At 38.3% G+C, this 144,179-nt stretch overlaps 1 long non-coding RNA gene across 1 annotated transcript; it reads right to left on the reverse strand.

Annotated features, from left to right (window-relative positions):
- Positions 1–62,469: 62,469 nt before the first annotated feature.
- On the reverse strand, positions 62,470–64,423 carry LOC147638389 (uncharacterized). The gene is made up of 2 exons (XR_015265867.1): positions 63,748–64,423; positions 62,470–62,956 (listed from the first exon to the last, which is right to left on the reverse strand). It is a non-coding gene; the product is annotated as an uncharacterized LOC147638389 (long non-coding RNA).
- Between the last annotated feature and the right edge of the window lie 79,756 nt (positions 64,424–144,179).

Genomic DNA, 144,179 nt, shown 5'->3' on the forward strand with positions numbered 1-144,179 from the left:
TATTTTCATCTCTCCTCTCTCTTGTTTCAAAACTAGATCCAAAAAGTAAGCTGAACTGACTCAAAAATGGTCAAAAATTGACCAAATTGATCTGGAAAATTCTAGAACCAGTTTGCTTGGTTAGATGCTCACTTTCTCCTATAAATGGAAGCCTCCCCCTTTGTAAAAACTTAATGGTGTTTATGCACTGTTACTCTACTCCTGTCCTGAGCCATCTACATTGAATTTTTTAATAATTCAATTGTTTTTGGCCTAATCCTCTCCAAAGTGAATTAGTGGCCACTATTGCTTCAAATAATAGTAGAACCCTCAATCCCTCAAGCCAAAGGAGAGCTTACAAGCTCCATGTAAGCTAATTTTCTTACTTTGTTTTTGAATTTTAATGAAAAATCTATGGTTTTCTTGATTTTTATGTTTTGCAAATCATTGAATTAAATTCAAATGCTATGCCTTTGATGAAAAGGCCACCCCCTTCTCTTCTTTACATTCTAACCTTTCTTAATCTTAGAAAGATTAACTAAGTGATTAATTAAACTCTTCTTATTGTTTACTCTCTTGAATTTAGAAAATTGTGTAGATTAGAGTTCTATAATTCTAAATTGGGTTAATTAGGTTAAGTGAAGAAAGATAAAAATGAGAAATGGTCAGCCATACAAGGAGGTTATGGTAAAATGTTCCAGAATTCTCTGAAAATGAAAGTTTATTTTTATGTTATTCCAAAAGAGTAATTCCCACCATTTTTGTATTTAAAAGAAATATTCTAATTACTCCATGTACATATACACCTATGAATATGCATGGATATCACTGATATTAATTATTAAATTTGATTTCTATGCATAGAAAGATGCATAATGAATTTTTTTTAATTATAAAAGTGTTATTCTTATTAAATTTGATTTTTATGCATAGAAAGATGCATAAAGGAAATTTTTAAATTATAAAAGTGTTATTCTTATTAAATTTAATTTCTATGCATAAAAAATGTATAAAGAAAAATTTTTTATTACAAAAGTGTTATTGTTATTAAATTTGATTTCTATGCATAGAAAGATGCATAAAGAAATTTTTTTAATTACAAAAGTGTTATTCTTATTAACTTTGATTTCTATGCATAGAAATATGCATAAAGGACATTTTTATTATTATAAAAGTATTATTCTTATTAAATTTGATTTCTTTGCAAAGAAAGATTCATAAAGGAAATTTTTTAATTACAAAAGTGTATTCTTATTAAATTTGATTTCTATGCATAGAAAGAGACATAAAGAAAATTGTTTTTATTATAAAAGTGTTATTCTTATTAAATTTGATTTCTATGCATATAGAAAGATGTTAAAAGGAATTTTTTAATTACAAAAATGTTATTCTTATTAAATTTGATTTCTATGCATAGAAAGATGCATAATGAAATTTGTTTAATTACAAAAAAGTTATTCCTATTAAATTTGATTTCTACGCATAGAAAGATGCATAAAGGAATTTTTTTAATTATAAAAGTTTTATTCTTATTAAATTTGATTTCTATGCATAGAAAGATGCATAAAGGAAATTTTTATTATTACAAAAGTATTATTCTTATTAAATTTGATTTCTATGCATAGAAAGATGCATATTGGAATTTTTTTAGTTACAAAAGTGTTATTCTTATTAAATTTGATTTTTATGCATAGAAAGATGCATAAAGGAAATTTTTTAATTATAAAAGTGTTATTCTTATTAAATTTGATTCTATGCATAGAAAGATGCATAAAGGAAATTGTTTTTATTACAAAAGTGTTATTCTTATTAAATTTAATTTTTATGCATAGAAAGATGCATAAAGGAATTTTTTATTATAAAAGCGTTATTCTTATAAAAATTGATTTTTATGCATAAATAGATGCATAAAGAAATTCTTTTAAAAGTGTTATTTCTATTAAATTTGATTTTATGCATAAATAGATGCATAAAAGGATTTTTTTTATAAAAGTGTTATTCCCATTGAAGTTGATTTTTATGCATAAATAGATGCATAAAGAATTTTTATATCAAAATTAGAATTCTCTTAAATTCTATGTTTAAATTCTATGAGTATTTGATAAATGAATAATTAAATACTCTAAGAGAGAAATTTCTATCGTTTTATATTCACATGGATTGTAAAAAGAAAATTCAAGAAATCTATCGAGATCAAAATATTTAGATAAATGAATAATTTATTCCTCATTGCAACTCGTAACTAATTTAGAAATCAGTTAAGTGAATATTCAAAGAAAGAAATTCAGTAAACTGACCTATCAAACCTTTTCGAGAAAGATAGTCCAAGAAAAATCTTATCCGACTCGAACCTTGAATGAGACTATGACCAAGACCAAGCTCTTTTGTCAGTTTCGAGGAAAGGTGTGACCAGTTTAGAAAAATACACTCAAAACTCCCGCCAAATCTAAAACTAAGTTTGAGGCCCTTCAAATTGATATGTGGATCAAGGTTATAGAATTCAAGGAATTCTGGTATGAAATTTAGAATTCCGATCAAGAAGCTTTTGGGGATACTGATTCAAGAAATACTCTTGTATTCAAAAGAAAATCAAACTTAAAACTTGCATAGAAATCTTGTTTTCTTAAAAGGTCTGTCTTACGCCAGAATGCTAGAGAAAGCATTTGGTATATGTTTTTCTAAGGGAAGTTCGGTTGTAATCAGCTGGCAGGGAGTGTTCAAAGGATAGCTCACGCGACAAAGCCTGCTTAGGCCTTGACCAGCCTCGGTATGGTTGACAAATGGTGAGCTTCCCATACGATGGGCGAGGGTCGACAAAGCGGTCTGTGAGTGATGAGATGTGATGTGAATCAGATAGATGTGAATGAATGGATGGATGGGATGTGACGTGAAGGTTGAAATATACAAGTGAATAGGGTGTGTGCAGGAACAAGCCCTTGGCTAGAGGCTATAAAAGAGAATGTGTAAATGTGAGAGAACCTGTGAAAAGGTGAGAAGGATCTACTGGGAGAGAATAAAGGGTAGCATGAGAATATTTAGGAAGTGTGGAGATATTTTGGGTGAGGTGGAGAGAATCAAGCAAAAGAGGTGGAGTGAATCAAGCAAAAGAGGTGGAGTGAATCAAGGAGAAATCAGTGGGATTTGATGCTTGGATGTAAAACTCTATAAATTGAGGCATCGGCCTAATGAGAATTTGTTGGTTTTTTATTATCCATGCCTACATTAAGCTATTAGTTAATTACTCACTAATCACATCTTAATTATTATCTAATCACTTTGTTAATGATGTTGATTCTAGCATTTGATCCACCATAGCTCATCACATTGCTGTAATTTTAACATGGTATTAGAGCCAAGCCTAGAATTCATCAAGTTTATGAGCCCATTATCTAGTTAATTAAGATTAGTAGATAATTAGAAAATAATCAAAATTTTTAGTTATTTTCAAGAAGCTTTCTATACCCCTAGCAAGTGGAGGAGCTCCCTCTCCTTGTAGGCTCAACCATTGCCCAAGCCTTTTTAGGTACTCATAGTAGACTCAAGGGCCTACACACAGCCCAAAGGAATTGAACCAATTCAGCGCACGACATCGACGGCAGCACGATTTGCAGGCGCGTTTTTTTGGAGAAAATCAGTGATTTTTACTTCATGAAATCAAATTGGTCTAATTCCTCATAGCTCCAGGGGTTTTCAAGCATGCTCTACAAGCTGGTGAAGTCAAAAATTGATTGGATCAAGTCTACAGTGAGATCCAAGCTCTTCATCAAATCTACAGGTGACTTTGGTAAAACAGAGATTAAGCATTCAATATTTGGTCAAATCTTGTGTTTCTTGGCTTAATCCTCTACTAGACTAATTGCTATTGATGGCCTTGAAAGAATTTGAGCTCATTTGAAGTCTAAGGCCCCAGATTTGGGCTCCCCGTATACTCTGTTTTTTGCACATAAAACAGAGGATTAATTTTCTAATCAATAAAATAGAGGATTAATCAGTGCTAATCACTGTATTTTGGTACAATTGAGGATTCAAATTAACATTTAGGTATCTGATACAGATCCCTATAACTTCAGATTGCAATTCGGAGATGGTTCGATACTCCAACCATTCCGTACAAATTGGTTACCCTTGATTTAATTTCTATGCTGATAAATTTGTGGTAATCATCATTTTGCATTTAACCCTTGGTTAATGACTGCAAATCACACTCAAATTCAAGATTATTCACAGCCAGAGTTGCATTTGGGAATGTGCATAAGAATGAATGCTATATGCATTATGTATTGGGCACATTACATCAGTGTAAAAATGGGATCAGACACTGCCCTTGTCCAGAATAAGGCAAGAGGTAAGACCTCCCGCATAAATTTGGGTTTGCATTGCATAATTCAAAAGCCCAAAAGAACTGTCCATCAAACATTTAAACATGTTGCTCACATGGAGCAAGAAGACCTGACGGACAAGCTCATGGCCCCGGCCATGAAAGAAGAAGAACATCTCTTTCCAAGAAGAGGATCCACATGGAGAAGAAGATCTAGAGGAAGCATTGAAGGAAGACATGGACACGAGAAGAGAAGCTGCCACAAGAAGATTGAAAGAAGAGGAAGACATGGACGTGTGAAGAGAAGCTACCACGACAAGAAGACTGAAGACCAGAGAAGATGTGAGGCTCCAAAGAGTGAGGAGCCATGTGAAAATCTCTGAGAGAGAGAGAGAGAGAGAGAGAGAGAGAGAGAGAGAGAGAGAGACCCCACAACCCAATGTAACTTGCCCCAACAAAGTAAAACCACCTCTGAGCCACCGATGATGTAGGCCACGTGGTAGATGTATGTGTGAGCACTTTAGTCAAGGTCACGGGCACTTATAGTAGCCTTGGACACATAGAGAGAGAGAGTGTCAAGGACTATGAGTTTAGGGACTTGAGGCACTGGTCGCGGACTACCAAGTAAGAGAGAAACTTGGTACAGGGTCCAAGTGTGCTAAGTTCACTTGAGGGGAGGTATGCTAGACACTGGTCTTGCGAACTATCAAGTAAGAGGGAAACTTGGTATAGGGTCCAGGTGTGCCAGGAGTACACTTGAGGGGAGGTGTTGAAATATACAAGTGAATAGGGTGTGTGTGGGAACAAGCCCTTGGCTAGAGACTGTAAAAGAGAATGTGTAAATGTGAGAGAACCTGTGAAAAGGTGAGAAGAATCTACTGGGAGAGAATAAAAGGGTAGCATGAGAAGATTTAGGAAGTGTGGAGATATTCTGGGAGAGGTGGAGAGAATCAAGCAAAAGAGGTGGAGAGAATCAAGCAAAAGAGGTGGAGTGAATCAAGGAGAAATCAGTGGGATTTGATGCTTGGATGTAAAAATCTATAAATTGAGGCATTGGCCTAATGAGAATTTGCTGGTTTTTTATTATCCATGCCTCCATTAAGCTATTGGTTAATTACTCACTAATCACATCTTAATTATCATCTAATCACTTTGTTAATGATGTTGATTCTAGCATTTGATCCACCATAGCTCATCACATTGCTGTAATTTTAACAGTGAATAGATGTGATGAGATGTGATGTGAATAGATGTGATGAGATGTCATGTGAATCAGATAGATGTGAATGAATGGATGGATGTGATGTGATGTGAATAGATGTGATGAGATGTCATGTGAATCAAATAGATGTGAATGAATGGATGGATGGGATGTGATGTGAATAGATGTGATGAGATGTGATGTGAATAGATGTGATGAGATGTGATGTGAATCCGATAGATGTGAATGAATGGATGGATAGGATGTGATGTGAATAGATGTGAGGAGATGTGATGTGAATGAATGGATGGATGGGATGTGATGTGAATAGATATGAATGAATGGATGGATGGGATGTGATGTGAATAGATGTGAATGAATGGATGGATGGGATGTGATGTGAATAGATGTGATAAGATGTCATGTGAATCAGATAGATGTGAATGAATGGATGGATGGGATGTGATGTGAATAGATGTGATGAGATGCGATGTGTGAATAGATGTGATGAGATGTCATGTGAATCAGATAGATGTGAATGAATGGATGGATGGGATGTGATGTGAATAGATGTGATGAGATGTTATGTGAATCAGATAGATGTGAATGAATGGATGGATGGGATGTGATGTGAATAGATGTGATACGATGTGATGTGAATAGATGTGATGAGATGTGATGTGAATCCGATAGATGTGAATAAATGGATGAGATGTAATGTGATGTGAATCAGGATGTGAATGAATGAGATGTGAATGAATGAGATGTGATGTCATGTGAATCGGGATGTAAATGAGTGATATGGGATATGAATGGATGATATGTGATGTGATGTGAAACAGGATAGATGTGAATGAATGAGATGTGATGTGAATGGATGAGGTGTGATGAGATGTGAATATGGGTAGATGCGAGTGGATGAGATGTGAATATGGGTAGATGCGAGTGGATGAGATGTGATGAGGATAAATGAGGAAACATGTGATGAGATGGAAAATGATGTGATTGGATGAGAATGGAAAATGATGTGATTGGATGAGAATGGAAAATGATGAGAATGGGAATACATATGAATCGGATGTGGATTAAGTAATGTGGATTGATGTGGAACAATGTGGAAAGACGAGAATTCGTTATAGAAACTGTATTATGACCTGTTTTTTTAAATGATTGTTTTATGTCAATAATGTTGCGGAAGCATTTTGACTGTCTTGTGAATGAGGTCGTTTGGAGACCTATCTGTTAAGTTCTCAACAGCTGACGGAGAGTCAACGGAGGACGTCTCGCGTAGTAAGGGCTGAGGTCTTGACTAGCCTATGGTGAGCTTTCGGTAGTGGATGAGGGACTAAGGAAGCGGCCTATGAGTGAAGCGCTAGGTGAATTGGGAAGGATCCTAGAGGGTGCTTACCATACGGTGCTCAAGCTCTGGGTCACCGAAGATACCCACACGTGCGTCAGGGACGATATTGGAACAAGGAGTAAGAGTTGTTTTCTAAATTCGGGCATGGATTTGGTTGATTGACCTTGCTGGTCCTCAACGGATGAGTCCATGGCTCTTTTATATGGATCTATTGGTTGATCTTGTTGATTTTCAACGGAGATTCCATTTTGATGTTTATAAGTGAATATATTGTCGGGCACTATGAGCTAGGAACTATCGAAAAGGCCCCTGAGTGGAGAGGTGGTGAGCGTTCAGGTTGCCAATGATGCCATAGGTACATCGATGAAGGAAAAATTGGAATTTAGGATTCAACCGGATATTTTTGAGGATTATGATCAATGATACTATAGTTTCATTAAAAGATTGTTTTAAAGACAACTGAATCTATGAAAAAGGTAATTTCATATTGGGTGTGTAAGTGGTGTGACTAGTTTTAAGTTTGCATGAATATCCGGCTAGGGGACCTGGGAACTCTTTTTTCTCGTACTTGGGACAAAACCTAACCAAATTCTTAAATGGATTCCATCACTACAGTGGTTGGGCAGTTGGCTAACCCACGGGCTAGGTTGGACTGATGGATCCCTAAAATGAGACTCAATTCTGTTATGGTACAATAGATGAAGTAAATCCCGGATAAAATTTGTTCTATGGAAAAGAATCAACGACTGTGCCTCTCAATGAGGAAAAAAGCGTTGGTCTCTATGATCCAAGTGCAAGTCTTTTCCTTGATATACTATGGGACTTACGGTTTGGTCAGATCAGTTCAGTTAGTTAAGGCTCTTGACTACATTAGAGTAAAAATATCCTGGAGGAATCGCCCGTGCTTTCTGAGTGAGAGAAGTTTTTCTGGGTTCGGAACCGAGGGATTAGTCTCTTGTCCGGAGATATGTGGGCAAGGCCACGAGTGAGGGACCCTTCCCCATGCAAGAAGTGCTACTTGTGCTACTAGCACCCCAGAATTCGTTGCGCAGAGAGGGGATTTATGAAGTAGTAAAAGGTTGTAATTGTGTGATGAAATTCATACAAATTGATATTCAGAATGAAGATTCATAAATAGGTAATTGGGTCTTCAAATGGAAGTACCGCAATTGTATGGAATCCCTGACTTGCTTGAGGCCTAGACATGATGGTATTTACCTTAAAATTCCAAGGACTGTGACTAGCCATATATACCGAGGGTATAACTGCAGCTCTTTACTGGCAATATATACGAGTAAATATAAGACCTTGAAATTATAAGCAAAAATGCTATCCAGATTATGAATTCGAATGATATGATTTTAAAATTCTGGTTGAGAACTGATGAATTGATTCAGATTCTGATTGAAAAATGATGATTCCTGAATTTTGGTTGAAAAGCGATAAGCTGAGTAAAACCACAATGAGGATGAATGGGACGAGTCCCTGTGATGATGTTCATATAACTGGCATGACGATAATGACTTCAGCAAATCAGTATGAGATTAGTGGATTGTGCTAACAGATTGCTACTGTTAACACTTGACCCAGTGGATCAAGTTAAGGGATGACAAATTAAAAACCTGTATAATTGAAATTCCCATGGAGGGATGTTCAGATGGAAATTTCGGTCTAATGGACCATTATTGTGTTAAGGATATGAATGATATGATCTGAATGAATTGTTATCTGATGATGAGTTATATATAGGGATATTTATCGCGTTTTTTAAGTGGGGTAGGATGTAAGATTCCTCCCTCTAGCTTTTGAGGTGTGCAGGTGTAAGAACCTCCCCTTCTGATCTTATAATTATTCCCCTCTCTGAAATAAAAGAAAGATCATGTTTTACCCTGTTTTGGCCTGGAGAGAGAAAATGTCTAGAGGGAGGTAATTCAAAATTGAGATATTTTTGGATATAAAAATCCTCCTAGTGTCTAAAATGGTTTCCCCTGAAACAGAAATTCAAAAAGAACTTTCCAATGTGCAATTGGAATTAATTGAAAATAGGTATAAAGGACCTTAACCTAAGAACCACCCCTTCTCTGATCTTATAATTATTTCCCTCTCTGGAATAAAAGAAAGATACTATTTTACCCTGTTTTGGCTTGGAGAGAGAAAATGTCTAGAGGGAGGTAACTCAAAATTGAGATATTTTTGGATATAAAACTCCTCCTAGTGTCTAAAATGGTTTTCCCTGAAAGAGAAATTCAAAAAGAACTTTCCAATGTGCAACTGGAATTAATTGAAAATAGGTATAAAGTACCTTAGCCTAAGGGTCTAGATTTTTTGAAATTTTTGGATTATGGTCCAATTAAGGTTCCTATGGACCAATAAGATTAATCCAAATGTAGGGAGGAGATAAATTGAAGAATAAAAGAAAAACCCCCCAAAAATGAGTAAATGCTCACATAAGATGAAGAGTGGACTAAGGATCAAAGAAAAGAATTAAAAAATTGAATTTTTACACGTCAGTGTGGGGATCTCCCCTCATGAATTAGGCGCCTTTTTCTCATCATTACCCCAAATTTTTAATCAATAAAATGAGATATTTTCATCTCTCCTCTCTCATGTTTCAAAACTAGATCCAAAAATTAAGCTGAACTGACCCAAAATGGTCAAAAATTGACCAAACTGATCTGAAAAATTCTAGAATCAGTTTGTTTGGTTAGAGGCTCACTTTTTCATATAAATGGAAGCCTCCCCCTTTGTAAAAGCTTAATGGTGTTTATGCACTGTTACTCTACTCTTGTCTTGAGCCATCTACATTGATTTTTTTAATAATTCAATTATTTTTGGCCTAATCCTCTCCAAAGTGAATTGGTGGCCACTATTGCTTCAAACAATAGTAGAACCCTCAATCCCTCAAGCCAAAGGAGAGCTTACAAGCTCCATGTAAGCCAATTTTCTTACTTTGTTTTCGAATTTTCATGAAAAATTTATGGTTTTCTTGATTTTTATGTTTTGAAAATCATTGAATTAGATTCAAGTGCTATGCCTTTGATGAAAAGGCCACCCCCTTCTCTTCTTTACATTCCAACCTTTCTTAATTCTAGAAAGATTAACTAAGTGATTAATTAAACTCTTCTTATTGTTTACTCTCTTGAATTTAGAAAATTGTGTAGATTAGAGTTCTATAATTCTAAATTGGGTTAATTAGGTTAAGTGAAGAAAGATAAAAATGAGAAATGGTCAGCCATACAAAGGAGGTTATGGCAAAATTTTCCAGAATTTTGTGAATAAGAAAGTTTGTTTTTATGTTATTCCAAAAGAGTAATTCCCACCATTTTTGCATCTAAAAGAAATATTCTAATTACTCCATGTACATATTCACCTATGAATATGCATGGATATCACTGATATTAATTATTAAATTTGATTTCTATGCATAGAAAGATGCATAATGGAATTTTTTAATTATAAAAGTGTTATTCTTATTAAATTTGATTTCTATGCATAGAAAGATGCATAAAGGAAATTTTTTTATTACAAAAGTGTTATTCTTATTAAATTTGATTTCTATGCATAGAAAGATGCATAAAGGAAATTTTTTTAATTATAAAAGTGTTATTCTTATTAAATTTGATTTCTATGCATAGAAAGATGCATAAAGGAAAATTTTTATTACAAAAGTGTTGTTCTTATTAAATTTGATTTCTATGTATAGAAAGATGCATAAAGGGATTTTTTTAATTATAAAAGTGTTCTTATTAAATTTGATTTCTATGTATAGAAATATGCATAAAGGAATTTTTTTTAATTACAAAAGTGTTATTCTTATTAAATTTGATTTCTATGCATAGAAAGATGCATAATGGAATTTTTTTAATTACAAAAGTGTTATTCTTATTAAATTTGATTTTTATGCATAGAAAGATGCATAATGAAATTTTTTATTATAAAAGTGTTATTTTTATTAAATTTGATTCTATGCATAGAAAGATGCATAAAGGAAATTTTTTTAATTACAAAAGTGTCATTCTTATTAAATTTGATTTTTATACATAGAAAGATGCATAAAGGAATTTTTTATTATAAAAGCGTTATTCTTATAAAAAATGAATTTTATGCATAAATAGATGCATAAAGAAATTCTTTTAAGAGTGTTATTCCTATTAAATTTGATTTTATGCATAAATAGATGCATAAAAGGATTTTTTTAATAAAAGTGTTATTCCCATTGAAGTTGATTTTTATGCATAAATAGATGCATAAAGAATTTTTATATCAAAATTAGAATTCTCTTAAATTCTATGAGTATTTGATAAATGAATAATTAAATACTCTAAGAGAGAGATTTCTTTCATTTTATATTCACACGGGTTGTAAAAAGAAAATTCAAGAAATCTATCGAGATCAAAATATTCAGATAAATGATTAATTTATTCCTCATTGGAACTCATAACTAATTTAGAAATCAGTTAAGTGAATATTCAAAGAAAGAAATTCAGTAAAATAGTAACTAAATTATCAAACCTTTTCGAGAAAGATAGTTCAGGAAAAATCTTCTCCGACTCGCATCTTGAATCAGACTATGATCAAGACCAAACTCTTTCGTCACTTTCGAGGAAAGAAGGTGTGACTAGTTTAGAAAAATACACTCAAAACTCCCGCCAAATCTGAAACTAAGTTTGAGACCCTTTGAATTGATATGTGGATCAAGGTTATAGAATTCGAGGAATTCTGGTATGAAATTTAGAATTCCGATCAAGAAGTTTTTGGGGTAACTGATTCAAGAAATACTCTTGTATTCAAAAGAAAGTCAAACTGAAAACTTGCATAGAAACCCTGTTTTCTTAAAAGGACTGTCTTACGCTAAAATGCTGGAGGGAGCATTTGGTATATGTTTTTCTAAGGGAAGTTCGGTTGCAAGGGGAGTGTTCAAAGGACGGCTCACACGACAAAGCCTGCCCAGGTCTTGACCATCCTCGATATGGTTGAAAAATGGTGAGCTTCCGGTACAATGGGCGAGGGCCGACGAAGCGGTCCCTGAGTGAATAGATGTGATGTGAATCAGATAGATGTGAATGAATGGATGAGACGTAATGTGATGTGAATCGGGATGTGAATGAATGAGATGTGATGTCATGTGAATCAGATAGATGTGAATGAATGGATGGATGGGATGTGATGTGAATAGATGTGATGGGATGTGATGTGAATAGATGTGATGAGATGTCATGTGAATCAGATAAATGTGAATGAATGGATGGATGGGATGTGATGTGAATAGATGTGATGAGATGTGATGTGAATAGATGTCATGTGAATCAGATAGATGTGAATGAATGGATGGATGGGATGTGACGTGATGTCATGTGAATCAGATAGATGTGATGAGATGTGATGTGAATAGATGTCATGTGAATTAGGTAGATGTGAATGAATGGATGGATGGGATGTGAATAGATGTCATGTGAATCAGATAGATGTGAATGAATGGATGGATGGGATGTGACGTGAATAGATGTGATGAGATGTGATGTGAATAGATGTGATGAGATGTCATGTGAATCAGATAGATGTGAATGAATGGATGGATGGGATGTGATGTGAATAGATGTGATGTGAAAAGATGTGATGAGATGTCATGTGAATCAGATAGATGTGAATGAATGGATGAATGGGATATGATGTAAATAGATGTGATGAGATGTGATGTGAATAGATGTGATGAGATGTCATGTGAATCAGATAGATGTGAATGAATGGATGGATGGGATGTGATGTGAATAGATGTGAATGAATGGATGAGATGTAATGTGATGTGAATCAGGATGTGAATGAATGAGATGTGATGTCATGTGAATCGGGATGTAAATGAATGATATGGGATGTGAATGGATGATATGTGATGTGAATGAAAGTGATGTGATGTGAAACAGGATAGATGTGAATGAATGAGATGTGATGTGAATGGATGAGCTGTGATGAGATGTGAATATGGGTAGATGCGAGTGGATGAGATGTGATGAGGATAAATGAGAAAAGATGTGATGAGATGGAAAATGATGTGATTGGATGAGAATGGGAATACATATGAATTGGATGTGGAACAATTTGAAAAGACGAGAATTCGTTATAGAAACTGTATTTATGACTTGTTTTTTTTTAATGTGACTGTTTTATGTCAATAATGCTGGGGAAGCATTTTGATTGTCTTGTGAATGAGGTCGTGGAGACCTATCTGTTAAGTTCTCAACAGCTGACAGAGAGTCAACGGAGGCCGTCTCGCGTAGCAAGGGCCGAGGTCTTGACCAGCCTCAGTTTGATTTAAATGGTGAGCTTCCGGTACGGTGGATGAGGGACTAAGGAAGCGGCCTATGAGTGAAGCGCTAGGTGACCTGTGAAGGATCCTAGAGGGTACTTACCATACGGTGCTCAGGCTCTGGGTCATCAAAGATACCCACACGTGCATCGTGGAAGATATTGGAACAATGAGTAAGAGTTGTTTTCTGAATTCGGGCATGGATCTGGTTGATTGACCTTGCTGGTCCTCAAACAACGGATGAGTCCATGGCTCTTTTATATGGATCTATTTGTTGATCTTGATGATCTTCAACGGAGATTCCATTTTGATTTTTATAAGTGAATATATTGCCAGATACTATGAGCTAGGAACTATCGAAAAGGCCCTTGAGTGGATAGGTGGTGAGCGTTCTAGTTGCCAATGATGCCATAGGTACACTGATGAAGGAAAAATTAGAATTTAGGATTCAACCGGATATTTTGGAGGATTATGATCAGTGATACTATAGTTTCGTTAAAAGATTGTTTTAAAGACAGCTGAATCTGTGAAAAAGGTAATTTCATATTGGGTGTGTAAGTGGTGTGACTAGTTTTAAGTTTGCATGAATATCCGGCTAGGGGGCCTGGGAACTCTTTCCCTGGTATGACAAAAAGGCAATTTCATATTGGGTGTGTAAGTGGTGTGACTAGTTTTAAGTTTGCATGAATATCTGGCTAGGGGGCCTGGGTACGACAAAACCTAACCAAATTCTTAAATGGATCCCATCACTACTACAGTGGGGTTGGTGGGCAGTTGGCTAACCCACGAGACTAGATGGGGCTAGGCTAGACTAATGGATCCCTAAAATGAGGCTCAATTCTGTTATGGTACGATAGATGAAGTAAATCTCGGATAAAAATTGTTCTATGGAAAAGAATCAACGGCTATGCCTCTCAATGAGGAAAAAAGCATTGGTCTCTATGATCCAAGTGCAAGTCTTTTCCTTGATCAGACTATGGGACTTATGGGCTCGGTTAGATTAGTTCAGTTAGTTAAGGCTCTTGACTATGTTAGAGTAAAAATATCTTGGAGGAATCGCCCGTGCTTTTTGGGTGAGGGAAGTTTTTTCGGGTTCGGTTTTGGAGGAACCGAGAGATTAGTCTCTTGGTCGGATATACGTGGGCGAGGCCCCAAGTGAGGGACCCTACCCCGCGCAAGAAGTGCTACTTCCACTGCTAGCACCCCAGAACTCGTTGCGCAGAGGGGACAGGGATCTTTCACTTATGATAGTTATGTGATACATCACTATGCTTATATGGCAAAAGTTGTGCAAGTTGTAGAACTGATATGTTTTGATGAGGCTATAGGAAATGTGTGTTGGGAGAAAGCTATGGATGAGGAGATGGATGCATTGTATGGAAATGAGACTTAGGATTGGGTGCCATTGCTTGAAGGCAAGAAAGCTATTGGTTGTAAGTGGGTGTATAAGGTGAAACATAATAGTGATGGTAGCATCAACAGGTACAAGGCTAGATTGGTAGCCAAAGGATATGCACAGACACATGGGATTGATTATGAGGAGACATTTTCCCCCAGTTGCAAAGATGGCAACTGTGAGAGTTATGATTACGGTGGCTACAACTAAAGGCTAGTTTTTACATCAGATGGATGTAAAAAGTTCTTGCATGGTGACTTGCAAGAAGAAGTGTATATGGATCAGCCACCTAGTTTTGAGGATACAGGTCACCAAGAGTTTGTATGTAAGCTTTGTAAGGCTTTATATGGGCTGAAGCAATCTCCACGAGTATGGAATGACAAGATTGTTGAGTATCTTGTCACTATTGGTTTTCATATGGTAGATGCAGATCACTCTTTGTATGTGCACAAGAGTGATAAGGGTATGGTGATCATCACCATCTATGTAGATGATCTTATTGTTGGGGGTGACAACTTGGATGAGATTTAGCATGTGAAAAGTCTTCTCACTGAGAAAGTTTGAGATGAAGGATTTGGGAGATCTACGCCCGCTGAATTGAGGTCATTCGCACACTTGATGGTATTTGGCTATCACAAAGACAATATATATTAGACATGTTGTCCAAGCATGGGATCGCTAATTGTAAGTCAATCTTGGTGCCATTAGATCAAAATGGCAAGCTTAGTGCGGATGCAGGTTATGTGTTGGAGAATCTGACTACATATAGGAAGATTGTGGGGAGTTTGATCTATGTCACAATCAGTAGGCTAGATTTGAGTTACACTGTTTGCTTAGAGAGCCAGTTTATGCACGTTCCATGCAAACCACATCTTGACAGTGTGTAACACACACTTCGGTATTTGAGGGCCACTGTTGATTATGCATTGTTTTATGTAGCAGGTGTACCATTGGAGTTATATGAGTACATAGATGAAGATTGGGCAAGTAGCACTCAGAGAGGAGATGTACTAGTGGATTTATGTTTTCATTGGGGAGTGCTGCTGTGACATGGAGCAGCAAGAAGCAGCCCACAATTGCCTTGTCGACGAGTACAGAGGCAGAGTACAAAGGAGCTATGGTGGCAGCATGTGAGGTAGCTTGGTTATGCAAGCTACTTGTTGTGCTGATTTTGGGTTGCATGTGGAGAGAAAGGTTGTTATATATTATGACAATCTTAGCAGTATACAGTTGGCCAGGAACCCAGTTTTCCATGCACGGATGAAACACATTGAGGTACATTACCATTTTATCAACAAGGAGAGAGTCTTGGCAGGCGATATCGACTTGGCCTACATCAGCACACATGATCAAGTCACTGACACCTTCACGAAGCTCTGCAGATTTTGAGATATGCTTGGAGTTCATGAGCTGGAGTTGAGCTTGAGGGGGAGTGTTGAGATGTCAAGCACAACACAAGGCGCCTGCATGACCATTCGACATTTACATCATTGGCAGGTTTGGTAGCTGGCACCGACATATCTTCACCAGAGATTCTACAGCTGGACTACACCAACTAGTCCACACCTACCCACTCCACTTAGCATGTTCACATTATGGACCGCTTGTATATACTCTATTATGTGTGTTAGTCACTTTATCTTCTTTGTAGACCTCTTTTGTTGTGTGAAGAAGAAGAAGAAGATTTTTCAGCCTCTCACCTGTGCGTTCTCTTCTAGGGTTTGTGTGTGTGTGTGTGTGCTTGTAAGAGCTCAAGCTCTCTTCTCCCCTGCATCTTTTCATCTATAACTATCTCAAGGCCCATTGCATCTTTTCATCTATAACTATCTCAAGGCCCATTGCATCCATGTCCTTGGGTTCCATTATGGGAGGTACATGTGTATAGTATGGTCCCTTATATCTATAGGTTATATCTATAGGCTAGTACCTCAAATGATGCTTCTCTCAATTATTAAGGGGGTACAAATCTTGAATGCATGTCATCAAGTATCCCTATACCAGGGTGCTGTATGAGATATTGGTAGGCTTGAGGCTCTAATGTCTTGGCTCTCAACTCTCGCGGTTTCCCATCCTAACTAAATTGGCACTACTATTTCAACTCTCGCGGTTTCCCATCCTAACTAAGTTGGCACTACTATTTCAACTAGGGTTATTAACTATCGCCTTATGGTTCTCATCCCTGTCAAAGCTAAATGTTCCTCCCAGATTGGGTCTAATGTGGAGGGAAGCCTCACCTCACTTTTGTATTTTTGGCTTGTCTCCCTTGTGGAGTAAAAAGAAAATTTTCCCCTTGCCACTACATTTCTTGGTCTGAAGGTGATTTCCTATGTGGATGGGTCATGACTTCACTTGGCCTTGAAGTCCTATGTTCTTGGTCGGTATTGGATGAGAAAACCCCCCTGCCTAGACCTTTTTCTCTTCTCACTTCCTTGGCCACTCTTAGGATGTATGCATTACCATAATCATCTACATACTATCTAGAGGTGCATTTATGGTTTCCCTCTACATCCCTCTATGTGTTGGTGATGTTGAAGAGGTTGCCCTGATGCCTTGATTGATGACTCTAACCCTCATATTTGTTTTTCACTCTTGAGGCACCACAGGGTCACTAGTTGATGTGCTTCACCTATTCCTTACAAAAAGATCAATAAAGGGAAATATGATTTTTGAGTTCCATTGAAAGTGAAACCAAAAAATCAAGACATCCCACATCGTCCTTCTTTCTCTCTATAAACTCATCTCCTATAATATCGATCTCTTGATTGTGAGGATAAATGCTTGAAATTAAGGGAAAGGAAGACATTGAGTACAAATTTTGAAACTAACAAGATGTCAAGAGAAACTAAAAGCCTCTTCACAAAAAATTAGATTTACCCTCCAAGTGGGAAAGGAAGTTGGTTGGGGTGAAAATACTCAATAAAAATTTGGGAAAACCTATAGAAACACAATAGAAGCATAAAGACAGGTGTTAAAAAAAAGAAATATAAAAAATTTAACTCTAGATGTTTGGTGAGCTTTTAGAATTCTAATTTTTAAAAATAATTTGGAGAGTTTCTTATTCAGTATATTCTTTCCTCTTTCTTGTTTGTCCTCTCTCTCCTCTTTCAAACCTAATCTCTCTCCTCTCTCCTCTCTCATACCTAATCTCTCTCCTCTCTCCTCTCTCATACCTAATCTCTCCTCCCTCATACCTAATCTCTCTCTCTCTCTCTCTCTCTCTCTCTCTCTCTCTCTCTCTCTCTCTCACACACACACACACACACACACACAATACAACACACATATATACACACAAGTCACCATTATATTACAAAAAATTATCTATTGCAAAATTTCATGATTCAAACTTAAAAAATAGGCTTAAAAGACCTAAATATGGTAAAAATGATTATAAACATGAGTATCAAGAGCACTTAAAAGCTAGCACTCGTAGTGGTTACTTTTGAGGGCTTCCCATACCTTTTTTAACACACATATGTACATAAGTCATCATTATATTATAAATTATTTTTCAAGTTTATAGTTTCATACTTTTACCATAAATAGACTCAAAAGGCCCAAATATGGTATTGTAAGCTTGGGTATCTTTTGATGAGTTTAATGGATTACTAGTATTGAAAAAAAAAGTTTGGGAAGCCCTCAAAGTTTTCTTTTACAACCGTTCTTTCAAGTGCAGAATTTCAGACTTTTGACATCATAAATGGACTCAGAAGACCCAAATATGGTAAAAACGACTGTAAACTTGGGTACCTTTTGATGAGTTTTATAAATTTCAAATATTTAAAAAAAAGTCTCGGAAGCTTTTAAGGGATTCCCATACTTTTTTTAAAATATTTGAAAGTCATAAAATTTATCAAAAGGTACCCAAGTTTATAGTCATTTTTACCATATTTATGCCTGTTGAGTCAATTTATTATGTCAAAAGTCTAAAATTATGCAATTGAAAAAAGGTTGGTAATATAATGACGACTTATATGTGTATGTGTGTTGTATGAGTTTTTCTTTTAAAAAAGGTCTAAGGACTTTTCAAAACTTGTTTCTTTAATATTTGAGATCATGAAACTTATTGAAACATACTACCCATTTGTTATGTCAAAAGTTTGAAATTATGTACTAGAAAATATATATATATATATATATATATATATAATGGTGATGTGTGTGTGTGTCTTTGTGATGACACAAGCTAGTCTCAATGTAGAATCAGGTAGGGATGGGATATTGTGGGTCTCACACATCTTTTTAAGGGCCCTAGGCATCTTTTTTAGCACGTTCAGTTTGGCCAAGGCTTTGTGTGCTGCGAGATTTGAATAATAAAAGACATGGAAGCCCCCACCATGCAAAGATTTATCGCAACTTATTGCAATCCAACATGCACTATGGTGTGTGATTTAGAGAGAGAGAGAGAGAGAGAGAGAGAGAGAGAGAGAGAGAGAGAGAGAGAGAGAGAGAGAGAGAGAGAGGAGGAGGAGGAGGAGGAGAGAATAATTGATTATAAACTCCACCATAGACTAGTGATAATGTCTTGAAAAAAAACTATAAATTCAAAAGCTCGCGAGATATTCTTGGAAGCTCGCAACAAGGAAAGGTCACAAAAGAAAATCCACGTCACCTAAGGAGGGGGTTGGATCATGACCCCCTCATCAAAAACTAGGGCTACCATCCCTTACATTGCAACTAGTATAGGTAGGGTCACTATCCTGCACATGGAGACTAGACTTGCCCTAACTTCGAAGAGGAGGCCAACCCAATCCGGAATTTTTCTAATTCATTTAGTCAAGAAAGATAATTGAATACAATATGTATACATTCATTTCTTTTTTTCCACATCTTAGATTCTTAGTGTGACTCCATCCCCAAGACATAAGCCTCTGAGTAAAAATCATTGGGGGTTCCTTTAATACTCCTTAAGCTCGTTTGATTGCAGCAGAGACAACATTACCGCCCCCCTTGGACATGGGTGTCACAAACCTTGAAAGGGCTTAGCAATTGTATTGGCTAGTATGTGGGCAAGAGAAGGACACCAAAGATAACCATGGTTGCTTGCACTAAGTGCATGAAAGAGGGCTACAAACAGGTGTGGATTTCTGCATGAATGTCCCCTTTCTTTTCCGCTATTTTACTTTACAAGGTTTTCACATATGAAGAATGTATTCGTGTTAAATTTTGGGTGGAATGAGACCTATTTAGCATGCCCATGGGCTTAAGAAGGTGTGAGTAATGGGTATGAGTAATATTGCTAAGGCTCATAGAAGGGACACTTGGCAAGATGCTAGGCGGTTTGCATTAAAGCAATTTTCCAAGAGTATATAGCAAATTAATATATACGTAGAAAATTCCAACCTTTAAAGCAACCCAATAAATTTTAAATTCTCAAATCCCAAGGTTTTTATTGATTTCATGGGATGCCTCCAAGACTTAGGGGAAAACAATGCAAATTTTAAAAAGTCACAAAATAGTTCTTAGCCTGTAATAAAAGTCTGCCAAATTTTGTTTTGAGTCTTTAAAGCTCACACAATATAGGTTGTTTACATAGGCTCTACCCTTGAATTAGGATTTGAAATTACATAAACCTAATTTCAAACCACTCTTTACTAGCACCTAGCTAAGCAAGGACTTTGGTAGGATGGCTTATGAATAATTCTTCTAATTACAAATTCTACCTAGGAGAATCCCGTACACACTCACATAAACCTTGATTTAATATATACAAGGAGAGAACTTAATAGTCGAAAATCCCTAGAATTGCCTAAGATGAAAGATCCCTGCCCCTCCGTGCAACGAATTCCGGGGTGCTAGCAGCGGAGGTAGCACTTCTTGCACAGGGCAGAACCTCTCACCCGGGGCCTCGCCCACCGGATATCCGGACAAGAGACTAATCCCTCGGTTCTTCCAAAACCAAACTCGAAAAAACTTCCCTCGCCCAACAGACATAGGCGATTCCTCCATGATATTTTTATTCTAACATAGTCAAGAGCCGTAACCAACCAAACTGATCCGACCGAGCCCGTAAGTCACATGGTCAGATCAAGGAAGAGACTTGCACTTGGATCATAGAGACCAACACTTTTTTCCTCATCAACAGGTAGAGCCGTTGATTCTTTTCCATAGAACAAAGACTATCTAGGATTTACTTCATCTATCGTAACATAACAGAATTGAGTCTCATTTTAGAGATCCATCAGTCCAACCTAACCCCATCCAATCCCATGGGTTAGCCAACCACTATAGTGATAGGATCCATTTAGAAATTTGGTTATGTTTTGTCCCGGGGGTAGTACTAGGGAAAAGAGTTCCCAGGCCCCCTAGCTGGCGCTTCAAGCAAACTTCAAGATAGTCACACCACTTACACACCCACTTACACACCCAATATGAAATTGCCTGTTTCACAGATTCAGTTGTCTTTAAAACAATCTTAAAATGAAACCATAGTATCACTGATCATAATCCTCCAAAATATCCAGCTTGAATTCTAATTTCCAATCATTCCTTCATCGGTGTACCTACGGCATCATTGGCAACCAGAACGCTCACCACCTATTCATCACTCAGGGGACTTTTCAATAGTTTCTAGCTCATAGTACCAAGCAATATAATCACATAAGAAAATCCAGATGGACTCATCATTATTCCAAAATATCTCATAATTTTTAACTAATAAACCTTGTACTCAGTCAACTCTTCATCTTATGTGAGCATTTACTCATTTTTGGGTATTTTCTTTTATTCTTTTGGATTTATCTCATCCCAACACTTAATCCAATTGGCCCATTGGAACCTTAATTGGACCATAATCCAAATTTTTTTGAAAAATGTAGACCTTGGGGCTAAGGTCCCTTATACACATTTTCAATTAATTCCTAATGCACCTTGAAAAGTTCATTTTGAACTTCTGTTTCAGGGGAATCCATTTTAGACACTAGGAGGATTTTTATATCCAAAGATATCTCAATTTTGGATTATCTCTCTAGGCCAAAACAGGGTAAAACAAGATCTTTCTTCTATTTCAGAGAGGGGAATAATTTCAAGAACAGAAGGGGAGGTTCTTACACCTTTACACCTCAAAAACTAGAGGGAGAAATCTTACATCTTACCCCACTTAAAAAACGCGAGATGTCCTCATCTCGCAGCTGTGGAGGATAAACTCTTTCACCTTAAGATCCAACTGATTCTGGGGTTCCTTATAGTTTGGTCAACCCACGCACAATCCTGGGATAAAGATCGCTTCTACAAAAAGAATACACAGAACTCATTATCAGAGAACAATTTATTCAGAACATATCATTCATATCCTTAACACAATAATGGTCCATCATATCCTGGGATAAAGATCGCTTCTACAAAAAGAATACACAGAACTCATTATCAGAGAACAATTTATTCAGAACATATCATTCATATCCTTAACACAATAATGGTCCATCATATCGAAAATTTCGTCTAAACATTCCTCCATGAGAGTTTCAGTTATGCAGGTTCTCAATTTGTCATCCCTTAATTAGATCCACTGGGTCAAAGGTTAACATCAACAATCTGTCAGAGCACAATCCACTAATCTCAAAGTGATTTGCTGAAGTCATAATCGTCATTCCAGCTATTAACATCATCACTAGGATTTGTCCCATTCATCCTCATTGTGGCTTTGTTCAACTTATCTTCTTTCAACCAGAATTCAGGAATCATCATCTTTCAATCAAAATCCAAATCAACTCATCAATTCTCAACCAGAATTCTAAAATCATATCAACCAGCATTCGAATTCATCATCTAGATAATATTTTTGCTTATAATTTCAAGGTCTCATATTTACTCATATAAAGAGCTGCAAGTATACCCACGGTATATACGGGTAGTCACGATCCTTGGAGCTATAAGGTAAATACCATCATATCTAGGCCTCAAGCAAGTGAGGGATTCCATACAATTGCGGTACTTCCATCTGCAGACCCAATTTCCAATTTATGAATCTTCATTCTGGATATCAACTTGTATGAATTTCATCACACAATTACAATCTTTTACTGGTACTTCATAATTTTTTGACATTTTTTGCTTCTCGGTTGATCCACTTTAGCCAATTCTTTGATACCAGCTAAAAGATCCATGCCCCCTTCGCGCAATGAATTTGAGGGTACTAGCAGTGGAAGTAGCACTTCTTGCATAGGGCAGAACCTCTCACTCGGGGCCTCGCCCCACAGATATTCGGACAAGAGAATAATCCCTCGGTTCTTCCAAAACCGAACCTAGAAAAACTTCCCTCGCCCAACAGACATAGGCGATTCCTCCAGGATATTTTTATTCTTCTAACGTAGTCAAGAGCCTTAACTAACCAAACTGATCTGACCGAACCCATAAGTCACATGGTCAAATCAAAGAAGAGACTTGCACTTGGATCATAGAGACCAACGCTTCTTTCCTCATCAAGAGGCACAACCGTTGATTCTTTTCCATAGAACAAAGACTATCCGGGATTTACTTCATCTATCATAACATAACAGAATTGAGTCTCATTTTAGGGATCCATCAGTCTAGCCTAACCCCATCCAATCCCATGGGTTAGCCAACAGTCCCAACCACTATAGTGATAGGATCCATTTAGAAATTTGGTTATGTTTTGTCTCGGGTACCAGGGAAAAGAGTTCCCAGGCCCCCTAGCCGCGCTTCAAGCAAACTTCAAGATAGTCACACCACTTACACACCCAATATGAAATTGCCTGTTTCACAGATTCAGCTGTCTTTAAAACAATCTTTTAATGAAACCATAGTATCACTAATCATAATCCTCCAAAATATCCAGCTTAAATTCTAATTTCCAATCATTCCTTCATCAGTGTACCTATGGCATCATTGGCAACCAGAACGCTCACCACCTATTCACTTAGGGACCTTTTCAATAGTTCCTAGCCCATAGTACCCGGCAATATAATCACATAAGAAAATCCAAATGGACTCTCCATTGTGTTGAAATATACAAGTGAATAGGGTGTGTGCGGGAACAAGCCCTTGGTTAGAGGCTGTAAAAGAGAATGTGTAAATGTGAAAGAACGTGTGAAAAGGTGAGAAGAATCTACTGGGAGAGAATAAAGGGTAGCATGAGAAGATTTAGGAAGTGTGGAGATATTCTCGGAGATATTCTGGGAAAAGTGAAGAGGTGGAGAGAATCAAGCAAAAGACGTGGAGATATTCTGGGAGAGGTGGAGTGAATCAAGGAGAAATCAGTGGGATTTGATGCTTGGATGTAAACTCTATAAATTGAGGCATTGGCCTAATTAGAATTTGCTGGTTTTTGATTATCCATGCCTACATTAAGCTATTTGTTAATTACTCACTAATCATATCTTAATTATTTACTAATCACTTTGTTAATGATGTTGATTCTAGTATTTGATCCACCATAGCTCATCACATTGCTCTAATTTCAACACGTTGAAGATCAACAAGATCAACCAACAAATCCATATAAAAGAGTCATGGACTCATCCGTTGAGGACCAGCAAGGCCAATCAACCAAATCCATACCCGAGTTTAGAAAACAACTCTAACTCCTTATTCCATTTTCTTCCTCGACGCACGCATGGGTATCTTTATTGGCGACCCAGAGCCCGAGCACCGTATGGTCAGCACCCTCTAGGTTCCTTCGCAGGTCACCTAGCGCTTCACTCATAGGTGGCTTCCTTGGTCCCTCATCCACCGTACCGGAAGCTCACCATTTAAATCGAACCGAGGCTGGTCAAGACCTCGGCCGACCTTGCTACATGAGACGTCCTCCATTGACTCTCCGTCTCAGCTGTTACAATTTTATCACTTAGGTCTCCATGACCTCATTCACAAGATGGCCAAAATGCTTCCCCAGCATTCTTGACATAAAACAGTCATTTAAAAACAGGTCATAAATATAGTTTCTAATGAACTCTCATCTTTCCACATTGTTCCACATCATTTCTCGTTATTCCACATTCTTTCAAATAAATTCACTTTGCTTATTCCACATCCAGTCATATCTATTCCCATCATCCTTCATCCATCCCATCATCCTTCATCCATTCTCATCCAATCATATCATATATTACATCTCATCACATCTATCCATATCACATCACATTCATCCACATCACATCTCATCACATCCAATTATATCTATTCAGATTCTCATCACATCACATCACATCCATCCTCATCACATCTCATACATTCACATCTACCCATATCCACATCACATCTCATCCTCATCACATCTACCCACATCACATCACATCACATCACATCCATTCACATCACATCTCATCCATTCACATCTACCCCGATCCACATCACATCACATCACATCCATTCACATCCATTCACATCACATCTCATCCATTCACATCTACCTCGATTCACATCACATCTCATCACATCCGTTCACATCACATCTCATCCATTCACGTATCATCACATCATATTCACATCCATTTACATCTCATCACATCATATTCACATCACATCACATCCATTCAGATATCATCACATTACATTCACATCCATTCACATCTCATCGCATCCATTCAAATATCATCACATCACATTCACATCCATTCACATCTCATTGCATCCATTCACATCTCATCACATCCACTCACATCTCATCACATCCATTCATATCTTATCACACCCATTCACATCTCATCACATCCACTCATATCTCATCACATTCATTCATATCTCATCACACCCATTCACATCCATCACATTCATTCATATCTCATCACACCCATTCACATCCATCACATTCATTGCATCCACATCACATCACATACATTCCATCCACATCTATCCTTATCACATCACATTCATTCCATCCATATCACATCCATTCATTCCATCCATATCACATCACATTCATTCCATCCACATTACATCACGTCCACATCTATCCTCATCACGTCCACATCTATTCACATCACATCTCATTCATTCCATCCACATTACATCACGTCCACATCTATCCACATCACATCTCATTCATTTCATCCACATTACATCACGTCCACATCTATTCACATCACATCTCATTCATTCCATCCACATTACATCACGTCCACATCTATCCACATCACATCTCATTCATTCCATCCACATTACATCACATCCACATCTATCCATATCTCATCACATCCATTCACATCTCATCTCATTCATCCACATCCATCCATTCATTCACATTCACATCTATCCACATCCATCCACATCTCATCTCATCCATCCACATCCATCCATTCATTCACATTCACATCTATCCACATCCATCCATTCATTCACATGTACATCTATCCACATGCATCCATTCATTCACATTCACATCTATCCACATCCATCCATTCATTCACATTCACATCTATCCACATCCTTTTATTCATTCACATGCACATACATCACTTCACATCTCATTCTTATCCATTTACATCACATCACACCATTCACATATCATCACATCTCATTCACATCCACATCTAATTACATCGCATCACATCTCATCCACATGTCATCACATCCACTCACATCTCCTCACATCACATTCACATCTTATTACATCACATACACATCTTATCACATTTACATCCACATCCACATCCACATCCACATCCATTTACATCACAGCATATCTCATCCACATCTCATCACATTCACATCCATATCCATTTACATCACATCACATCTCATCACATCTCATCACATCTACTCACATCGCATTCACATCGTATCACATTGCATTCACATCTTAGTACCGTTTTTTACTTTCGATACCGATGGGACTTTTCTAAGTTTAGTTAAAGGTACTTTTTCTCGATGGATATTTTCATATTCTTTCTCAAATTTCTCAAGTGAAATATATTCAATATTCTTCTTTTTGAGTAAAAGATTCATGGGATTTACAAAAATCAATTCTACCCATATTTCCCAATAAAATTAATAATGCTCAAAATTCCACTTTTGATAAATACTCATAATTTGAATTATGCCAAAAATTCCTCTTTTACCATTTAATTACTTGGATCTCAATATCATGGGAATTCCTCTTTTTTTAATAAAAAATAAATTTACCAAAATTTACTCTTTTCTCATAATCAATTAATTATGCATAATTAAAAAAATTATTTCTCATGAATATGATAAAAATTATTCTTTTTGCATAGGATGTCCAATCCTAGAATATGGTAGGAAGTCCTCTTTTAGCATTATGCATAAAATAAGATATGTATTATTTTTGAAAAATTTTACCATAGCTTCACTGCTATTACTGATAATTCTCAATTTTTTTTCTAAAGAACAAAAAGTTTGTAATGAAAATATGAAAGTAGTTCCTCTTTTATGCTTAAAATCAAACCATGAATTCAAATCATAATTTTAACCATAATCATAAACTTAATTATGATTATCCCACTAGATTAAGCTAATTCCATTATTTCTCTTTTCCCAAATTGATAGGATAATCTATTTCTCATTTAGAATCAATCAAAGTAGTTTTTAACTATTTATAAAAAATCTAAAAGAATTAACCATTATTTTGTTAACACAAAATCATAAAAATACCATTTTCTTAATCTCTAGCTTATCAAGCCTAGAGTTTAGCTTTGAATTAAGAGACTATCATTGAGAAGCATCCTTTTTCAAAGGATTTTATGGCTATTCTTTTAGAGAGAGAGATTTACTTAAAGAAAGCATTACAAATAAGTATAAAGATTAACTTTCTCTTAATTAAGCATTAAGACTTTAAGGGAAAGCTTGATTTGAATTAAAACATTCATTTAGAAAGCTTCTCAAGCTTGAGAGGGGTTGAGAAGAAGAAAGTCATTGAGATAAATTGGAAAAAACCATAAAATTTGATTTTACCTCCAAGTTTGGTTTGATTCTCTATTAGCAGTGAAGCCCCTGACCAATCAATTGGTCGACCAAGAGGAGAAGAGAAACTCCAAGAGTTGTTATAGAGAGAGAGAGCTCCAAACTCCCAAGAGAGAGGAAAATTTAAGGAATAATAGAAAATATGATTATTTTAATATAATACTGGCATGGTATAGCTCCAATATTTTTTGCAAATGAGTGAGGGTCTATTTATAGGTGAGGGAGGTCACTCCAAGTCAAACTAAGTTCTAGAATTTTCCAGGTTCAGTTTGACTCAATTTGGACAAGATTTGGACCAATTTGGCTCCCTTTTTTATTTGGTTTGATCCAGGAGAGAGGAGAGATAAAAATATCACAATTTTTTTGAATTAAAAACCCTTCCACACATGTGAAATAGGTGCCTACCTCAAGAGTCCCTGTTTCCTTACCAAGGTGTCAAAAATGCATCATTATTCCAAAAGATCTCATGTTTTAAGTAATATCTCATAATTTTTAACTAATAAATCTTGTACTCAGTCAACTCTTCATCTTATGTGAGCATTTACTAATTTTTGGATATTTTATTTTATTCTTTTGGATTTATCTCATCCCAACACTTGGATTAATCCAATTGGCCTATTGGAACCTTAATTGGACCATAATCCAAAAATTTGTGAAAAATGTAGACCCTTAGGCTAAGGTCCCTTATACACATTTTCAATTAATTCCTAATGCACCTTGGAAAGTTCATTTTGAACTTCTATTTCAGGGGAATCCATTTAGACACTAGGAGGATTTTTATATCCAAAGATATCTCAATTTTGGATTATCTCTCTCTAGGCCAAAACAGGGTAAAACAAGATCTTTCTTCTATTTTAGAGAGGGGAATAATTTCAAGAACGGAAGGGGAGGTTCTTACACCTTTACACCTCAAAAGTTGGAAGGAATAATCTTACATAAGCTTCTAAGGGGCCATCTCACCTTGAAGGATGTGGATCAACCACTAAATCAACAAGAGTTCCTATTAAACAAAAGGGTTAGCTTTATGAGCTTGATTTATTTGTAAAGCCAATTTAATTAAAAATCTCAAATTATTTACATAAGCAAGAGTAATATGGTAAGGGTCACCTTACATGCATGCAAGTGTGTGTGTAAAGAGTGTGCACGTATGGGTGTGTGTGTTTTGTGTGTATGCACATGCATGCAATTGTAAAGAGAGATTCTGCATGTGCACACGTTTATGTGTATATATGTGAATATGTGTGTGCATGTACAAGTGGGTGTTTGTTGAAGTTGTTTCATGTGTGTGCATGTGTGTACAAGTGTTTTTGTGAATGTGTGTGTATATGCATGTGTGTATGTTTTGGGTGTTTTGTGTGTCCATTGTCTACACACCTGTGCGAATGCATATGTGTTCTATGTGTGTGCTCATGTTTTGTGTGCACACACATAAAATATATATGTGCACATGCATGCAAATGACTATATGAATGTGTGTGTGCATATGTGACTATGTGTGCATGTGTGTGCAAGTTCATATGTGAACGTGTAAGTGCATTTGTGACTATGTGTACACATGCATATGTGCCAATGTGCATGTACATATATGACTATATGTGCATATGTGTGTGCATGTGCATATGTGAATAATGTTTTTTGTTTTGTTTTGGTTTTTAGGTTTTTAATGATTTCCCTCGGCATATAGGTATCTATAAAATTGATACGAGGTGTTACACCTACATATGTACATATGCACAATTGATCAGAGGTGTTGCATTATATGTACATATGTACAATTAGGGCTTAATACATATGGGATTAAGAAACAAAGGTGGAAAATCGCTGGCCCATCCACAAAGAAAGTTTTGACTTTACCACCACTGGCTTTGTTGGTGCTTGATTGAGCTTTGGCCTTCCAACAACTAGAAAGTTGGTGTTGTTGCATAGAGAACGAGGGTGTTATGAGACCATGCTAATCTCTTTGAGCCTTGGGATCACTTGGTGGTGCTAAGGGGGTGTGTACATGGCTCTCTTTAGTTTTTGGCATCATGGTGGGTGACTCTTCTTTGATTTGAATTGACAGAGGTATGTCCACAAGCTCTATCCACAATCTCTTTTGACTACTTTGTTGGTGGTGTTGGTGGTGTTGGCATGTGAGAATCAAGATGCTAGCCCACTTCTCTTCTCCACTCCTAATTAAACTTTGGGGTTCGAAGGCATGGCTTTGGTCTCCACTCCATCTTGGATTTGACATGTGATGGTGTGTTTATAGAGGCATGGGTCACTAGTTTCTTTAATTGTGGAACCCAAATATAGCGGTTCGGTTTCTAGAAGCCTTGAGCTTCTAGTAGAGCTTTGTTGGGATCTATGCAAGCATTTCCTACCAAGATGGCATTGTGGATGATATTGCCATCAATTGACTTTTTTATAGTTTAGAGGGTTGTGGTGCAGATGATAAAAAGGATTTGGGATAAAAATAGAAGTATTTCCATTGTAAAAGCCTTGAGCTTCTAAAACCTTAAAGGGCATCTAGAGGGGATTGTGTTGAGGGTACAACACCATTGCTTGAGGCCTCCACCTAGTAGCTTTCTTCTCACATAGGTAGAATTTTGACCAAAATGTGATTGCAAGGTCTTTGTGTAACATTATACCTACCTTGTCTCTAGCTAGTGTACTTAGTGACCTCCTCAAAGGTCCGTTGAGGTTGATGTTTGGGGTGTGGTCTTTATCTCTATTGGTGAGGTTTGGATCTCCATATTGGTTTGAGAGGGTGGATGACACCTTGAGGTGAGAGTAGAATGTTAAGGGTTGCCTAAGGTGATTGTGTGTAATTGGACAATGAGGCTTGGGATGCTTAAAAGTTCACGATGTCCTCATCTACCAAGGGTACATTGAACATTCTCCATGGGAGAGCTCGAGTGTCCCAATTGACTATGCTAATTATTGGCCCACAATCCATCACCTTTCAAGGATGATGCACTCTTTCATTGTAGTTCTTTCACTGTAGTGTGAGGGTCACATAATAAAACTTATAAGGTGTAGACTTAGATCCAATAAAAAATTCTACTTCAAAATAAATGATAGCTACAAATATGTGAAGCAACCGGGTGGCCTAATCAGATCCATGTGCTTCCCAAGATAATGGGTAGCACCAGTGTCAACCAAGGCCTTTATGGGGGAGCTCTAGATGAAGACGAGCAGGTTCCAATTGTGTTTTGGTTTTAGTCACATTGTGAATGTCGAGACTTTACGCATAGATATCTGTATGCTTCTTACATCTAGTGGCTATCGACAAAGATTGTCTTACACAAAACTCATGGGCACCTCGTTACCCTTATTGGCCATTATCTTAGCTTTGAAGGGTGATCTTATTTACATTAGCTTCCCATTATTTAGAGTAGACCTCATGTGAATCAATGGCCTCAACATAGAGGAGCCAATAAAATTCCATTTCCATGGGGAGAAGATACTTCTCTGGCTTTCAATGCGAATTTCTCCTTCTTGGTCAAGTGACTCTTTTGGGCAATGTTGAAGTTTATCGTTCCTTTGCTAAATGAATCACTAGGGAACTTGGTTCAAAGTCACTATTTTCTCCCAAAAGAGATGTTGTTGTACTAAGGAGATACTTGTTTCTAGTAATTTAGTCATGCATTATCTCTCCTTGTTTGAGGTTATAGATTTATGGAGATACTAGAAACAAGTATCTCATATGGATAGTAATGTAGTCACGTATTATCTCTCCTTCCTCTTGTTTAAGGTTATAGATTTATGTGATGATGCTCCATGTGGCTCCACTTGATGAGAATCCTAGTGTGTCTCAAGACCTTATAATTAGCCTTTTCAAGTGGGCTTACTGCCCTAAATCACTAGCCTACTTTGCCTTCAAGGTAAAGTCTAAATGAGTAGATCTTAATGGGATCATCATACCTGTTAGCTTTGCAAACTTAATCAAAGTTTCTATGTATTGAATGGGATATCCCATTAGATTAAATTTTCCCATCATCCTTGAGATGTGATTTGGCTTTATTTTACCCAAATCTGAGCCTCTAGGTGCTATGTTTGTGGAAACCCCCCTTCTCATTTCAAATGACATCCTATTCTTTTGCATATTCATGTGATAGTGAAATATAAGGGAAAGGTTATGCAAAACCATATGTTTTATGATATAGAGTCTCTTGCCCCATAGGGTTGGGACTTTGTAGTTCCAAAGACACTTATCATATGCCCATAGCCTAGGTTGAAGGCTAAGGCTTACTATGGTAGATGAGGAAATGTCATGTGATTGCTTTTGTAGATCCCTTGGGTTTGTACTCCCAGTAATTGCCTCTTTACCCTCCCTATATTGTATGTTCCTTGTCTAAACAGAGATTCCAAACAAAGAGGAACTAGAACTTGGCTTTATGATGAAGAAGCTTCTATAATGGGCTCTTGTAGAAGGTGGGACTCTTGCTTACGATGTATATGCTTGATGTTGTGGTGTTTTATGGAATGCTTATCCCTAATATAGAAAAAGAGACATGTCTGGATTATTGTAAATGTGGTTGTTGTTGGGCTAAGATTGGGAAAAAACTAGCTCCTCATGATCGACACCAAAAGTTTGAAACATTAAGTTTGAAATATTGTGGAATTTGACATGGTCACTCCCTTATGGAGCGAACTTTATGGCTATTGATCCTTCTCCTACTCCTACTTCTTCACTAGAGCTTTACCAAAAATATTAATGCCATCTTCACGAAGGTAATGGTGTTGTTTACAAAGCGAGTCAGTTCACATCTATGGATTCATAGTTGTAAGCTCCCACCTCTCTAGACTCATGTTGTTTACAAAGCGAGTCAGTTCACATCTGTGGATTCACAGTTGTAAGCTCCCACCTCTCTAGACTCATGTCTAGTGGGCTCACATTTCTAGAGTCATGTCTCACATAGGTCTAGAGAGCTAGACTTATATTACACTTGAAAGCGAGTTAGTTCACATCTGTGGATTCATAGTTGTAAGCTCCCACCTCTCTAGATTCATGTCTAGTGGGCTCACGTCATGTTTCACACAGGTCTAGTGAGCTAGACTTATATCACACTCGGTAGGCTTACGTATGGTGGTCTTTGGGCTCACTCTTATAGACGGCTCACTCTTGTAGACTCACAGATTTGGGCTCATGGGGATGGCTCACACTACATCTTTTTATATGAACTAGTTTCACAAATTGTTTTATCAACAGACCTTCCTAGGCATGGAGTTTTATAAAAAATGATTTATGAAAGGGCTAGTGGGTAATAATTATACTTAATCCTTTATGACAGGGTTGGTGGGTAACAATTATACTTAATTCCCTAATAGGCCTACCTAGGCATGGAGTTTTATAAACTATCCCTTATGATAGGGTTGATGGATAATAAATATACTTAATGCCCTAATAATTATAAATGATAAGAATTATCCTTGGAATTTGTAGTTGTGGTACACATTGTATGATAGAAAAATCTTTAGATATGAGTTGGTACATTCTTATAAGTCTTTAAGGCAATTTTAATTGCCTAGTATAATATTAGTAACACCCACCTCTAGATTGGTTGGTGTAATATTAAGTATCCCTACCTCTAGATTGGATGGTATAATATTAGGTATCCCTACCTCTAGAGGTAGGGATACCTACTAGCCAATGTAGAGGTATCCCTACCTCTAGATTGTCTGGTATAATATTAGGTATCCGTACCTTTACATTGGCTAGTATAATATTAGGTATCCGTACCTCTAGATTGGCTGGTATAATATTAGGTATTCCTACCTCTATATTGGCTAGTATAATATTAGATATCCCTACTTCTGGATTGGCTAGAGGTACCCCTACCTCTACACACATCTCCAAACTCACGTTTGTAAACTTGTGCCCCTCATGTGTGCAAAATTATGGCTCATATGTGTAGACTCATGGCTCATGTGTCTACAACTCATGGCTCACGTGTCTAGGTTCACGTTTATTTTTCATGAACTATTATCACATCTCCCAACCCGAGAGATGGTTTGGCCTTATTTTTAGAGTTTTTGAGATTTTTTAAAAACTTGATAAGGGGTGATTAAGGTTCTTATCCCTAATCAATATCATACAATATTGGGTAATCCCAATTGCTATAGGAATTGATACAAGGACTGAGTAGCTAAGCCCTAGACTAGTCCCTATCGCGATGGTGCTAAATATGTTCAAGTCATGAGCTTACCTTAGCCTTGCCAAATCAAGTATCATTGGTCTCACCTTTAAGCCAAAATGTAACTCCTCAATGTGGGTGCACTAGCTAGTCCGTTATCGTGTTCTCACTCCCCAATGTGTGTTCATCCATTGTGTCCTCACTCCATTGTCACCAGAATGCTCACTAAAATGCTCCATGGCTATGGGGGTAAAAGAATCATGTCTTGCATAGATGGAGGCAAGAAGAGAATGGCATTCATGGTGTTTATCTCTTACAAAATGTGAATGAAGAAGAAGCTAATAAAGCTAATGATAGAGAGTAACCTACAAGCAAATCTGTTAAAGCAAGCAATCAATCTAATGAACCTAATGATAGAGAGTAACCTACAAGCAAACCTATTAAAGCAAGCAATCAATCTAGCATGCATAAAATAGTATAATTATGATTTTTTCTATCAATCCAAAAGTCTATGGACTCCTGATTGGACTCCTGATTGGTGGAGATAATTTAAAGAGCTACATGTGGCAAAAATTTCTCCTCTTAAAATTAAAATCTCATCTTTTAGTTTTATACTATGAGGATGTTCTCTTGCTTTTGAAAGCTCACTTCCCAATTTAGTGTCCTTACTTTCTTCATCATAATACTATACCCATTTCATCCTCCTCCTCTAAAAGCAACTTACAAATATGTTGCTTGAAAGTGAAGAAAGGCATTCATCTTCTCTAAAATTAAACACACTCAGTATCTCCATATAGGAAAAGCAGTCGTTTCCCCTTGCTTTAGAAAGGCTTTAGCATAACAAATGTTTCTTCATCATCTTTTCTTCAGTATATCCATATAGGAAAAAATTTATTGCCCCTTGCTTTAGCATAAGAAATGTTTCTTCATCATCTTTCCTTCCTAGTTTTAGACACAAAAAAGAAACAGAGAATGATAAGTGTTGAAAATTTATTATTTACCGTTCATATGGTAATGATTGTTTATTTTTCCCGTGAATCCTTCACTCTTTATTAATAAAATGTGATCCTCTTCAAGGTCTTGAGATTTATCTCAATCTTAGTAAGACCTTTCAAGATCATCATCTACACATTTTGAGGTGAAATAGTTTATGGTGAATTCATTGTAAAGCATTTAAAAAACAAAGGTTTGAAAACAATTTACAAATCTTGTGTTCATGGTAAGGGCAAGTTCTTTGTAAATTCCAAAATATGCCTTTCAAATCATTCTGAAATATAATTGGCTTATGTTGTTCAAGATTTTACAATTAGATTGAAAACAACCTTGAAAACATTTCTTAAAAGTAAAACCATATATTATAACTTGTAAAATGTAAACCATATATTATAACTTGTAAAGTGTTTCTTCTATAATCAAAAGCTTATGTAAACAAAGTCATAAAGTATTTCATTTACATCTCTTATTTGAGCTAATAGACAATCTACAAGATAGGTATATAGAAGTTCTCCACCCAAGCCAAGAGATATGTGATGCATCATCCAAGGCCTTTATAGCTAAGGGATCCCAACAACGACCAGTAAAAGTGCTCTAGTTAAGGCATGAGCATAGATGAGTCTACTTGGCTATTTTAGGCCAACATCGGTAAGGCCCAGTTCTGCAAGTTGGACACATCTATTTCCACTAAGAGATATAGTTTGGTGCATAATTTTTAAGCACAGGAGAGAGAGAGAGAGAGAGAGAGAGAGGACACTTTATGATATATTAATTTCAAAAAAGTGTGTTAAAGTACCAAAAATAGAGAATGCAATTGATAACACCTTACAAGGAGTAAAATTTGCTCACCTTTTCATCTAGGTTGCTCTCTCTCTCTCTCTCTCTCTCTCTCTCTCTCTCTCTCTCTCTCTCTAGAGAGAGAGAGAGAGAGAGAGAGTGAAACGTGACTTTTCATGCAAATTTGAGTCTCATGAAAAAATTAGGGTCTCACATGAATGTGACTTTTCATGCGAATTTGATTCTCATGAAAATTAGAGTCTCATGAATGTGACTTTTCCTACAGTTTTAAGTTTCATGTAAATTTGGGTTTTCATGTTCATGAAAGTTAGAGACATAGATAGTTGGCCATAGGCACACATGCGATAGCTTGAGAAGCCAAGAGAGAGCCACATGCCTCGTAGGTTACCACCTCCAGGGCCACCCCATACACACTAAGACGGTCCACCCACACGTCTCACATCACACTCACTTAAACCACCCTAGCATCCTCATTCACCCATACAGACCTTCCCTCGCTCTTTAGCACTGCCCACTAACTCAACCTATCTCCCCTTCTTTCACTAACACTCACCCCATGTGTCCCCATGTCCACTAACTCAAACCACTCACTCAAATATTATATGCACCACACGTCTCACATCACACTCACTTAAACCACCCTAGCATCCTCATTCACCCATACAAACCTTCCCTCGCTCTTTAGCACTGCCCACTAACTCAACCTATCTCCCCTTCTTTCACTAACACTCACCCCATGTTTCCCCATGTCCACTAACTCAAACCACTCACTCAAATATTATATGCACCCCTTTCTCAATCTCATTAGACACTCTATCACTCATGCACCCAAAATTGCCATGTCCCCCCATTGAAACCTACACTGACATGTTAACCCCAAACCAGCCCACCCCCAAACCTGCCTACCTACATTGTCGTATTCCACTACCAAATACACCCCACAAAATCCTCTTATTCTACCTACACTGCCTCCATTAGCCCCCAACTCTCGTACTATTACATGTGCTTGGCTCCCCCATTCAATAAAGAAAAGGAGCCCACAACCCTCAAACATATATTCAATCCCACTTGCCCACCATTTACCATATCACCCTTGCTCCTAATTGTCTACCCCCATTTTCCATACCCCCCATTTTAACCATCCCCCCCAACCCCCCAATCCGTCCATTCAAACCCACTAACCACTAGCCTTAACCCAACACCCTAGTTGATCCAACCTTCCCCTACCCCCCATTCTACACTATGGTCACCCAAACCCATCCCCCATTCTACACTGCATTCTACCATTAGGGGAGTATTGGAGTCAATTTCGGGTCTTTTTCCTCTAGAAAGAGAAAGGGTTTATAAAATAGAAAGAGAGCCACCATAACAGAACTTTTGGTAATTAGATATTTTCATATATTATTTTTATGAATATATTATTTTCCTCCAGAGAGAGAAAGGGTTTAAACCAATAGAAAGAGAGCCAACGTAAACAAAACTTTTAGTAATTAGATATTTTTCATATATTATTTTTATAAATATATTATTAATAAAGAAATGCAAGATTACATTTCAAAATACTTAGAGCACACTTATTATGTCAGATCTTTAATATGTATGAAAACTAAAGTGTTGTCAACTCATTTAAATAGGTAGTTTTTCTCGAGTGTGATTTTTGAGGGAGCTTGGTGGAGGGAGATTTTCTTGGGTGCCCTGTCTCTCTACTTGAACAATCTCTCTCTAACTATTTCCATCACCATCTCTGCCCACCATCACCCACTCCACACCACACCCTCTCTCCTTCTCCCATCCTCTTCCCTCCCCCTCTCTCTCTTCCCTCCCTTTCACTCTCCGACCCACCCACCCACCCTCTCTCTCCTTCTCCCATCCTCTTCCCTCCCCCTCTCTCTCTTCCCTCCCTTTCACTCTCCCACCCTCCCTCTCACTCTCTCTATCCTTGTCTCTCTTTTCTAACTCTCTCTATCCTCCCTCTCACTCTCTCTATCCTTGTCTCTCTTTTCTAACTCTCTCTATCCTCCCTTTGTAACTCTCTCTATCCTTCTCTTTTCTCACTCTATCCCTCCCCCTCTCTCTCTTCCCTCCCTTTCACTCTCCCACCCACCCTCTCACTCTCTCTATCCTTGTCTCTCTTTTCTAACTCTCTCTATCCTCCCCTTGTAACTCTCTCTATCCTTCTCTTTTCTCACTCTATCCTTCTCTTTCCTAACTCTCTCTATCATTCACTCTTTGGTAGCTCTCTATATCCTCCCCCCCCTCTCTCTCCCTTCCTTGCACTCTCCCACCCTCCCTCACTCTCCTTCTCCCCCCCCTCTCTCTCCCTTCCTTGCACTCTCCCACCCTCCCTCACTCTCCTTCTCCCCCCCACCCACTCTCTCTCTCCTCTCCTCTCCCTCCCTTTCACTCTCCCACCCTCCCTCTCTCTCCTTCTCCCACTCTCTTTCCCTCTCCTCTCCCACCCTCCCTTTCACTCTCCCACCCTCTGTCTCTCTCCTCTCCCACACTCTTCCCTCTCTCTCTCTCTCTCCTTGTCCCACCACCGCTTAGCCCACCCACTCTCTCTCTCCTCTCCTCTCCCTCCCTTTCACTCTCCCACCCTCCATCTCTCTCCTTCTCCCACTCTCCTTCCCTCTCCTCTCCCACCCTCCCTTTCACTCTCCCACCCTCTGTCTCTCTCCTCTCCCACACTCTTCCCTCTCTCTCTCTCTCCTTGTCCCACCACCGCCTAGCCCACACCATCCTCTCTCTCCTTCTCCCACCCTCTTCCCTCCCCCTCTCTCTTCCCTCCCTTTCACTTTCCCACCCTACCTCTCTCACTCTCTCTATTATTGTCTCTCTCTTTGCTAACTCTCCCCCTGTCACTCTCTCTATCCTTGTCTTTTCTCACTCTTTGTATTCTCCCTATCTCACTCTCTCTATCCTTCTCTTTCCTAACTCTCTCTATCCTTCGCTCTCTTTGGTAGCTCTCTCTATCCCCCCCCTCTCTCTCTCTCTCCTTCATTTCCCTCTCCCTCCCTCCCTCTCCTTCTCCCACCTACCCACCCTCTCTCTCCTCTCCCTTCCTCCCTTTCACTCTGCCACCCTCCCTCTCTCTCTCTCCTTGTCTCACCCTCCCTATGCATAATCTCTTCTTCCCTCACTTTGGCCCCTATCTCTCTTTCACCTCGTCTCTCTCTCTCTCTCTCTCTCTCTCTCTCTCTCTCTCTCTCTCTCTCTCTCATCTTCACAATGCATTTGCATAGCAATGCATATGAGTTTATTTTTTTTACATTTGTATTTTTGCGTTTGCATGACATTTCCTTCTCTTTATTATCCAATTGCATATATCAATGCATGTATGTGCCATTACAATACATTGCATTACATGGCATGGCATTGCATCTGGATGTTATTACATGTGCATTACATGGCATGGCATTGCATCTGGATGTTATTACATGTGCATGTCAAGCAATGATACTCCATGCCCTTTGCATAGTGTTGCATGTCATTTGCATAGTGTTGCGTGTCATTGCCATGCCTTTATTATCCAATTACATGTCAATGCATGTATGTTCCATTACAATACATTGCATTGCATGGCATGGCATTGCATCTAGATGTTATTGAATATGCATGTCATTGCATGGTACTCCATGCTCTTTGCATAGTGTTGCATGTCATTACATGCCTTTATATGTCAATGCTTGTATGTGCCATTACAATACATTGCATGGCGTGGCATTGCATCTACTAGATGTTATTATATGTGCATGTCATTGCATGGTACTCGATGCTCTTTGCATAGTGTTGCATGTCATTGCATGCCTTTGCATGTGATTGTATGTCATTGCATGCCTTTGCATGTGATTGTATGTCATTTGAAGCGTTTGCATTCATGTGATGGCATATCATTGCACGTGAGTACAATTAACAAGGTGAATAATTTAAAGAATTATATATATATAAGATAATTTCATTCTAGGTAAGATATATCTACTATGCCTTGTGTACTAGATATTACGAAGTAGTGAAGAATGTAAATTTATTAAGGTCAATAATTTTTCACTTATGAGATTGAGATCATGGCCTAATTATTTGAGAGGAAGAGGGAGACAGAGAGAGAGAGAGAGAGGGAGTGAGAGAGATAAGAACATGACGACCCCTTAGGATAATAAAAAAATATCACTTTCAATTACAGATAAAACTAAGTTCATTCACATACACCTTCCAAATACAACTCTTCTCATAACTGTTATTCAAAACATACAACAAACTGAGAATTTGACATAATTAATCAAAACAACAACAAACCAAAAATTTACCAAGGTAATTAATACAAAACACAAGGCGATCTATAGTTGAGACCACTTTATTCCAAAAAAAGGTTATTACATATGCAATTACATACTTATACATACTACTGCAATCAAACATTGTTTAAAATTGATAACTGAAAATTTGACATAATTAATCAAAACAACAACAAACCAAAAATTTACCAAGGTAATTAATATAAAACACAAGGCGATCTATATTTGAGACCACTTTATTCCAAAAAAAGGTTATTACATATGCAATTACATACTTATACATTCTACTGCAATCAAACATTGTTTAAAATTGATAACATACCATAACTACCTATGGATCCTACACCTATACACTTTTTGGGCTACTCTATTCTTTAACTCCTCTTGTAGAGACTCCTCCATCTCTTTGGCTATATACCCGTAACTTCACCAAGTATTGATAGTGCTTCCAATCTTCATGTTCCACACATACAAATCTCTAGAATCAATAGGCTCATTTGATAGCATCTTCGTCTAAAGATTGCAGGCCTCTATAGTGATTCTGAGATGTTTTGTCGCATTTCCACTTGTTTTCTTGCATAAATCTTTGCAAACCCTATCCATAGTTTCCTTCAGAGTATAGCTAGGGCTATTGGAAGAAGCCATTAGAGATCAACAAAAGGTTAGTTAATGATGGTGAGGGTTGTAAGGAAGAGAATGATAGTGATGGAGATAAATACAATGAGAGGGAGAGGGAGGCAACAAGATTTGGAAGTGAGGATTAGAGTAAGAGGCAGGGGTCAAATTTATAGATACACAAAGCAAAAAGAAAAAAGGTATTGTGCATGGCTATTTACTAAATTTAGAAAAGTAAATGTATGGATTTTTCCTAAATTTAAAAAAGTAGATGTATGGCTTTTTCCTAAATTTAGAAAAGTAGATGTATGGCTATCCCCTTTATTTAGAAAAGTAGATGAATGGAATGAACATATTCAAGAAATTGACATATAACCATATTAATTATCATGATAAAACATTAAAAAAACGAAAAGTAAATAGTCCTTGCTAGATAATTGAGACAAAAGTAAATAGTCCTTGCAAGATAATTGAGACAAAGGACATTTTATTATTGCAACATGAAGGATCTTTTCAAAACTACAGTACAATGTCATCAACAGTACTAGGTCCTTTTCACATTGTTCTCCTAATACTACTATGAACATTCTCATTAGGCCCTCCTTTTTTAGAGTGGGTTGATGTATAAACATATTATGGTTCGCATCTAACCCAAAGATATGCAAATATACAAAATAAAGGTGCTTACATGCATAATATGGTCGTCCAGCACCTACCTTGATTTGAAAATTGAGACGTGTGCATGATGGATTCTTTCCCATAGTCACCCGGTATTTTTCATTGTGGTACTAGTGATTCCTCAGTCTCTCAATTACAAACACTTCCGTTTGCTCGACCTTAATGAACAACTGCTCAAACACCATAGCTGTGCTTGAAATTACCGAATTTATTCTCTTGTCGACCATATCCAATATGCCACTTTTGTACCTTGTTGACCGTTGGCCTACATCATTTGCTTCTTGACATTGTCCCTTTTGCAACACAAACCCACCAACCTCCAATGCTCAGATCTCATCCACAGTGAGGTTTGTACCTTGTCCCACTGTCCAAAACACCGAGGGTCTGGCAGGTGATTGATAGATGGTGTTACATACTCTCCAAGTATGATCCACGTTGCTGTTACAAAACCACATGAACTGATGCCTTTTCCCCCTAGACTATTCTCTCATACCATAGAAAGAAGGAGCTAGAACACCTTGCTTGCAGTTCTTGATGCTCTTTTTGCACTTTCCATCTTGGCCACCTAACCATCCTTGGCAAGTTATCTTGCTATGTAGAGATGTTTGACATATAGTCCACATTGAGTCGTGTATGTCACTCTCCACAATTTCCTACACCTCTGCTTTAGTTGTCTCTCCCTTTGCATTGTGTTGACCACCTTCTGTAGCTAAAGGAATGGTGAGTGGAAAGTTTAATCTCCTAGCTTGTTTCTTGCGTGACTGGTTTTTTGTGAAATACTCTGGATGATGTGATGAGTTATCTTCTCAAGATTTATAATTGTGGGTTTTCAACGTTAGTAATCTCACCAAAAAATTTGGACAACGTTGTTAAGCACAGGCAACAAGGTCATGTCCATACCCTTATGGAGCTTGACAAACAAAGGGAAACACATCATAAATGATGAACAAACAACAACGAGTGTAGTGGCAACACCTCATAAAACAAAACAAGCATCAGTCCCACGAAGCTTGTACACCAATACCCAACATCTAAGGGTACATAGAAGTGGGTGCCCAAGATTCAACTTAAAAATCAACCCGACAAAAAGGACACCATGAATGATATGGGGACCACAAGAAGAATCTGCAAAAAATTCAAAAGTCAAACCTTGCTGACACAAACAGATTGGCAGGACTCCAAGCATCCCAATAGACCTCAAAGGTTCCATAAGCAATGGGTTCAAAAGGACTTACTCTACAAGCACAAGGATACTACCAAGGCAATATGGAAATATGGGTACCCAAACCCCACTTATGGGGCCAACACCACAAGCAGTTCAAGTCATAAAAAAGAGATTAGTATAAGAGCATACAACATCAACTCCCAACTCAAGCAGAACCTCGCCAAACCTTTTGTGGAGAAAAAAGACAACTCAGCCAAATGGGTTGGGAATTGCCAAAGCAATGAAAGTACCCACTCCAATTACAGATCTGAACAAGGAACCTAAAGGTAGAAACAAAAAAGTTCAGTAAAGAGACACAGATAGAAGCCCTCCACCACAAGGCACAGCGACAACATTGTTTACTTAGGTGGAAGGAACAATTAAAAACTCCCACATAGAGCTAAAATGACTACATCAACAAATGCCCAAAAGTGCCCAGGTGACCCCTTGATTCTCGTGGCAAAAAAACAAAAGGGTGTCCAATGGAATGAGGTAAGCAAGGTATCATTCACTCATTATGTGCATGTTTGGTGACTACTTGAGCATGAAGGAAAAAATGAGAAGGTACGATCTTATGTATTCAGAATTCAAAAACATTCATGCCGTGAACAAATTCACAAAGGTCCACGTCGTGAAAAAATTAAAGGTTCAGGCCGTGAAAATTTTCACAAAGATTCACGCCGTTAAAAAAATCAAAAAAACGTTCACGTCGTGAAATGGTAATTTCTCACGAGCCAATCAAGCAACGCCACGTGGTTTTCTTCATTAAGGCAGCAGCCATGTCCAACGGTTGCATTATAAAATCAAAATTCTTTCCTCTTTCAACATTTTGCATCGTGTGCCTTTAACCTTTGATTGCGAGTCGCTTCCGTCTGCATCTCCCAACCTGCCATTCCGGATTTCAAACTTATTCGACTATCTCCTTTTGAGGTTGGAGCTTATCCTTTTTCTTTTTGTTTTCTTTTTCTTCTTGTATTTTTGTTGATCTTCAGAGGGATTGATCTAAATATTGTCCTCACTAAGTGTACATACATAAATTAGTCTAAATAATTTCTTCATGGTATCTCTACAATAAAATAAAAAATGAAAACCCTCATAACAAACACATAACAAACAATTCACAATAATAACACCCTGCAGTTTCACGGGGAAACTCAGTTCAGAACCTACAATTTCACGAAAACTCATTTTTTCACGGAAACTCATCTTTTCACGCCTAACCTTTTCACACAGAAACTCATTGTTTCACGGAACATCACCTTTTCACGCCTAACCTTTTCACAGAAACTCATTTTTTCATGGAACATCACCTTTTCACACCTAACTGTTTCACAGAACCTAACTTCACGACCTGCAGATTCACGAACCCACTCTAACCCTGCACCTTCACGCCATAGCCTTCACCTATCTATTAACACACCCCATGATTGCTCCTACACTAACAAACTCCTGAATTCAACTAACCAATTACCCATCAGAAAGAAAAAAGAAAAAAGAAAAAGAAAAAGAAAAGATGATATCAACCCCACCAGTCTCGGTAGACTGATGCGATGTTCATATACAGATGTCAGCCTCAGAGTCAGAAGCTCTCGAGACCCCAGCTGCTGCAACTCAAGCCAGCACCACTGGATCCCCAACAAGTCAGAGAAAGAGGCCAACGCGAGGCCCAAAATTGAACTTTTTGGGCCCTTATGCCCAAGCATTCCATGGGGCCATCATCAGCAAAAGAGGATCTCACGGCCCATGGAAAGGTAGCCCTACATTACCACAGCCTAGAATGCCTCCAAATTTTGGAGGAGGCCAAAGTCAAAAGCAAAGCTAAACAAGGTTGGTTTGGGGAAAATGGCACAAATACTCCCAAGAAGTATAGACACAAAACTCTGTGCACTAAATACCTCAAGACCTAAGACAAGGGCACCAAAAAGGGGAACCATCACCAAAGCTAACGGCACTTCCAAGAAACTCCTTATCATAAAAGATCTCTATGCATAGAAATTAAATTCAATGAAAACAACACTTTTATAATAAAAATTTTCATTATGCATCTTTCTATGCATAGAAATTAAATTTAATAATTAATATCCGTGATATCCATGCATATTCATAGGTGAATATGTACATGGAGTAAATTAGAATATTTCTTTTAGAATGCACAAACAATGGGAATTACTCTTTTAGAATAACATAAAAATAAACTTTCTTTTCCACAAAATTCTAGAAAATTTTGCCATAACCTCCTTTGTATGGCTGACCATTTCTCATTTTTAACATTCTATTTTCCCCAATTAGATGTCTAGGACTCTAATATACACAATTTTCAATTTCCAAGAGAGTAAACAATAAGAAAAGTTTAATTAATCTTTTTGTTAATCATTCTAGGATAAAGAAAGGCTGAATTATAAAGAAGAGAAGGGAATGGCCTTTTCATCAAGGCATAGCATTAGAATTTACTTTAATCAACTATAAAACAAGAAAATCAAGAAAACCATAGATTTGAAATTAAAAAGTAAGAAAAATTTAGGTTACATGGAGTTGTAAGCTTTCCTTTGGCTTAAGGGATTGAGGGTTCTATTCTTGTTTGAAGCAAGAGTGGCCATCAATTACTTTGGAGAGGATTAAGCCAAAAACAATTGAATTATCAAGAAAATTCAATGTAAATGGCTCTAGGTAGAGTAGAGTAACAGTGCATAAACACCATTCAACTTTTACAAAGGGGGAGGCTTCTATTTATAGAAAAAAGTGAGCCTCAAACCAAGCAAACTGATTCTAGAGTTTTTCAGATCAGTTTGGTCAATTTTTTACCATTTTTAGGTCAGTTCAGCTTACTTTTTGGAACTAGACTTGAAATAGGAGAGAGGAGAGATGATATAAGATTCCTCCCTCCGGCTTTTGAGGTGTGCAGGTGTAAAAACCTCCCCTTCTGATCTTATAACTATTCCCCTCTCTGAAATAAAAGAAAGATCCAGTTTTGGCCTAGAGAGAGAAAATATCTAGAGGGAGGTAATTCAAAATTGAGATATTTTTGGATATAAAAATCCTCCTAGTGTATAAAATGGTTTCCCCTAAAACAGCTATTCAAACAGAAATTTCCAATGTGCAATTGGAATAAATTGAAATCAGGTAAAAAGGACCTTAGCCTAAGGGTCCAGATTTTCTGAAATTTTTGAATTAAGGTTCCTATGGAGGACCAATTAGATTAATCCAAATGTAGGGAGGAGAGAAATTGAAGAATAAAAGGAAATCCCCCCAAAAATGAGTAAATACTCACATAAGATGAAGAGTTGACTAAGGACAAGGTTATTAGTTAAAAAAGAAGAGATATTTAGAGAAGAAATGATGCATTTTTGACACCTCAGTGTTAATGCATAGAAAGATGCATAAAGAAATTTATTTTTATTTCAAAAGAGTTATTCTCATCAATTTTGATTTTATGCATAGAAAGATGCATAAAGAAAATTATTTTTATTTCAAAAAAGTTATTCTCATCAATTTTGATTTTATGCATAGAAAGATGCATAAAAAAGTTATTTTTATTTCAAAAGAGTTATTCTCATTAAAATTGAATTTATGCATAGAAAGATGCATAAAAGATTTATTTTTATTTCGAAAGTGTTATTCTCCTTAAAATTGAATTGTGTGGATTGATGTGGATGGATGAGTGGATAATGTGGATTGATGTGGATGATGTGGATGGATGAGTGGATAATGTGGAGGATTGATGTGGATGGATGTATGGATGATGTGGATTGATGTGTGGGTAATGTGGATTTACGTGTGGATTGATGTGGATGGATGAGTGGATAATGTGGATTGATGTGGATGGATGTACGAATGATATGGATTGATGTGTGGGTAATGTGGATTGACGTGAATGGATGTATGGATGATGTGGATTGACGTGTGGATTGATGTGGATGGATGTATGGAAGATGTGGATGGATGTGTGTGTGGATAATGTGGATCGATGTGGATGGATGTATGGATGATGTGGATGGATGTATGGATGATGTGGATTGATGTGTGGATGATGCGATTGGATGTGATTTGATGTGGGATTGATATGATGTGATAGGGATCGATGAAAAAAAATGTGGGAAGATGAGAAAAGATGGGGACTAATGTGAAAGGATGTGGAGTGATGAGAAAAAATGGAAATATTGTTGGAACTGTATTTGTATGTGAAATCTGTTTTTAAATGACTGTTTTATGTCAAGAATGCTGGGGAAGCATTTTGACCGTCTTGTGATTGAGGTCGTGGAGACCTATCTGTTAAAGTTGCAACTACTGTGATGGAGAGTCAACGGAGGACGTCTCGCGTAGCAAGGTCGGCCGAGGTCTTGACCAGCCTCGGTTTGATTTAAATGGTGAGCTTCCAGTACAGTGGATGAGGGACCAAGGAAGCGGCTTATGAGTGAAGCGCTAGGTGACCTGCGAAGGATCCTAGAGGGTGCTGACCATACGGTGCTCGGGCTCTGGGTCGCCGAAGATATCCACACGTACGTCGGGGAAGATATTGGAACAAGGAGTGAGAGTTGTTTTCTGAATTCGGGCATGGATCTAGTTGGTTGACCTTGCTGGTCCTCAACGGATGAGTCCATGGCTCTTTTATATGGATCCGTTGGTTGATCTTGCTGATCTTCAATGGAGATTCCATTTTGATATGTGAATATATTGCCGGTTACTATGAGAGCTAGGAACTATCGAAAAGGCCCCTGAGTGAACAGGTGGTGAGCGTTCTGGTCGCCAATGATGCCATAGGTACACCGATGAAGGAATAATTGGAAATAAGGATTCAACCGAAGATTTTGAGGATTGTGATCAGTGACACAAGTTTTTCATTAAATGGTTATTTTAAAGATAGCTGATGCTGAGAAAAAGGCAATTTCATATTGGGTGTGTAAGTGGTGTGACTAGTTTTAAGTTTGCATGAATATCCAGCTAGGGGGCCTGGGAACTCTTTTCCCTGGTACCCAGGACAAAACCTAACCAAATTCTTAATTAGATCCCATCGCTAGAGTGGTTGGGCGGTTAGCTAACCCACGGGACTGGATGGGGTTAGGCTGGACTGATGGATCCTTAAATTGAGACTCAATTCTGTTATGGTACGATAGATGAAGTAAATCCTGGACAAAAATTATTCTATGGAAAAGAATCAACGGCTGTGCCTCTCAATGAAGGAAAAAAGCGTTGGTCTCTATGATCCAAGTGCAATCTTTTCCCTGATCTGACTTGGGACTAACGGTTCGGTCAGATCAGTTAGTTAGTTAGTTAAGGCTTTTGACTACGTTAGAGAAAAGTTATCCTGGAGGAATCGCCCGTGCTTTTCGGGCAAGGGAAGTTTTTCTGGGATCGGTTTTGGAAGAACCGATGGATTAGTCTCTTGTCCGGATATCCGTGGTGGGCGAGGCCCCGAGTGTGAGACCCTGCCCCGAGTGTGAGACCCTGCCCCATGCAAGAAGTGCTACTTTCGCTGCTAGAACCCCTGAATTTGTTGCGCGGTGGAGATAGGGACCTCATAGATGAAATATCTCAATTAATTGATTTAAAATTGAGGGGTAATGATGAGAAAAAAGGCGCCTCCTTCATGATGGGGAATCCCCACTCTGAGGTGTCAAAATTCAGTTTTTTAAATGTTTTCTTTCGTCCCCTAGTCCACTCTTCATCTTATGTGAGTATTTACTCATTTTTGAGGGGTTTTTCTTTTATTCTTTAATTTATCTCCTCCCTACATTTGGATTAATCTTATTGGTCCCTCAGAACCTTAATCCAAAATTTTTAAAAAATCTGGACCCTTAGGCTAAGGTCTTTTATGCAGATTATAATTTATTTCTAATGCACCTTAGGAATTTTTTTTTAAACTTCTGTTTCAGGGGAAATTATTTTAATAAGAAAGGATATTTTTTCATCCAAAGAAATCTAAAAACTGAGTTACCTCTCACTAGAGGGGAAGAAACTGGACATCTTGAGAGGTTGGGGAGGAATCTTACAAGAAGAGGACCACTACAATGTTTTGGCTGTGAAGGGCCGCATATCAAGTCGCCGAGTGCCCAAACAAGAACATGGTTCATACGCACCAACCCCAACAAGTGGCTACTATGCCAAATGACATGCCAGTACTCACCTATACTAAATGTGGGATTGATCATTTGATCAAGGATTGTCCATACCGCGCAAGTGGTTCAACTTCTACTGCCAATCAGGCCACCATCTGGACCATTAGTGTACAGCTTGGAAATATCACACCACTCAATATTCTAACAAGAGCTCAAGCTCAATTAGGAGAAAAGGGAAAGAACCGAGCGGATGCGACTATTTCCAGAACTGGCCACATGAGAAGAGTGAAAAAAGTGGGTAAGGGTGACACAAGGGTCACAATCCAAGATGGATCCGAAGAAGATACAATTGACACCGGCTCCACCCAATCGAGGGAAGAGGAGGATCAAAGGATCAATCACAAGGGGCCGGACCAAGAAGAGCAAAGGGAGCAACCAACAAGTCCTAAAGGGGTCGGTGAATACCCCAATGCCGACGAGGAAATAAGAAAGCTCGAAGATGCCAGGGCCTTAGTTGAAGAGTGCCAACAGCTTCATGAAGCCAAGCTAAGGGCTAACCAGTTAGGGATACAGTTTATCCACAAAACGAGCTAACCAAGGAAAGGAAATTGGACGTGCCTACCCCAATTCCGAAAGAAACAGAAGAGGGGTCCCAAGCAAACACACTATCCAGAATGTTTGAGGAAAATGTGTTGGGGGAGCCCATCCATTCCTTCCCTATGGAGGAATACGAGGCACATATATGGGGAGAGCCCTCTATCTCCAAAGAACCCAGAGACATATAGGAAGTCTCGCGGATGTGCTGTCCACTCCTGTACAAATGCCATTAGGGCAACTATTACGCAATTCACCAACCCTATGGTGGATAGACATAAAAGAATGGGTAGAAGGCAGCGGACTAAAGCTAGCTGATATACTATAGATGAGGCTCTGCCACCTCTAGCAAAAAGAACCTTGAGACACACAAGGAAATCCCGAGTCATTAAAGATACCAGTTAATCAAATGGGATGTTACTACAAAAGCGACAATACAAATGCTACAATCCCGATTCATCATAATGGGTACTAGGCACTAGCTATCCTTGATTGTGGGGCACGGGTTAGCATCATCACAAAATGTTGCTGGGAAAGTTGGGGGAAACCTGATCTAAAAAAGCAGATCTAATTGTTAAAATGGCTGAAGGAACATCTTCGAGGCCCATTGGACTTCTAGAGAATGTGAAATTCAAACTCTTTACATTTTGCTACCATCATGCATTTGTAGTCATGGACTTCCTTCGCCAACCTGATTCATATGACATAATATTGGGGAGACCCTTCATGAGGGAATCCAAATCGGTGCATGATTGGGCCTTAGATCATGTGTATATACGTGGGGATTCACAAATCTTAAAGATTGATATGAGAACGTGTAAAGCACACCCCATGGAAGGGTAATTGTTCGGTAATGATTCGGTCACAAAACAGAATGGACCACCTCTGTGTACAAATATGCTAGCCCTTGGTGGGAGATCCCAAGGAAGAAGAGGAAATGGAAGTGTATGCGTCACTTCCTCCTCCGGACTTCAGTGAAAAATGGATGCATGTGTTAGCCACCATAGATGTGATACAACCCAGGGAGACCCAGTATGTGGAATCTGGAACCATCCCCACGACCTCTATCTCTATGGTTAATTGGTAGACCATTGATGAAACATCATAAGAGGAAACATCGAGTACAAAAGGGACCATAGCACAAGGCCATACCAATGCTCAACGCCTCAAATGGTGGCGAAAACAGAAACGATATATAGCCCGACGAAATGCCCTATTACAAAGAAAACCTACGGATGCCTAGTGGCTGAGATACCTTGAGGCCACTAAGGTACACGATGAGTTCTCCAAGGATTGGGGTGAGGATTTGAGTAAGATATCGCTAGAGGGAAGACACAAGGAGAAAGTTGCCCTTCAAGAGCTAGAAACACCCAAGCTTACCAAAACTGGGCATCGAAAACGCAATAAAGCCTTGGCAAAAGCAGAACAAAAGGCTAGAAATATCATGGCTAAAACCAAAAGTGAAAATGAGGACAAACCAGACTTGCTCTCAGTACCTGACCACTTCAAAACCTATATTGTTGCTGAACGGAAAGTGGTCTGACTAACGGCAATTGAAGGGTTAAGGAGGATGGGTTGTCCACATTATATACGATGGCCCGGTAGAAGTCAAGGAAGTGGATATTGCAGGACTAGGCGAGGAAGCTCGACCCGTAGTATACACTGCTAAGGACTTGACTTCGGGGCTGAAGAAGATGAGCTCGTCGCTCTCCTTAAGGAATTTAAGGATTGTTTTGCTTGGAATTACAAAGAGATGAAGGGGGTACCACACCTGAGCTAGTACAACATATGATTCCAATCATGGAAGGGTCGAGACCAACCAGGCAGAAACCATACTAGATGAATCCTAAGTATGCGAAAATTGTAAAGGAGGAAATACACAAGCTCATTGATGCAGATTTCATCTATGAAATTGAACATACAGATTGGTTGTCACCAATTATGATAGTGCCAAAAAAGAATGGAAAACTTAGGGTATGTGTTGATCTTTAAAAGGTCAACGCGGCCACTAGGAAAGACCATTATCCACCACTAGGAAAGACCATTATCCACCACAACGCGGCCACTAGGAAAGACCATTATCCACCACTACCTTATATAGAACATGTTTGCCCTATACAGAACATGTTTTGGAAAGAGTGGCTGGGAAAGAAGCTTGCAGCTTCTTGGATAGATTCTCCGGTTTCAATCAAGTGTCCATAGCACCAGAGGACCAGCACAAGACAACTTTCAATACAATGTGGGGGACATTTGCATACAAGGTTATGCCCTTCGGCCTCACTAATGTCCCAGCAACATTTCAACGGTTGATATGCACAGCCTTCAAGGACTACTTACAAAAGTGGTTGGAGGTATTCATTGACGATCTGTGTCCACACTCTTGATGGGCAAACCATCTAGCCTGCTTGAGGAAAGTGTTCGAGAGATGTCGATTATATCGCATATCCGTGAACCCTTTAAAGTGTCAATTTTGGGTCAAACATGGTGTGATATTGGGACACATTATCTCAAAGAATGGTATATCCACGGATGATAGCAAGGTCAAGCTGATATTGGAGTTGCCACCACCCACCAATTACAAGGGTGTGCAAAGATTTATGGGCCATGTGGGGTATTAATGCGGCTTCATAATTTTCTATGCTGAAATAGCCAGACCATTGTACAAGCTCCTCATTGTCTTTGAATGGACTGAGGAATGCCAGGAAGCATATGATCAACTGAAGCAAGCATTGGCTAGCGTGCCAATTCTACGACCCCCCAATTGGGACCTCATATTTCACGTGCATATTGATGCATCAAATTTTGCTATTGATTACATACTAGCCCAGCCTGATGAGTTCAAATTGGACTATCCAGTCTGCTTTGGTAGTCGTCAGCTAAATGATGCGGAGATGAACTACACCACCACAGAGAGGGAAGGATTGGCCATGGTTTACGCCATCAAAAAATATCGACATTACCTCTTGGGCCAACAAATTCGTATTCTTCGTGGACCATCAAGCCTTATTATACCTAGTAAATAAGCCTTGCACCACGGGGAGAATGACATGATTGTTGCTATTATTGTTGGAATTCAACTTTACAGTCACCGTAAGAAAAGGAACAAAGCATGTGTTAGCCGATCATATGTCAATAATTCCAAATGGGGAAGCCAACTGATGTTGATGATGATCTCCTTGATGCTTGTTTGTTCTAGTTGGACATGGTACCCAAATGGAGTGAGGAAATCTCAGATTATCTAGCTTATGGTTTTTCGTAGAAAATACCCTTGAACAAAGATAAAATGCGGTGGCTTATCAAGCTTGCTGCACCTTGTCAACTGATTGTTGCAGGAGATTTATATAAGCTAGGAAAAGATAATGTGCTAAGAAGATGTGTTAGAGAAGATGAGTTCGTCATCATATTGGATGAAGCTCATTTAAGGATAGCATGCGAGCATTTTGCTGGAGAGATCACAGCTCAAAAAGTGCTTCAAGCAGGACTATGGTGGCCTACATTATTCGGAGATGCCATAGAATTTGTCAAAAGATGCGAATAATGTCAAGGTTTTGCTATCCCACAACAAAAGGACAAGATGCCGCTCACCCCTATTATTGTAAGACAACCATTTGAGAAATGGGGAGTAGATTTTGTTGGGCCTATTAGTCGAAGGGCGCATCCATCCCAGGCGCGATACATGATCGTGGCCACCACGGACTATTTCATAAAAATGGGCAGAATCCAAAGCCTCAAAGAGAGCCAATGCATGAACAATAGCAAAATTATATACGAACAAATTACCTCAAGGTTCAACTGGCCCATTAGAATTAGTTGGTGATCACGGCTCACATTTTATTAATGAGGTGATTGATCATTTATTTGCAAGATTCTTAGTGGTCCATCAAAAACCATCACCCTATTACCCACAGGTCAATGGTCAAGCAGAGATTACAAGCAAAATTTTGTGTACTATCTTGACAAAAACCTTGGAAGCAAGTCGAACAGACTGGGAACATAAGCTGACAGCAGCCCTATGGGCGTATCAAACATCATATAAGGTAGCGACGGGGTACACTCCCTTCCGTCTAGCTTATGGTGTTAAAGTAGTTATGCCCATGGAATACTTAGTCCCAAGCTTAAGGATTGCCATACAAGAACGTCTGACGGAGAATACATTAGCTAAAAGGCTGATTGACTTAGAGAAGCTTGATGAGAGCAGGCTAATAGCATCACATGAACTCATGGTTGAAAAACTATGCAAGAAACATTGGCTCGACAAAAACCTAAAGCAAAAAGAACTGAAAACGGGGGACCTTGTCCCCATGTATGGTGTCAAAAAGCACCAGGAAAAAGAAACTCAAAAATCGAGGCCTCGGACCATTCCGAGTATCGGAGATCACACCTCAGGGGTCTGTTCGAATTGAGACAATTGACGGCATACAGATGGAGAGTTACGTCAATGGAAGTAAATTAAAAAAATATTTTGGACCACTGACCCAAGAGATGCTCTTGCAAGAACATCTCTTAAAACAACAGAAAGAGCTTGCAAAGGAAAAAATCTAGTAGGCTGAAGAAGAAGCTAAGGCTAGGGAGGCCAAACCCAAACAATTACTACACAATAGACTGATACATGTCAACATGGCTTCTGTGACTCTCTTGGACAAAGAGGAACTAAACATTGAGCCAGCACGACTCAAGGTGGGAATTACTACAGCTAAAGGCCATGCAACAATCATTGCATTAATAGATATGGGGTCAAGTCATAACTTGATCTTGTATGAAACCTAGATAGCATTAAATAGACCACACCTCGAACCCACTGATGTGCAAGTACGTAGTGTTCACTTGATAACTACGAGAGCTGAGGGATTTTTAAATGTTAACATTTCCATCAGAAATAATTCCTTGGCCGGGAAGGTGTTTGTCATGCTTACAGGTTCCACATGGAAGAGAAAATGATTCTAGGATGATCCTGCATCTGTGCAAGTAAATGCAATATCCAATGGGAAGAAAGGACAACATTGTTAAGCATAGGTGACAAGGTCATGTCCATACCCTTATGGAGCTTGACAAACAAAGGGAAACACATCATAAATGATGAACAAACAACAACGAGTGTAGTGGCAATACCTCATAAATTAAAACAAGCATCAGTCCCATGAAGCTTGCACACACACACAATACCCAACATCTAAGGGTACACAGAAGTGGGTGCCTAAGATTCAACTTAAAAATCAACCCGACAAAAAGGACACCATGAATGATATGGGGACCACAAGAAGAATCTGCAAAGAATTCAAAAGTCAGACCTTGCTGACACAAACAGATTGGCAGGACTCCAAGCATCCCAATAGACCTCAAAGGTTCCATAAGCAATGGGTCCAAAAGAACTTACTCTGCGAGCACAAGGATTCTACTAAGGCAATACGGCAATATGGGTACCCAAACCCCACTCAGTGGCCAACACCACAAGCAATTCAAGTCATAAAAAAGAGAGTAGTAAGAGCATACAACATCAACTCCCAACTCAAGCAGAACCTCGCCAACCCTTGTGTGGAGGAAAAAGACAACTCAGCCAAATGGGTTGGGAATTGCCAAAGCAATGAAAGTACCCACTCCAGTTACAGAACTGAACAAGGAACCTAAAGGTAGAAACAAAGAAGTTCAGTAAAGAGACACAGATAGAAGCCCTCCACCACAAGGCACAGCGACAACATTGTTCACTTAAGTGGAAGGAACAATTAAAAACTCCCACATAGAGCTAAAACGACTACATCAACAAATGCCCAAAAGTGCCCAGGTGACCCCTTGATTCTCGTGGCAAAAAAAAAGGGGTGTCCAATGGTTGCACAAATGCATGTTTGACTACTTGAGCATGAAGGAAAAAATGAGAAGGTACGATCTTATGTATTAAAAATTCAAAAACATTCACACCGTGAACAAATTCACAAAGGTTCACGTCGTGAAAAAATTAAAGTTTCACGCCGTAAAAAATTTCACAAAGATTCACACCGTGAAAAAATTCAAAAAAATGTTCACGTCGTGAAATGGTAATTTCTCACGGGCCAATCAAGTAGCCCCACCTGGTTTTCGTCATTAAGGCAGTCACCATGTCCAACGGTTGCATTATAAAATTAAAATTCTTTCCTCTTTTGACAAGTGGCATCGTGTGCCTGATTACGTGTGTCGCTTCCGTCTGCATCTCCGGATTTCAAACTTATTTGACTATCTCCTTTTGAGGTTGGAGCTTGATCCTTTTTCTTTTCGTTTTCTTTTTCTTCTTGTATTTTTGTTGATCTTCAGAGGGATTGATCAAAATATTTTCCCAAGATCTTTTATTATTTTGAAAAGGGGATTGATTACAGGGGAAGAAACTGGACATCTTGAGGGGCTGGGGAGGAATCTTACAGTGAACCTTGCCATATTTCCCTCCACTCTCCTTGAGATATATGACCAAAGCCTACCCTCGGGTCTCCTTGAGCTGCAGCACACCAAAGCCTCCAACTCAACCTCCTTTAGTATAATATTTACATAAATGAGAACATATCCACCTCTGCTTTTCCACATAAAGCGCCCTATGCCTCCCAATAACCCAACATCACCATGCTATTTTTACAAAACATAATCTCACTAAAATTGAGCCCTCCACCATCACGTCCTCTAGCCTCAATCTCTAGGCATGGTTCCATATCCTCTTATACTCCAATCACCTAGAGGAAGGCAAATTCCTTGAGCTCTTCATCCTTGATAAATTCTGCCCCTACCTTGCATCAATAATCATCAACCCCACCACCAATGTCATCCAATGGATGCTCACTAAAATGGCTAGTGGATGACACCTAGCAATCATTTAACCTCGGAGGGTAGCAAGGTCTACAAACCCATAGTACTCAAGAAGCATCACCAGCAACACCTGTTCATGACATAGTCTACGTAGCGTATCCCTAGGATGTCTTAGACAATGAATATAGGGAGGCACATGAGTTCTATGGTCATTAAGGCTAGCACCCTTTGTTAAGGAAGAAGATAATGAGAGCAGTGTGATGATGTCCCAGACAAAGACAAAGATGATTATAGTGATGCATTAACAACTAGCTAGGAGAAACATCAAAGGAGCTTCAGCAAAACTAAAGAACTTCATACCAAACAATCAACTTCAATTCCCCCTCTTATCACCTCTATCTCAACACCCGCCACTCTGCCAATGGTTACACTTGCCCAACACCACCATCCCCACCTTTTTCTTTCTAACAACCCCCACCCATTACTCTAGGGGAAGTCCTAAATGGATTCATGTGAAGGCCTCCAGCTCGCAAGTAGACTGCCACACCTAAGTAATAGTCCCATCCTTGCAATTATTAGAAGCGGGAAAGATCTTAGTGCCCCAAATCGGGAAGCATGAAAAAATGTTCCCCCTCGATCGTCCTTTCACTAGCGAGACCCACATTGACCACACAATTCGAATCCTACACCACAAGCAAAACCCCGACCCAAATCGTAACAAAAACACAGATTGCCTAGAACTCTACCTAATCAAGGGTTATCTATAGAAAAATTCTAACCGATGGTTAAGGGCATATCACAAAAGGGACCACAGAGAAGGCCACCTCCTAGAGTTGATACAATCATGCATGACCTCATGGGGGAGCAACTTGTTTATTGGCAGCGAGATAGCCATACCTTCTTAAGCCTAAATTATATTGTTATGCTCCTTTGGTACCTTCAAGTCAGCCCCATTTACTTCCCCATCGACGAATGATGATGGGCCTCGGATCTCTTTGATAAAGAGCGGGAGAAGAACCCAAAGTTTCAATTCAACTTTCCATGGATACCTCCACCTCGGCCACCCACAACGAGGCATGGATGCTCTGCACCATGCAACAATTCATCCAAGATTACGACCATGTGCCTCACCATTCATTTCTTCTGCCTTGTCATCACCCTTTTAGTGGAATTTCAGATTAGCACAGTTTTGATGAAGGTCCCTAGGGCCTTGCCCCTTCAACACCAATAAAGTCCTAACACTTTGATGAGTACTCAGCTACTACAAGCGAGTACAATGGTAGCTACTCATCTTTGAACATATGTTCGAGATAGCCTTCTATACCTCCTACAAAGCCTTTCATTGCACCACCCACAATACTATCAAAGTCCCGCTTCTTCAACTTCTACTAGAACTGTGTGGCTTCTACCACTAACTCCCATTGTTCTTTGCCACTGATTTCAGGGTTGGAAACATGATGTAAGAGGGGGTTATGTTCCAAACGTGTGGTAACTAACACTTTTTGAGCCATACTTTTTTTATGGCACAAAGTGCTTCATGTAAATGATTATGGGAAATCTCTGAGCTTATGACTTGTGTAATGCTAGGAGATAGTCAAAACCAAGTTTACGACTTTATGTAATGTCGAAAGTATATACTTAGACTAGGAAATTAGCCTAGATTAGCTTTTGTGTCCTAGGACATTACTTGGGTAGCCGATCATTGTAAGTATGATTCTTGTATATAAGACATTTTGACTAATGAGAAAAGACATAATCCCATTCTCACAACTGAGTTTGAGTCTTTCTTGCTCTTGTGGTTGATGCTTTCTTATCTACTCTCTTCTCTTTGATGTATGCTTGCTTGAGGATTGTGTGAGTGTGATAGGATTGTGTGAGTGTGATAGTGTGATGGTGCTAGTTCTCCTCTCCATCTCTCCCTCTCTCCTTCTCTCCCCATCTCCCCCATTATCTCACTCACCAAGGCATTAAGGTAGAGTTTGAGCTTTCCATAGCTCTCTCCCTCTTTGCTCCCCACCCATGTGTAAGACTACCTTATGGTGATAAAGAGGAAGGCAAGGAGGACCCTATCTCTCCACAAGAGAGGGTTACTCTACCAAGAATGGCTAGAGGTGCAAGCTAGTAATAATCTTCTTCTCTCCCTTGTGCAAGGATAAAGTTTTTCGGAATCAATGGATGAACAATGGATGTAGGCTTATAATGGTCGGGGCACTTTGCCTCTCCCTTTTTCCCCTAGAGTGTGTACAAACTCTTATGAGTGTGTAAGTAATCTTATCATATCACTTCACCTGTACTTCACTCATTCTCATTATGAGTGAGTGTGTAAGTGACCTTACCATGTCACTTGTATTCACTCATTCTCATTGATCTATTTTGAGTGTTGTTTTTCTCTATATCTCTACTTGCTTAATGCATATCTATGTGTGTGTTACTACTTTTGTCTCAAATCCAACAATTGGTATTATTAGAGTAGATTCTCTTGGCTCTCACCTTTGCCATTTGTTCTCATCATCTCCTCGAGCTACTCTTCTAATCATCTTAGATTGAGCTATCCTTTAGGTGGAGAGGGTATACCACATAGTATGTTGTTAACAAAGTTTTAACGAAATTAATATAATTTTTTCAGCTTTTAGGCTGTTTTAGTCATGTTTTGGGGCTTGGTTACATGCTAAAAGGTTTTTGCAGGGATCCTACGGGAGTATCAATTAAATCATGTGTCTTGTTCAATTTTTTCTACAGTGCAGTAGCATAAATTTGGTGTGGGCAAACGTTGTGTGCATATGCCATAAGTGTTAGAGGGCTATCATTACTACTTCTCTATCGTCTCGTTGTTAATCACATCTTCGAAATCATTATCAATAGCTTCATTAGCATCGGCATCCTTGTCATTGACTTTTCCATCCTTGCCAATAACATTTCTACACTCTAGGCTCGGCTATTTTTCATACACCTTAAAGGTCTCGTTGGTCAACAATGTGATCTAATGGCAGCCATCTCGATTACATTCAGGGGGCATTGAGAGTACTTGCAAGTTATTAGGATATTTATATTTTGTATCATAGATTTATTATTTGCATGTTAAAATGGTAGAGGCAGTGATATAAGCTTGATGGGACCAACTACCTATTGTGGTCCTATATGATGCATCATGTATTAGTTTCCAAAGTGCTTTGGAATGTTGTTATTAGCATTAAGACATACCCTACCTCAACCTTGCGGGATAATCACCATCTCAGATATCTTGTTTATACATGGAGTCAAAAATAACTTAATGTCAATTTTTGCCATTATTTGACCACGTCTAATTTGTTGATAACATGTGAATAGTTCATGACTAGAGTGATGGAGACATCATTGTAGTATTCAATACTTTAAGCCATGGGCTCAACAAGTTTGATAAGTATGAGAGATTGGCACATAACGCATATTCAATTACTGCCACATGTGTTATGAGTGATGTAGAGCTATGGCATGCCTACTTTGGTTACTTGAATTTTGATAGTCTATTGTTGTCAAATTTGACATAGCTTAATACCCTAGCTAAACATATATGTGAGCAGGTGCATCTTGGGTAGATGCAATAGACATTATTCCTGAAAAATGGAGTAGCTTATACATAGTGATATATGTGGTCCTACAAGGACACCATTGATCAGATCTCTACTTTGTGAGTTTTATTAATGACTACTCTAGGGACACCTTTGTTTATTCATTGAAGGCAAAGTCAAAGGTCTTTGCATGCTTTAGACACTTTATTTCTATGGCTAAAAATGTGTCTATATGTAAAATTACCATCCTTTGTATAGATCGAGGGGGAAAATATATGTCAAAGAAGTTTCATGCATATATGGATGAAAGAGGCATAAAACATAAATACTTGATGCCTTACATACCTCGTAGATCTCTTATAGAGATGGCACATTGTATGGTTAAAGCCAAGGACTTGCCCCATGTTTTTTGGTTGGAGGTAGTTATATGTGCCACTTATGTGCTAAACAGATGCCCTACCAAGGCCTTGTGCCTTATGAAGCTTGGGGAATGGCAAGAAGCCCTTTGTGGCTCATTTACATGTTTTTGGTTACCTTGCTTATGCTCTTGTGCTTGAGCAACAATGCATAAGCTAGATGATAAGGCGATAAAATACATTTTTGTGGGATATAGCTCAGAAAGAAAACGGTATAGACTCTACCATCCAACCACAAGGCGGATTTTGGTGAGTAGATATATCTTTGTTGAGAACTTAGTTCGATCAATGCTTTTATGTAAACACAAAAAATAATATGCTCACATAACATCTTTGATACTCCTATCTTTGTACAATGTCAGATGTGGAGCAAATGAATACTCAATAAGGTGTTGCAAATCAACCCATACCGGCTGAAAATGAGCTTGAATTTCAGCCCACAGATCAGCCTATTAATCAAGCAATTATGGATGATGCACTGGACAAGGAAAGGGAAACCATACAAGTGCCTAAGTGTATGCCAAAATGGTTGGTGCAGACCTTGTGAGATATAGCAACTCCTTTGCCTAGTAGAACACATGTAGGTTCTCATCATGTATCTTATTCTTTTGTGAATCATGCTCTCATTGCTAGTATATGATGCGAAGGAGAGAAACCTGTTTCCTTTGAGGAAACACAGGAAAATGATCATTGGATATAGACCATGCAGGATGAGTACAACTCAATTCTAAAAAATGACACTTGGTATTTGGTAGATTTACCCTATGGTAAAAATGCTATTGGTATAAAATTGGGTTTATAAGCTTAAGCATAAAGCTGATAGTAGTGTTGAACTACTACAAGGAAAGGCCTGTTTTGCAAAGGATTATACCCAAGAGAAGGGCATAGATTATGAAGCTTTTCTCTACATCTAATATGACTAAATCCAGTGTATTATTACATTGACACTACATCATGGATAGAATGTACACATCCATCAGAAATCAAGATGAACATCAAGACTGCCTTCTTAAATGGTGACTTGCATGAGGAGGTTTATGTATCTTAGCCTCGAGGTTTTGTTCATAAGGGACATAAGTCTAAAGTATGCAGGTTAAAAAACTTTACATGGCCTTAAATAGGCTTCTAGATCATGGTACCAAAAGATAAATACATACTTGATGGTAAATGGTTTTGCAAATAGTCCAACTGAGAGAATTTGAAGTATCCTCTATGTAAAGAGGAGTAAGGATTATTTATTTAAAAAAAATTTATAAACATTAATGAGGATAAGATTTCACCCTTTAAGGTGAATTACATGTGTCATTTGAGATGACAGACTTGGGCTCGTTGCATATTATAATTTTCGAATTTGAGAGTATCCTCTAGGTAAAGAGAAGTAAGAATTATTTATTAATTATTTTTTTATAAGTTGATGACATGATAGTCATGAGGAAAAGATTTCACCCTTCAAGGCGAATTACATGTATCATTTGAGATGATAGATTTAGGCTCGTTACATTATAATTTGGGTATATAGTTTATGTAATGTGTAATGATGGTATTGTGACATATTGTAGTCGAAGTACATACAGAGACTTCTTACATGGTTTTGTCTTAAAGACTATAAGCCTGTTACTACACCAATAGAGACCGGTGCTAGGCTCAATCTCCAAGATGCATGTGAACTATTTAATACATCACTTTATCAGAAGGTCATTGGGTGCCTCATTAATCTATGTATTACAAGGCCAGATGTTTAATTTCAAGTTTCCATGTTCACCAATTTTATGCACAGTCCCGGAAGTAAGCATTAGCAAGATGCCAAGAAATTATTCCAATAATTACTAGGTACCCAATCTCTAGGGCTATTCTATGCTAAGGGGGATGATATTCGGTTGCATATTTTCAATTGGGCTAGATGATATGACACGCTAGTGTCTACCGGTGGCTTTTGATTTCATCTTGGTGATTCATGCATATCATGGAACCAAGAAGCAGTGCCCCCATATCTCTCTCTCTCTCTCTACTCTCTCTTCATGTTTGCGTTTCGCATCAGCTTGTTTCCGGTAGTGTTTAGGGCTGAAATATGACTCCCAAAGCTTCCTCATAGGCTATCTTCATCCTTTTCTTCATTGAATTCATAGAACTTATATCCTAACTTTGCACAACTGCACAAAGAACCCACGCATCAGTACAAGCAAATGCTGGGTAGTTTTGGATATCACAGAAGAACCTCTGGAATGGAATTCTGAACAAGACATTCAACACTGATGATATATAGCATCGTCACTCTTTTCTTCCACATATAGATGGTTATCAAAAGAAATCATATACATGTAACGTGAGGCGGTCCATAAAAAAACACCATCAGAGCACCGGAAATCACACTGATTATAGAATAAGTTGTATGAAGTTTGTGCAAGACAAAAGGAAAGAGGTAGCCACAGCAAGTTCATACTACTTCCACTCTAAGAAAGATGTGAGAAACTCAACATGAACCCCAGATTCATATAACTAAAAAATCTTACAGCCATGACAGCACCTTCACACACCCATTTATAAGAAAATCAACATGCCAGTTTCACGTGACATCCGAGAATCTGAAGAAACAATAATGCATCAGCGGCAGCAGAAACATGGCACATAGATATGAAAGCCCACTAATATTGACCATCAGGTGTAGGGCTTTGCTTTTCCAAATAGGCATTGAGTTCAGTTTGAGAGGTGGCCCACGGCGAGCTCCTCTTGTACATTAGTTTTTCTTCAAACTTCCACAGGCATATGGCTCACCACATGTGCTTTCAAATCCTGCTTTTGATGCCATAGGAGGCAAATCATTTTCTCAGGAACAATCAAAACTCGCGCTCTCTCTCTCTCTCTCTCAAATTTAAAAAAAAATGAGCGAAGTCATAGGTCAATCAATGTGGCCGCCTCCAAGAGGCTCAATCAAGCAAATCCACTCCCATCAGACTCTTATGCACCAAATAGAAAATCCATTTTAATATGTAAGTAATTCAAAGAATATCAAACTTTAGCAAGACTAAAGGCATATACAAATAAATAAGAAAAGTAAGTAAGGGCCATTCCAACAAGGTGCCACTATCCAACTCGCGGTTTAGCTGCCCTTTATCAAAGAGATTCAAGCACACCCAGCCATAAATTCTTCAAAATTCCAGTCATTAAAGAGGTCCCGTCTCACTGCATGACATCTTGTAAGACGAGGAGTATCAGAAGCATCGGCATTTCGGGGTGGCACAGGAGCCACCCTTGACCCTATAGATCCTGCAGTTAAGGTAGGCTCTGTAGGAGGTGGGGACGACTTCTTGGTAGTCCAACAGCATGACACCTCTGTATCTGATCGAGTTGAGTAACTCCGCATGATCTCTGGCGAGGTATCCATTGCATGGCATGCAAGGCAAACCAAACTCATTTCAAGAACAACATATGGAGTGTTTCCGTTTCAGGCTGCACAGACAAATACAGAGAAGTGAGCTGTATACTGATAGATCTCTCTCTCTCTCTCTCTCTCTCTCTCTCTCTCACACACACACACACACGTACAAATTTCTACACATCTAGATCTTCTTCCTCTCTACACATGTGACCTGGTTCTGCTATCCTTTTCTTTCTCTTTGGAAAACATCTTCCATGCTATACATACTCTCTCTCTCTCTCTCTCTCTCTCTCTCTCTCTCTCTGTACACAGTAGATCTACCTTCCTCTCTATGCGTATGAGCTGCATCTGCTATCTTCCTCTCTCTTTGGAAAACATCTTCCAGGCTACACTCTCTCTCTCTCTCTCTCTCACACGCACACGCACACGCACACAAACACACGTAAGAATTCTACACACATATAGACAGATCTTTCTTCCTCTCTATGCATATGCATCTTGGATCCTCCTCTTTCTTTTTGGAAAACATCTTCCATGCTATGCTCGCTCTCTCTCTCTCTCTCTCTCTCACACACACACACACACATACGACCCCCCTAACCTACAACTTCAGAACACTGCTCTCTCTCTCTCTCTCTCTCTCTCTCTCAGTGTGCGCGCGCGCCCAAGAACAAACTCTCTTTTCCCTCTCTTTATCCGACCTGCAACATCTCCCTCTCTCGCGCTTTCTCTCTCTCTCTCTCTCCCTCTCTCTCACACACACACACACACACAAAAAGAGAACAAAACACGAAATGCGGGATGAACTGTGCAGATCAGGCATACAGAGCAGGAGAAGAAAGGCGTAGGGAGTGAGACCAACCTGGAAGAAGGGCGAGAGAGCTATGGCGGAGATCGAAGGGTCGATAAAGAGAAGCGGCACGCCCCCACCAAAAGAGCGTAACCCAAATTAAGCCGCAAAAACGCGAACACTAGGGATATGATATGGCCCCATTTTTGTGAGGTAATTAGTTTCTTTTTGCCACCAAATACGGGCAGGGGCCCTTGTCCCCTTTTTTGCTGGACGAACTTCTAATTGCCTGACGCCACGCATTCCACTTTATGCCCCAAATTATTGCTTTGTTTATACGTCTCTTTCCCCCCCCCCCTCTCTCTCTCTCTCTCTCTCTCTCTCTCATGTGCCTTTCTTTGCCTCACCAACTTGCACTACCCATGTGGCATGACCCACTCACATGCACCAAGCACTTCACACAAATGCACTCTGCAGGTGATGGCTACACACAAATGCACTGTGCCTAGCTATACACACAAATGCACTGTGCTTGTGAAGGCAATATATCGCATTCAAGGCAACACCCCTCATCCTGTTGAAGAACCCTCTCCCATATGAGAACAAAGGCAATATATCGCATTCAAGGCAACACCCCTCATCCTGTTGAAGAACCCTCTCCCATATGAGAACAAAGTTGGCACCATCACCAGGCTAACTACATAGGATGAAAAAGACTTCTTATTCACGTATTTTGTTTCTCTCTAGTGGATGTCTCCATGCACAGCATATAAATCTTTTGAAATCTGCCATTTAACTTAAAGCTTTTATACATCAAATGTAATGAAAAACATACATATTGAAAATCATAATGAAACTCTAGAATACTATCCAAGTATCAAATATAAAATAATGTCACATTTCTCGCCCACACCTCTACTCCTTGGACTAGGAAGATGTGAACCATTGAGCCCGAGCACTCTAACTTGTGCCACCGTCCGGCGAGGAGCCCCAAAGTCTCACACTCGAGATCTGTAGGAGCCGCTTATGATGGCCATACCATTCCCATGGCACGAACACTCTAGGTCCATGATCACATAAGAGTCTAGAGACTGACATGTATATCCATCCCAGACCATGCCTGGCATAATGACACTTAGGAGCCACCTCTATCCTCACACCAAACATGTTAGGAGCATAACCATGGGTCAAGGTCTCGAAGGACCATCTTCATGATAGAATTCACCACTTGGATGACATCTGCACAACATCACATCAGCTTGTGGAGTACCTTCGTAAGCTCCACATCAAACAATATTTCAATAAATAGCATCCAAACAAGTATCAAACATAATCAAGTAACCATGCATTGATTGCAAAACGGGGTAAACCATCGCAAACCCCAATGAGGAGACAATATTAGCTATCCATCAAATCTCCAAATATGTTTCCCAAACTGACAAGTCCTTATTCAAGTCTTCTTGGTACTTTGAATAAACATTCGAATTCCCAAATTCATCTTCCCTTAAGCCATAGGCACTAGGTTTGTAAGGGTCATTTCTAACTATAGTCCTTAATCAATCCTAAGACATTTCCTCTGAAGCCATAGGTCTTCTAGATGTATTTTCAATTTCTCTATTTCTCAAGATAATAAGCTATTCAAAAGATCATATTCCAGTCCTTATTTGAAGATCTTGATCCAAGGTAATAATTATATTCTTGATGATAAAGCTCCTAACTTTCCAAGCAAAGTTTGGGTTCATGCGATTCATTAAGGTAGTCCCAAACTTCTCAAATCCTTTTTCTATCTTTCCCTTACATAAGGTTATTCTTATCCTTAGAAAAGTCCATCTAACCTCAAATAAACTCTGCACCAATGTTTGGGTCAATTTCTATATAGAATTTATAGAGAATTTTAACACTCTCCCCCTAGGCCTTTATTGGACATTGGCTTAGACTCTTATCCTTTCCATAACGGTCTTGATTCATGTAATTTCCTTTCAAGCTTAAACTTTCCTTAAACTTTATTCCATGGTATCATCAATTACACTTGACTTTCTCTCTATGGGTCCACATCATCTCTCTTTAGATTCCTTCGAGGGGGAGATTTAAAGTTATTTCCCCTTAAACCATTCTCCTCTAAATTTGGTTGCTTCCATGCATGTTTCTACCCTTTCTTTAAGTCTTCCTTTAATCCAATTCCTATAGAACTAAATTCCATAAATGATAGACATTCTCTCTCTAGAATGGTTAGATTTTCTCAAGCTTTATAGATTTTCTCTTAGTCTTATTTAAAGAGAATGTGGGGGAGAGGGAGAGCTTCAAACCCTAGCAAGCAAACACACACACACACACAAGAGAGAGCAAGACACAAGAGAGAGATGGATAGCTGAATTTTCTTCTATCTTCTTCTTCTCTACTCAACCAACACAACATAAAGATAATAGTACACACTATATGGGTTAGTACTCAACTACTACAACATACAAGGGTCGGTCCATAATGTGAACCCGACTAAATGAGTTGGCACTATAACTATGCTAGTCTCTAGTAATCCAAAATGGCTGTCACACAGCCTGTCATCCCATTGGCCGTATATCACCCATAATCTTACCAACCATGCCAGTGGTATAGATGCGGAAGCTATCACCCAGGCGGGTCATCAATGTTCGCCGTAGCACTAGTTGAGCTCGATATCTCAACACTCCCCCTTGAGCTCAACTCCACACACTGCACTCCAAGTAAGCTCCTAAACTTGTGGAGCTTCTCTGTGCCCAATGCCTTTGTGAAGATGCCAGCCACCTGATCCTCTGTGCTGGCATATACCAGATCTACATCTCCTACTAGAACCTTCCCCTCACAAAGTGATAATGCACTTCAATGTGCTTTGTTCTAGCATGATATACTGGGTTACTGGCCAATTTTATGCTGCTCATGTTGTCACAATATATAACAATTGCCCTATCCACAGGCTCTCCCATGTCACCAAACAGTAGCTTCTAAACCAAGCTACCTCACAAGCTACCATAGTAGCACCCCTGTACTCTGCCTTTGTACTCAACAAGGCAACTGTTGGCTACTTCTTATTGCTCCAACTCATAGCAGCACTCCCAAATGAGAACATAAAACCACTGGTAGATCTCAAGTCTGCAATTCTACCAGCCCAATCAGCATCTTTGTACCCATGTAACTGTACCAGCCTCATAGAAAAGTCCATAATCAACTGTGGACTTTATGTACCTAAGGATCCGTCTAGCCGCATCCAAGTGTGGCTTCCTAGGGGCCTGCATAAACTGACTCACAAGTCCAATAGCATAGCTCAAGTCTGGCCTTGTAATGGTCATGTAGATCAAACTACCCACTATGTGCCTACATGTAGCGGGGTCCTCCAAAAGCTCACCTGTATCTATGGAAAGCTTTTTGTTCTGCTCCAATGGCACTGAAATAGGCTTACAGCCTATCATACCATACTTGGACAACATGTCCAAGCCATACTGCCTCTGCAATAGCAAAATGCCATGAGGTTATCTCACCACCTCTATGCCCAAGAAATACCGCAGCTCACCCAAATCCTTCATCTCAAAATTCTGCTTCAAAAACATCCTAACATCATGTATGTCTGCATCACTATCACCAGTGATAATCAAAGTCATCCACATAGATGACTAATAACATGATCTCTCTATCTGTCTTTTTTACATATAGTGAGAAATCTGCATTGGTGGATATCTGAAATCCAATGGTAAGAAGGTACTCCCCGATCTTGTTTAACCATGCTCTGGGTGCCTGCTTCAAGCTATATAAGGCTTTGCGTAACTTGCACACAAAATCTGGATGTGCATCACTCTCATAACCTGGTGGCTGCATCATGTACACTTCTTCTTGCAAATCACCATGCAAGAAAGGATTCTTTACATCCATTTGATGTAAAGACCAACCCTTCTGCAGCCATAGCAATGACAACTCTCACGGTTGCCATTCTCATAACCTGGTGGCTGCATCATGTACACTTCTTCTTGCAAATCACCATGCAAGAAAGGATTCTTTACATCCATTTAATGTAAAGACCAACCCTTCTGCAGCCATAGCAATGACAACTCTCACGGTTGCCATTCTTGCAACCGGGCTAAATGTCTCCTCATAGTCTATGCCATAAGTCTATGCATAGCCCTTGACAACCAATCTTGCCTTGTACCTGCTTACTGAACCATCAGCATGGTGCTTGACTTTATATACCCACTTACATCCAATTGCCTTCTTTTCCTTAGACAAAGGCACTAACTCCCATGTTGCATTTGCATCCAATGCTGCCATCTCCTCATCCATGGCATCTTCCCATTTCTTATTTCCAATTGCCTGGCCAAAGCAAGTGGGCTTAACCTCCTATATTGCTTTTACCATGCAAGCATAATGATGGGCTATATATCCATCATATCTCAACCTATCAACAAGGTATCTAACCCTTGTAGACCTGCGTACACTTGGATCACTGCCATGTGTCCTCAAAACAGCCCTCGTTCTCCTTACACTAGGAGTAACCACAGACGGAATGCCAAGCTCCTCATCAAGGCTCTGCTCAGAGCCACGAGAGTCACCGTCCACATATGAGTGACTTGCTGACAGATCAGGCACAAAACGTTGATCTACCTTTTCCTTCCCTTTCTGTGATACATGTGTACATGCATCGTTCCTCAACCTGCCTGACCATGGGCTAACATTGGATCAACACTTCTTACATCTACATCTTCTGTTGCCTTCACTACTGGTGCATACCAGCTACTCATCTCATCGAAGACAACATCTCTACTTACGCGCATCTCATGAGTGGTAGGGTTATAGCATCTATAACCTTCTTACATCAACACTTCTTACATCTGCATCTTCTGTTGCCTTCACTACTGGTGCATACCAGCTACTCATCTCATCGAAGACAACATCTCTACTTACGCGCATCTCACGAGTGGTAGGGTTATAGCATCTATAACCTTTTTGCTCCATAGCATAACCAATGAAGATGCATTTCTCTGCCTTTGGATCCAACTTTGTTCTCACTTCATCAGGAACATGTACATATGCAATACACCCAAACACTTTCAAGTGAGACACATCTGGTACACTTCTGTTTAGGAGTCATACCATGAACAGTTATAGAGTGAGTGTCTTGTTCATAATGTACACAGTAGTTGCTACTGCTTCTGCCCAAAAGTAATGTGGCATATTCTTTTCAGCCATCAAGGCACGTGCCACTTCTGCAATGTGCCTATTTTTCCTTTTCGCAACACCATTTTGTTGCGGAGTGTACCTGCACGTAAACTACCTCTTGATTCCCTGCTTTCTTAGGAAATTGTTGAACTCATTGTTTGGAGAAATATTCTCCCCCACCATATGATCTCATGCATTTTATTTGCATGCCTTTTTCCTTCTCGACCAAGGCTTTAAATCTCTGAAAGTGAGCAAACACCTCACTTTTCTCCTTCATGAAATAAGCCCACACTTTCCTAGTGTGGTCAATGAATGTAACATAGTACCTGCAACCTGCAATTGTTGCAGTCTTGGTCGGTCCCTATACATCTGAATGTATGACATCCAATGGACTTGCATTGACATGCTTTTCATGTGGGAAAGCATGTTTGGCCTGCTTACCAAGTTGGCATGCTTCACATACCTTATGCATACCGTCAACCTTAAACTTTGGCAAACCTGCAACAATATTTTGGGCCTGCATAGACTTCAGTCTCGCTGTACATTCACATGACCAATGCGCTTGTGCCATATGTCAATATCTACAATGACACTTGTTCTATGCACAAACATGGCTGCCTTTATCTCAGGCATGTTCACATCCAAAGTAAACATCCTGCCATTTCTGTTACCCTTTGCAACCAAGTGACACTTATTTTTGAAGTCTTCCACAAAACATCCTTGAGGACTAAACCTCACTTGCAGACCTTGCTCAACCATCTATCCAACGGAAACCAGGTTCTTTGTAATATTCGAAACATGAAGTACATCAGCCAAGTACTTCATTTTGTCATCTTGCATAGACAATGGCACTTTACCAACATGCACAATGGGATACACAGTATCATCACTTGTTTCTACATAACCTGGTTTTTTTATTTTCTGCATATCTCTAAACCGCTCAGCATGACTGGTCATGTTGTTAGAGGTGCCAGAATCCACATACCATATATCTTGAGATCGTGACACATCCCTTGTTATGGAACTAAGCATGTGCTGCATCACAAACAGCTGCTCACTTTTGTCATCACCTCCATGTTTGCTAGATGATGCATAGTTGCCTTGCTGCAACTTTCCACTTTTAATGTCATTCTTCTTTTTGTAGCAGTCCTTTGCCATGTGTCCTGTTTTGCCATAGTATTAGCACTCTATACTATTTGCATTTTGATTTCTTTGCCAACTACCTCAGCCTCTTTGGCTCCCCCTGCCTCTAGACTGGTCTCTTCCACCTGTGTATGATTACTGCTGTGAATCATTGGACTGTTGTTGTCCAAAATTCTGATCTCCTTGTTGTCCGCCACCACCTTGGCCTCTACATCTGCCTCTACCTGAATTAGAGTTGAAGGTCTGTTCCGATGTGTTCCTGTTGCTTTGTGAAGAAGAATCCTCACCTAAAGTCTTTTCTTCTATGATCAGCATAGATATCAAGTCCCGAAAGTTGGGAATATTCTCCCTAACTGCAATAATGGAGATTTTGAATGGCTTGTACTCTTTGCCAAGCCCATTCAGACACACACTCACCAAATCGTCATTCTCCAATGATACATTGACCCAAGAGATTCAACAATTCCCTTGATCTTTAAGGCATATTTATTGATGGACATGCTTTTCTTTTCCACAGTATGCGCTTTAACTGCAACTTCCTTGCCTTTGTGTTAGTTTGGAACATCTGAACCAAATTCTGCCATGCAACTGCTGGAGTGTTTGCATCTTGTATATGTCCTATCATAGTGTTTGTGACACTAATTGAAAGCTAGTACATGACTTTTCTTGCACCCTGATTCTAATCCTCGAATGCCTTTATACCTGTGGAAGTGGCATTCTTCTCAGATAACTCTGGAGGCTCCTTATTGTCTCCTTCTACATAATCCCAAAATCCTTTACCCAACCATTAAGAAATTGGTCATTCTGAACTTCTAGGCATGGAAGTTATTCTTATCCAGCTTCTCTCACTAACAATCTTATTAATTCTGTCAGACATGTTTTCCAGCAATCAAATGACCTGCAAATAGACAACTTCTGATGCAACTTGTAATACAACAGTATCTCCTGTAATTGCTCTACAGCAGCGGTACTTTAGCACAGCCTGTGTGTCACCAAATGTGACCAGAGTACATGTACCTACACCCAGTATCAACAATACATGTGCAAACCCTGTTTGCACTTCCAAAATGCACTGCAATAACCAAATTTTGAGCAAAAATAGTTCTCTACCAGAACTTCCAGAAAAGTACCGAAAATATCATGTAGTGACAAAACGAGGCTCGTAACGCACCTGAAACGCGAATTTGGATGAAAAAACTTTCTTCAATAGGACAATATACTTGCCCTGTAGCTCCGCTCTTGCAAAGACAACTTCTCAATCGGAGATGTGTAGCTCCCAGAGCTACTGAGGGGGCGTTATACCTAAACCAAGAAGGGGAAAGAGATGATGGTGCTCTTACCCGTGTAGTATCGCTTCCTTCCTTGCTTGTTCTTACCTCTTGCTTGTCTCCTTAGCTCTCACATGAACCAGGCTCTGATACCATAAAGAGAATGTGGGGGAGAGGGAAAGCTTCAAACCCTAGCAAGCAAACACACACACACAAGAGAGAGATGGATAGCTGAATTTTCTTCTATCTTCTTCTTGTCTACTCAACCAACATAACATAAAGATAAGAATACACACTATATGGGTTAGTACTCAACTACTACAACATATAAGGATCGGTCCATAATGTGAACCCGACTAAATGAGCTGGTGCTATAACTATGCCAGTCTCTAATAATCCAAAATGGTTGTCACACAGCCTGTCATCCCACTGGCCGCATATCACCCATAATCTCACCAACTATGCCAGTGGTGTATATGCGGAAGCTATCACCCATGTGGGTCATCAATGTCCGTCTCGTAGCACTAGTTGAGCTCGATATCTCAACATTATTTACCAAAAAATGCTAGATATTCTAGAGTGAATAATCTCATCTTTTCACTTATTATCCTAAGGGTCCTTATGGACAAGGTTATGGTATGTGTTTCTATGCTCAAGGGTGCACTAGGGTTTTTCCCATTTTTAAGCATAAATTAACATGAAGCTTAGCATAGATTATTTTTTCCACAAGTCTCATTAGATTTAGGGTGAATTTTAAGACTCTTTTTAACCCAAAATTTGCGCAGTTCAACTAAGGACAAGATCTAAAAATTCTACAACAGCAAGTCATGAATGTTCACAAAATCGTGCAAACATTCACTCAACTCCATTTTTGGAAGAAAAAAAATCCAAAAATGTACTTTTTTCAAATTTATGAAGACAAAAGACTCACTTTCATGTTAAACATTTTAAAAAAACCACTACTTGTGTGGAAAAAAATGCATTAAACATTACTCTAAACCCAAAAAAGTCTAATTTGAAAAAAGAATTACAAAGGAGAAGAAACTCTTCCAATCAACTAGAAGAGTCATTGGACCTTTTGCTTAAAAATATCAATTATTTTCTAGCACAAGTGCCCATAATTTTTTAACTCAAATCCATACACAAGAATTTCTATATCATACAAATTAAGCATGTCCACACGTCGACGAGTTATACTTTTCTTTTCTTTTTTGCTTTGTTTAAGCATCTCTAGATCATACTTTCTCTTGAGCACGAATAAGTTTTGTACCAATACACGTTTCTAGACTGCGTGTTATATGTAGCGTGTTATCTACAAACTGATAGGTGGTAAAATTGACGTTACTTTTAGACCCAATATAATTTGATGAAATGGGACTACTGAATTATCTAAGAAAATAAATTTTCTTTATATACAAAGTTTATCCAATGATTAAATTTAAGCATATTATGATATTAAGATAGGTAGGATATGGAGTCCATGGCCATAGAAGAGGTTTATTGAAAGCAAAGATGTCTCTAGATTTAGATAGAAATCCAATGGTCCAAACGGTCAAATTTTAGACGGTAGTGAGTGATTTTACTTTTACTACACAAAAAATTTAGTCCTTTCAGTCTAAAAGATTTTCATCGATGGAAAAAATATCCCTCCATGAGAATTTGGATTCCAGAATCCAAGTATCCGAATTTCCGTCCGATGGATTGGAATTTTCATGGACAATTTTTTTTTCGTTGATGGAAACAAAAATTCATTCGAGAGAATCCAAATTCTCATCGATGGAAAAAAATTTCATCGAAAATTCCGTTGACAAAGAAAAAAAAATCCATCGACGAAAAAAAATTTCCTTAATGAGAACTTGGATTCTAGAATCTAAACTTTATTGATGGATTTTTTTTCGTCTCACGGACAAAAAATTCGTCGATGAGAATTTGGATTCTAGAATCCAAATTTTCGTCAATGAATTAAGATTTCCGTCAATGGATTAAAATTTCCATCGATGAGAATTTGGATTCCAGAATCCACTTCCAAATTCCCGTCGACAGATTTTTTTTTACGTTGATGGATTTTTTCCCCATCTCGATGGTATTTTTTTAATCGACGAAAATTTTTACCCTCGACGAACTAAAATTTTCATCCAATAAAAGTGATTTTTTTTCATTATGGACCAAAATTTCTCTTTTTCGGACAAAAATTTCACTATCATGATAGAAACATCAATCTTTTGGATTGCAGAATCCACTTCATTGGACAAAGTGGATTCTAGAATCCAAATTTCTATCAATTTTTCAAAATGACAAGTGTTGTCATTTTCATGGCTCAAAATCTAAGTGTTATAAACTAAAAATTGTGTTTTTGCAAAGATTATAACTCTAAATCGAACTATTAGATCAAAATAAAGTAAACTAATAAATTGTAGTACTCACTACCGTCTAAAATTTGACCGTTTGGATCATTGGCTTTCTATCTGAATCTAAAGAAATTGTTTCTTTCAATAAGCCTCTTCTATGGTCATGGATTCTATATACCTTCTTATCTTTACATCAAATATATACTCTAATTCAATGATTGGGATGAAGTTAGTTAAATTCTTGTAGAAGAAAAAGCACATTTTTGTAATTCTAAGTAAAGAATGTATTATACATTACATATACATTCGTGAATTATTAGTAGTTTTAAAGAATATTAGATCTTGTCACATTGACCTTTTTTTTTTCATTTTGTTATTTGACATGAAAAGTGAAAAAAAATCACCTTTAGATTAGCAATATGTACATTTTTTAAAAGAAGTTTGAAACTATGTTTATTTTGCAAAAGTTTCTCTTTAATGTCTCCAAGATTGTAAAATTGATCAATATTTAGGACTAGTGAAAAATCAAGATAGCCTTTCGCAAATGACTACTCACACGACTCGTGAACATTTTTAATGACTTGCTGTTCTACATGTAAAAGGGGGTAAAAGTTACATTTGCATGCACATTTTATGGTGTACAAACTAATTAAATAAATTGATTCCTACACAGCCTTCTAAATTATAATTTTCTAGGTTTACCCCATCTTTAGTTTAAAGCTAAGAATAATTTGTTCATTTACAAGGCCTCTCCTAAGGTCATTCTACGAGAAATGTTATAACGCAAGTATAGGATATTATCTATGGTTTATTGCATTAAATTATTTCAGGGATACACATCTAATGTAAGCATCATCTATAAAGGTTATCCCCTCCATATCTCTTCTAAGGTTGACTATACACCTTTTACGAAGATTTCAGCAATTTAAGGCTACTAGGGTCATAGAATACTATTTCTATTTACTATTAATTTAATAGAGAGCTAGAAAAGAATAAAAATGAGAAGACAAGGATCTCAAAGCTTAAAAAGGGACAATGTACTTGCATAAATTCAAAAATTTCAATGAGGGGTGGTCCACTTACATGTAGAAATACAATTTTGATATATGGGTAGTGTTGCATGTTGATGTGAGGCCTCCAAAAGCCCTTCTTCTCCATGCCTAGTACTGGCCCTATTTTCAATGGCGCAAAGAAGCATAAATGTGATATAGAAGCCTATTTTAACTAGCTTGGGAGGTAGTATAACATGTAAGAGGTGTAGTAGGACATGTGAACCTTAGATTTTTTGTTAGTCATAATCTCTATGGGGATGCCCATTAATTTATTTTGAGATATTTTATTTGGATGCACCTTTTATTTACAAGGGTTAATGTGTTTAATCATTTGTGTATACTAACTAATATTATTTTGGATGAAGGTAATGATTGAGTGGCGGATTATGTGTTTCAGGTGAAACATGTGTTGGGCCATTACGAGATATTTTGGAAGACATGTGAACACCTTTTATGGTTTCATATTTAGGCATTTATATTTTTGTAAGGCTAAGGCCTAAAACCTTTATACATACCAATTAGTATTTTATTCTTTTGGTAGACCCAAAACTTTATATTATTGCTTGCTGTATTTTTGTAAAGCTTTTATGCTCAAAAACTCAAAAGCACTTGTGCTTTGTTTTTATCTTTTTGAAAAGCAAGATTTTTTCAAATACATATAAATATGGGTAAGCGGTACATAAACCACACTCGGGGGAGATTTAACCCAATCTTGTGTTGATGGTGATCTCTACTCTATTTTTTCATATCTCTTTGTTTATTTAATTTCGTTTCTTAAGGTTTATGCCTTTAATTTGTGCAAATATGTGTTATGCTCTAATTTTTGTATTGAGAATTAGAATTCCTTTTCCAAGGGTCTCAAAAGTCCTGACATTTTTTAGGTCAAAATTAATGCTCCTATGCAAATGCTAATTTTTCCAAGGTTTTTACTCATATGTTCACTCAATTTATTTCACATTTTATCTCACTTCAAAGTACACAATTTTGTTATTTTTTTAAAGTAAAAAATCTATTATTTAATTATTTCTTTTTATATGGGCACGAGTTATCCTCATCTCATAAAATGGGCATAGTCTTTGACTAGATCCTCCTCTAAGTTGCATCCTCAACTGGGAAAAACTTCCACTTAACCAAGTATTCTCTCAGAATCCTATTCCGCAAAAGGCTTTTCTCTAACATCCAGGATTTCTTTAGGCTATGATTCTATCTATCATTATACTAGCATGATGATGTGATCATCCTCTAAGATGTGCCTAGGGTTTGGATATGATCAACATACTAACATGGAAGACATTATGACCCTTAATATGTGGAGGAAGGAGTAATTTATAAGCTTGATCTCTAATCTTCCTTGTGATAATATAAGGCCCATGGTATGTTGGTGATAACTTTCTATACTTTTCCAAGAATAAAGAAGTTCTCTTCGGTTGCACACAAAGAAAACGATATCACTTTGATTGAATCAATGACTCAATCTCTTTGGGTCTACATATTGCTTTTGTTTTGTAATGAAGGGGAATATATTAATTAGGCAATTAGGCATGGATGGCCACACATGTAAATAAATAATGGACTGAAAGGCGATGTGAACACACCATGGGCCTATATAAGTGAATTAGGGGAGATGGATAATTACCTTTTCATAAACATTAATACAAATCTTGAGCCCAAGCTCTTGGCTATGGTGGTACTCCCATTGAGTGCATATGTGTGGTACTCCACTTGAGTACATTTTTCCTCCTAATCCTAATATCTTTATTGCATTGTTATCAGAGCCTAGCCTTTGATCCATCTTCTTCTTCCTTTCATTTACTTCTTGCAAAAAAAATTTTAAAAAAAAGTTCTTGAGTTTCTTAATCTTCTTGATTTTCTTGGGTTTCTTAATCCTTTCTCAACATTTTCTTGAGAAATTTGGTGCAAGCATGGATAATACTTCAAGTTTGATGCATATGTGTGGTACTTCACTTGAGTCCATCTTTCCTACTAACCCTAATATCTTTTCTGCATTGGTATCAGAGCCTAGTCCTTGATCCATCGTCTTTTTCCTTTCATTCACTTCTTGAAAAAAAAAATCAAAAAAATATATGGTTCTTGAGTTTCTTGATCTTCTTGATTTTCTTGGGTTTCTTAATTCTTCCCCAACATTTTCTTGAGAAAATTGGTGCAAGCATGAAAAATACGTCAAGTTTGATGCTAAGAACCATGGCAATGGTGATCTTGAGTGATGGCCATGGCATTAGGACATGATTTGGTCTCATTTTAGAGCAAATAGGACCAATTTTTGACAATTGGACATGGTGTGGCTACATTTGGGTGTGCAGTGCACAAATTTTCATGGTGTGGACCTGCACTTCTTTCTTCCCAAAATTCTCCTTCATGTTTTTTGGAAATAGAGACTTGGGAGCAACTAATTAATGCCATGGGATCTTGAAGAGGTTGTGGAAGGCTTCTTGGCAATTGATTGGAACCAATGGAGATGTTGATTCATTGATGGTGTACTGTTTTTCACCGTGTGACGGTTCGCGACCTACACCTGCTATGCCACCTTCTTCTTTGGTGCTTCTTTCAAGGCCTAAGCACTATGTCAGGCCTATTCTACTTATTATGAATATCTATTACATGTTAAGCATAATATGGTCACAAAATGGCTACGATTTTTGCTCATGGGACTGTTAAAAAATGCATCAATTTTTGCTAGGGTTTCATGATGAGATTTAGGCATAGTTGGAGCTTCTCTTACCATATCTTCTTCTAATCAATGCTTCCATAAACCAATTTCATCATGTTTGACAAAAATCATCACTTCTTGCATCATCAAGAATGGAGATTTTCATGAAGATAAAGCTTCTTTATCATCATAATCTTGGAATGGCAATATTAATGATCCATTAAACCAAGAATTATGTGCATTTTTTATCATAGCCATTCTTTCTTGCAAGTTTTGGGATTTTTCATGAGAATTAGGGTCGCTTGGCTTCTTCCATACTTGAGTAGGGTTCTTCCACACTGCTTTGCTCCAAATGCAAGCTTATTAAGCTTAACATGTCATCATTCAAGCTTTATTACACACAAAAGATCATTCTCACATCTTCATGCATAAGATTGGGGCATTTCCATGAGAATTTGAGTTTTTGGCATTCAAATCTACATGCCTTGTGGGCTTTATTAAATGAGAGTTTGAGCATTGGACATCACCACATGCTTATGGAATGAAGATTAATGCCATTAATCATGCTTAGAGCTTGATTCAAATAACATAAGACATCATTAGGAGGCATTTGAACATAAAAAGGGCCCTGTAAGGATCCCTAATTTTAAGAAATTAAGACTAATTTTATTGAGGCTTAAGGAGACAAACCTCATAATGACGCCTACTTTTGGCCCTAAAAGTAGGGGATCTCTCTAGTTTTGCCTCTCTAGGATTCTCTTTCTAGCCACTAAAACTCTCGAAACATCATCAATCTCATCCATATAGGGGCTCCAAAAATATTTTTTATTACAATTCAAAAAATTTATCTCAAAATAACTTTCAATCACATTTAATGCACTTTCATTGCGTTTCTGAAGTTCCCTCTAAATTTCATATCAACAGTCATTAAAAGATAATCTTGTTTAATACACTTTCATTGCGTTTTTGAAGTTCCCACAAACTCTAAATCAAGTCATTAAAAGATAAGGAAAACTTACATTTTTTTATTTAAAAGTTTAATTTAAATTTAAATTTTTGGATAGGCTAGCAATTTAAAGTTTATATTTTATAGTAAATCCACCTAAAAATCGTTTTCTTCATTGATTACTATCACATCTCCTCTTTGTCCGACTCAACAACTAAGAGATTCTCTCTCTCTCTCTCTCTCTCTCTCTCTCTCTCAGTCTCTCCCTCCCAAGCCCTTCTCACTTTGCAGTAGGTCTCTCTTTCAAGCTTCTCTTTGGGATCCAAGCTATCTACCATCTTCCATTGTGTCTACTATGGCACTCATGTCACAGAAATAACAAACACCTCAAATTCATCATGAGTGAGGAAGGTAGACTGCATATTTGCATCTTGAATGAATATGCACCTATCAGAAAAGAACGTCTAAACGCATAGGAGAAGTAAGAAAGAAGACAGCAGGGTCATTGTAATGTGGATCTTTGGGTTGATGGATATTTATATCCTAATGATTCTTCTTCAAAGTTCTCTCCACCTTTCACAGAGCTATCCTCATTCATTCATTTTGTTGGAGAGGGTGAGAATGGGCTCCTTGGATATTGCAAACGCTTAAGTATATGTGATGCATGGAAGTTTCAATTTCTAAACTCACAAATTCATAGCTTTCAAGTCACTTTGAGTAGTGTGCAACAAGCTCTCGAAATTACACATAATAATATTTTACAGCTACAGAGAGAGGGCAAAGAGAAAGAGGACCACATCCTCAAGTTACAGAGAGAGGGCAAAGAGAAAGAGGACCACATCCTCAAGTTACAGGATACAATCTCGCATATGAAGAGCACAACCATGGGAGCCAGAGAGAGCAAAAGAGGACAATGAACAACATTCAGACACTTGCAATTGGTGGTGGTGCTCTTGAGCGAAGAATTCATGCAGCAAGGTTGGTTTGATTTTTGGTTATAAGTTATTCTTATTAGAGTGTATCTATTTTTGATTTTTTTCATTAACTATTAATTCATTATATAATATTGCTGCTATAAGTAATCTTTGTTAGTTCATTACACGACCTTTCTTAAGATGCATGTGGTGATAATGGTCCTCAAGACATTAGAGATATGTTACGTAGCTGCGTGAGAAAACATGACATTCTTTCCATTGTTTGATATCCACGCTACAAGAAGGTACGACAGATACTTGCAAATGAGATAATGAAAGATATAACTAATATCTTAGGCATTGAGGAAGTTTAGAATGCATGCGATGAAGTGGGCATAAGTACAAAATGATACCAAGCTCTCCATCAATTACTGCAAGATACACTTCGCAAACAAGGCATCACACGAAATATTTTTCCTGCCCTAAGAAGATTAAGATTAGCAAAGAGGACATGCAATGAAGATGTGCAACATAAGATTGGGGAGAGTACCACTATGTCAATGATGTGTTGACCATTAGAGCTTGGGGAAAAAAGAGAGGCAACAATGGTAATATTGTGGTTCCTTTTACAACGAGTTCAACAATATATTTGTTGATCTACAACGTCTTTAGAAAGTTATGATCTTATTCTATGGATTACCTCTAATAATTGTAAGTAACTTTAATCTCTTGCAAAGTAGTTGAAAAAGTCTATGAAAAATCAAAGCTTATTTAATTTTGTTTGTCATGCCAGATAACAAAGTTAGCTTTGTGTTGAAAATGGATGAGTGCCAGATTGTGAAAGGAAAGAGGGTAGAGCAAATGAGTATCACACTCTCATGAATGAGGCTATGGCATATGCAAAAAGTTCAGAGTTATCGTCTTTTCTCAATAAAGACACATTTGAGGGGAATATTGAGATCAACCAAACTCCTGATAGGGAGAGGATTTGCAAGCTAGACCTTCCCTCATATAGTGTCCAATCTGAGAAAGAGATATGGTGGCTTGGGGCATTTGAAGTACCAAAAGAGACACATGAAGTTCTCACTTGGATGTTTGATAGGATACCCTGGATTACCACTGTCATCAAAGCATAGATTCAGGGATAAAAATTTGAGGTAGAGGGCAAGGGCACTTATACAGTAGATTGGCATTTGGGGGGTGACTTGAAGACAATAAAGTGCTTGCTTGGGTGTCCAGAAGGTGCCAACACCCCAAATCCTTGTCCGTGGTGCATGAGAATGGTGAGGGAAAACAAACAAAAGTCAGGAAAGAAGAGGATGCTTGAGAATCAAGATATTGAGCACGACCCCACCATGGACGATGCTGGCAATTGGGTTGGAGGCTAGCTGTGCCAAACCGGCATTTGAGAGACCCAGAATGGAATCCTATGATTCCATTTGACCTGAAGAATGTCCACTTCTGTACACTGTATGCATTCATGTGTGTGTTTGACCGTTTGCTCAAGTGTCACATAGATTATGCATTTACCATGCAAGGCAAAGAACGACAAGAAGAAGCTATTCATAAAGTAGAGCAACTACTCAACTCAATTGGGTGCCATGGTGGCAATGTGCAGATTATTGTTAACAAAAAGACCTTTGGCATGAATCATGAGGTTGCACATTAAGTGTCCATGAGTGGAAATAAAGCAAGACGTTTTTTGGAGAAGCCAGAAAATGCCAAGGACTCAACCAAGCCTTGGAACTTGTGGAAGGATTTATGCAAATGTACAACATTTGACTGCACCAATTCAAGCCTTGTAATTCTATGTGAGAAGGTTTGGTCATACTTTAATAAGATGGTGAAACTTTTGACCAAAAGCAGGACAACCACAAAGGAGCAACAAAAATTTAAAGACGCATACGAAGAATTTGGAAGTAAAAATAGCACTTTGAAATTGAAAGTATTTGGAATAAAGTTGTAAACATTTTTGACTAAGGAAGTAAACATTTAGAAGAAAGTTGTAAAGCTTTTTGACTTGAAAATAAAAAATAATTACACCATTCCCTTATATTAAATATTTACAGTGAAAATATTTACAACAAAAAGGGCTAATTGCTCTTGAGTCTCTTCTCTTCTTGCTCCCCCTCTTCGGTAGGCATTTTCCCTCTATAACACAAAAACCTCTTATGACTATAGCCCTTGGGTGACTTTACATCCTCCACTCTTGCACCTAGGACATAGCTCCCCCTCTTTGGTAGGCATTTTCCCTCTATAGTCCTTGAGTGACTTTACATCCTCCACTCTTGCACCTAGGACATAGCTTGAATAACATAGAAACTAACCTACTCGAGAAGGCCAAAAACCTGCTCAAGAAAATAACCTGCTCGAGAAGGCCAAAAACCAGGGCCGTATCCAAAGATACAAATGGTAGCACACTTCTCTATAAGCATGACTTTATGTATATTATAAGGTATAAATGCATACCCTGTATACCTAGATAGGGCTTTCAGTGTAAGGAGTGGAATCTCTGCATCCCTGGAGTACTTGCTATGATATATAATAAATATATTTTTGTCGATAGAAGAGACGTAGTGTGCAAGAGCGGCGTGCAAGAGCGGCATCTTGTCCAACTCTTGCATCATGCACTGGGCACATGTCAACACAAATCTTGATACGTTGATCATCTGAGTAAGTGTCCAAACCTCTTTGACATGCTTGAATTCTGAGACGAGGTGACTGTGAGGCTTGACATGTGGACATACGTAATGGCCCTATAAGAGACGGTCCCTCCACCGACCAACGTGTAATAGTCTGTCCACTCTCCCCCCAGGGATGTCCTTGCCATGTCAATCTCCTCCAGACTAAAAGGAACATTGAACATAGGCTCTACATGGCAAAGGGATTTCTCCTGCGCCCAGCCCTCCTCATCAGCAGATCAAAGAGATGCTCTATGGCACTAGGCTCATCCTTAATCTCCTCCAGCAATAAATCATCCACATCATTTGCAGCATTGTACAAGTGAGAACCCTTAACCTCCATCGCTTCTCTGATCCGGGGAAGATGAGGAGTAGTCGCGAAAGAAATGAACACGAATTGGAGCCTTTCTTAAGTAACTAGAGAAGCGACAACTATTAGTAATAGTAGTGGGATGATTCCAGTAAATAATCTAAATGAATAATAAGATATTCTACCATTTTGCACCCTCCTTGCCAAAAAGGCTCGAAACACCAGTTCCATTGATAATTCCATCGATTATCCATTGATCAAAAAATACGACTAGCTTACTCATCAGAAAGACATTGTAGTAATCGATTTAGTGACCAACCTTGAATGAAATGTCCGGGTGGAATTCGTTCACCATGTGATAAGGGGAAAGCAACGATGCCGGAATGCACCTATCGCACCGTGGATGGTATGGCCGTGGACACACCGTGGTGGACAGTATGGAAAGGGAGAAAATTTTGAGTGTAGAGAAAAGCAGAAAAAAGCTTGCACCATCTTTATATAGGTCAAATAATAGGGCTGACATCACATGATTGAGGATCGAATGCCACGTGTCGAAGGGCTTACGTCATCTCATCGATTCACGAATTGCCACGTGTAGGGCTGATGCAGTCAACGCATGATGGCGCTTTGCTCTATAAAAAGGATGAATATTTTCTTTTCCACACTTTTCTTCCACGGTATTTTTCACAATTTTTTCCAGTTGTGTCTCTCCACACTTTGCTCGTGCAGCTCGCTCAATCGATCCATCTCAGCCATTGTTTCAAGCGCTTGTAAGTTTTTCTCTCTCTTCCCCTTTTCTTTCTCTGATTTCGTTCACGGTGCAATATGGCTATTCTCCATGTGAAATCGAATTGACATATCGCTCCGTGGACAACTGGGGGAATTTTATTGATGAGAGATTTTGTTCATGGTGCGATATATCTATTCTCCATGTTTTCGAATTGAAATATCGCTCCGCGGGGACGGGTCTGAAAATTTTATTGATAAGTGCTTGTTTCGTTCACCGGGCGATGTATTTATTCTCCATATTTTTGAATTGGAATATCGCTCCGTGGGGACGGGTCTGAAAATTTTATTTATACTTAAGTTCTTGTTTCGTTCACCATGCGATATACCTATTCTCCATATTTTTGAATTGGAATATCGCTCCGTGGGTGGACGGGTCTCAAAATTTTATTTAAATGTTCTTGTTTTGTTCACCGTGCAAAAAGAATGTTGGTCCAGATTTGGATTCCCCTTATCGCGCGGTGGATGGTGGTCGTGTGACTTGGCTAATTACTCTGCCTTCTCTTCTCTAGTGCTGTAATGGCGCGCACAAAATAGACCGTCCTCAGGAGAGTTTCAATGCCAGAGCGAGATCTAGTGCCCAATCCAGTTCCAGATATTCTAGAGAAAACAGACCGTCAGGATGTCTTAAGTGAACCTATGCTTCCTGATGTCAAACCCAGCACCAGCAGGAACATTTCAAAGGCCAGGATCACTTTACAGAGGCAAAGAAAAATGTTTGCGGAGTTAAGGAAGGCGCAGGCGGCTGTCAATCTCCTCATCCCCAAAGCTCCTTTCTTGAGGATTGTCAGATCCATAAGCGATAGAATAAAGTGGAAAGGTTACTTTAAATGGCAGAGTAGCGCCATCGCATGTCTTCAAGATTCATGCGAGGACTTCCTTATAGACTTATTAAATGATAGTAACATTTGTGCTGCCCATGCCAGGAGGGTCACACTAATGGACAAGGACATGACATTAGTAAGCAAAGTTCGGTATAGGTATGATAAGTTCATGTGACCTCTACCATTCAAGGATAGGAAGGCAGTAGAAATCCTCTCCATTCCCCCTACTTTGAAGCGGAACATGGCTTCTGAGACAAGGTGGTTATTGAAGAGGTGACAACAGCACGTCCACAAGGGCTTAAGAGGCTTGTAAAGGGGGCGGATTTGAAAGGAAAGGAGACATTAGAAGAGAATGTCAATAGGGATGATTTGGTAGAAAACCTTCTAAAGTTGGAGGGAGAGAATAACGACAGACTTAAGGCAGTGCCTGGTCAGATTATATGCAATGTCTTGTACAGCGCCGAGCAGCAGGAGGATTACCTCCATATCGCTCCAACAGATGTTTATATGCTCGTTTGAAAAGAATAGAGAGATCAATGACAATATTGTGCTTACTTGTTTAAGGTGTGTATTGTTGAAATGTCAAGCTTGTATACAGCTGGAGGATAGCACATGGGTGCTGACAGAGTGACAGTATGGTAGATAGATATCGTGTGGTGTGTTTATGACCGCGTCCAGCTGGTCATGTGTGGTGTGGACATTACATTAGGTTTACTTTGTAGTGTGGACATAACACTATGTTGTGTTCTCCTTTGTGTGCGTGAGAGAGATGATGACTATGGCTTCTCTCCTTCTTTATGATTGATGGATATGGATTAGGGTTTGCTTCTCTTGTGTGTGCTCCCTCCTGTTTCTGTTTTTTATCATGGTATCAGAGCCTAGAGCTCATTAGCTGTGTTGTGAGAGTGAGTGAGAGAAGAGGGAAGAAGAAGAAAAAGCTGTGAAGGAAGCCATTGGAGCTTGGAGCAAAGGAGAAGCTGTGGAGCACACATCGGCATCAGATTTGAGAGCTAAGGACCATTGGTAAGTGTAGCAAGACCCCCTCTGCGGATTGCAGGTATCAAGAGCAAGTGTAAGAGAAGATTAAAGGTGCAAAAGCAAGCAGAAAATTTCTGTTTTTGAAGCTTTAATGGAAAGCTTATGAAGGAGTGTGTCTTGGCAAATGTATTAGATCAAATGCAAAGCAAACACCGAGGCTCTCATGTATTGTGAATGAACACATGTATTAGCAACTTTGGGGCAAGTCATTGCATGGAAAATTGATGCATTACAGGCAATTTGTGAAGAAAAAAACTCTGGGTTTTTGGACTCTACAAAAACAGAGAACATATGCCTGGTGGAGGATCGATTTTGCAGAAGCTAGAGGAAGAATTGAGTCAAACCCTTCAAGCACAAGTTGGTTTAGGTCATTGCTAAGAATCTTATCACCTCAATTGTGAATTGCCCTTCTTCTACAGCCCCCAGGAGCAGGCGGCGCATTCTGGAGCAGCTTCTTGGATAATTTGCAATGATTATGGTCTAATTCCCTCATTTGGACACCAAATTGGATGCTTTAAAGCTTGGAGTACTTAGCAAAAGTGTGATTGAGAGCAAGATAACATTTGGGGCAGCTGATTTGATGTATTTGGAGCTCATTGAACTCAATTAGCAGAGGTTTGCAGGTTTGCAGAAAGTCTGTCCAGAAACAGAGCATTATTAATCAAGGCATTAATCCTTGTCTATATCAAATTGGCCTAATTCCTTTGGTACAAGTAGAGTCCTATGAGTTGCTAAACTTTTGATTCAAAAAGTTTTGAATTTGGATAAGATTTGAAGGAGATAGAGAACTTTTAGTGAGAGGTGGTACCTGACAGATGTAGAAAAAGGCAAACCAGGGAGCTACAAAAACTGGTGGTTCTCATTCACCTTGAAGAATTTGATCAAACCCTTCTAGGATATGTTGGAGCAATGTGTTGGGAAGCCAATGCAAGTTGAATCATTGCATTTGGACAAGATTTGAAGGATTTAGAGCATAATCTTTGACTGGTTACTGGCGAGAAATTACTGGCGAGAAAAAACCAGAAAATTTAACTTTACCCCTTTTCAATTTTGATGATACAAATGAAGTTCTTATGCAACATGAAGTCATTTGTGGTGTGAATGCATATGTATAGCACATATTGAGCTTGGTTCATAATCATTTGGAGCTTTGGAAAGCATCGGGAAGAGTGTTACATCAGGGTACATCACAGGTATTCAAAATGGGAGATGGCCCAGTACAAATTGTTGGAGAGAAGCTTGACAGAACTAACTTCCAAGTGTGGAAGTTTCGAATGAAGAGTTTTTTGAAAGGCAAAGGATTGTGGAGCCTTGTATCGGATGAAGACCCAGAGCCATTCCTACCTCCTCAACCAAATAATGCCCAGATGTTGGCTCACAAGCAATGGGTAGAGCGGTCTTCGAAAGTGTTGCATTACTTTTCAATATGTGTAACAGATGCCTTGCTTATTCACATCCAAGATGCAGATACACCGAAAGAAGCATGGGGTATATTGTGCCGAATGTATGAGACAGACACTGGTGCAAGGAAGATTCAACTAAAGCAACAGATTCACAGTGTAACACGAAGGAATAGGAGTATACATGAGTATGTTCAGGAAATCAAGGGTTATGCAGATTCCTTGTCATCAATCCATGCCCCAATGGATGATGATGATTTGGTTGCTCTCACATTGCGTGGTTTAGGCAAAGAATACAAAGCTTTTGACACTTCCATCTCAGTAAGGTTGGGAGGAATGCCAGACTTTAATGAGCTTGTGTCATTGCTCATTGTGGAAGAATTGAAGCTTGGACTTGGTTGTGGTATGAGTCTTACAGGTGGTGCATCCTCGTCAAGTAATGATGAGCATGCAAGGAATCAGGCTTTTTACTCATCTAGAGGCTTTCGAGGCAGGGGGAGATTTACCCCTCGAGGCCGTGGAGGACGTGGTTGGAATGACAGGTCTACTCAACCCCAATCAAATCAAAATTTTCAGAATTCACAATCATCATTTGGATCACATGGAGGTCGTGGATTTCAATCCCATAGGGGGAGAGTTGGAACAGGTGCTCGTGGTAGAGGACGATGGCAAGGTCCTCAACAAAATTTGAATGGGATTGAATGTCACTATTGTGGCAAACTTGGACATATGGCAAAAGATTGTTACAAAAAGCAGAATGATGTGAGGAATGGAAGACCACAACATGGAAATTATGCATCTACCAGTAACAATGATGGGAGTTCAAATCATCTTTTTGCAATGAAGCACATTATGGGGACAATGGATTCTCAGAATGCTGGAGATGAGTCATGGTATATGGATTCGGGTGCCTCAAACCACATGACATGTCATGGTGAGTGGTTTGAGAAGATGCAACCATTGGATACAAATGGTTATGTGGTCACAGGAGATGATACTCAGCATCTTATAACACATGTTGGCAGTGTGCCTTTGAGGATGCATGATGGAAATGTGAAGAATATGTCAGAAGTGTTATATGTACCATCCATCACAAAGAATTTGGCATCAGTAGGCCAAATGGTTGAGCAGGGATTACAAGTAAGATTCAATGAGAATGGCTGTTTTGTGGAAGACTTTAAGCATGGCTGTAGATTGATTGCCAAGGGCAAGAAGGAAGGAAGGTTGTTCAAATTGGATGCAGGCATACCAGAATTGAGCTCAGCCATGTTTTCAAAGAGCAATGGGATTGTGCAGGACATTGACATGTGGCACAAGAGGATTGGACATGTCAATATACAGAGATTAAAGAACATGCAAACAAGAGGCATTGTCAGTGGATTGCCTAGATTCAAATATGATGGACATATGCATGTTTGTGAAGCCTGTCAGTTTGGAAAGCAGGCAAGGTTGAGGTTTCCTAGAGAAGGAAATATGAGTAACAGGCCACTTGAGATAGTACACAGTGATGTATGGGGCCCTGCACAAAATCCATCTATCAAAGGCAGTCTATACTATGTGACATTTATAGATGATTTTAGCAGGATGACATGGATATACTTTCTCAGAGAGAAGAGTGAAGTGTTGGAAAAACTCATGGATTTCAAGGCTCTTGTAGAAAAGCAATATGGCTGTTGGATTAAATGTTTGAGAACATCTGGAGGTGGTGAATACACCTCAAAAGCTTTTGAGCATTTCTTGCGGAAGCATGGGATAAGAAGACAGTTGACATGCAGGTATACACCTCAGCAAAATGATGTGGCTGAGAGAAAGAATCGAGTCATATGTGAAGTGGCAAGGGCAATGCTCAATGAAAAGAGCATGCCAGATTACTATTGGACAGAAGCATGTGCTACTGCAGTGTATATCCTGAACAAAACCCCTACAGCAGCCATTCATGGAAGCACGCCAGAGATGCGGCTTACAGGTTACAGGCCAGACATTGGACATCTCAAAGTCTTTGGATGCGTAGCTTATGTCCATGTGCCTGATGAAAGAAGACGGAAGTTGGATCCTAAGGCAGAGAAATGTGTATTTGTTGGATATGCACAGGATCGAAAGGCCCACAAATGTTATAACCCTCAAACTAGACAAGTAGTCATCTCACGAGATGTGGTATTTGATGAGCTTGCTAGTTGGTACAAAGCAAAAGATGAGGGAGTCATTGACTCACTTGAGGCTAATGTGCCTGTGAACTTGCCATCACAGGCAAGTTCTAGTTCTACTACTATGTCTGGGCCACCAGCAGAAGCTGAGAGTAGCAGTGTACGTCCATGGTCAGGACATTTGAGGCATGAGAGTGTGAGCACTGGGAGTAGTGCTATGGATAAAGGCAAGAAGAAAGTTGAAGGAATTGGAATCACAGGCTATGAGTCATCTAGTTCTGAGAGTTTGGATGAGGAGCTCGGCATACCTGTTTTACGCACACCTGGTGCTAGGCAGGACAGATATGTGCCACCACATGCTAGAGTTACAGGTGTACAGAGTGACCCGCATGCATTGCGGAGATCCCAGAGAGTCAGATATCCAGTTGAAAGATTGACATATCGAGATTTTGCTATGCACTATGCATACATGACGTCTATGGTGAAGCATGTGGAACCTACATGCTATACAGAGGCTATTGGAGAGCATGTATGGGAGAAAGCCATGGATGAAGAGATGGATGCTTTGGACAAAAATGATACATGGGAATTGGCTGAGTTACCGCAAGGAAAGAATGCAATTGGTTGCAAATGGGTGTACAAGGTAAAGTGCAAGTCAGATGGCAGCCTAGAGAGACATAAGGCAAGGCTGGTTGCTAAAGGATATGCACAAACTTATGGTCTTGATTATGATGAAACTTTCAGCCCAGTGGCTAAGATGGCTACAGTGAGGTCTATCATTGCACTAGCAGCACAAAAAGGTTGGGCTTTACATCAAATGGATGTAAAAAATGCTTTCTTGAATGGTGAACTACAAGAAGAGGTGTACATGGAACAGCCAGAAGGATATGTACATCCAAAATATCCTACTTTTGTTTGCAGGTTAAAGAAAGCAATCTATGGTTTGAAGCAAGCACCTCGTGCTTGGAGTGACAAGATCAGCAGATATCTTGTCAGTATTGGATTTGTGGTTGGAAATGCAGACTCTTCACTTTATGTGAAGAAGACACATGATGGTATCGTGATGATAGTCATTTATGTTGATGATTTGATTATCACAGGTGATTGTGGGAAAGGCATTGATGAGGTTAAGGCCTCTTTATGCAAAGAGTTTGATATGAAAGACCTTGGTGATTTAAGGTTCTTTCTTGGCATTGAGGTGATTAGAACAAGCAAGGGTATATGGTTGGTGCAAAGGCAATATGCACTTGACATGCTGGCAAAGTATGGTATGACAGTATGCAAACGAATGTTGACACCATTAGAGCAAAACATGAAGCTTAGGGCTGATTTGGGTGATGAGCTTGATGATATCACCATGTACAGGAAAATGGTTGGTAGCCTTATCTACATGACCATTACGAGGCCAGATCTCAGTTATGCAGTTGGTTTGGTGAGTCAGTTTATGCAGAGTCCTCGTAAACCTCACTTGGATGCTGTGAGACGTATTCTGAGATACGTCAAAACTACCGTGCATTATGGTCTTTTCTATGAGGCAGGAAAAGACATGCATGTCTATGGATATACAGATGCAGATTGGGCCGGTAGTGCATATGACAGGAGGTCTACCAGTGGCTATGTTTTCAGCCTTGGTAGTGGAGCTGTGAGTTGGAGCAGTAAAAAGAAACCTACAGTTGCTTTATCTACCACACAGAGGCAGAGTATCGTGGAGCAGCCATAGCTGCATGTGAGGCTATGTGGTTGAAGAAGTTGCTAGATGATGTCAGGTTACAGAGTGATATGAGAGTTGTCATTCATTGTGACAACATGAGTAGTATTCAGCTTGCTAGCAACCCAGTTTATCATGCCAGGACCAAACATATTGAGGTCCACTATCATTTCATCAGAGAGAAGGTGCTAGATGGGCATGTTGATTTGACATATGTGCAGACAGATGAGCAGGTTGCAGATATCTTTACCAAAGCACTTGGTAAGGATAAGTTCGAGTATTTCCGTACTAGATTGGGAGTCCTAGAGATGGACATGTCGAGCTTGAGGGGGAGTGTTGAAATGTCAAGCTCGTATACAGCTGGAGGATAGCACATGGGTGCTGACAGAGTGACAGTATGGTAGATATCGTGTGGTGTGTTTATGACCGCGTCCAGCTGGTCATGTGTGGTGTGGAACCTGACTCACCACTTCCACCACTTGCTGGCACTAGTGCATCATAGAAGAGAAAAAAGATGCCGTTTCATTCCCCTATTAAGCATTTCAGCTTTAAACAAGGAGTCCGTGAGAAGGGAAGCAAGGGCAAGGCAAAGAGGAAGCTTCCATTTACAGGCAAGGTCCCAACAAAGGAGACAAAGGAGGAGGCCAAGGCTGAGTCAAAGGAGGAGACCAAGGCTGAGTTAAAGGAGGAGGCCAAGGCTAAGGCTACAGAGCCCAAAACCGCTGAGGCATTTTGTATGTCCAGAGACAACGTTGTAAAGATTTTGTATTTTTATTGAGCTTGGCTCATATTTGTATAAACATTCTATATTTTTATTGAGCCCTACTCATTATTGTATTTTGTGAGTATTGTGCTTTGCCATAATAAAATAGATTGTTGAGAATTTTTATTCTCATAACTTATCTTTGGTTAAAACTGAATTTTAAAGACGTTTGCTTCAAAATCGTTATGAGTACTTTGTAGAGTAGACACGTCCATGAAAATATTTCATCACATTAGTCATTGCTAAGATACAACAATTCAGTACAAGTCTTACAATGACTTCTATTGGGTTTAAGTCCATCAATTTAAGACCTTTCTAATTCTGCACGATAGATTTTTCCTTCCTCTTCTTCTCTGGGTTGTTCATATGAAGAATTCTTTGATGTACCTCTTTGGTTTCATCTATCAGTTTGTCTACATCTTCAAGGTCTTTTTTGAAGCTTTTCAGATATTTGGATAGGTTGGTCATCTATATCCCCAACAGAGGAATAGGAGTCATCATCAGAAGAAACAGCTAAAATAGCTGGCCTAGCAACCTTGCTAGGAACAATCCTCTCATTAGAAGAATTTGCATCCATGGGCGGCTTTTGTATAGAGCTTATAAGTTGTAAGATATTATGTTCTCAATTCCCTTATGGACTGGTCGTTATATACTGTTTTGGATGGACTCCGAAACCATAGACATAAAAAAACCATGTGTTGTAAATCTATGTGCCACTAAACCATTTTGGAATAAGAACCCTAGTACCTACACTGAGCTGACCATTATTGTGCACATACAAGATAGTTTTAGAGTAAATTTGTTGAGTTATAACTTTAATATAAAAATCTAAATTCATAGCTATTATGAGACAAAATTCATTGCTCAGTACACTTTTTTGAGGGCAAGGACTTTACAAAATTAATATACTTGAAGTAGCTTCAAAATTCACAAAATACAAAATCCCCATTAATTGAGCGATATACCATCAACATCCCAATCGGGATCGACCAAGGTATTTGGCTCTAGTCATTTTCATATCTTCCTATTATTCACCTTGAATTGTGCTCTGCTAATATCCTCACCTCCCACGATATTGAGGTGCTCTCTAATATTTAGAAGGCTCCAATGTCTACTTGCACCTACAACTGCCACTGCACCACTGGGCAACCGAACGCATATATCGAGAGGCAAAACAACTTGTTCATCTGCCTGCATTGGGACCCAACTATTCTTTTTCATCCACCGCTCATAATAGAAGCGTATGTGTAGTGTAGCACGAGCTTTGAAATACCGAAATGAGACACTAGATTCTACTATATTGCACTTGAATGTGTCATCCTTATGTATCCCTTCTACAGTCCTCCATTGGTCTCCAAGCAAGGCTACCATGTCATCACCTACTAATACCTTCTTGCACACAAACATGGTAGGTGTTTGTGAGAAACAAAATTGATTGAACATCTTGGCAAAAAGATGTATTGGGCATACCCAACTAAGACTCACAGATTGAGAGGGCTTTGCAAACGTCAAAGACCCTTGTATATCACAAAGCATCTTTGATTTCATGACCATGTGACAATCTAAGTATCTGGAATTGGCCATTCTATAGAAGATAGGGGTGGAGATGTGATTATATGTAGCTTACCAAACCCATTGTCCTGCTTTGGCACCAAATAGGAGTGCCAGTAAAAGAAGACCTTTTCCTTAAGAAGTTCTGCACTTGTTTTACAAGAAAACATTGCCTGACCAATGTTTTCTTGTAAAACAAGAAAACATTGCCTGACCAATGTCTGCATGCAATGCTTGAAATGTTCCGATAATGCTTTCCAATGGCTGCTCCTCTACCATGTTCGAAGGAAAAATATCTGCAAACAAGAAATAAGTTGACTTAGATTGAAACATCTCTGTCAAAAAATCTCACATGCCCCATTCTACTTGCGATACTTACAATTGTATGGAAATCGAGTTTGTGTGGCGAAGATGGATATCTCATGCTTTGTAAACATGTCGTACCGTGGCCACTAGTTTTCCATTGCTTGCCTTCGTGAAGCCTTGTAAACGACCTTTCCAATGGTGCTCCAATACATTTCACCGTCGAGCTCGGAGAGGCCCGATTGCAGCAGGCTATAGATAAACCCAAGCGCTCTTACGAAATGCCTCTCCCACCCAAGCACCATCATCGTCCTTCTTGTTGTGCAAGGATATCTCCTCAATCTTCTCTTTTGGTCTTCTTGGTGCGGCCATATCTTCTTGGAAGCTAGCGTAGAAAGGTTATGTTTAGAGTAAAAAGGAAAGAGATGTGTAGACTAGGGTCTTACGACGAGAGCCTTGAAGATGAAAGAGATGGAGCTCCGAGAAGGGAGGGAGATTAAGATGGAGGAGAAAGTGTAGGGTTTCGGGCTTTAATCGTTTCATTAGGGTTGAACAAATGAGATAGAGATGGAAGAGAAAGAGAGGAAGAGTTTAATTTGGACATTCAAGAGGAAAAGCGGACTTGAAAATGAAATTTTTGATTACGATGAAATTTGAGATGGGTTTTTGGGGGGAAATGTGAGTTTTGGAGGGATCTTGAAAATTTCAAAATTTTAAGGATTTTTTGAGCCACGAATGTAAGATTTCTCTCTCCAGCTTTTGAGGTGTGCAGGTGTAAGAACCTCGCCTTCTAATCTTATAATTATTCCCCTCTCTGAAATAAAAGAAAAATCCTATTTTACCTTGTTTTGGCTTGGAGAGAGAAAATGTCTAGAGGGAGGTAATTCAAAATTGAGATATTTTTGGATATAAAAATCCTCCTAGTGTCTAAAATGGTTTCCCTTGAAACAGAAAGTCAAAAAGAACTTTCCAATGTGCAATTGGAATTAATTGAAAATAGGTATAAAGGACCTTAGCTTAAGGGTCCAGATTTTCAAAAAAATTTAGATTATGGTCCAATTAAGGTTCTTATGGACCAATAAGATTAATCCAAATTTAGGGAGAGGAGATAAATTAAAGAATAAAAGAAAAACCCCCCAAAAATGAGGAGATGAAGAGTGGTGGACTAAGGACCAAAGAAAAGAATTAATAAACTGAATTTTGACACCTCAGTATGGGGATCTCCCCTCATGAAGTAGGTGCCTTTTTCTCATCATTACCCCCAATTTTTAATCAATAAAATGAGACATTTTCATCTCTCCTCTCTCTTTTTTCAAAACTAGATCCAAAAAGTAAGCTGAATTGACCCAAAAATGGCCAAAAATTAACCAAACTGATCTGAAAAACTCTAGAATCAGTTTGTCTGTTACTCTGCTCTCCTGTCCTGAGCCATCTACATTGAATTGTTTAATAATTCAATTGTTTTTGACCTAATCCTCTCCAAAGTGAATTGGTGGCCACTATTGCTTCAAACAATAGTAGAAACCTCAATCCCTCAAGCCAAAGGAGAGCTTACAAGCTCCATGTAAGCTAATTTTCTTACTTTTTTTAATGAAAAATCTATGGTTTTCTTGATTTTTATGTTTTGCAATTGTTTGAATTAAATTCAAATGCTATGCCTTTGATAAAAAGGCCACCCCCTTCTCTTCTTTACATTCCAACCTTTCTCAATCCTAGAAAGATTAACTAAGTGATTAATTAAACTCTTCTTATTGTTTACTCTCTTGAATTTAGAAAATTATGTAGATTAGAGTTATATAATTCTAATTTGGATTAATTAAGTTAAATAAAGAAAGATAAAAATGAGAAATGGTCAGCCATACAAAGGAGGTTATGGCAAAATTTTCCAGAATTTTGTGAAAAAGAAAGTTTGTTTTTATGTTATTCCAAAAGAGTAATTCCCACCATTTTTGCATCTAAAAGAAATATTCTGATTACTCCATGTACATATTCATCTATGAATATGCATGGATATCACTGATATTAATTATTAAATTTGATTTTTATGCATAGAAAGATGCATAAAGGAATTTTTTTAATTACAAAAGTGTTATTCTTATTAAATTTGATTTCTATGCATAGAAAGATGCATAATGAAATTTTTTTAATTATAAAAGTGTTATTCTTATTAAATTTGATTTCTATGTATATAGAAAGATGCATAAAGAAATTTTTATTATTATAAAAGTGTTATTCTTATTAAATTTGATTTCTATGCATAGAAAGATGCATAAAGGAATTTTTTATTATTATAAAAGTGTGATTCTTATTAAATTTGATTTCTATGCATAGAAAGATGCATAAAGGAAATTTTTTTATTACAAAAGTGTTATTCTTATTAAAATTGATTTTTATGCATAGAAAGATGCATAAAGAATTTTTTTTATTAAAGTGTTATTCTTATTAAATTTGATTTCTATGCATAGAAAGATGCATAAAGGAATTTTTTATTATAAAAGTGTTATTCTTATTAAATTTTTCTATGCATAGAAAGACGCATAAAGGATTTTTTTTAATTACAAAAGTGTTATTCTTATTGAAATTGATTTTTATGCATAGAAAGATGCATAAATGATTTTTTTATTACAAAAGTGTTATTCTTATTAAATTTGATTTTTATGCATAGAAAGATGCATAAAGGAATTTTTTAAAAAAAGCGTTATTCTTATAAAAATTGATTTTTATGCATAAATAGTGCATAAAGAAATTCTTTTTATTTTAAAAGTGTTATTCCTATTAAATCTGATTTTATGCATAAATAGATGAATAAAAGGATTTTTTTAATAAAAGTGTTATTCCCATTAAAGTTGATTTTTATGCATAAATAGATGCATAAAGAATTTTTATATCGAAATTAGAATTCTCTTAAATTCCCATTAATAAAAGTGTTATTCCCATTAAAGTTGATTTTTTTAATAAAAGTGTTATTCCCATTAAAGTTGATTTTTATGCATAAATAGATGCATAAAGAATTTTTATATCAAAATTAGAATTCTCTTAAATTCCATGTTTAAATTCTATGAGTATTTGATAAATGAATAATTACATACTCTAAGAGAGAAATTTCTATCGTTTTCTATTCACACGGATTGTAAAAAGAAAATTCAAAAAATCTATCGAGATCAAAATATTCAAATAAATGATTAATTTATTCCTCATTGGAATTCCTAACTATTTTAGAATTCAGTTAAGTGAATATTCAAAGAAAGAAATTCAGTAAAATAATAACTGAATTACCAAACCTTTTAGAGAAAGATAGTCTGATTCAAGGTTCGAAATCTTATCCGACTCGAACCTTGAATCAGACTATGACCAAGACCAAACTCTTTCATCAGTTTCGAGGAAAAAAGGTGTGACCAGTTTAGAAAAATACACTTAAAACTCCCGCCAAATCTGAAACTAAGTTTGAGACCCTTCGAATTGATATGTGGATCAAGGTATAGAATTCGAGGAATTCTGGTATCAAATTCAGAATTCTGATCAAGAAGTTCTGGGATACTGATTCAAGAAATACTCCTTGTATTCAAAAGAAAATCAAACTGAAAACTTGCATAGAAATGAGATGTGAATAGATGTGATGAGATGTGATGTGAATCAGATAGATGTGAATGAATGGATGGATGGGATGTGAATGTGTATGTGAAGAATGGATATGGATGTGTATGTGAAGAATGGATGTGAATGTGTATGTGAAGAATGGATGTGAATGTGTATGTGAAAATGGATGTGAATGTGTATGTGAAGAATGGATATGGATGTGTATGTGAAGAATGGATGTGAATGTGCATGTGAAGAATGGATGTGGATGTGAAGAATGGATGTGGATGTGAAGAATGGATGTGGATGTGAAGAATGGATGTGTATGTGAAGAATGGATGTAGATGAGTATGTGAAAGAATGGATGTGGATGTATGTGAAAGAATGGATGTGGATGTGTATGTGAAAGAATGTGATGTGATGTACAGAGATGTGATGTGACATGAATATATGTGGATGTGAAGTGATAGATATGAATGAGATATGATGTGGATAAAATGTATGTGATGGGATGGTGATGAGAATGAATGTGATGGATATGGATGAATGAATGTGATGTGATGGATGTAAATGGATGTGATGTAAATGAATGTGATGGACGTGAAAAGATGTAATGTGATGTGAATCAGGATGAGAATGAATGAGATGTGATGTTATGTAAATCGGGATGTGATGTAAATTGGGATAGATGTGAATGGATGATATGTGATGTGAATGAATATGATGTGATGAGATGTGGATATGGGTAGATAATACGAGTGGATGAGATCTGATGCGGATAAATGAGGAAAGATGTGATGAGATGGAAAATGATGTGATGAGAATGGGAATACATATGAAATAAATGAGGATTAATGTAGAAAGACGAGAGTTCGTTATTATATAAACTGTATTTAATGACCTGTTTTCAAATGATTATTTTATGTCAAGAATGCTGGGGAAGCATTTTGACCATCTTGTGAATGAGGTCGTGGAGACCTAACTGATAAAGTTGCAACAACTTGACGGAGAGTCAACGGTGGACGTCTCGCATAGCAAGGTCGGTCAGCCTCGGTTCGATTTAAATGGTGAGCTTCTGGTGTACGGTGGATGAGGGACTAAGGAAGCGGCCTATGAGTGAAGCGCTAGGTGAAATGCACAGGATCCTAGAGAGTGCTGACCATACGGTGCTCGGGCTCTGGGTCACCGAAGATACCCACACGTATGTCATGGAAGATATTGGAACAAGGAGTAAGAGTTGTTTTCTGAATTCGGGCATGGATCTGGTTGATTGACCTTGTGAGATCCCAACTGCCCCCTTTGCGCACCGGATTCCCGTATGGTAGCAGTGAAAGTAGCTTCCTCTTGCACGGTGTCGTGCCATGGCACGTCTATGATGTGAAACCGTGCATGTGAGGTCATCAAATACACATCCAGATGCATGGGGTTAAGTGCCATGACGAGTCATTATATGATGCCTGAGTATATATGTTCATATTGTAGATAAGGTTCAATAAGATGAGCTGAGGCTGAGCCAGGTTTCGAAGCCTTTGACAGTGTGGTGTGAATTGTGGAGGATTTTTTTTATGCTTATGGAGAATTTCGGAGCTAGCAGATACCTTGTGCCTTGATAGGACTGGATTATGCTTGTGGTTCGACTACTTTATTGATTCCATGAGATGGTGAATTGCTCATAAGCTGTGCCTATCATGGTTGAGTTGATATTAGCACTGAGACAGAGAACTTTATGGTACATAATGGTTGGGGTCTTGATCGTATGCTTTAGATGGCAAAAATCATATGTGCAATAAGGATGCCAAATGGAGCTTCTTTTGATGAGGCGTGAGAAAAACCCTTAGCAAGGTTATGGTGAAAAGGAGTTTGATTTTATATATATATATATATGGTCAACACTCCAAAATAAAGGAAAAAGGTCACACTCCAAAACAAAGGAAAAAGGAAATAGTAGGCGCAGTGAGGAAAATTAAAATGGGAAATGCGCGATTTCAGCTGCAAAAGGGCGTGGGCGCCGACTTCCTCGCGGGAATGACCAGAAAAAACCAGGGAATTGCGTGCGGTGCTTATCAGAAGAAGGTTGCAGAAAAAAAACCAGGGAACAGAGGCGTTGACGACCAGGCGATTTCATTTGAAGGCCACATCTTCTGTGCATAGCTTTTAGGTGTTAGAAATGAAGGGAAAATCGAATGCTACATGGTGATATGCTTTTTGGAAAAATCAAAGTTCACAGTCAGCGCCGCAGAAGCGACTGTTGCATCACGCCTTTCTCCATCGCGTTATCAGCGCTGAAGCAACCTTAATGGATTAACAAAAATAAAATCGAAGTGTTAACTCGTGGCATCATTCAGATAAGCTTTTATTTTAAAACCACTTCGTTTACTTTAGAAGAAGGGCATGACATATAAGTCCTTAAAGGATTTGGAATATATGAAAAGCTTGTGAACAAGTTAAAATTTTGGGGAACTTGGAGTTTTGTAAAATCACGGGAAGATGGCCTTGTTTCTGCTTGATTGAGTTTTGGAAATTATGAACATGAAATAGCTATGCCGTATGCTATCTTTTGCTTGTGAAATGTTAGAATATTAAGGCAGGTTTTCAGGTGATAAAGAGCATCTTGATATGATGGTTTTGATGGCACTGGATGAAAAGGATGTAACTGGTCACATGTATATTGGAAAAATTTGAAGGCTTTGTTATGCCTACATGTGATGAATGGTTCAAAGGATTTCGAGAAAGAAGTCAGTGAGTAAAGGAACAAACACTTGGTATGCAATTTTGTGCAATCATCAAGATGAATTCAAGGATGTATTGAGGTGAATCGACACATGTACTTGTCATTGGAAATAGTGATGTTCAATACTCCTTGGGTAATTTTGTGTGTGAATTTCCTTGTTAGATTTTATTTTCACTCTCACAGCTAGAAGTCTCGTACTTTCCTGGCTATACCGCACACTTCACGACATCTTTGGTGAACCCGACGTGAAACTGCTGGGGTGAGAGTGTGGTGAAATATACAGGGAAGCTATGGCTGAGAATTTTGAGGGTCAGGGGGTTCATTTTGACCCCGGAGTTATGAAGGTGTTTCAAATGTTTACCATGTACATGCAACAGCAACAAGCTGCTGAGAGGGGACAAATTTCCACGACCAAGGCATTACAATCAATTGTGAAAAAGGTGGATCAATTTGATGGGAAGGACATTACAAAGTACCTGCGCAATTATATAAAGGAGATGGAGCTAAACAGGGTGACTGAGGAGGATATGGTTCGAAGTTTTGAGCTGGTATGTGTTCCTGAAATAAGAGAGCGCATAAGAGGATTGCAGACGGCACATGGTGGCAGAAATTGGGAGGAGTTCAAGCTTGCTTTAAAGGATGAATACTTCATGGAGGATTCTGAGCGAGTGACCAAACGAACTTTCTTGGAATGGGTCACAAAACCTAAAATGGGAATTTCTGCCACAGAATTGCTAAGAGAGTTTGAGAAGCGTTATGCCCAGTTGTCAAGGATAGAGCGTGCAACTTTGGACAGAGAAAAGACAGAGCTCTTCTTACAAGCAGCTGGGAAAGATCTCCAGGAGAAATTGGAAATCCTCCTTGAGGATAAGGATACAGAACAGGGATTAAAGAGTGATTGGAATGATGTTGAGGATGCAGTCACTATGTTAGCAAAGTGGCAGCGGAGGAGGGATAAAATGGTGATGGGCTCTGCAACCCCAATAACTGCTGTTACCCCTGAGAATCTATCCAAACCAGCTGCTACAATTCCAAAGATAGATGGGCCGATGGATGAGCTTATCAAGGGTATGCGTGACTTAAAATTGAAGATGTCCAGGATTGAAGAAAAAGGTCTACCATTGGGGCAGGTATCTATGCAAAGGCCTCAAAGCAAAGAAGGGTTTACATATAGATGCATATGGTGTGATGACCCAGAGCATGCAAAGAAGGATTGTGCTAGCTATAAAGAAGCTCTTAAAAATCAACTTGTGTTTTTCAAAGATGGGAAAATCCATCTTACAGAGACTGGTCTTCCATTGAGTACAAACTTTGGGAAAGGAGGGATGAAAAAGCTGGTAGAGGATATGGCTGCTAGTCATGCCATTTCTATGGTTGAGGCAGCAACCTATGGATTAAAGGTTGGTCAATTAAAGCAGGGATTTGAGAATGATGAGGATTATGAGAATGAGGATTTTTGGCCATCAACAATGGAATTAATTGCGTCAAAGAAAGTGTCAAAGCAAGCTTTGCATGAGGCAGGTGATTGTATACGTCTTGAGACTGGCTGGGAGGAGCCTGTGGATTCTTTATCCATTCATGCCTATATTGCCAAATGCCAAAATAATGAGGCACAGGTAGAGGAGAAGCGTAAAAGGGAAAATGAGGAAGGAGGGCCATCAAAAAGAGTTACACGTGGAAGTGAAAAGAAGGATCCTGGGCCATCACATATGCCTCCACAGCATAGCAGACCTCCACAGGATGTTTCAATGGAAGAAGTCCCAGCAAAAATGAAGGAAAAGGGTAAAGGGAAAAGTCCACTCTACAAGCTTCAATCTGATATTGAAGTTGCAACAGATCTCAAAAAGGTACTTGAAGAAAGGATTCTAAATAGCAGGGTGGAATTCACACTAGGGGAAGTCTTGGGGATTGCAAAGAAAGAATTTCATGATGAGATAATTGATATTATACGAAGAAAAAGGCAGTCCATAATTGAATCTATTCCATCACAAGGGGAGGCAAGCACTTCCAAGACTCATGGAGTACAGGTACAGAAAAAGGAAGAGAGAGAAAATGTGGTGGAATGTAATCACTCTGCTGATGGGGCACGACAAGTGCGCTTTGTGGAAGAGGATGATGAAAAAGAAGTTCTTACAAAGAGTCATTACTCCAGGAGCCATTGGGCAAGAGCAACCACTGAAACCCTTGTCAAGATAGGTGATTTGGAAGAGCCATATGTCGCTCTAATTGATCATGGGTCTGAAATAAATCTTATGGCTAAAAATCTCTACAACAAATGTAAGTGGCCAATGGATGTAGATCATGGGTGGATGATTAAAGCAGCTAATAACTCATCTGGTGAGCTTTATGCAGCATGTCCAAATGTAAGGGTAACTATAGGGGATGTGAAGGATGATCAGAATTTCTTTGTTCAGGAGATGTCATCGTATCCCCTTATCCTTGGACAACCCTACATTACAGCTGTAAGAATGGAAACAAAGGTTTTGGATGATGGTTCAGCATATGCAAGAATAAGGAGTAAAGATGGTAAAAAAGCTGTTCAGTTTTTGACAGTTTGCATTAACCATGAAAGGAATCGTGAGTCTCTTCGGGCACAGTCACTCCCAAAGATAAACAGAGAGTTCATGAATTACAGGGAGATGAGGGATTTTGGCCAGGTGCCATTGTAAAGCGGGATTCCAATGGTACAAGGGGAAATGAGTTCTCGCAGGACTCAATCAATGTAAATAGCTTTTCAGCAAATTTTCAGAGATTCTCCAGCTATGGGTCACTGGTTTTTGTAAAAAGCAAGGATTTGAAGCGTGGCATGCAAAAACATATACAAAATGAACAAAAAAGTTTTGAGCAGTGTGGTCTTTTGGAGAAGAATGAGTTTATTTCAGGGGTGCTTGATGAGGTGTCATTTGTAGATACTATGGATGTGCTTTTTGATATGGGAAGAGCATGCTTACAGGGTGGAAATGAAATGATAAAGGTGTCATCTGTGGAGATGTATGATATAATCCAGGAATTTGAGGGGGTGGAATGTAAAAACATGAATTGTGAGATGGATGCTCATGTTGATACAAAGTACAAAACGGTTGCAAAGAAGGTGAAACCAGTTGCCTTGCCCTTGCCACCAGAAAGCAAGGAGAAGATAGATGAAGCTTCAAAGCAGCCAAATCTTAGAGATCCGAAGAAAATTGGGCATAAATTTACTCAAGAAACTCTAAAAGAACTGAAGATTGGTGAGAAGGATTTTCTGTTGCCAGTGGAAAGGGAATGCTTTGAGGAGATGCTTGTAAAACATGGGAAAGCTTTTGCTTTTCAGCCGCATGAGATAGGCTGTGTTGATCCAAGTGTAACAGCACCAATGGTGATCTTTACTGTTCCACATGTGCCGTGGAACCTGCGGCCAATTCCAGTACCAAAGGCTCTCTTGCCAAAGTTGATGGAATTACTAAAGGAAAAGATCAGGATGGGAATCTTGGAGCCTTCATGTGCCCCATATTCCAACAGATGGTTTACTGTACCAAAGAAAAATGGGACATTGCGCTTTATTCAAGACATGCAACCTGTAAACAAAGTCACAATCAGGAATGTGGGAGCAGGTCCAATTGTGGATGAGTTTGCAGAAGCATTTGCAGGGAAAGCTATATACTCTATGGGTGATCTGTATTCGGGATATGATCAGTTCCAGCTGGATATACAAAGCAGGGACTTGACCACAATGAGAACTCCTTTGGGATTAGTAAGGATGTGTACCTTACCACAGGGAGCCACCAACTCAGTGGCACATATGATGAATGGAATGAATAAAGTCTTACGAGACTTCATACCACAAAAAACTATGCCATTTTTGGATGATGTGCCAATAAAGGGCTGTGATGAGAAAGACAAAGATGAGGATTTGGATTCAAAAGGGTGCCGCAAGTTTGTGGCAAATCATATAAAGGATTGTGACATGATTCTATCCAGGCTTGAAGAAGTGAATCTTACTTTATCTGGGCTGAAATCAGTGTTTGGGGTTGGTGAAGTGCTAATAGTGGGACATCTTTGTAGTACTAGTGGACGCCGTCCTTGTCCAGCCAAGATAGATGCAATACAAAGAATGAAAGAAACATGCATTAATGTTACAGAGCTGAGGAGATTTCTTGGAGCATGTGTCTTTTATGTTATTTGGATCCCACATTATGCACATGTAGCAGATCCTCTTTATCAACTTTTGAGGAAAAATCAAAAATTTCTGTGGAGTGCAGTACATATTAAAGCTATGCGGAAGCTGAAATATTTGCTCCAATCATCACCCACTTTGAGAAAGGCAGATTATGAGTGTGGCAGGCCTGTGATTGTTACAGTTGATACTAGTCCTACTGGGATAGGATGGGCAGTAGGGCAAGATGATAAGGATGATCATAGGTATGTAATTAGATTTGGAGCAAAGGTGTTAAGCTTTCGGCAACGAAAGTATCCACAGATCAAGAGAGAGTTATGGGGGATAGTCACTGCTCTAAAATGTGAAAAAGAATATCTTATTGGGGCATCTGTACTTGTGGAAACTGATTGCTTGCCACTTCTTGGGATGATAGCAAGTTGTACCACCCCAGATATTGCTATGCTTAGGTGGATTGCTTATATCAAGTCACTAAATCCTGAGTTTGAGCATATTGCGGAAAAAGATAATCCAGTTGCAGATATGCTATCAAGAGCCAGGTATGAAGATGAGAAAGAGATGATTAGTGACATTGATGATGTGGGTACAAAGTTCTATACTACAGCATATGCAAAAGGGGATCATATTTGCCTATCAAATGCACTTGAGTCTTTTATTGAGGAAATATATGAAGGAGATTGGTTGCTTATTGGTCAATATTTGAGTACTCTGACAAGGCAAGAAAATTGGTCTGACTCAGAATTTAAGAGAATCCGCAGAAAAGCATATGGTTATTTCCTAAAGGATGGGTATCTCTGGAAGCATCCTAAGCAGAGGAATGCTATGCCACAGAGAGTCATATGTGATAAAGAGACTCAAGGAAAGCTTGTGAAAGAATTCCATGAGAGTCTCTGGGCTGGACATAGAAGCGTGTGGGCCACCTTTACCAAAATAAAGGAAAAATATTGGTGGAAAGGAATGTACAAGGATATTTCCCAATATGTGGAAACATGCATGGTATGCCAAATGTACTCAAATGTGCGGCATCGTGATGGCTTGCAACCAACCTACCCACCTGCCGTGCACTACAAATGGGTAGTGGATCTAGTTACAATGCCTTTGGGAATTTGGCAGATGCGGTACATTGCACTTGCAAGAGAAGATTTGACAAATCAGGTAGAAGGGCGTGCTCTTAGAACAAAGAGTACGGAAACAGTATGCAAATTTCTCTTGGAAGATGTGATCTGTCGGTATGGTTGTGTTGGGAAGATAACAGCTGATAGGGGTGAGCTAGATGTTAAAGAAGCAAGGGAATTCTTCTCTAGAATTGGTATCAAACTGTCCCTAACATGTGCTTACAATCCTGAGGGCAATGGGAAAAGTGAGCGAGGACATCCTCCAATCATTAAAGCTTTGGCTAAGGCATGCAGAGAAAGAATGTGAGAGTGGCCAAAGCTGCTACCATATGCCTTGTGGGCTGACCGTACAACTCATAGCTCAGTGACAGGATACATGCCTGCAGAATTGATGTATGGTCAGAAGCCAGTGATGCCAGTTGAAGAAGTAGTTCTAACTTGGAATGTATTGCCCTGGGTCGAAGGATTGAGCAGAGATGACCTCCTTGCATTGCGAATAAGACAGTTGGAGAGGAGGCCTGGAGATATAGAGCTTGCTAAAGCCCACTTGAAAGATGCAAGGTTGAAAAATAAAGAAAGATTTGATAGTAGACACAGACTCCGGCCAAAACCTATTGAAGAAGGTGATTGGGTTCTAATGTATGACAGTAGCCTTGACAACCAATTCACTGTTCAAAGAAAATTTGCAAAAAGATGGTTTGGCCCTTACATTGTCAAGCATGTGCATGGAAATGCCACGTATACTCTGTGTGAGCTTGATGGAACAGAAATAAAGAATCTTGTGGCTGGCAAAAGAATCAAGATATTTAAAAGAAGGCATGATAATGATCCTTTTGATTCACAAGAGGCTCAGGATGAGAGGCTTGACAGTGGTAGTATGGATATGGTTGAAGAGGAAGAGGATGATCTTCCTGACAATGCAGAAGATGAAGACGACATCCAGCTATATGTAGATCTTGATGATGATTTGGCACATACCAGAGGATGTGCAGGTTTAGAGGGGGTGGATGTCGTGCCATGGCACATCTATGATGTGAAACCGTGCATGTGAGGTCATCAAATACACATCCAGATGCATGGGGTTAAGTGCCATGACGAGTCATTATATGATGCCTGAGTATATATGTTCATATTGTGGATAAGGTTCAATAAGATGAGCTGAGGCTGAGCCAGGTTTCGAAGCCTTTGACAGTGTGGTGTGAATTGTGGAGGATTTTTTTTATGCTTATGGAGAATTTCGGAGCTAGCAGATACCTTGTGCCTTGATAGGACTGGATTATGCTTGTGGTTCGACTACTTTATTGATTCCATGAGATGGTGAATTGCTCATAAGCTGTGCCTATCATGGTTGAGTTGATATTAGCACTGAGACAGAGAACTTTATGGTACATAATGGTTGGGGTCTTGATCGTATGCTTTAGATGGCAAAAATCATATGTGCAATAAGGATGCCAAATGGAGCTTCTTTTGATGAGGCGTGAGAAAAACCCTTAGCAAGGTTATGGTGAAAAGGAGTTTGATTTTATATATATATATATATGGTCAACACTCCAAAATAAAGGAAAAAGGTCACACTCCAAAACAAAGGAAAAAGGAAATAGTAGGCGCAGTGAGGAAAATTAAAATGGGAAATGCGCGATTTCAGCTGCAAAAGGGCGTGGGCGCCGACTTCCTCGTGGGAATGACCAGAAAAAACCAGGGAATTGCGTGCGGTGCTTATCAGAAGAAGGTTGCAGAAAAAAAACCAAGGAACAGAGGCGTTGACGACCAGGCGATTTCATTTGAAGGCCACATCTTCTGTGCATAGCTTTTAGGTGTTAGAAATGAAGGGAAAATCGAATGCTACATGGTGATATGCTTTTTGGAAAAATCAAAGTTCACAGTCAGCGCAGAAGCGACTGTTGCATCACGCCTTTCTCCATCGCGTTATCAGCGCTGAAGCAACCTTAATGGATTAACAAAAATAAAATCGAAGTGTTAACTCGTGGCATCATTCAGATAAGCTTTTATTTTAAAACCACTTCGTTTACTTTAGAAGAAGGGCATGACATATAAGTCCTTAAAGGATTTGGAATATATGAAAAGCTTGTGAACAAGTTAAAATTTTGGGGAACTTGGAGTTTTGTAAAATCACGGGAAGATGGCCTTGTTTCTGCTTGATTGAGTTTTGGAAATTATGAACATGAAATAGCTATGCCGTATGCTATCTTTTGCTTGTGAAATGTTAGAATATTAAGGCAGGTTTTCAGGTGATAAAGAGCATCTTGATATGATGGTTTTGATGGCACTGGATGAAAAGGATGTAACTGGTCACATGTATATTGGAAAAATTTGAAGGCTTTGTTATGCCTACATGTGAATGGTTCAAAGGATTTCGAGAAAGAAGTCAGTGAGTAAAGGAACAAACACTTGGTATGCAATTTTGTGCAATCATCAAGATGAATTCAAGGATGTATTGAGGTGAATCGACACATGTACTTGTCATCGGAAATAGTGATGTTCAATACTCCTTGGGTAATTTTGTGTGTGAATTTCCTTGTTAGATTTGACATTCACTCTCACAGCTAGAAGTCTCGTACTTTCCTGGCTATACCGCACACTTCACGACAACGGGGCAAGGTTTCTCACTCGGGGCCTCGCCCTCGAATGTCTGGACACGAGATTAAGCTGGTGGTCATTCTGAAAACTGAAATTGGGAAAATTTCCCATGCTTGGAAAACGGGGACGATTCCACCATTTATTTTCTTAACGAATTTTTCTAACGAGGTCAAGATACTGAACTAACCTTCATCTCAATAAACTAGATAGAAGGAAAACTATTACAAACTTAACTTGAAGGGATCAACGCTTTTTTCCTAATTGAATCAGGCAGCACAGGTCGTTGATCTATTCATTAGAGGTCTTCAGGCTTTTATTTAACTACTCGAGTTCTAAGCGTACTCCTATTAATCAATTTTATTATTAAAACTCTACTGATTCTAGCCTAACCCCATCCGGCCCATGGGTTAGCCACCGCCTAACCACTAGAATTAGTAGAACTAGACAAGTACTCACCCACCCATAATTGAATGCCTTTCTTAACTTTTCCTTTAGAATACAGATGCGCACACACTCCTCTTTAAACTTTAACTTTTAAAAATAATCCATTAATAAACAATTATTGGTTACAGATGTCATAACTCAAAATTTCCATTCAATCCTTGTTTCTCACAAAACAGTATCACTATGGACTCTCCGTTGAGACCAGCAGGTCAGCAACGAGATCCAGTAGCAGATTACAATAATTTTCTCGTCATCATACATATATATATCTTCCAAGACATACGCATGGGTGTCCTAAGCACCGCGAGCCTGTGCATCGCCTGGTCAGAACCCTCCAGGATCCTCCTTAGGTGTCCTGGCACTTCACTCAGGACCGCTTTGTCGGCCCTCGCCCATCGTACCGGAAGCACACCATTTTTCACCATACCCAGCTGTCCTTTGAACACTCCCCGCCAGCTGTTGTTGCAACCAAACTTCCCTTAGAAAAACACATATACCAAATGCTCCCTCCAGCATTCTGGCGTAAGACAGTCCTTTAAGAAAACAGGGTTTCTATGCAAGTTTTCAGTTTTGATTTTCTTTTGAATACAATGGGTATATCTTAAATTCATATCCCAATACTTCTAGATCACAGGTCTAAAATTCCAACAGAATTTCCTGAATTCTGTAACGTTGATCCTCAGATCAGAATCAAGGGTCTTAACTTGATTTCAGATTCGGTGGGTGATTTGAGTGAATTTTTCCTGAAATGGTCACATCGTCTTTTCTTGAAACTAACGAAGGAGATTAAGTCTTGGTCATAGTTTGATTCAGGGTTTGAGTCTGGAAAGGTTCTTCCCTGAACTAACTTTCTCGAAGGGTAATATTTCAATTACTACTTTACTGAATTTTATTCATTGAGTATTTTGCTTAACTAAATTTATAACTAATCATGAATTCCTATGAGGAATAAATTAATCATTTATCTAAAATTTCGACTTCGATAGTTTTTCTGAATTTTCTCATTACCATCCTAGAGAATATGAAACGATAGAATTTTCTCTCACAGAGTGTTTACTTATTCATTTACCAATATTCATGGGATTTAAACATAGGATTAAAGAGAACTCTTATTTTGATGTAAAAATTCTGTATGCATCTATTTATGCATAAAATCCAACTTCTATATGGAAATAATACTTTTATATAAAAGAAAATTCTTTTATGCATCTATTTATGTAAAAAAATCAATTTTGATGAAAGTAACACTTTTATACTAAAAAAATTCTTTTATGCATAAGAATCAATATTGATGAAAGTAACACTTTTATAGTAAAAAGATTATTTCCAATATGCATCTTTCTATGCATAGAATTTAATTCTAATGAAAATCACACTTTTATAATGAAAAAATATCCAATATGCATCTTTCTATGCATAGAATTTAAATCTAATGCAAATCACTCTTTTATAATACAAAAATAACCAATATGCATCTTTCTACGGATAGAATTTAAATCTAATGAAAATCACTCTTTTATAATAAAAAAATAACCAATATGCATCTTTCTATGCATAGAATTTAAATCTAATGAAAATCACTCTTTTATAATAAAACATAACCAATATGCATCTTTCTATGCATAGAATTTAAATCTAATGAAAATCACTCTTTTATAATAAAAAAATAACCAACATGCATCTTTCTATGCATAGAATTTAAATCTAATGAAAATCACTCTAAAAAAATAACCAATATGCATCTTTCTATGCATAGAATTTAAATCTAATGAAAATCACTCTTTTATGATTAAAAAATAACCAATATGCATCTTTCTATGCATAGAATTTAAATTTTAATGAAAATAACACTTTTCAAATAAAAATATTTCTATTATGCATTTTTCTATGCCTAGAATGAAAATAACACTTTTAGAATACACAAATGGTGGGGATTACTCTTTTTGAATAATAAAAGATAAAACTTATTTCACAAAATTTAAGAAAATTTTGCCATAACCTCCTTTGTATGGCTGACCATTTTTTCAACTTTTTCTATCCTCAAGTTACTTAAAAATTATCCCAAATGGTTTAAAGCATTCTAAACTAATCAAATTCCACTTTTAAAAGAGAAACAATATGAAAAGTTTAATTCTAACAATTTGATTACTTATCTAGGATAAAGAAAGGCTGAATTTAAGAATGAAGAGAGGGGGAAAGCCTTTCCAACAAGGCATAACATCATTTTTTCATTTTAAAGAAAACAAAAATTAGAAAACCATTAAAAAGAAAAAGTAGGATTTCTAGCTTACTTGAATTTCTGTGAGCTTTCCTTTGGCTTGATGTTTTGAGGGATCTACTCTTGTTTGCAACAAGAGTGGCCACCAATTCTTTTGAAGAGGGAAAGGTAAAAAACTAATAAATTATCAATAAATTCACTATTTTTGGCTCTCGGGTGTAGAGTAGAGTAATAGTGCATAAAACACTATTAAGCTTCTACAAAGGGGGAGGCTTCTATTTATAGAAAAAAGTGAGCTTCTAACCAAGCAAACTGGTTCTAGAACTTTCCAGATTAGTTTGGTCAATTTTTGACCATTTTTGGGTCAGCTTAGCTTACTTTTTGGAACTAGACTTGAATTAGGAGAGAGGAGAGATGAAATATCTCAATATTTGAGAATTTAAAACTCCACCACACATGTGAAATAGGTGCCTCCTTCATGAGGGGGAATCCCCACTGGTGTCAAAAATTCATTTTTTTAGTATTTCCTTTGGTCCTTAGTCCACTCTTCATCTTATGTGAGTATTTACTCATTTTGGGGGGATTTTCTTTATTTCTTCAATTTATCTCCTCCATACATTTGGATGAATCTGATTGGCCCTTCAGAACCTTAATTTAAAATTTTTAGAAAATCTGGACCCTTAGGATAAGGCCTTTTGAACAGATTATAAGTTATTTCTAATGCACCTTCTGAAAATCTTTTTGAATTTCTGTTTCGGGGGAATTTATTTTAATAAGAAGAGATATTTTTCCATCCAAAAATATCTAAAATCTGAATAACCTCTCTCTAGAATATTTTCTCTCTCTAAGTCAAAATAGGTAGAAACAAGACCTTTTATTATTCTGAAGAGGGAATTGATTACAAGGGAAGATACAGGATATCTTGAGGGGCTGGGGAGGAATCTTACATTCTCTCCCACTTGAAAAACGCGAGATGTCCTCATCTCGCAAACTGGGGGTAATCTCGCAATAGTTCAGCTTCTTTCTCCCAGGTGGCATCTTCAAAAGGATAGAACTTCCATTTAACCAATAATTCTCTCAGAATTCTATTCCTGAGAACCTTTTCTCGAATATCAAGGATTTCTTCAGGTTGGAGTTCTATCTGCCCTTGGGTTGAAGAAGTTAAGATTTCATCATCAAGCACATGATTCAGGCTTGGTATATACTTTTTAAGAAGGCTCACATGAAATACATTATGTACTTTGAGATGAGGAGGTAGAAGGAGCTCGTAGGCTAAGTCACCTACTTTCTTTGTAATCAGATATGATCCACAATATCTGGGGGATAACTTCTTGTACTTCCCAAGAGATAGAGAACTTCTTTTGGGGTGTACTCGAATGAAGACCATATCTGCTTCTTCGAATTTTCTGTCTGTCCTCTTCTTATCTGCATACTATTTCTGTCTATCCTGGGCAGCTTTTATATCTTTGCGAATTGACTGCATCTGTTGCTCCATATTGTCAAGCATCTGTCTGGACATCTCGACCCTAATCAATGGGTCGGACCAAGTTAATGGAGTTAAGCAATCTTGTCCATACAGAGCTTTGAAAGGGCTCATCCCAATACTTCGGTGATAAGAAGCATTGTAGGCAAACTCGACTAGGTGTAGATAGCTTAGCCACTTCTTGGTTTCCTTGCCACGACATGACCGAAGTATATCTTCGATTTCTTGGTTCACCCTTTCAGTTTGACCATCGATCTTGGGGTGGTAAGCTATGCTGAGTTCCTACTGCTTCGAAAAATGCAGTCCAGAATCTTGACATGAATTTGGGGTCTCGATCATTACTATTCTTTTGGGTAGGCCATGCAATCTGAAGATTTCCTTGAGGAACACTCTGGCCACATCTAGTGCAGTGTAGGTTTCTTTTATTGGAATCAGATGGGCAATAGTCTATCAACTATCACGAAGATGGAGTTGTAACTTGATTGCACTGAAGGTAATCCAGTAATAAATTCCATATTGATACATTCCCACTTCATCTAGGGGATGTCTAATGGATGTAACTTCCCAAGCATTTTTACTCTCTCGGCCTTGACTTTCCGACATGTCAGACATTGACGTACATGATTATGGAATGCTAAGACTCTGTGTGGACTACAGAGGCCTCAATTAGTTGGAATAAGTATCCTATTCCCAGAATTGATGAGCTTCTAGACAGGCTAAGTGGAGCCCAGATCTTCACAAAGATAGATCTCAAATCAGGGTATTATCAGATCAGGATTAATGAGCAAGATATCCCGAAGACAGCCATCAATACTCGGTATGGGCAGTATGAATTCACTGTCATGCCGTTTGGATTAACAAATGCCCCAGCTACATTCAATCGCTTAATACAGGACATTCTCAGAAAATACTTGGATGTTTTTGTTTTTGTTTTCTTTGATGATATTATGATTTACTCAAAGAATGTAACTGACCATGAAGCTCATGTCAGAAAAGTTCTTGAGATTCTAAGGAAGCACCAACTCTTTGCAAAAAAGAGCAAATGCACTTTCTCTGTCGACCATGTTGAATACTTGGGCTTTCTGGTATCCACCAAAGATGGAATTTCTCCAGATTTTGCTAAAGTCCAAGCAGCCATAGATTGGCATGAACCAAAGACAGTGAAAGAAGTCAGAGGATTCTTGGGATTGACTGGTTGGTATAGAATTTTTATACCAAAGTATACTCTCATAGCTTCCCCCCTGACTAATCTTCTCAAGAAGAATATTCCGTTTCAATGGTCTGCCAGGTGTCAGAGTGCTTTTGATAAGCTGAAGACCGCCTTGGTAACCAATCTTGTTCTGAAGTTGCCAGATTTCTCTCTACCCTTTGAGGTAGCAAACTGATGCCAATGGTTTTGCCCTAGGAGGTGCACTCATGTAGGAAGGTCATGCAGTGGCCTATGAATCCCGAAAACTCATAACGCATGAGAGAAATTATGTTGTCCACAACCTGGAACTACTTTCTGTAGTATATGCCCTGAAGTTGTGGAGACATTACCTACTGGGTCAAAGATTCACTTTGATGATAGATCATCAAAGCTTAAAGTGGATCTTCACTCAGAAGGATCTCAACATGCGCCAAAGAAGGTGGATGCAGACCCTGCAGGAATTTGATTTTGAAATCAAGTATCGCCCAGGCAAAGAAAATGTGGTAGCAGATGTCCTCAGAGCAGAAAAGCCTCCTTGCTTGCAATCACAGTGGTGTAAAATCCATTGATTAATGAAGCAAGAGAGAAGATCATGCAAGATAGATTCTTTGGCCCTATTGCTACCCTACTTATACAGGAAAGCAAAACTCCTCAGGAGTTGAACCGAGTTCAAGGGTACAACCTGGATGATGGAATTATGTATTATAATAGCAGGCTATGCATTCCCAATGATGAGGGAACTAAAGGTAAAATTCTGAATGAAGCCCATGACAGCCTTATTGTAGGACATCCAGGTTTCATCAAGACCTACATGTCTGTAAAGAAGAGCTTCTTTTGGCCTGGACTAAAAAAGGATGTACTTAGTCATGTGTACGTCAATGCCTGATTTGTCAGAAAGTCAAAGTAGAGAGAGTAAAAATGCATGGGAAGTTACATCCATTAGATATCCCCCAGATGAAGTGGGAATGTATCAGTATGGATTTTATTACTGGACTACCTTTAGTGCAATCAGGTTACAACTCCATCTTTGTGGTAGTTGATAGACTAACCAAAGTTGTCAAATCCTTTGATTATTGAAGCAAGAGAGAAGATTTTTTTGAAAGAGAACTGGCGCACCCCAAGGTGAAACACTGAAAGAGAACTGGCGCACCCCAAGGTGAAACACTGGGTCTTACAAACCCTTGTTCTAACAGCTGTCTAAGCTGTTCCTTGAGTTTGATGGCTTCAGGAACTGGCATTTTGTACATGCGCAGGGCCACTGGCTTAGCTCCGGGGTCAATTCTATCTCATGACATTGATCTCGTTAAAAAAATTTGTTAAGAAAATAAATGGTGGAATCGTCCCTGTATTCTGGGCATGGGAAATTTTCTCGATTTCGGTTTTCGAAATGACCACCAGCTTAGTCTCGTGCCCGGACATTCGAGGGCGAGGCCCCGAGTGAGAAACCCTGCCCCACGCAAGAGGAAGCTACTTCCGCTGTGCTGCTACCATCATCCGGGAATCCGGTGCGCAGAGGGGGCAGTTAGGATCTCACAGTTGGTATCAGAGGCTATTGTAAAATTACGTAACAGCAACAGAAATTGCTTAAAATTTTAAAGTAAATCTGGGAAATAATGTTTTCACTTGTTAATATTATGTTGAATGAACTTCAAAAATTAAAAACTCATAAGTTGAATTGGAAACTTATAGATGGATACCCCGAATTTATCTGGCATTCCTGAACTCTCCCAGAGTCAGGATATGATAGCCTTTGCATTATTCGAGCACCTCTGCTACGACCCGAGTAAGCAGAGTGAGACTCGCACGTCATTTTGAGAGTCTTTACTTTCCTGATCCTATTGAGCGACGTCGGTATATGTGGTTCTTTGGAGGACGATGTATTAATGTGTCAATACCAGTCAGCGTCAGAGGCTCAGGCAAAATATTTCCTTAGCCATGATTCTTTTAAGGCTAGGGCTTGTTCAGCATGTACAACTCTTTGACCGTGTTTTTAGGCTTCTTAGCCGCTTTATCCCTAGAAGTAGAATTACAACACCTCTTTCTATAATGAATCGTGTGTACCATGGTATGTCTCCTTCACAGTTTTGCTTCTTTATGCATATGCGATTGAGGCGGTGATTTTGGGAGCCGTGATGCTCTATGTATAGATCGAAAACTTTTTATGATAAACGATGTTTTGCAAAAAAAAAAAATCCAAATTGTTTTCATGTGAATATGGTTAGTAAAATTATCAGAGTAAATCTTGTTTCATGAAGTATGATGAAATAATTATCTGTTTAAAGAATAAATCACAAAAACTAAATAATCATAAATCTATTGTCAAAGTTAAGTTGACAAAAATCTCATTTTGTCAGAATCATGAGGTGCGCGGCCCGTGCAAGGCAACCGGATCCTCTAATCGATAACGAAGAGGTAGATCTAGATGTTCAAAAAGCCCTGCATAGATCCCAGCCCGGTCCCTTCAAGGGTGAAGGGGAGCAGTTAGGTGAAGTAGTGGAGAAGTGGATTGAGGCTATGGAAGAATACTTTGAGGTAACTGGCTACAATGAGAGAAGCAAGATGGCTCTCGCCAGGTTAAAGATCGTGGAAACGGCCAGGGTTACTTTGAGGAATCACCACGAGACTAACAGTCTCGATTGGAATACCCAGACCTGGACTGATCTTAAACCTTACCTCAGAAAGAGGTTTTGTCCTCCGGGCTTCCTTGAAACTAAAATGAATGAGTTCTTGGAACTAAAGTAGGATAGTCGGGGACAATTGAAGAGTACCATCAAGCTTTTGCCCTTCTCCTCAAATATTCCCCGCAATTGGATGAAGAGCAACTGATGGCCAGATTCATTCGAGGAATGAACGAGCCATTGGACACCTTAGTGAAGAATGCCAAACTTGTCTCGTGGTCAAAGTTGTAAGAATGGCAAAGGACTTCGCCAAAGCCTTTGTAGTTAAGGTCCCACCGAAGCCTGCACTCTCTAATTTGAAGATTCCAAACCTCGGGAAGTACTTCAAACTTTCCTCCCCCCAAAGAGGCAACAAGGCCCAAATCAGAATCAGGATACTGGGAGATTCAAAAGTGAAAGAAGACCCTTCCCACAGAACACTTTCTCAGGAGCCCCAGAAGTGAGAACCAGTGTTTTGGATGTCAGGGTTTTGGTCACCAGTTGAAAGACTGCCCGACTCCTGCCATGTCAAGGGGACAGGGAAGTCAAGGACCAAGAGTGCAGAGACTAGCCCCTTCCTATCAGTCAAATCAGGGTCCATCTCGTCAAAATCAGGGCAATCCCAGGAGAACTCCAGCTCAGCCATCTGCCTCTATCCAGAGAGTAGCCTCAGAACTCCTTCCCAGAACTGGGGCAACCAAAGAGAAAGAGTTCTGCCTCAGACTGCAACAACCAGAGCAGTCACAATAGCAGAAGTAGTGGAAGAGAAAAGAGGACAGATTTATGCAGTAATTGAAAACCAAGGGCCAAATCACCAATTCTCTGTCATTCATACTCCAGTTGAGTATCAGGGTAAGCTTTTTAAGCTTTTGATTGATTCAGGCAATGCTCATTCTTTCATTTCCCCAGGATGCTTGCGTAAGCTAGTCTTAGAACAAAAATCAAGGAAACCTATGTAAATTGAATTGGCCAGTGAGAAGATTCTTTTCACTCACCTTGAGACAGATCGTATTCAGTTCAATCTAGATGGGAATTTAACTGACTGTCAGTTCAAAGTTATACCTTTGGGAGTTTTTGATGGGATCCTTGGAATGGATTGGCTCCACAAAAATCAAGCTGACATTCACTGTCATAATGGAACCATTTCCTTCTGTGACCTTCACGGGAATAAAGTTCAAGGAACCAGAATTTCAGGATCCCCAAGTCTGCAGTTAGTAAAGGCTTCTAAGTTACTAAAAGGACTTAGAAAGAAGCAGCTCATTTATGTTGTCAAAATGAATCCAGTAGACACAAAGTTAAAAGCTAAAGAACCTCAATGGTTAAGTCATTATGATGATTTATTCCCAACAGAATTAACAGAGATGCCTCCAATTCGGGAAGTATACTGAACTAACCTTCATCTGAATAAACCAGATAGAAGGGAAACTATTACAGACTTAACTTGAAGGGATCAATGCTTTTTTCCTAATTGAATCAGGCACAGCCGCCGTTGATCTATTCATTAGAGAAGTCTTCAGGCTTTTATTTAACTACTCGAGTTCTAAGCGTACTCCTATTAATCAATTTTATTATTAAAACTCTACCCCATCCGGCCCATGGGTTAGCCACCGCCCAACCACTGGAATTAGTAGAACCAGACAAGTACTCACCCACCCATAATTGAATGCCTTTCTTAACTTTTGCTTTAGAATACAGATACGCACACACTCCTCTTTAAACTTTAACTTTTAAAAACAATCCATTGATAAACAATTATTGGTTACAGATGTCATAACTCAAAATTTCCATTCAATCCTTGTTTCTCACAAAACAGTATCACTATGGACTCTCCGTTGTGAGACCAGCAGGACAGCAACGAGATCCAGTAAACAGATTACAATAATTTTCTCGTCATCATACATATATATATCTTCCATGACATATGCATGGGTGTCCTAAGCACTGCAATCCCGTGCATCGCCTGGTCAAAACCCTCCAGGATCCTCCTTAGGTGTCATGGCACTTCACTCACGGACCGCTTCGTCGGCCCTCGCCCATCGTACCGGAAGCACACCACTTTCACCATACCCAGGCTGGTCAAGACCTGGGCAGGTTTTTGCCGCGTGAGCCATCCTTTGAACACTCCCCACTAGCTGTTGCAACCGAACTTCCCTTAGAAAAACACATATACCAAATGCTCTCTCCAGCATTCAGGCGTAAGACAATCCTTTAAGAAAACAGGGTTTCTATGCAAGTTTTCAGTTTTGATTTTCTTTTGAATACAATGGGTATATCTTAAATCCGTATCCCAATACTTCTAGATTCCAACAGAATTTCCTGAATTCTGTAACCTTGATCCTCAAATTAAAATCAAGGGTCTTAACTTGATTTCAGATTCAGTGGGTGATTTGAGTGAATTTTTCCTGAACTGGTCACATCGTCTTTTCTTGAAACTGACGAAGGAGATTAAGTCTTGGTCATAGTCTGATTCAGGGTTTGAGTCTGGAAAGGTTCTCCCTGAACTAACTTTCTCGAAGGGTAATATTTCAATTACTACTTTACTGAATTTTATTCATTGAGTATTTTTGCTCAATTGAATTTTAAACTAATCATGAATTCCTATGAGGAATAAATTAATCATTTATCTAAAATTTCACTTCGATAGTTTTTCTGAATTTTCTTATTACCATCCTAGAGAATATGAAACGGTAGAATTTTCTCTCACAGAGTATTTACTTATTCATTTACCAATATTCATGGGATTTAAGTATTGGATTAAAGAGAACTCTTATTTTGATATAAAAATTCTGTATGCATCTATTTATGCATAAAATCCAACTTCTATGGAATTAATACTTTTATATAAAAGAAAATCCTTTCATGCATCTATTTATGTAAAAAAATCAATTTTGATGAAAGCAACACTTTTATAATAAAAAATTTCTTTTATGCATCATTTTATGCATAAAAATCAATATTGGTAAAAGTAACACTTTTATAATAAATAAAATTCTTTCATGCATCATTTTATGCATAAGAATCAATATTGATGAAAGTAACACTTTTAAAATAAAACAATTATTTCCATTATGCATCTTTCTACGCATAGAATTTAGTTCTAATGAAAATCACACTTTTATAATAAAAAAATATCCAATATCTTTCTATGCATAGAATTTAAATCTAATGAAAATCACTCTTTTATGATAAAAAAATAACCAATATGCATCTTTCTATGCATAGAATTTAAATCTAATGAAAATCACTCTTTTATGATAAAACAATAACCAATATGCATCTTTCTATGCATAGAATTTAAATCTAATGAAAATCACTCTTTTATGATAAAAAAATAACCAATATGCATCTTTCTATGCATAGAATTTAAATCTAATGAAAATCACTCTTTTATGATAAAAAAATAACCAATATGCATCTTTCTATGCATAGAATTTAAATCTAATGAAAATCACTCTTTTATAATAAAAAAATAACCAATATGCATCTTTCTATGCATAGAATTTAAATTTTAATGGAAATAACACTTTTAAAATAAAAATATTTTTACTATGCATTTTTCTATCCCTAGAATGAAAATAATACTTTTAGAATACACAAATGGTGGGGATTACTCTTTTTGAATAATAAAAGATAAAACTTATTTCACAAAATTTAAGAAAATTTTGCCATAACCTCCTTTGTATGGCTGACCATTTTTCAATTTTTTCTATCCTCAAGTTACTTAAAAATTATCCCAAATGGTTTAAAGCATTCTAAACTAATCAAATTCCACTTTTAAAAGAGAAACAATATGAAAAGTTTAATTCTAACAATTTGATTACTTATCTAGGATAAAGAAAGGCTGAATTTAAGAATGAAGAGAGGGGGAAAGCCTTTCTAACAAGGCATAACATCATTTTTTCATTTTAAAGAAAATAAAAATTAGAAAATCATTAAAAAGAAAAAGTAGGATTTCTAGCTTACTTGAATTTCTGTGAGCTTTCCTTTGACTTGATGGTTTGAGAGATCTACTCTTGTTTGCAACAAGAGTGGCCACCAATTCTTTTGAAGAGGGAAAGGTCAAAAACTAATGAATTATCAATAAATTCACTTTTTTTTAGCTCTGGGGGGGTGGAGTAGAGTAACAGTGCATAAAACACTATTAAGCTTCTACAAAAGAGGAGGCTTTCATTTATAGGAAAAAGTGAGCTTCTAACCAAGCAAACTGATTCTAGAACTTTCCAGATCAGTTTGGTCAATTTTTGACCATTTTTGGATCAATTTAGTTTACTTTTTGAAACTGGACTTGAATTAGGAGAGAGGAGAGATGAAATATCTCAATATTTGAGAATTTAAAACTCCACCACACATGTGAAATAGGCGCCTCCTTCATGAGGGGGAATCCCCACTCTTGAGGTGTCAAAAATTTATTTTTTTAGTATTTCCTTTGGTCCTTAGTCCACTCTTCATCTTATGTGAGTATTTACTCATTTTTGGGGGGATTTTCTTTATTTCTTCAATTTATCTCCTCCATACATTTGGATGAATCTGATTGACCCCTTAGAACCTTAATTTGAAATTTTCAAAAAATTAGAACCCTTAGGATAAGGCCTTTTGAACAGATTATAATTTATTTCTAATGCACCTTCTGAAAATCTTTTTGAGCTTCTGTTTTGGGGGAATTTATTTTAATAAGAAGAGATATTTTTCCATTCAAAATATCTAAAATCTAAATAGTCTCTCTCTAGAACATTTTCTCTCTCTAAGTAAAAATAGGTAGAAACAAGACCTTTTATTATTCTGAAGAGGGAATGGATTACAAGGGAAGATATTGAACATCTTGAGGGGCTTGGGAGGAATCTTACAGACCTTGTTGGTCCTCAACGGATGAGTCCATGGATCTTTTATATGGATCTATTTGTTGATCTTGCTGATCTTGGAGATTCCATTTTGATTTTTTTAAGTGAATATATTACCAGGTACTATGAGCTAGGAACTATCGAAAAGGCCCCTGAGTGGACAGGTGGTGAGCATTCTGGTTACCGACGATTCCATAGGTACACCGATGAAGGAAAAATTAGAAATTAGGATTCAATCGGATTAAGTTTGGAGGATTATGATCAGTGATACTATAGTTTCATTAAAAGATTATTTTAAAGACAACTGAATCTGTGAAAAAGATAATTTCATATTGGGTGTGTAAGTGGTTTGACTAGTTTTAAGTTTGCATGAATATTCGGCTAGGGGGCCTCTAGGAACTCTTTTTTCTGGTACCCCAGACAAAACCTAACCAAATTCTTAAATGGATCCTATCACTACAGTGGTTGGTGGGCGGTTGGCTAACCCACAGGACTAATGGGGTTAGGCTGGACTGATGGATCCCTAATATGAGACTCAATTCTATTATGGTACGATAGATGAACTAAATCCCGGATAAAAATTGTTCTATGGAAAAGAACCAACGGCTATGCCTCTCAATGAGGAAAAAAGCGTTGGTCTCTATGATCCAAGTGCAAGACTTTTCCTTGATCTGACTATGGGACTTATGGGTTCGGTCAGATCAGTTCTGTTAGTTAAGGCTCTTGACTATGTTAGAGTAAAAATATTCGGAGGAATCGCCCGTGCTTTCTGGGTGAGGGAAGTTTTTCTGGGTTTTGGAAGAACCGAGGGATTAGTCTCTTGTCCGGATATACGTGGGCGAGGCCCCGAGTGGGGGACCTTGCCCCACGCAAGAAGTGCTACTCCCGCTGCTGCTAGCACCCCAGAATTCGTTGCGTGGTGGGGACACGGATCTTTCAGCTGGTATCAGAGCAAATTGGCTAAAGTGGATCAACCGAGAAACCAGAAATGTAAAAAATTTATGAAGTAACAGTAAAAGGTTGTAATTGTGATGAAATTCATACAAATTGATATTCAGAATGAATATTCATAAATAGGTAATTGGGTCTACAAATGGAAGTACCGCAATTGTATGGAATCCTTGACTTGCTTGAGGCCTAGACATGATGGTATTTACATTAAAATTCCAAGGACCGTGACTACCCATATATACTGAGGGTATAACTGCAGCTCTTTACTGGCAGTAGATACGAGTAAATCTAAGACTTAAAATTATAAGCAAAAATGCTATCCAGATGATGAATTCAAATGTGATTGATATGATTTTAAACTTATGGTTGAGATTTGATGAGTTGATTTGGATTCTGATTGAAAAATGATGATTCCTGAATTTTGGTTGAAAAGTGATAAGCTGAGCAAAACCACAATGAGGATGAATGGAATGAGTCCCTGTGATGATGTTCGTAATTGGAATGCTAATAATGACTTCAGCAAAGCACTATGAGATTAGTGGATTGTGTTGACAGATTGCCATTGTTTAACACTTGACCCATTGGATTAAGTTAAGGGATGACAAATTTAAAACATGTATAATTGAGATTCCCATGGAGGAATGTTCAGATGGAAATTTCGATCTAACGGACCATTATTGTGTTAAGGATATGAATGATATGATGTGAATAAATTGTTATCTGATGATGAGTTCTATATAAGGGATCTTTATCTCCAAGGATTTTGTTGGGTTCACCAGACTATAAGGAACCCCAGAATTAGTTGGATCTTAAGGGAAAGAGTTGTCCTCTAGTTTGCGAGATGAGGACATCTCGCATTTTTTAAGTGGGGTAGGATGTAAGATTCCTCCCTCTAGCTTTTGAGGTGTGCAGGTGTAAGAACCTCCCCTTCTAATCTTATAATTATTCCCCTCTCTGAAATAAAAGAAAGATCCTATTGTGAGAAAGAAGAGACGAGAGAAGAGACAATGTACTCAAGAACTCATGAATGAACCACTAGCCAACTTGATTAGAAATGAAAAATGCCTCATATATATAGGAAAGTTCCTCCACCCAAAAATGTGTGTAAATAGGAAAAAATGGAAATGAATGCTATAAATCCCAAAAATGCCTAGAGGCTAAAGAGTGTGCCACTAGCATGACACCATCTGGAGATGACACCTATCCAACACCTCCTTCAGGTCTAGATGGGAGGACCAACGCCAACGCACTGAAGAAGATAATCCAAGGTAGGTCGAGGAAGAGGCTTAGTAAACAAATCAGCAACATTATCTTTGGTGGGACAATACTCAAGTTGAATGCGGCCTTCAGAAATCCAATCATCATGAACAAAATGAAAATGAACGTCAATGTGTTTGGATCATCCTCAAATAACTGGATTTTTGGCTAAAGCAATAGCACTCTGTGAATCTGAGTAGATGTGTGTCGGGAGTAGATGAACATTCAAGGTGATTCAAAATTTGCTTTAGCCAAAGTGCTTAGAAGTGGCATCAAGGCATGACTCCAGAGGAGGCTTTCACAGGCCACAAGCCTAATGTTTCTCATTTTCATGTCTTTGGTTATGTTGCTCATGTGCATGTGCCTTCTTCTAAGAGGACTCTTGATGCTAAGTCCAAACCTATGATATTCACAGGATATGCTTCTTGCTCCAAAGGGTTTCGTTTTTGGGATCCTTCTCGTGAGGATATTGTTCTTTCACGTGATGCCATCTTTGATGATGAGCATGTTTTTGGTCTTGATGAGTTACCACCTTCTACATCTCTCTCAGATCCATTTCCACCTTCTACATCTCTCTCAGATCCATTTCCGTCTCTTGAGCTTGGGCCTCTCTCATTCCCTACAGTCTCATCCTCATCTACACCATCAGTTCCTACTTCATCCCCTTCATCCATTTCGATTGCGACACCTACTACTTCATTGGATTCTACACGGACTTCTGGTCCTCCAAAATGGGTTCGCTCTCTACTTCAGGATTCAGGTATATCACTTTCAGATGCTCAACAATCTACTACACGTGTCTTACATACATGCCCTTAAGTAAATATTGCCTTGATGTCTCATATTGGTGATGTGTTTGAGCCTGAAACGGTTAAGGAAGCTCTTTCCTTATCACATTGGTGTGAAGCAATGCAAGCAGAGATGTCTTCTATTGAATCTAATAACACATGGCAGTTAGTTCCACGACCTTCATATAAAAAGGTCATTGGTGTTAAGTGGATTTTCAAAGTCAAGTTTCATTCTGATGGTACTCTTGATAAGTACAAGGCACGCCTTGTTGCTAAAGGTTATGCTCAAAAAGAAGGTGAAGACTTTGATGAAACTTTTGCTCCTACTGCCAGATATTCTACTATTTGTGTTGTTTTTGCTCTTGCTTCTCACTATGCCTGGCCTATATATCAAATGGATGTTAAATATGCCTTCTTGAATCATGGAGATTTAGAGGAGGAAGTTTATGTGGAACAACCTGAAGGTTTTATTACACAGGGTCATGAACATGATGTGTATTTATTACAGAAAGCTCTTTATGGTCTTAAGCAAGCTCCTCGAGCTTGGTATCAAAAGATTGACAGTTTTCTCCTTTCTCTACATTTTGAGAGGACTCATGCAGATCCTAATCTTTATGTGCTTATTGTGGATGATGATATATGCATTCTTGTGCTTTATGTGGATGATTTGACACTCACTGGCTCTAATTTGGACCTACTCAAATGGGTTCAAACTCAACTCACAACATCATTTGCCATGACTGATCTTGGACTACACTATTTTCTTGGTTTAGAAGTGTGGCAATTTGCTTCTGGCATCTTTCTTTGTCAAAAGAAGTATACTATTTTCTTGGTTTAGAAGTGTGGCAATTTGCTTCTGGCATCTTTCTTTGTCAAAAGAAGTATACTTTAAGGTTGCTTGAGAAATATGGCATGCATGATTGTGCATCACTCACTTGTCCCATGGATCCTAATTCCAAATTATCCAAAGATGATGATTCTCCTGAGGTTGATTCTATAGAGTATCGCCAACTTATTGGTTCTCTACTTTATTTGGTTAACACTCGGCCAAATCTCTCCTATGCTATGAGTATTCTGAGTCAATTCTCTTCACAGCCTCGTCGATCTCATTGGCAGGCAGCTTTGAGGGTTCTTCGATATCTTCATGGAACTCTTAAGTATGGCATTTCTTATGCAGGTGGAGATACACTTATTGGTTACTCAGATTCTGATTGGGCAGGGTGTATTGATACTAGGCGTTCCATGTCAGGCTATTGTTTTATGCTTGGTAAAGGACTTGTTTCTTGGAAATGTCAAAAGCAGCGAATAACTTCTTCTTAGCTTCGCATGATGTAAGAGGAAGCGGGCCATTTCCTTCACCGTTCTATTCTTTCTTTTAACCACACCATTCTGCTGAGGAGTGTAGGGTATGGTGGTTTGTCGTTGTATGCCTTTTGAAGCTAGAAAATCCTCAAATGCTATAAAATCACCTCCATTATCAGTCCTGAGAAAAGATAAAAGAGCTTATATGATAAAGCCCAGCATTTTGATAACCATGTGCCACACAAGAAAGTGACTGTCTATCAATGATTTCAATCACTTCATCATCAAAGTAAACCCCAAGACCTTTAGAAGTAGCCTTAGAGATAGAAAATAAGTTGGCAGACATCTTAGGCACATGTAAAACATCATGTAAGATAGCATCTCCAAAAGAAACATCACCAATACCAATCATAGGGAGAGACGAAGCATCACCAATGTGTAGTACTGATGAAGAGATAGACTTATAGTTTTCCAATAAGGAAGAACTATTCGTCATGTGAGAGGTAGCACCACTATCGGCAATCCACTCATCCGCACAGTATGCGTATCAAGATCTTTGATTACCACAAGTGATGTGTCACATGAAGAAGTAGAAGACATAGCAACATATGCAATCTTGGCGTTACCGTCTTCCTTCTTGTCTTTGTTTTTGTCGTGAGAAGATGTTGATGTAGAAGAACCCTTAGATTTGGATTCAAGTTCAGCTTTTACCCTCTTGGATGCCGCCTTCTTAGCAAAACAACGATCCTCCGTATGGCCACTACGACCACAGAAAGTGCACTCCTTGGAAGAATCCTTTGATTTGTCCTTGTCGCCTTTGGTTGAAGAATCTTTAGCATTGGAATTAGAGCCTTTGCGTTGATCATTCCCCTTGCCTTTGCCTTTGCCCTTGCTTTGGCTTACAAAAGCCGAGTCCTTTTTGTTTGCTTGCGAGAGTAAGGCACTTATCATGAAGAAGATCCATAGTCTCTTCAAAGGAAGGGAAAGGAACTCGAAGAAAGATGTTATCTTTGAATGATTCAAAAGAAGAAGGCAATTTACCAAGTAGCTTGTGGACCGGATTGCTTACCAATGTACCAAACTCTTCAAGTTGCCGCTTGATTCGATTGAATTCTCCAAGCTTCTCCACTATGTTGTCGGATTTGGAGATAGAAAGCTTATCCAAATCTTCTTCCAACTTAGCCATCTTAACCGTTGAAAGTCTTCCATATTGCATTTGTATAGCGTGCCATAATTGTTAAGCCGTACTCCTTGTAGAGAGAAATTGAGACACAACCGATGTAGACATGCCATGCACAAGTAAAGCTTTGGCCCGTGCATCCATATAGGTTTGATATTGAGAAGGCACCATATGAGGAGAAGTGATTATAGACCACACCCCGGCACTTTCCAAAAGAAGTTGCATAAACAAGGACCAAGTGTGGTAGTTGTTTGGGGTAAGCTTTTGTGAATCAAAAAGACTTGGAAGGCTCAAAGATTGAGTGAATGGGTTAAAGGGCTGATATGATTGAGTGGGGAGAGGAGTAGTAGTGGAAGTTGTAGAAGAAGGAATCATAGTAGATGAAGTTGCCATAAAAGGCATAGATGATGTAGGGGGATATACCATAGAGGGCATAGAAGTATGTGGATAGGAAGGCATAAAGGACAAAGAAGAAAGAGAGAAAGGATCCGTAGAAGGTAATGGATATGACGGAAAAGAGAAAGTAGAAGCACCTACCGAAGAAGGAATTGTACCAACTTCCGTTGTAGTAGTTGCCGGTCCAACCGTCGTAGGAGATGTAGGATCCATAGTATCTTCAAGTTTGCCTTTGTCTTTTGGAGTAGAGGACTTCTGAGATCCCATAGGGAGTGGAGGGTAGGAAAACACAAGGGAAGAAGTGTCGTACCTCCAAAAACGCAGCCAATAGATGGGCTGTCCCCACCAATAAATGGGCTGTCCACCAAGAAAGTATCTCCAAAATATGCACAAAGATAGTGCAAAAACACAGCCACAAAACGCAGCCGATATATGAACCAATAGACTCTGTAGAAACCACCAAAAGAGGGCTGAGAATGTAGCCTTAGGTAGAAGGAGTATGGAGGAGTTGATTGTCCACAAAAATGCAAACACAAAGTGTGTAGTAAAGTGAAATTTTCAGTCGGTAGAAAGGTGTAGAAAAGAGGATGAATATGTACCTCAAAACACCATGAAGAGGGCTGAAGTTGATGATGAAAATGCAGCCAAGAAATCTCTCCACAAGAAGCCTCCAAAAAAACGCTACCACATGTAGGGAAAACTAGTTGGCAATGTTTTCACCACAAGTAGAGTTGTAGGACTCGGATTGAAGTGCTTTAAAAACACACTTGTAGAGGATGGTAAGGGGCTGGTTTGAGCCTCTTGCATCATTGAATGAGTGCAAGGATGATAAGGGCTTCTGCAAAAAACGCAAGCAGAAATTCTGCATGCAGGCAGTCTGCGAAGAATGGAGAGAGAAAATGTCTAGAGGGAGGTAATTCAAAATTGAGATATTTTTGGATATAAAAATCCTTCTAGTGTCTAAAATGGTTTCCCTGAAATAGAAAGTCAAAAAGAACTTTCCAATGTGCAACTGGAATTAATTGAAAATAGGTATAAAGGACCTTAGTCTAAGGGTCCAGATTTTCAAAAAAAATTGGATTATGGTCCAATTAAGGTTCCTATAGGGACCAATAAGATTAATCCAAATGTAGGGAGGAGATAAATTGAAGAATAAAAGAAAAACCCCCCAAAAAATGAGTAAATGCTCACATAAGATGAAGAGTGGACTAAGGACCAAAGAAAAGAATTAATAAACTGAATTTTGACACCTCAGTAGTGTGGGGATCTCCCCTCATGAAGTAGGCACCTTTTTATCATCATTACTCCCAATTTTTAATCAATAAAATGAGATATTTTCATCTCTTCTCTCTCCTTTTTCAAAACTAGATCCAAAAAGTAAGCTGAACTGACTCAAAAAATGGTCAAAATTGACCAAACTGACCTGGAAAATTCTAGAATCAGTTTGCTTGGTTAGAGGCTTACTTTTCCTATAAATAGAAGCCTCTCCCTTTATAAAAACTTAATGGTGTTTATGCATCGTTACTCTACTCATGTCGTCCTGAGCCATCTACATTGAATTTTTTAATAATTCAATTGTTTTTGGCGGCCTAATCCTCTCCAAAGTGAATTGGTTGGTGGCCACTATTGCTTCAAACAATAGTAGTAGAACCCTCAATCCCTCAAGCCAAAGGAGAGCTTACAAGCTCCATGTAAGCTAATTTTCTTACTTTGTTTAATGAAAAATCTATGGTTTTCTTGATTTTTATGTTTTTCAATTGTTTGAATTAAATTCAAATGCTATGCCTTTGATAAAAAGGCCACCCCCTTCTCTTCTTTACATTCCAACCTTTTTCAATCCTAGAAAGATTAACTAAGTGATTAATTAAACTCTTCTTATTATTTACTCTCTTGAATTTAGAAAATTGTGTAGATTAAAGTTCTATAATTCTAATTTGGGTTAATTAAGTTAAATAAAGAAAGATAAAAATGAGAAATGGTCAGCCATACAAAGGAGGTCATGGCAAAATTTTCCAGAATTTTGTGAAAAAGAAAGTTTATTTTTATGTTATTCCAAAAGAGTAATTCCCACCATTTTTGCATCTAAAAGAAATATTGTGATTACTCCATGTACATATTCATCTATGAATATGCATGGATATCACTGATATTAATTATTAAATTTGATTTTTATGCATAGAAAGATGTATAAAGAAATTTTTTTAATTACAAAAGTGTTATTCTTATTAAATTTGATTTCTATGCATAGAAAGATGCATAATGGAATTTTTTAATTATAAAAGTGTTATTCTTATTAAATTGGATTTCTATGCATAGAAAGATGCATAAAGTAATTTTTTTATTATAAAAGTGTTATTCTTATTAAATTTAATTTCTATGCATAGAAAGATGCATAAAGGAATTTTTTAAAATATAAAAGTGTTATTCTTATTAAATTTGATTTCTATGCATAGAAAGATGCATAAAGGATTTTTTTATTACAAAAGTGTTATTCTTATTAAAATTGATTTTTATGCATAGAAAGATGCATAAAGGAAATTTTTTTATTACAAAAGTGTTATTCTTATTAAATTTCCTATTAAATTTGATTTTATGCATAAATAGACGCATAAAAGGATTTTTTTAAATAAAAGTGTTATTCCCATTAAAGTTGATTTTTATGCATAAATAGATGCATAAAGAATTTTTATATCAAAATTAGAATTCTCTTAAATTCCATGTTTAAATTCTATGAGTATTTGATAAATGAATAATTAAATACTCTAAGAGAGAAATTTCTATCATTTTATATTCACACGGATTGTAAAAAGGAAATTTCAAAAATCTATCGAGGTCGAAATATTTAGATAAATGATTAATTTATTCCTCATTGGAATTCGTAACTATTTTAGAATTCAGTTAAGTGAATATTCAAAGAAAGAAATTCAGTAAAATAGTAACTGAATTACCAAACGTTTTTAAGAAAGATAGTTCAGGAAAAATCTTATCCGACTCGAACCTTGAATTAGACTATGACCAAGACCAAACTCTTTCATCAGTTTCGAGGAAAGAACGTGTGACCAATTTAGAAAAATACACTCAAAACTCCCACCAAATCTGAAACTAAGTTTTAGACCCTTTGAATTGATGTGTGGATCAAGGTTATAGAATTCGAGGAATTCTGGTATGAAATTCAGAATTTCGATCAAGAAGTTTTGGGATACTGATTCAAGAAATACTCCTTGTATTCAAAAGAAAATCAAACTGAAAACTTGCATAGAAATGAGATATGAATAGATGTGATGAGATGTGATGTGAATCAGATAGATGTGAATGAATGGATGGATGGGGTGTGAATGTGTGTGTGAAGAATGGACGTGAATGTGTATGTGAAAATGGATGTGAAGAATGGATATGGATGTGTATGTGAAGAATAGATGTGAATGTGTATGTGAAGAGAATGGATATGGATGTGTATGTGAAGCATGGATTTGGATGTGTATGTGAAGAATGGATGTGGATGTGTATGTGAAAGAATGTGATGTGATGTGACATGAATATATGTGGATGTGAAGTGATAGATATGAATGTATGGATAGATATGGGTAGTCGTACATGTGAACGATTGGATGGATGTGGATGAGATGAGATATGTATGAATGAGATATGATGTGGATAGAAGTGATGTGATATATTGTGGATAGAATGTAGGTGATGGGATGGTGATGAGAATGAATGTGATGGATATGGATGAATGAATGTGATGTGATGGATGTGATGTAAATGAATGTGATGGACGTGAATAGATGTGATGTGATGTGAATCAGGATGAGAATGAATGAGATGTGATGTCATGTGAATCGGGATGTGAGTGAATAAGATGTGATGTAAATTGGGATAGATGTGAATGGATGATATGTGATGTGATGAGATGTGGATATGGGTAGATACGAGTGGATGAGATCTGATGCAGATAAATGAGGAAAGATGTGATGTGATGGATGTAAATGGATGTGATGTAAATGAATGTGATGGACGTGAATAGATGTGATGTGATGTGAATCGAGATGAGAATGAATGAGATGTGATGTCATGTGAATCGGGATGTGAGTGAATAAGATGTGATGTAAATTGGGATAGATGTGAATGGATGATATGTGATGTGATGAGATGTGGATATGGGTAGATACGAGTGGATATGTGATGTGATGAGATGTGGATATGGGTAGATACGAGTGGATGAGATCTGATGCGGATAAATGAGGAAAGATGTGATGGGATGGAAAATGATGTGATGAGAATGGGAATACATATGAAATAAATGAGGATTAATGTGGAACAATGTGGAAAGACGAGAGTTCGTTATAGAAATTGTATTTATGACCTGTTTTTAAATGACTGTTTTATGTCAAGAATGCTGGGAAAGCATTTTGACCGTCTTGTGAAAATGAGGTCGTGGAGACCTAACTGATAAAGTTGTAACAGCTGACGGAACGGTGGACGTCTCGCGTAGCAAGGTCGGCCGTGACCAGCCTCGGTTCGATTTAAATGGTGAGCTTCCGGTACGGTGGATGAGGGACTAAGGAAGCGGCCTATGAGTGAAGCGCTAGGTGACCTGTGAAGGCTCATGGAGGGTGCTGACCATACAGTGCTCGAGATCTGGTTCGCCAAAGATACCCACACGTACATCGTGGAAGATATTGGAACAAGGAGTAAGAGTTGTTTTTTGAATTCGGACATGGATCTGGTTAATTGACCTTGCTGGTCCTCAACGGATGAGTCCATGGCTCTTTTATATGGATCTGTTGGTTGATCTTATTGATCTTCAACGGAGATTTAATTTTGATTTTTATAAGTGAATATATTGCCGGGTACTATGAGCTAGGAACTATCGAAAAGGTCCCTGAATGAGTGGACAGGTGGTGAGTGTTCTGGTTGCCAATGATGTGTTAAAACCCTAAAATCTCTCTAGATAATTGTTATACATAAACATGCATAAATCAGGCATAAACTCAACCACCCAACCACCCTCGAGCCCAAGGGATGTACACATGAATCATAAATGAAATACATCATACCTCTACCTTGATGTCCCATACCATCAAGAGGTATAACACAATCCAATAGCATGTAGCTGTAGTATGAAATGGTAGGTGAGTAGATATGGACCTCTACACAAGAGACCATAGCATAAGTCTCCAAGCTCCAAGCCCCAAGCCCCCTTGAGTGTGCCCCATGCCCCTATCATATAGGAGGGCCCTCAAGTGACTCTTGACTTTCCATTCCCCATGTGTGACCCTTGGATGCCTGACCCTAACCTTAACCCTTAAGGTTAGTCCTAACCCATGCTCCACTAGAGTTTGTTCCCATGCTCCCATGCTTACAAGCCTAATGTGGGTTAGCCTCCTAGTATATGCGCACATAATGTGTATATAACATAGCACACATAATATACATATAACATACTTCCCCTCTCTCAAAACATTGCACTCTTGCAATGAAAAGAAGGAGAACCGAGCTAAACCGTCCCAACCGATTCCCAAGTCGAATCCTCAATTTTCCTATCTTTCTACCTAATTTTAACCTCAGGGATTAGTCAACTACAAAGTTTCCTTTCCCTGAATTCAAGTACCTTATCAGGTTCATGTGGAACATAGGATAAATAATCGACTTCAACAAGTTCTTGAGAAGTAACTGTGTTATCCTCACCTCCCAGTTTCCCTTTCAACCTATTGATATGAAAGACTGGATGAACTTTAACATGTGGAGGTAGTTTTAAGTTCAAACGCAACCGTGCCAATCCCATGTATAACTCGAAAATGGACCACAATATCTAGGAGATAAATTCGAGCATTTTTCTATTGACAAAGTCTGAGAATATTTAAGAACATTAAAATAAACCAACTCTCCTGGTTCAAAAGACCGAGATGAGCGTCCCCTATCAGCATAAAACCGTGCCCTATCTTGAGCACTCCTGATAGAATCCCGAGCTTCGGTCAGCATTTCCTGTATATCACGCAAGAAATCCCTCGATGCATCAAGCTCGATGTCCTTAAGACCGACAACATCAATAGGTGCCCTGGGTTGATACCCATACATAAGTATGCACGGACTAAAACCAATAGCCGTATATTTAAAACTGTTATAGGTAAATTTCATCATTGGAAGATATTTTTTCCAATATGATGATTTTCTAGAGACATATGCACGAAGCATATACACTATAATCTGATTCATATGCTCTGTTTACCCATCATACTACTGCGGATGATTAGAGCAATTCACATTCAAAGTAACTTCCTCGTTGTAAACCATTCAGAATAAAGTAAGAAAACATGGCATTATAACAGTAGAAACCAGGGATTCATCGGCGCCCCGACATATGCACATCTGCATATGGAATAATCGACGTCTCAAGTTACCCATATCAACATAGAGAATCATCAATGTCTCGATGAGTTACATATGTCCATCCGTAAACCTATTAGGTTGATTGTGTAAATCACCTAAAGTACGAAACTAGAGAAAGAAATGCCAACAAAGGAAGAATCCAAATTTCCTTATCCGAACACAACAAGATAAACTTGTTTGAACTCTAAAGAAAGAGATTTCAACAAGTGAAAATGCCGATTAGATTTCCCTCATCAAAACATGCAGGCTATAGATAAAAGAAGTTTATCTAAAGAATGCCTTCTAGTGAATTTAGAAAATAAGATTGTCTTTGAATGTTGAGGTCAACATGCTAAGTGATGTAAGCAAAGTAACAATATTGAGCCCAAATTATCCCATTATTAAGATAATATATGTGAGGGATCACTAGCGTCCCATACCACCATGATACCACCCATACATACCTTAATAATTTGAAACTCCCTAGTATGCCGTCTAGGAAAATATGAATAAAATCCTGTATAAAAGGAGTAAGATGGCCTTATCCAGACTTTCACATACTAAACCTGTCTCTATATACTTGAGACTATAACTCCTTCCGAGTACATCATTTAGAAAAGAAATTGAATTATTGGCGCCTTTCTAATGATAACTACCCAAAACACAATAAAGTTAGGGTAGAAAAATAACTCACCTAGATATATAAGCAACTAAGTATCCGAGTTGGAATATATACAAGAGTATAAGAAATATACTCCAAAATTATGTGCAAAAAACGAAGGCAAATGCTACCTTCAAGGAACATGAAATTATCCAAAAGATCAAAAGATCCTTTTATAAAACCATGGATAAAAGCATAGAAGCTCCTTAAATCCATAAAAACCATAGTTGATCAAAAAAAATCAATGCATACCATCTAATGGACATAAATCATGCCAAAAGAAGCATTAAAATTGGTGGCCAACTCATCAATCCGGAGTATATGAACGTTGTGTTGTTCAAATAAAACTCCAAAGTAAGAAAGTGAAACACATGTGTGTAGCACTCAATAAGAAAACCCTAGACACAAGTGATCTAGGTAGAACCTGATGAGTCTATATAAAACTTGGAAAACATCCAATAAAATCCACCAAAACAAACCGATCAACTAATCCATGATAGAATTTGTCTTAGGCTTAAGAAATTAAGCACAAACCACACTTAAAAAAGTGCAAAATAAATTATCATGGAAAAGTGTCAAAGGTGAAACACACTTTGAACGCAAATTATAGCCATCAAAAGAAATTCAGGAACATGTCCAAAAAGAATGGCTAAATAATGGTAAAAAAATCATGAATACATCGTTTAGAATTAATCCAAACATAAATATCCATTAATACGAGATATGATCGTATTAACAATATGAGAATAACCCGCATCTATCTAATGTCAGCACGAGAAAACGTACTTCAACATTAAATAATCCTCGAAAATATTAAATTCTCGAGAAAAAGAATTATCATGATTTTTTCCTAATTTTTCCTAATTTTATAGGGCCTCAAAATATGATAATTTTGAATTCCACCAAACCTATCTTATGGCATTCTAAACCTATATTTTTCCAAAAAAAAATTAGCAATTTAATTTGCCAAAATACCATTGATATTTTAAAAAATACCAAATTTCTAGGATTTCTAAAAATAATTTCTAGAAAATTCCTAATTTATTTAGAATCCCATCGTTCACAAAATTTCCAACTCCGCCTGACAATTCTCAAATCCAATGATTTTTTTCAATTTTAATGGATTTTTCTAATTTTCTGGGTCAAAAAATATATTTTCAAAGAAATTTGAATGGTCACGGGCGCCCGAATGGACACACCACATGCCAAACACCAACCCTAGATTTTCCAAAATTTAAAATAATCTTTGTCTAATTTTCCACTAATTTTTAGGAATTTTTTTAAAATTTTTAAATTACCTCGAACGCATTTAGAATACGAACGGTCAAAAAATTTTGGAATTCCAACGGTTTTCTTGGAATACGGAAAGCCAAAAATTTTGGGAAAATGAAAAGACAAAAAAAATCGCAATGTGAAAGGTCGAAAGTTTCCAGAATACAGTTTTTTCGGAATTCGAAAAGCCAAAAGGTTTCGGGAAAACGGAAAGCCAAAGGTTTTCCGAAAAATGAAAAGCTAAAAAATTTCAAGAAAATTTTCAGAGAATTTTTTTTCTCAAATTCCAAATTTTTTGGCTTTTTTTCCAAGCTTTTTTTCTTGAAAAATCTCCAAAAACTTTTTTTTAAGTAATAAAAAACTCATTTTTTTAAAAAATAATAAGCTTTTTTAAGCTTATATCCATTTGATTTTTTTTAGGGGGGCATTTTTTCCGCCGGCTGCTTGCTGTGCGCAGCCCCCCCCTCCGCCTGTGCGCCGACATGAGAGAGGAAGAGAGTCCTCTCTCTGTGGTTAACAGAGGAGAGAGGAAGAGAGTCCTCTCTCCTCTCTCTGTGGTTAACAGAGGAGAGAGGAAGAGAGTCCTCTCTCCTCTCCCCTCTCTCCTCTCCTTCTCCATCCACATACTTTCCTCCTCTCCCCTCTCTCCTCTGTTAACCACAGGGAGATTAATTTTAATCTTTTGATTAAAGTTCTTAATTATACTTCACTTAATCATAATTATCATTAATTATGATTAATGTTTAAAAAAATCATTTTTAAGAGAAATTCTCACGGAAAAAAGGAAGGAAAAATCAGATTTGAGAGGCAGAGAGAGTCCCACACACACGGGAGAGTATCTCATGCATCAACACGCTGTCCCCTACTGAATTTCAGTAGAAAATTAACAGAAGTTTAATCGCATTCCCGCGGAAAAAACCCGCAAAAATGTATAAAAATATATTTTTAATCATAAAAATGCTCAAAAAACTCTTAAAAAATTAGAAAAAATTTCTAAAATTTCTAGAAATTTAGGGAATCCATTCTATCAAAAATATCCACCATAAAATTTATGGTATTTTTGTTAAAAATTCCATTAATGCTTGATTTTAACCATAAAAAATAGGAAAAAATAGCATTAACTCATGGAATTTCCCCGCAACGTCGATTCGTCCATTGAATTGTAGTAACACACATTCCAATCACCATATCGATGATCCACATGCAATTAATCAACACAAATCAATAAAATAATATTTTTATTAGTAGTAAATATTAAAATTTACTAAAAAAATCAACAATAATTAAATAGAGATTGATCTGATACCACTGTTAAAACCCTAAGATCTCTCTAGATAATTGTTATGCATAAACATGTATAAATCAGGCATAAACTCAACCACCCAACCACCCCTGAGCCCAAGGGATGCACACATGAATCATAAATGAAATACATCATACCTCTACCTTGTTGTCCCATACCATCAAGAGGTATAATACAATCCAATAGCATGTAGCTATAGTATGAAATGGTAGGTGAGTAGATATGGACCTCTATACAACAAGAGACCATAGCATAAGCCTCCAAGCCCCAAGCCCCCTTGAGTGTGCCCCATGCCCCTATTATATAGGAGGGCCCTCAAGTGACTCTTGACTTTCCATTCCCCATGTGTGACCCTTGGTGGGGATGCCTGACCCTAACCTTAACCCTTAAGGTTAGTCCTAACCTTAACCCTTAAGGTTAGTCCTAACCCATGCTCCACTAGAGCTTGTTCCCATGCTCCCATGCTCACAAGCCTAATGTGGGTTAGCCTCCTAGTATATGCACACATAATGTGTATATAACATAGCACACATAATGTACATATAACATGATGCCATAGGTACACCGATGAAGGAAAAATTAGAAATTAGGATTCAACCGGATTAATTTTGGAGGATTATGATCAATGATACTATAGTTTCATTAAAAGATTGTTTTAAAGATAGCTGAATCTGTGAAAAAGGCAATTTCGTATTAGGTGTGTAAGTGGTGTGACTAGTTTTAAGTTTGCATAAATATCCAGCTAGGGGGCCTGGGAACTCTTTTCCCTAGTACCCGGGACAAAACCTAATCAAATTCTTAAATAGATCCTATCACTACAGTGGCTGGCTAACCCACGGGACTGGATAGGGTTAGGCTGGACTGATGGATCCCTAATATGAGACTCAATTCTGTTATGGTATGATAGATGAAGTAAATCCCGAATAAAAATTATTCTATGGAAAAGAATCAATGGATGTGCCTCTCAATGAGGAAAAAGCGTTGGTCTTTATGATTAAGTCTTTTCCTTGATCTGACTATGGGACTTACGGGTTCGGCCAGATCAGTTCTGTTAGTTAAGGCTCTTGACTACGTTAGGGTAAAAATATCTGGAGGAATTGCGCGTGCTTTCCAGGTGAGGGAAGTTTTTCCAGGTTCGGAAGAACCAAGGGATTAGTCTCTTGTCCGGATATACATGGGAGAGGCCCCGAGTGAGGGACCCTGGCCCGCATAAGAAGTGCTACTCCCGCTGCTAGCACCCCAAAATTTGTTGCACAGTGGGGACAGGGATCTTTCAACGAAAATGGTGGGACCATACCTACCCTAAACCCCCTACTTTTTTAAAGGGACAAGTGTAATTATTAGTACTGAAAGCCTAGTCCCCCTCCCTATAGCCTAGTCTCCCTCCCTATATTCATCAAAGGAGACCAAATGTGTAAAATCCTCTATTCCTATTGGTCCGTTGCTAATTACTTTCATTAGTAAAAGGCCCAAAATATGTCCAAATGCATGTCATATGCTTATGTAAAGAGGTACATGCATTGGTATTACATTCTTGGGACTTTTATTGTATTATTATTATGTAATGGATGGAATTTTTAGGAGAAAGGCATGAGTACATGCTAAGAAGAGATTAATAGAGTGATGATTAAATGAGCTTGAGTTCATGCAAATCATGTAAGTGATTCTTACCCTATCCCATGTAATTGACCATATTGTAATTTCATAGCAATTAGAATCTAATATGGGAGAAGGGTACCCTCAGTGGTGGCGAGGCTAAGGGGGAGCGTATCATGAACTCTATGTGCTGTGATTGCCTTGAAAAAGTAGTACAGAGGGGGATTAGGTATCCAGAGTGAAGAATTGGCCCCAATTCTTGCTTTGGTGTAAGAGGGTGGGAAGGCTTGGCCTGGAGATCGACAAGCGTAAAGCTCTTCTCCGTCATCATTCATCTTTAACACTACACTCGATTGGGCAAAGATAAAGGTCATGCACATGACAATGGTAATGGCAATTGATTGGAATTGAGACAAAGGTCATGGCAATGGCATTGGTAATATGGATTGTTGCACTTTGAGGTAAGTTTGGGATTGAGATTTTATTGCAAATGCCTGAAGGTTATGATAAATTTTTTATAAATTGAGGTTAAATTTTGAGTGCAATGAATGAAACATCGTACTCTGCACACCTGATAAAGATTCCAAAATGGTATCATCAGTAAATGCCTCAATATTATCTTGCGGGATAGGATATCATACCTCTTGAGAGTGCCGTTGTGGAGATGGGTGAGGTGCCAGTATCTTCTCGGGGGCGAGAGGGTTAGTGGGAAAATCTATCTCTGGAGGATTGAAGGTTGAGAAAAGCAGTCATCTTGAGATGTGTTAGTAGGTGGCGTGTTAGGATAGGGGTTAAGTAGCTTACTAGTGACATTAGAATAGATAGGGTAAGTTGAGTTTGAAAATGAAGAAGAGGATTCTTCTTGACCCTGACCTATGCTAGGGGGTGGGTGGCTAGGCTTATGAGACTTAATAAATTCTTGTAAGTCCAGAATCTCTTCGAAATTGATAGTGGGATATTCAATGTGGGTAGCATCAAAATTGTATTGTACATTTGTTAGCATGGCTTCTAAGTGCTTATAGATATTAGAGTAGAGTTTTAGAATGCCAAAAGGATGATATAAAGTGGAATCACATAAATTTAGATGTTGGTGAGTGTTATATACTTCTAGCCACCCATGACTAATAATCCATTGGTAACTATGTGTTACTACCTCATAGTCGGCGGGCATCTCATGAATTTCATCTGGGACAAATAGGTCTAACTTTTCGACATTGTTGTTCAAAATTTCAAAATTTTGAGAACGTGACATCAACTACAAAGGTTTAGCACTATAGGATGTAAAGGGTAGAAGAAGATGTCTTGTGGATTAGTTAATACTAAGTCTCCCCCCAAAACTCCTATTATTATGGTAGGGTTAGCATCTCTTTCAGTATTTTGTTTAATTAGGGCTATTTCTCCTAGGCCAATATCTTTAGATAGATTTATGTCATACTAAAGTAGAGAGAGTGTTAGTGTAGACAAAAACAAGGTAAGAGTTTGAGGAGGGGCCCAAGGAGTTATTGGTAGCTGACCCAACTCGGAGGCATGCTAAAGGAGGTTTGAAATTGCCATTTCTCGGACCATCCTTGTAGCATCTAATTCCTTGAATCTTCTGGTTGTATCTTCTTGGGCCTGCTTGGCCATTGCTTCTCTTTGCTAAGCTTTGGTGATTTGTTGAAGCCTTTGGGCCGCTAGCCTCTGAGTGCCAACTCTTTTCTTTGTACTTCAGCCTGGCTTGCACTTATTGTGTCATCAAGTGTTCTAATCTTTTCTGCATGGGCCTTTTTTGTTTGTTCTCTCTCATGCTGTAAATGAGATTCCCTTTCCTCTGCTGCCTTTAGCTGTGCTATTAACTGTTGGATTTGGCATTGCAAATCTTCTTCTTTGGCCCTGGAATTGGTTTGGAGCTCCTGTATTTGGTGTGCATAAATTGTAGTAAGCTCATTTATGTGGGTGACCTCTTTCTGAAGCTGCTCCTTAGCTTGTTCTAATTTTGCATTGAGGTCCACATTTTCCTTGATTCTTTGTACGATTGTTTGGCTGAGGACCATGTTATTTCTCTCCAGGGATTTATACCTGTTCTCTTGCTCCTTTGCGGCCTTCAAGCTCTTCATGATTACATCCTTATGGGTAGGTTCAGCTACTTCCAAGTTATTTTTTAATTTTTACACTTGTGTGGATGCATCGTTTACCTGTTTCCAAAGGGTGGTGTGGAGCATGTGCATTGTGAGGAGAGGTGGCACTGCCGCTAGACCTTTTGTTCTTGCTCCCAAATTGCACTTGTGCTTGCTTCTTTTTCTAGCCCAGTCTGGTTGAGCAACTCATCTAGTCCTTCCATGGTCTCTTGCAAGAATTGTTGATAGTCTATGTTCTACAGGGAGGCCAGTTGGGGTATTCTTACTTCATCTTCCAACCGCCTTCTCTTGCTTGGATTGGATAGCTCTGGACTTCGTTGTCTTTTGCTTGCGTCAATAGGGGCCTCTATTTCTTGTACTGGAGCTATGGTTGCCTCAACGCCTTGTCTTTCCTCAGCCTATATTGGTGCTTCTTGTTCGGGCATTGTCTCTGTTGGCGTGTCTACCAGAGTTGATTCTTCTAGGGGAGATAGATCTGTAAATATTAGTTGAGATGGGCTTGTCAGAGGAGTAACTTGTTGTAGGGGCTCCTGTGTGACTTGGCTAAGAGTGGGGTCTCTTGCAACGCCTCTTGGTATGTGTAGATTTCCTGGGCCACTTCTACCTCTAATCTCTGTGACTCGGCAGAGCTATATCTAGAAGTACTCCCCTCATATTCTTATCTGTCTTTTTCCTTCGCACCTTCTTGATATCCTTCATGATTGCCTGGGTCTCCAGCAAGATAGCCTGCCCCTCTTGCATATCTTCAGCCTGTTAATTTGGGTTGTTCTGGTAGTAGTGCCAACTGCATGTGCTCCTCTGGTTTAGACTCTCTTTGAGAGGCCTTTTTGCTACGTGATTTAGAACTTGTGTGAGTAGGTATGGGTTACAAATTTTGGATTGGTGGGCCTTTAAGTAATTCTCCATCTCTTTATGGACATAGTAGGCCTAGTCTTCTTCTTTCTCCCCATGGACATAGTAGGCCTAGTCTTCTTCTTTCTCCTCATGTGCTTTTGCAATCCCGTTCAAGGTGACCCTGTTATATCTGTCCATGGGCTTCACCTGTAGCATCAAGTACATGGCCCTGCAAGCTTTTTCCGTAGCCTCATGCTGGATGTTTTCGTACTCGGCCCCATTTGAGTTGTAAGAACTTTTCTTGAGCATTGCATCCAGAGGCATTTTGTCGATGGCACGTGCATGGACCTTGACTGATGGGCGGAAGTTGCAAAGCATCAGATGCATAATGAATTTTTTTTATTATAAAAGTGTTATTTTCATTGAATTTAATTTCTATGCATAGAAAGATACATAATGGAATTTTTTTATTATAAAAGTGTTATTTTTATTGAATTTAATTTCTATGCATAGAAAGATGCATAATGGAAAATCTTTTATTATAAAAGTGTTATTTTCATTGAATTTAATTTCTATGCATAGAAAGATGTATAATGGAAATTTTTTTAAAAGTGTTATTTTCATTAAATTTAATTTCTATGCATATAGAAAGATGCATAATGGAATTTTTTTTAATTATAAAAGTGTTATTTTCATTGAATTTAATTTCTATGCATAAAAAGATGCATAATGGAATTTTTTTATTATAAAAGTATTATTTTCATTGAATTTAATTTCTATGTATAGAAAGATGCATAATGAAATTTTTTTTATTATAAAAGTGTTATTTTCATTGAATTTAAATTCTATGCATAGAAAGATGCGTAATGGAAATTTTTCTATTATAAAAGTGTTATTTTCATTGAATTTAATTTCTATGCATAGAAAGATGCATAATGGAAATTTTTATTACAAAAGTGTTATTCTTATTAAATTTGATTTTATGCATAAATAGATGCATAAAAGGATTTTCTTTTATATAAAAGTGTTATTCCCATTGAAGTTGTTTTTTATGCATAAGTAGATGCATAAAGAATTTTTATATCAAAATTAGAATTCTCTTAAAGTCTATGTTTAAATTCTATGAGAAATTGATAAATGAATAATTAAATACTCTAAGAGAAGAATTTTTGAGTTATGACATCTGTAACCAACTGTTTGTCAATGGATTGTTTTACAAGTTAAAGTTTTAAAGAGGAGTGTGCGTATCTGTATTCGAAAAGCAAAAGTTAAGAAAGGCATTTAATTATGGGTGGGTGAGTAATGGGGTAGTTCTACCAATTCCAGTGGTTGGGTGGTGACCCATGGGCCGCCCCATGGGCCGGATGGGGTTAGGCTGGAATCAGTGGAGTTTCAATAATGTAATTGAATAATAGGAATACGCTTAGAACTCGAGTAGTTAAATAAAAACCTGAAGACTTTCTCAAATGAATAGATCAACGGCTGTGCCTGATTTCAGCTAGGAAAAAAGCGTTGATCTCTTCAAGTTAAGTTTGTAATAATTTTCCTTCTATCTGGTTTAATAAGGTGAAGGATAGTTTAGTCTCTTGACCCCGTTAGAAAATTCATTAAGAAAATCAAAAAGGTGGAATCGTCCCCATTTTTTGGGCAAGGGAAATTTTCCCAGTTTTGGTTTCGGAATGACCACCAGATTAGTCTCGTGTCCACACATTCGTGGGCGAGGCCCCGAGTGGGAAACCTGCCCTGCGCAAGAGGAAGCTACTTTCGCTAGCAACCGGGAATCCGGTTCCGACTCTATAATCATTCACCTCGGAATTTTAGAATTTCTTGCCGAATTTTTAGACTTTTTAGCCGCTTTATTCCTAGGAGAAGAATTACAGCACCATTATTAGTGATGAATGGTGTATATCATAGCATGTATCCATCGACGTATCGCCTTTTTATGTGTATACGATTGAGGCAGTGACTTTTTGAGCTGAGATGCTCTATGTATATATCAAAAACTTTTGATAATAAATGATGTAAAAGATTCCAAATTGATTTCGTGGTTGTGAATATTGGTTAATAAAATTATTAGAGTGAATCTTGTTTTTTAGAATTATGATGGAATATTTATTGTTTAAGAAATAAATCTCAAAAATTAAAAAGTCATAAATCTGATGACGAAGTTAAGTTGACAAAAATCTCGTTTTGTCAGAATCATGAGGCGCGCGGCCCATGCTAGGCACCCGGATCCTCTTACCGATGATGAAGAGTTAGATCCGGACGTTCGTAAAGCCCTGCACCGATCCCAACCTGGTCCATTCAAGGGTGAAGGGGAACAATTAGCAAAAATAGTGAAAAAATAGATCGAGGCAATCGAAGAATAATTTGATGTAACCAATTATAATGAGAGGAGCAAGATGGCTCTTGCCAGATTAAAAATTGTGGAAACGGCCAGGGTCACATGGAGGAACCATTGCAAGACAAACCATCTCGACCGAAATACCCAGACCTGGTTAGATCTTAAGGCTTACCTCAGGAAGAGGTTCTGTCCTCCGAGCTTCCTGGAAACCAAAATGAATGAGTTCTTGGAATTGGAGTAGGATAGCCGGATAATTGAAGAATACCATTAGGCATTTGCCCTTCTCCTCAAATATTCTCCACTTTTGGATGAAGAGCAGCTGATGGCCAGATTCATCCGAGGGATGAACGAGCCATTAGACACTTTAGTGAAAAATGCCAAACCAGTCTCCATGGCAGAAGCTGTTAGAAGGACTTTGCCAAAGCATTTGTTGTTAAGGTCCTGCCAAAGACTACACTCTCAAACTTTAAAAGGTTCTAAACCTTGGGAAGTGCTTCAAACTTTCCACCCCCAAAGAGGCAGCAAGACCCTATTCAGAATCAAGATGCTGGGAGATTCAGAAGTGAAGGAAGACCCTTCCCTCAGAACATTTTCTCAAGAGCCCCACCTTTTTCAAGGATTCAGAGGGATGAGCTTAGAAGTGAGAACAGGTGTTTTGGGTGTCAGGGTCTTGGTCACCAGCTTAAAGACTGCCCGACTCCTGCCATGTCAAGAGAACAGGGAAGTCAAGGACCTAGAGTGCAGAGACTAGCCCCTTCGTATATCAGTCCCGTCTCGTCAAAATCAAGGCAATCCCAGGAGGAATCCAGCTCAGCCATCTACCTCTGTTCAGAGTAATCTCAGAACTCCCTCCTAGAACTGGGGTAACCAAAGAGAAAGAGTTCCGCCCCAATCAGCAGCCAGAGCAGTTACGATAGTAGAAGCAGTGGAAGAGGAAAGAGGTCAGATTTATGCCGCAATTGAAAACCAAGGGCCAATTCGTCAATTCTCTGTCATCCATACTCCAGCTGAGTATAAGGGTAAGCCATTTAATCTTTTGATTGATTCAGGCAGTACTTATTCATTTATTTCCCCACCAGGATGCTTGTGTAAGCTAGTCTTAGAGCATAAATCAAGTAAACCTATGCAAGTTGAATCGGCCAGTGGGAAGATTCTTTTCACTTACCATGAGACAGATTGTATTCAGTTTATAGATGGGAATGTAACTGACTGCCGGTTCAGAGTCTTACCTTTGGGAGTTTTCGACGGAATCCTTGGAATGGATTGGCTCCACTCAAATCAAGCTAACATTCACTGTCACAATGGAATCATTTCCTTCCGTGACCTTCCCGGGAACAAAGTTCAAGGAACTGGAGTTTTCGGATCCTTGGATCTGTAATTAGTAAAAGCTTCTAAATTACTGAAAGGACTTAGAAAGAAGCAGCTCATTTATGTTGTCAAAATGAATCCGATAGACACAAAGTTAAAGGCTAAAGAACCAGAATGGTTAAGTGAGTATGATAATTTATTCCCAGCAGAGCTAACAGAGATGCCTCTGATTCGGGAAGTAAATCATGTGATAGAATTGACCCCTGGAGCTCAGCCAGTAGCCCAATGCACGTATAAAATGCCAGTCCCTGAAGCAATTAAACTCAAGGAACAGCTTAGACAGCTGTTAGAACAAGGGTTTGTAAGACCCAGTGTTTCACCTTAGGGAGCGCCAGTTCTCTTTTAGAGAAAGAAGGATGGAACGCTAAGACTCTGTGTGGATTATAGAGGTCTCAATCAGCTCTGACAGTTAAGAATAAGTATCCTATCCCCAGAATTGATGAGCTTTTGGACAGGCTAAGTGGAGCCCAGATCTTCACAAAGATAGATCTCAAATTAGGGTATTACCAGAAAGGATTAATGAGCAAGATATCCCAAAGACAACCATCAATACTCGATATGGGCACTATGAATTTATAGTCATGCCATTTGGATTGACAAATGCCCCAGCTACATTCAATCGCCTAATACAGGACATTGTCAGAGAATACTTGGATGATTTTGTTCTTGTTTTCTTTGATGATATTCTGATTTACTCAAAGAATGCAGCTAACTATGAAGCTCACATCCAAAAAGT

This window comes from Cibotium barometz, chromosome 5 (assembly GCF_041138505.1).
Source record: "Cibotium barometz isolate CiBa-2024 chromosome 5, ASM4113850v1, whole genome shotgun sequence".
Classification (NCBI taxonomy): domain Eukaryota; kingdom Viridiplantae; phylum Streptophyta; class Polypodiopsida; order Cyatheales; family Cibotiaceae; genus Cibotium; species Cibotium barometz.